The sequence below is a fragment of the Grampus griseus genome (assembly GCF_964374135.1).
Source record: "Grampus griseus genome assembly, chromosome: 3".
Lineage (NCBI taxonomy): Eukaryota > Metazoa > Chordata > Mammalia > Artiodactyla > Delphinidae > Grampus > Grampus griseus.
Genome location: NC_139019.1, coordinates 42892103 through 43036281, shown reverse-complemented (window position 1 = coordinate 43036281; position 144179 = coordinate 42892103). Strand labels below are relative to the sequence as shown.

The 144179-nt window shown below is 40.8% G+C and overlaps 1 protein-coding gene and 2 pseudogenes across 3 annotated transcripts; 2 read left to right on the top strand and 1 right to left on the bottom strand.

Annotated features, from left to right (window-relative positions):
- Positions 1-25260: 25260 nt before the first annotated feature.
- On the top strand, positions 25261-125655 carry ANKRD55 (ankyrin repeat domain 55; the record flags this gene model as incomplete). The annotated part of the gene is made up of 11 exons (XM_082650422.1): positions 25261-25318; positions 55360-55482; positions 62296-62426; positions 66147-66256; positions 75586-75646; positions 93336-93464; positions 105088-105272; positions 111012-111179; positions 114551-115191; positions 123024-123116; positions 125534-125655. 11 exons carry the CDS (start codon positions 25261-25263, stop codon positions 125653-125655), a joined length of 1821 nt encoding a protein of 606 aa, XP_082506548.1.
- LOC309819643 (small ribosomal subunit protein eS4-like) lies at positions 51703-52526 on the top strand (annotated as a pseudogene). Its single transcript has one exon. The product of its transcript is annotated as a small ribosomal subunit protein eS4-like (transcript).
- A 4553-nt stretch (positions 125656-130208) lies between the features above and the next one.
- LOC309819816 (ferritin light chain-like) lies at positions 130209-130696 on the bottom strand (annotated as a pseudogene). Its single transcript has one exon. The product of its transcript is annotated as a ferritin light chain-like (transcript).
- Positions 130697-144179: the final 13483 nt, after the last annotated feature.

The window sequence follows — 144179 nt, the reverse complement described above, 5'->3', positions numbered from 1 at the left end:
TTAAGAATTATCATCATCATCACCAGCATCATTATCCTCAGTGTGCTGCCAATGAGGAAACTGAGACTCAGAAAGCAAATGACTTACTAAGAGCCTCCCAAATAGGAAATGACCAAGTCAAAGCTCAAACCCAGATCATCTTACTTCAAGTAATTCACAAATGTACTCTACAAATACCCAGCACGGTGCCTGGCGTTGGGTGCCCAAAGGTATGTAACTCCTACCCTCTGCTTTAGGAAGCTCATGGTGATTAAGTGAATAAAACGATAGAATTGAGAACAATAGCTGACAATATCTGTCCTAAGCATCTTAACATTTGTAACTGGGATGAATGTGTATGAAATATATGAGAGCACCTTTCAAAAGTAAAAAGGTGAATTCAAACGCAGTTTATTTCATCCCTCACTTCATACATGACAGCAGCTGAAAAGGGTCAGCTGCTCTTCCTACGGAGTGGGACCAAAAAGTGATGAGTCTGATTTCTACAGTTTTCCAGGAAAATCATTCTCACCCCTTTATCGCTTCCTCACAAGTAAAGAAGGCAAGCGCTGAATGATACCAACCTGCCACCTGCTGGAGCAGAGCAGAACTAACCCAACGTTCCAGGGCAGCTTGGTGACGGGTGTGGGCCAACAAACAACAGACAGCTCTTTCCTGCAGATCTTAGAGTGTGAATTGACACCTTGCAATGGCTCCCAGCCACTCCTTTTTTCAATAGACTAAGCTTGGTGAAAGAGAACACCAGGAAGCTTTCAGGAAAGGAAGTCATAAGAGATTTGCAAAGAGTGGAGTCAGACAGACCTAAGCACAAATCTAATTTCTCCACTTACTAGTTGTGTCACTTTGAACATTATTCAACCTCTCTAAACCTCATTTTCATTGTCTGTAAAATGAGATTACTGGCAATCAAATATATGTTGACTGAGAGAATAAATGAAGAACATGCATGACTACATTTTTGTTGGCAGGATTAGAAAAAAATATATGTAAAGCACCTATTGTATAATATAGCACCTGAGATATTATCAATACTGTAGACCTTACACCAAGGAAGAGAGACTGTTCTACCCACTTGACTGTATACACTTTGATAGGACTTTGCCATCCATTAGTGTGTGTCTATGAGATACTCAGAGACTTTAAAAACAAGTCTTGGGGGAATTTTTGGAGAAATAATCTATGGATTATTCTATTTAATCCTTATAACAACCCTATAAACCAGATGCTATTATTCCCACATGTTGCAGATAAAGAAAATGAGGTTCAGCAAATTTAAGTGTAGTGGACACCAGTGGTTGTTTACCCAGTAAGCTCCTTCCTTGTTGGCAGAGTTTAAATTTAATTCAAATGTCCATCCCTCCCCAGATGACTCTGGCTTATACACAGATTTGAGAGGAACCCCATTCTCCTTGCTGGGGTTTGGCTTAGGTGGGAACAAGTGACCTAGTTATTTTCAGTAATTCATGAGATGAGGTCTCCTGGGGGCTTCTGGGAAAGGATTACTAGCTAATAAAAAGAGATAAGCAGGAAGAAAATTTTCTTTTTCTTCCATTGGATGTTGTGTCTGGATGTGACTCAGGGAACCAAGAAAAGTAGCTAAAGATGATACTGATACATAAAGATGACAGAGTAGAAAGATGGAAAGAAGATAACATCTTCATGATGTTATCGAGACAATTAACCCACTCTAAAGATGTTGTAACTTGGACTTCTTATTATTTAAGATAATAAGTTACTCTTCTTGTTTAAGCCTTTGAGACTTGGTTTCCATTTACTTGCAATCAAAAGGTTCTTAACAGATTCATTAAGTAACTTGGTGAAGGTCACAAGCCAGTAAATGGCAAATCTAGCTCTTAAATTCCACACCCTCTGTCCTAGTCCCCTTGCTAACAACAGGCCTGGGATCACAGGACTGGGAACCCTGAGTAGCATCAGGACCCTAGGTGCCTTGGGAGGGTCACTGCGTAGAAGGGGAGGAGACACAGAAAGCTGGATTGTATCATCCCCGGGATGACTCTTACAGCCACTCCTGTTCCCTATATCAATGCTCTTGCACATCTGAGAAACCCACCACCTTAAGAATTTATCTACTCTTTTCCTTTCCACTGCACCCTCCCTACGTTGCCTGTACAAACGTTCTTGCCATACCTCTGAGTTCTTAAGAGTTCATTGTTTTAAGTAACTTTTACCTCAGAGTTTTAGGTCAGTTATGGTTATGTGTGCTTTTCCTTTTAACTCCCATTGAGCCATGTGAATTTGCCCAACTAAAGTCATGACAAGTTATGTTTTAAAATAATTTTCAGCAGAAAGTGCTGGAGCCACATGTGGTTTCATGTTTTTCCCTTTGAAAATGAGTATGAAGAAGCATGAGTTTGATTCATTGTTATCAGGGTTAATCCTTTAAATTTAATTTTCATAATGTTTTCAAAGGTTAGAAAGTCATTTATGTACTGCCTGAGCTTCATCCTGAATGAATAATAATTTATCTTTTCTTCTTTCCCCTTACGTCCCACCCTAACCTCAGATCTTAGATGAGTTGATGCATCTGAAAAAGGGATTTAGGGCAATTTTTGTTATATTTTTCCACAAAAATAGTCCTGCAATACACAGCCATGGTGGAATAGCTGGCATCATACTAACCCTGACTGAAAAAACAACTTTAAGTGTCAGACAAAATACATAAAACAATTGTCTGAGGCATTGGAGACAACAAACACAGACAAGACTTGAAGGAAAGGCCACATTTATCTGAGCTATTTCCCTGAAGACATTTATAAATGGGGGTATAGAAAACAACAGTCTTACTGGGCTGAAGAGGCAGAAGTCAGAGTTTGGAGTAGTTTAGAGTTTGCTACTAGAGAGCAAAGTCCCGGAAAAATGAGAACATCAGAGAAGGAACCTAAAATTCTGCATACACATTTCCCTAAAGTGATGGATTCCTAAGCTGAGCTTGCACAGGGTGAAACTAAAATGCAGGGGTGGGGTGGGGGCGGGGACGGGAAGAGAAGAAAGCACCTGGATAGCTAAAGAGCTGATCCAAGATTTCAGTAGTACCAGGGAAGCAGAAATCATAATTAAAGCCTTGCTAAGGGGGAAGTATTTTGGTAAATATCCCAGGCTTTGAACTGAAATCTCAGAAGGGTCATGCCCTAAGAGTAAGAGCCATTCCTTAGGAATAAAAACCAATCTATAAAAAGAGGGGAAAATTGAAATAAATTAGCCCAAAAAAGCATGAAACCAGGTTTTCACAAGACTTGTCTATTTGCCTACAAGAAGAAAACAACCTTGGAAGAAAACATCATCTCAAGTCTCTATAATTTTTCATTAATGACATCTGGCATTTAACTAAAATTTTCAATGCATGCAAAAATATAATAAAAAATTTAAAAACTGAATTACTGAAATCCAAATGAAAAATATATTTAATGGAGAAAGATTTATAGGCAAGTTAGATATTGACATGAACTGACAGGGAGTTTAAAATAACCATGATTAATATGTTCAAGAAAATGTAGGAAATGTTAGTCAAAATAGAAGAAAAGTTGAAGAATTTCAACAGAGAAGTAACTCTATTTTTGAAAAAGCAGGCCTAACACAACATTGTAAATCAACTATACTCCAATAAAAATTTTTTTAAAAAAAAGAAGCGAGCAACTAGATAGTAAAATTTTGAAAGCACCAAAAGCATCAGTTATGTCGAATAAATCAAATGAAAGATGACCAGAAATTCTACACTGAAATATATGGAAAATTGCTGAGGAAAGTAAAAGAAAACCTAAATAAATGAAGGAATATACCATGAACATGGAATTCAAAGATGTAAGATTTTTAAGATATCAGTTCTCTCCAATTCATCTATAAATTCAAAGCAATCCCAATACAGATCTCAGCAGTTTTTTTTAATTGGTGGAAATTGACAAGCTATTTGTAAAATTTATATGGAAATACAAAGGACCTATTATAACTAAGGTAATCATGAAGAGGAAAAACAAACCAAATATCAAAGCTAGACTAATTTTAAAGTGTGGTCTTGGTACAAGAATAGACAATAGACCATGGAATAGAATAGAGTTTAGGAACAGATCCATACGTATATGATCAATCACTTGATTTACAATGAAGACATTACAGAAAGTCAGCGGAAGGAGGATGGTCTTTTCAGTAAATTGTGCTGGCTCAAATGGATATCCATATGGGAAAAAAAGGAAACTTGACCCTTTTTCACACCATACACAGAAATTAACTCAAGATGGATCATAAAAGTATAAAGTAAAACAATAAAGATTCTAGAAGAAAACACAGGAAATATTTTCAGGACTTTGGGGTAGGCCATAGTTTCTTAAACAGAACACAACAAAATATCGATAAGTTGGATTTAATTGATAAATTAAGAAATTCCATTCAATGAACGACACTATTCAGAGAAAAGAAAAAGAAAACTTGAGACTGGCGCATGCGCGTGTGCACACCCACACACATATACATACACACACCTGGCAAAGCATTTATATCTAGAAAATACTCTTCTTTAGAAATTCTACACAATTTTTTAAATTGGGCAAGAATCCTGACCAGGTACTTCACAAAAGAGGATACCAAAATAGTCAGCATACAACTGAAAAGATTCTTAGCAACATTACTCACCAGGGAAATGCAAAATAAACCACATCTTGATACCATATGTTGCTTGTAGTCCAGAAACATCAGTATTTCTCCTAGAGAAAGCAGTTGCAAAACCACAGCTCTGAATACCAGAAAGTGAGTTAGAGTAGGTGTCAATAATTATAAACAGCCTAGTTTAATTTGAAGAGTGAGGTTTCTATTAAAGATTTTCATCATGCAGTGTAATGAATTTTAATTCCCCATTGTCATTATGTCAGTTACATTTGCCAGCCTAGTACAAAATGTGAAAAGCTATAACAGAAACCTCACTCTTGAAATTAAACATTACTGTTCACAATTACTGAAATATGTCCAAATTCACTTTTTGATATTCAAAGTTGTGGTTTTACCATTGCTTTTTCATGAAGGAATATTAGAGAGACAAGGCCACACGATCTTGCAAAATAACCTCTCCCAGATGCAGGAATTTAGTCCCATTAGATGTGATAACATGGCAAGAATGTGTCTATTTAGTGAGCAATGAGAAAGTCTATTTATTACAGAGCAACACGAAGAACTAGTATGTGGAAATACATAGCACAATGAAAATACATATGGAGGTTCCTTAAAAAACTAAAAATAGAACTACCATATGACCCAGCAATCCCACTACTGGGCATATACCCTGATAAAACCATAATTCAAAAAGACACATGCACCTCAATGTTCATTGCAGCTCTGTTTACAATAGCCAGGACATGGAAGCAACCTAAATGTCCATCAACAGAGGAATGGATAAAGAAGATGTGGTACATATATACAATGGACTATTACTCAGCCATAAAAAGGAACAAAACTGGGTCATTTGTAGAGATGTGGATGGACCTAGAGTCTGTCATACAAAGTGAAGTAAGTCAGAAACAGAAAAACAAATATTGTATATTAATGCATATATGTGGAATCTAGAAAAATGGTACAGATGAACCTATTTGCCGGGCAGGAATAGAGATGCAGACATAGAGAATGGACATATGGAAATGGGGGGGAAGGGGAGGGTGGGATGAATTGGAAGATTAGGATTGACATATATACTACCATGTGTAAAATAGATAGCTAGTGGGAACCTGCTGAATAGCACAGGGAGCTCAGCTTGGTGCTCTGTGGTGACCTAGATGGGTGGGATGGCAGAGGGTGTTGGGAGGGATGTCCAAGAGGGAGGGGTCATATGTATGCATAGAGCTGATTCACTTCATTATACAGCAGAAACTAACACAACACTGTAAAGCAATTACACTCCAATTAAAAGTAAATACGTAACATTTACACTCTCTGGGACTGAGACATTGGGTTTGGAGAGCTCTGGAAATGAGAAGCAGTTTGCACTTACATCCACTTGGTTTCCTACAACTCTGGCCCCTCTGTGCCCACTGCACTTCTCCTCCATTGTCACTGGTTCTCAAAGTGGCGATCTCTATGATGTCTTATGACCTGATAACTTCAAAAAGAGACTTTTTCCATTACCATATAGCTGGAGACTACTTTCCAAGTTCATTAGTACTGTATAAGGGAACATGCATGGGACTGAGAAACTGAAGAGCCAGCAGAAGCATGGGTTAATTCATTGTGCATCATTTAGCAAGCCATTACTCTCTGCCTAACTGTAAAATGGCTTAACGATATCTGCTCCATCCTGTCACGTGCACATGGTGAACTGTGAGGAACTTATGCTAAGTGAAATAAGACAAATATTGCATTATTCCACTTTTACAACATACTTAAAGTGGTTAAATTTATAGGAAAAGAAAGCAGAACGGTGATTGCCAAGGACTGAGAGGAAGAGGAAGTGGGAGTTAATGTTTAATGGATATAGAGTTTAAGTTTTGCAAGATGAAAAAGTCCTGGAGATTTGTTACACAGCAGCGTGAGTATGCTTAACACTACTGAATTTTACGCTTAAAAATGGTTAAGATAGTAAACTTTATATGTTTTTACTGCAATTAAAAATAAAAGAAAAATGGGGCTTCCCTGGTGGCGCAGTGGTTGAGGGTCCACCTGCCGATGCAGGGGACACGGGTTCGTGCCCTGGTCCAGGGGGATCCCACATGCCGCGGAGCAGCTGGGCCCGTGAGCCATGGATGCTGGACCTGCGCATCCGGAGCCTGTGCTCCGCGGCGGGAGGGGCCACAGCAGTGAGAGGCCCGCGTACCGCAAAAAAAAATAATAATAAAAATAAAAGAAAAATGCGATAAAAAATATAATATCTGCTCCCTGGGGTCTCCAGACCACAAGTGATTGTTCCTTCCTTTAAACCACTTGAGTTCTTAACTTGGGGCTCAGGATCCCCTGAGGTGCTTTGAGGAGATGCTTGAAACTTGAACGGAAAACTATTTTCACTAACCTCTAACTGAATGTAGCATTTACTTCAGTCACAAATCACAGTGGCAGTAGATGTAATGTGACTGTCACCAATAGAAATCACAAATATTTTCATATCATATGTTTCTTATAGATATCTCATAATACTGTTCATGCTCAGCCCTACTTCAAAATTACTGTAGTTATCAAAGCTACCGCTAAATCATGCTATGTAATGTGTTAATACAGATGCTTATATACTACCATATTACAACATTTTAAAACTTTTTTTTTTACTATATTGCTGTATAATTGGTTTTCTTTGCAATTGTACACTTGTTCTTTTATGCATTTATCCTAATAAGGAGTCTATAGGTTTTACTAGATTGCCAAAGAGGTCCCTGGCACCAAAAAAAAAAAAAGAAAGAAAGAAAAGACTAAGACTCTCACCATAGCCTATTATTGACTTATTGTTTTGTCATGCTCATCATACAATGTGTCACTGACATGTGTTATGTAAATGTCCAGACACCTCATCTAGACTGGAAGCCCCATCCTTCATAGAGCCTGGCTGAATGTCTTGCATATAGTCAATGCTCAAAGTGTTTTTGTTGATTTATTAATAGTACAATTCAGAGCTTAGGTCTGGAGTTAGGCTACCTCTGTTCAAACTCTGACTCCTGAACTTTGGGCAAGTGACTTAACCCCTCCAAGCCTTACTATCCCCATCTGAAAATGGAGCTATTCATGCTACCTATCTCCTTGGGTTCTTGTGAGAATTAAATGAAACAATACTCATAAAGAGCCTAGCATAGCCTCTGTCCCATCATAAACTCTTAATACAAATTATCTGTTCTTTATAAACATATTATTATCCATGGGAGTTGTGATTGAAATCATGAAAGCAAGATAGCAAGGGGAGATCATGGACATTAAAGGGAGGTGAAAGGTAGGGGAGAGGCAAGGATTTGGGTTGGCGCCTTCAGAGATTATTCAGACTCAGGGGGCCAAGCAGAGCAATCAATGCTTATAGGGGTGACTCGCACCTGGTGGTAAACAGATCTGTGTGTTCAAAAGTGTAATAAGTGATTCGTGTCCCCTCATAGTGCCCGGCTCTTAAAGTCACAGGTCCTCATATAAGGTATCATCCCCAGAAGTCACCTGTGATAATAAACTAATGTTGATTTCCACTCACAGAGCAAGAGACCATAGGGAGCAGTGGAGAAAGCACTGGCTTGGGTCAACACACCTCTGTGGTCTTGGTTTTCTCCCTTCTCAGAATGTGGGACTGTTTGCCCTTAAAGTTCTTTCTACTCTAAACCTCTGTAATCATCTGAAGGAATCTGTGTTTATTTGAGAGGATGATTGTATCCACAGAGCTGGGTCTTAGAATACCTAACCACTGACATCTGACTCACAGGTGCTGGCCTTGAAGGGTAAGTATACCTGTCCAAGGGGCAGAGAGGCTTCTGAGCATATAGAACTTGTTCTGGAAAGTGGTCCAGGGAGGTCAGAATGTGTGAGACTCATGAGCCAGCAGAAGAGGTGAATAAAATTGAAAATAGGACATCAGAAGATGAAAGATGGACAGGGGGTGACCAGAGACAGAATGTATACTTAGTTTATACCTATCCATGCATACAAAACTGGATTTTTAAAAAGAAAAAATATTTCTCATTTCTGATTATTGGGGGGGTTAGAGGTGTAGTAGGTCATAGAATAGCAGCTCATTTACAAAGCACGTTGGGATAGTGAATCAGGCCAAGCACTCAACGAGTGCTCGATACCCATTTATTGATCAGTAGTCAATGAATGATCTTCTCCAAGTCAGCTATTTGGTTTTTCACTAAGAGAAGAACTTAAGAATTCTGATTTGGATCTCTATTTGCACATGACAAGCATAGAATTTAATACACATGAGTCTGTCTCATGCAAACAGAATTATGTAAACAGCACTTATAGAGGCTGATTTCCTCTTGTGGAAATCTTCTATCATTGCCAGAAGGGGATTCAGAAATCACCAAAGCCACCTCTTGTTCCCATCAAATATTATTAGTAGGCTAATAATGAAAATCGCTTCTCTCATAGCCCGTCAAGCAGATAGCTAAAGGCTTCCCCAGTGTGTTTTTTGTATCTTGAATTATAACAGAGAGAATATGACACTGATACTCCTATGCCCGTAGAATTTCAGTTTGTTTATTTAACTGGGTGAAGGAAAGCTTGAGCCTGTTACCTGGAGAGTCAGAGATGAATTCAGATGTAGCCCTTGAAAACAATTGTTTTGTCTCCCTAAACCTAGCCATGCCAAAAACTTCATGTTGTAAATTGAGTTCTCCTTTCCTCCTCATATCTCAGTTTTGGTTTCAATACAGTTTCTTTCCCTGAGGGAAAGAGAGGGAAATGTCAGAATATAAGCTCTGGAAGCTTAAATCCTTGATGATAGGTGAAATATTCCATCAAGCTAAACTTGCCTAAAGACTGATCTATTGCTGCATGTATAACTCCTTCAGCAAATTTCTCACAGACAAATAGGACAAATTAGGCCAAGGAAGGATTCAGGCATTGTTTCACCCAGAAACATATGAGTTGGGTCTGCATGATACCAAAAAGATGGTCATGTTAGGGACCCAAAGCCTGTCATCAAACAAGCTGTTTAACGTAATGTAGATCAAATAAAATACACAATGGCTGACTAAAATTTTAATTTTCTGCTCTGTAAGCTTAATATAAATCTGTTCACCCCAGCACTATTTTCAGGGGGAAGAAAATAAGATTTTTGTAAAGTTGTGTCTTACAAAAAGACTGTGAAATCAAAAAAGGGATTGCTGTTAACACACAGCATTGCAAAACTTATCTGGCAAAACCTCATGTGAAAACATCCTTTTGGACAGGATATAAAGGAAACCGCCAAACCCTTGATGTCATTAAATTGTTGATGCTGTATTCATGCACCACAGTGTCGCCTCAACCAGCCAGGCAATAATCCAAACTTCCTTATTTTTCTTCCTACAAATAAAAGAAAAATGTTTTCTCTGATGATTACTGGTTTAGTTATCAACTCTCTTGTTCTGTTTGTAAAAGAAGGATGGTTAAGATAGCTTTTTGTTCTAATCTGGTTTATGCTTCTCTGGACAGTGAGATTTCTTTTTTGCAAGACATATGACAGGAAGAATTCAAGAGTTAAATTTCTCCCGAGAGGAAAAGGAGATTAGAGGCAGAGCTAAAGAGAGAAGAGATATATAAATGATACCTGAGAAATGCCAGACTGGCTTCAAGCAGGAGAGGATTCCATCTGAACCCCATTTCTCTATTTAAGGGTGGAATCTGGGTCCTGTGGCCAACTTCAGCCCTTCATCTCCCTGCCTTAATCTCCTTCAGAGAGAAAATCCTTTTAAAGCCCCTGGGTTTATTCATTCCAGCACGTAGAGGCCTGAGTTACAGGTCCAGACATCCAACCTCCGTTCAAGCTCTGTCACGAGTCAGACCCAACCTGGACAGCTGGTGTATTAGGATAAAAATAAGAAGACAAGAGTCCTGAGTGATTTGCTGAGCAAATAATTCATTTCAGTTAAGTACTGACAGAGTATCTGCCATGTGTACAGAAGAAGGAGAACTTGAGCCCAGGTCTTGTGACAGCAAAATTCACCATTATTTCCACCATGCAACATTGCCACGGCTAAACTGCCAAGGTCCCACCTCCATCCCTAAAATAATGCTGATGCTTAAGTGGTAAAAGCCCTGAGATTTAAGGAAAATATTATTTGAGCCTGTATGTTTTTCATAGCAGATGTTCTCAATCAACTCCCCCAGCCATTGGAAACCTAAGTGTGGTCACTGGTGAAGTAAATCCTAACAGGTCCATCAGAACAAGTGCTTATCAGTGCTTATCTGCGCAGCAGTGCCTGCTCTCAGCAGCTATAGAGCTGAAATTGGACCAAGGAGAGATAGGGTAGTCAGGAAGGAAAGAGCAAATGTAGGCTTTTTTTTTTTTCCTAAAATTACATCAGGAAAGGAAGAATAGACCTGTTTGAAGAAACATCACAGTTTTGTTTTTATATTGTGTTTGTTTTTAAGAATTGAAAGATATGAGCGTACATATAGGCTAGGAAAAAGAATCGAGAGAAAACTATGAAGTTGCAAAAGAGATGGAATAATTGATGGAAAAAATAATAGGAAATGTACAAGAGAATTACTATGGGTAAAGCATTGCTCTCAGAGCTTGACATATTTAAATCAATTTAATTCACTCCAAAATTTTATGAGAAACTTGCTAGTAGTATTCTGATTTTACAGATAGGAAAATAAGCCATAGCTTGAACAGTGTCAAGTTACAAGACTGGGGTTTAAACCTAGCATTCAGGCTCCAGAGTCCAAACTCTTAATGCTTGTGCAAATCTGCTTCTCTAGGGAAAGTTTTTATGTAGGTTGAGGTGAACTAATGGTAGCCTAGCAGAAGGAAATAAGGAGAGGCTAGGGGAAGGAACAGAGAAATTTAGAAGCATAGGAGAGAAAAGTTGAGGGCATTCACATTAGGTGGCTATGCTGATTCTTAAGGTCCCTTATGTTCAAAATCAGGCTGTCAGCACAAACACACAGAAGAAAATCACCTCCTCACCTACTATGACAGGGTTCATTTTCCAATTAATCTACCAGCTACAATTACTTAGACAAATGTGTGAAAACTTGTGACTGGGCCACAAATCTAGTCTATAGAGCTCATATATATTCTGTTCCTACCTGTTCTGATTCAGGCATACTTATCATTGGACATATTTTGGAAAGACATTAGTATCCTGGGATCTACCCTGAGATTGTTCAGTTTGTTCTCTGATGTTTCCTGTGGAGAGGATCAAAGCTGTTAGAGCTGTGTATTCCAAAAATTCTGAAAGTATGCTCAGTGTTTTCCTTGGAGAGGTGAAAGAGCAAGGCATTGATCAGTCATGAGATGTGGCAGAATATGATCACACCTTTGAGAGACTGTAACTCTTGAGAAGAACTCAATTACAGAATTTTTTAAAGAAGGAGCCTGGCATGGAATATCCAGTGCTAAATGATGTGTTTCAAATGACAAGTGCTGGAGTAATTCAGAAAAGGTAGCTAAGATGGTAGTAACTTACATTTATTGAGCTCTTTTAGGTACTTTACACAGAGGGATATGCTGGTAAATCAGTGCTCAAAAAAAAAAGAGGCCCCGACTTGTAGCATTTGCCAGTTCCCCTGGTGTAAATACTCCTACCACAGCCAATTTCAAGCCATAGAATTCCTGACTGTCTTTCAGTCAGCCGGTAGGAGCCGGTAGGAGCTGACTCCAGCACACCATCATTTTGTTATCCCATTTCATCCTCACAACAACCTGTGAAGGTGGGTACCATTATTATCTCCAGTGTACATATTAGGAAAAATATTCAGAGGTTTCATAATTTGCACGGGTGCGCAGAGCTACAACGAAGCAGAGCTCTGAGGGAAGCTCAGACTGTGTGACTCTAATAACATCTAGCCATAGGCCTACCCCTTCTTTACCCTAAAAATAGCCATGGAGATTCAAGGTGGTAATGGCCACCAGTCATTAACCAATCTCCACCTCTGGCTCACTTCTGTTACAGGTAGATTTTCTGAGACCCCTTGGGGACTGAGTTTATATTTCTAGGTTTTTACTGTTCAGTAGAGAATCTCTGGGTAAAAGTCCATAAGTGTATATTTTACTTAATATTAGAAAAATATTCTAGCCCCTTGCTACACAAAGGATGAACCACCTACCTGCATCATCTGGGTACTTGCTAGAAATCCAGAGTCTCTTGTTCCTACCTAGATCTACTAAATCAGAACTTGCATCTTAAGACAATCCCCAGGTGATATGTGTGCCTGTTAAAATTTAAGAAACTTTAGCCTACAGGATCATACTGGGGCTTTCATGTACCAAGAGTGTCTCACATTGTATGCTGTTCTTCTTGCAGTTGGCAGGGACTGGCACTGATACAACAATACACTCGAACTTGTCCTGTCCCTTTTGTGGCTGTTAAGGGTACAGTCTATGGTCATAAAACAGAGTGACTCTATCGAGTGAGACTTCGGCCTCCTCAGCAGCATTTCTAAGCAAACAGCTAGAGGTTTCTCTTCCATTAACCTGCTTAGTAACCTCAAATTTTGTTTTTCTAACTGTACAAGAAACTTTAGAGAGCCAAGTTCAACTAGATTTCTCACAAGGATTTCCTCTCAGAAAAATTAATGCAATGAAAATTATCTTCTAAACCCTCCAGAGTCTGCCAGGAAGGGGGGGAGGAGAGCAGTGAGATTGCTGGAGCCAGGCCTCTATGACGTGTGCCAATTTAATTCAAACCACAGGGCTTCATTTGAACTTGGCCAATAATTCATGAGTTGAAAATAGAAGGAAAGGGTATGTGGCCAAAGTTAGAACTTTTTAAAAATACTTTTGAGATGTTCAGCAAATTCACCATCCACAGATATTTAAAAGCACTGTGGGTTGGGCTTGTATCAGATTTTCTTTTCTGTATTTTCCCAAATCCATTGCATTACTGAGGGAGTGGCCACAATCCAGATGCAATTGAATGTAAATCCTCCACTCTTTCCAGTTGAGGTGGAAATCTAAAAACAAAACAAATGCAATTCAGAGAACGAAAAAATTTCAAAAATATCAACTCTAGATTTCAAAAGTAAAGACCAAAATTATTCTAATGTGTGGACACCTATGGTAAGAGCATGTCTACCAGCTAATACTAGCTTAAATACATTCAACTGGAATAACAGGGTGAGGAATCCCTTTACATTTTTCATCTGGGCAAGGTAGGCTAGAAAACTTGCCTCTTAGAGAGGCAGGGAAGAGGGATAAAAGGAAGAGCATTCTCCCTGCCCAGACGCTGGTCATTCAGAGATATTTCCTCAGGCTTCTGGTGACCAAGAATAGCATCCAAGGACTCTGAGATGCCAGAAGACCACAGAAGAAGGCCTCCTAAATCATCCCTAAACTGAAAGCTTCTCATGAATGGGGATCACATCTCTATTTTAGTTATCATATGACTGATGAATAAATAAAGCCATTGCTACAGATTAACCTGAGCATGCTAGAAATACCTGATACTCACCAAATTCCCATCATGATATGCATGAAAATAAAATTTAAAGTAGCCTGAAAACTAAAAATAAAAGGAAAACATAGGACAAAGTCAGAAATGGGGGTGTATGCACTAACCAGGAATGGGATTGTGCAGACTGGGAAGGGGAGGAGGAAAGGAATACTTACTGTGGTGTCAGAAGGCTTCCATCACCTGCTTCACCATTTTGCCAAAAGTTGGATTTGTCCATTTGGGCACTTGACATTTAGTGTTTAACAAACCAGTATCTGTTACTGGCTACTGACTATATGAGTAGCACTGTTTTGGCACTGTGAGAGACAGAAGACATATCTTTCAGATCATACCTTCTGGGAACCTAAAACTTGGTGATGGACTCCTGGGTTATATAACAATGATGGTAACAATGAAAATAATGATAATGACTTCTCTGGGTGCTTCAGTATTCCATGCTCTTCAGTGTGGCCATGCTTCCTTTCCTCCTCCCCTACCCTCTTTCAAACTGTGCCCCATCAATCCTGCTGAAAGTAAGGAATATGGCTCAGCCAGTCAGCTAAACAGCCTTTCCTAAAGATCACTCCAAGATCTTATAAAATAGCACAGTCCAATAGAAATAAAATGCAGTCCATGTGTGTAGTATTAATTTTTCTAGTAATCATATTCAAAAATAAGTAGAAAGAAACAGGTAAAATTAATTTTAGTGATATACTGTATTTAACACAGTTTATCTAAAATATTATCATCATCATATAAAATTAACATAAAATTTATTAAGGGGACATTTTGTGTTGTTTTTTCATACTAAGTCTTCAAAATCCAGTATGTATTTTACACTTAAAGCACATCTCAATTTGGAGTAGCCACATTTTAAATGCTCAATAGCCACATATATTAGCTGATAGCTACCTTATTGAACAGTACAGCTCTAGAAGCTCTGAAATGACCACTTAAAAGGATCCAATTAAAATCTCAAAAAAAAAAAACAGTCTTTTTAAGAGCACTAATCCTATTTATGAGGGCTCCACCCTCATGACCTAATTACCTCCCAAAGGCCACACCTCCAAATACCATTATACAGGGGACTAGGTTTCAACACATGAATTTTGGGGGAACGCAAACATTCAGTCTATAGCAAGCACTGTGGAAACATGAAAAAACCTGAATTATTTAAGTTGGTATTGATTAAAATGATAATTGAAATTAACATATCATGAATCTTAATGAAAAGTTTTAAATAGAGAAGATATTGACCAAACTACTTTGAGAATGCAAAGTACTGTTTAGTTATTGGCCTTTATGTCAATTTTAAAATAAGAAGGTTCAAAAAAATTATGTGCCAGTTACCATAAAATTTAAATTTAATCTACACTTACCTGTCACCTTAGCATTATAGAGTCTGCTTAATAATGGGAAAAGCGATAGAATATTGAAAGTTTTATTTGGTAGATCCAAGAACTTCTGACTTTACAACCTTTTATTTGTTATAAGAATTTACAGATTTTAGAAAGTTTGTGGTAGAGAACTATATTTGTTCACTTAAAGTTGTAACCATGTTTGTTTTAAGAGATTGATTTTTCTCGTGAGTCTTATGAATAATTAACCTACTAACTGATTTCTTTGGTCTCCTTTTAATTAACCAGGAAGAAAGACTATGCATATCCTTCTAAAATCAGAAACAAACCTAAAGGCATTTTTCAGTAAAATAGTTAAGTGACTTCAACAGATTGCTTTAAAACCAATGCATAATCTCAGTTTTTCACAATAGCACTTTACATATATTACTGGGTTTTAACTCTTACAACAACCCTACGAGATTAGTATTTTTTATTCTCGTTTATAACTGTGGTTAAGTAATTTGCTCAGTATCACAAAGCTAGAAATGTGCTGAGCTGGAACTTAAACTCAGGGCTGTGTCACGTCCAAGCCCCCATCACTGCCTACATAGCCGCCATCATAGTTCCCACTTCCGTAACTTGAGCACGTTGCGGAGAAGCCTCTGGTTTCACCCGAATAAAATGTAGGACTACATAAAACCTCTCTGTAAATGTACGCTAGGTTTACAACACTATCAGAATATCATTAAAACATAGAAGCACATGTGAAATTCTCAAATATATGGTTTCTTGTTTACATGGGAAAATGTCAAGGTCATCAGAAGTCCTCACCAGAAAGTTCTTAATAAGGAATTACCCCAATAAGTGATGGTTAATTGGGTCCTAATGCAACATTGTCAGTGAACAAATCATCAACTTTGGCAAGGAAAGTCCTCCAGTGAAGTCCTTCTTTCACTAAATATTTATTAGCACTTCCTCTGCTTCATTCTGAATTGGACTGGAGTCACAGAGTGGGCAAAGCAGACAAGGGCCCTGTCCTTACGAAGTTTACCCTCTACTGGAGAAGTGTCTTAATTTGAGTTTTCCCAGAAGCAGATCCTGGAACAATGATTCCAATGCAAGTAGCTTATTGAGAAGTGCAGGAAATACCATGGGGTAGGAAGGGTGGGTGGGGAGATGTCATACAGGTAGGGAATGGCAGCCCATAAAAAGTGTGTTATTAAACCAGTTATCACAGGTGGCAGTGGAGCTTATTTCTTAAAGGGTAACATTGGGAAATGGAGCAAAACAGCACACCTCAGAATCATTACATCTAAAGGCAAGGCAGCTGGTGTCTATAGGCCAGCTCCCAAGGGTCACTGGTTGAGGGTTGCTGTGGGTTGGGGAAGGGGGTGATTAGCTCCCTGGCACTTCTGGCCTAGCCCACAGAGCTGGCAAAGTGACCTTCTGTATTCTGGGAAAATGCCCTCAGACCAAGACACAGACACAGATATTTGAAAGTCAGCTGAAACACATTGAAAAGTCTGGGGAACAACAGCATAGACTACAAGGAGACAGATAATGAAGATATAATGAAGTACAAGTTAATTACAGAGAGTGACAGTTACAAGAAGGGAAAAATGAGGACATTTTATTAACTGTAATTAGGGTTGGGCAGGGAGGCAACTGCTGCTTTACATGGAATATAGAGGTTGGGTAAGGCCTCTCTGAGCCGAGACCTGGATGGTAGGAGGAAGCCCGCCATGGGAAGAGTCAAAGGAAGAGGAACTTAAACCAGCCCTGTGCAAGGTGTGGGCCACAGCTGGTGCCAGTCCAGGAACTGCTTGTCACCAGTTCGAGACAAGGTATGTTCAAAAACTGAGAGTACTTCTAAACGTAACCATTTAGAAATTGTTACAGCAATTAGACATTGCCACACCTCCAAGCCTGTGGTAATGGGCTTGTCTCTGTGAACGTGGTGTAGACCACTTTGGGTGCTGTCAAACTTGTGTGGAAAGTCAGGCACAGTAGGATAGTGTTAAATACATGATATTTTAAGGTTAGTTCATGCACTATAATCTAATTGTGTATACAGATCTCAGAAAAATAAGCACTTATTTATTTTTCTTTCTTCTTTCCTTCCCCAACCCCCTTCCCTCTGGCAACCACCTGTTTGTTCTCTGTATCTGTGAGTCTTTTTCTATTTTGTTATGTTTGTTCATTTGTTTTTTAGGTTCCACATATAAGTGAAATCAATACAGTATTTGTCTTTCTCTGTATGACTTATTTCACTTAACATAATACCCTCCAGGCCCATCCTGTTGTCTCAAATGACAAGAGTTTTTTGGTTTTTTTTAATTTATTTTTGACTGCGTTGGGTCTTCATTGCTGCACTTAGGCTTTCTCTAGTTGTGGTGAATGGGGGCTACTCTTTGTTGCGGTGCACAGGCTCTAGGTGCGTGGGCTCAGTAGTTGTGGCTCATGGGCTCTAGAGCACAGGCTCAGTAGTTGTGGCACACGAGGTTAGTTGCTCCGCAGCATGTGGGATCTTCCTGGACCAGGGCTCGAACCTGTGTCCCCTGCATTGGCAGGAGGATTCTTAACCACCGCACCACCAGGGAAGTCCTCAAATGACAAGAGTTCATTTTTATGGCTGGGTAATACTTCATTCTATATATACCACATCTTCTTTATCCATTCATCTGTTGATGGGCACTTAGGTAGTTTCCATATCTTGGCTATTGTAAATAATGCAGCAATGAACATAGGGGTACATGTATCTTTTCGAATTAGTGGGGGTTTTTTTCCTTCAGATAAATACCCAGGAATGGAATTGCTGGATCATATGGTAGCTCTATTTTTAATTTTTTGAGGAGTCTCCATTACTGTTTTCCACAGTAGCTGTACCAATTAACATTCCCACCAATAGTGTACAAGGGTTTCCTTTTCTCCACATCCTTCCCAACACTTGTTATCTGATGTCTTTTGGATAATAGCCACTCTGACAGGTGTGAGGTGATATCTCATTGTGGTTTTGATTTGCATTTCCCTGATGATTAGTTATGTTGTGCATCTTTTCATGTGGCTGTTGGCTATCTGTAAATCTTCTTTGGGAAAATGCCTATTCAGATCCTCTGCCATTTTTTAAATAGGTTGTGTGATTTTTTTTTATGTTAATTGAGTTGTACGAGTTCTTTGTATATTTTGGATATTAGCCACTTATCAGATATATCATTTGCAAGTATCTTCTCCCATACAGTAGGTGACCTTTTCCTTTTGTAGATAGTTTCTTTCACTGTGCAAAAATTTTTTTAGTTTGATATAGTCACATCTGTTTATTTTTGCTTTGGTTTCCCTTGCCTGAGGAGAGATAGCCAAAAAAACAATACTACAACCTTTGTCAAAGAGAGTACTACCTATGTTTTCTTCACCCTTATTTATTTTTAAAACTTGCTATTTTCAATCATTTTAATTTTTAACAAGTGTGTTTTAAAACATATTTTAGGATAATATTATTAGTTAAATTATAGAAGTAAAATTTATATTGTTTGTTCTTTCAGGTTTATTGAGGTATGATTTAGTAATCTTCTCCTTTTGGAGGGGTTTTAGTTCTCTGAGTTTGTCAAGTGAATAGAGAGTGTATAACCATCACCACAGTCAAGATAGAGAGTATTTCCATCACTCCAGAAGTTCTCTCTGGCCTCTTTGTAGTTTATTCCCTCCCTGCTGGAAAGCACTCCTCTGGTTTCTATCTCTGTATCTTTTGCCAGGATGCCTTCTAAAGAGAATCTTGCGGTATGTAGTCTTTTGTGTCTGGCTTCTTTCACTCAATCAAGTGCATTTAAGATCCACTCATTTCTTGCATGTATCAGTGCTTCATTCCTTTTCATTGCTGAGTAGTATTCCATCATATAGATGTACCACAGCTTGTTCATTCATTTACCGGTTGATGAACATTTGGGTAGTTTCCAATTTGGGGTGATAATAGAATTGCTATAAACATTCACATATAGGTATTTGTGAAAACATATGTTTTCATTTCTCTTAAGTAAATGCCAGGGAGTTGGATTGCTGGGCCATATTTGTGTTTACTTTATAAGAAACAGCCAAACTGTTTTCCAAAATAGCTGGGTTATTTTGCCTTCCCATCAGCAATGTGTCAGAGTTCTATCATCACCAGCACACAGTGTGTTTTTAGCTTTTTTAAAGCCATTCCAATAGGTGTGTAGTGGTATTTCATTGTGATTTTAATTTATACTTTCCAATGAGTAATAATGCTGAGCATCTTTTCATAGACTTATTTGCCATCTATGTTTTCTTTGGTGACATGTCTGTTCAAATCTTTGTGCTTTTTAAAATTAGGGTTTTTTTATTACTAGGTTTTGATAATTCTTTGTGTATTCTGGATGCCAATCCTTTATCAGATATGTTTTACAAATATTTTCTTCCTGTCTGTGGTTTGTCTTTTTGTTTTCTCACCAGCATCTCTTAAAGAACAAGAAGTTTTTAATTATGACAAAGTACAATCACAGTGGCTGCTGTGATTGAGGAAATAAATTTTTTATTTTATTAAATTTTAACTTAAATAACAATATGTAGCTAGTGATGACCATATTGGACAGCACAGCATATTAATGCCTAAATGTACTTTCAATGAACAGCGTGTACATTTTAAAAATTCTTTGATTATTCTATGTTTTGATTACATCTTTTGATGTAACTTTATGCTTGTTTGAATCTAATAATAAAGATTGGGGGTTGCATTCTGTAAATCTTATTTTTTTCTTTTTCAATTATTAATTTTCATTATATTTTATTAATGTATCAGTTCCATGATGCTTTGGAAATTTAAAAACCTGGTCCTTCACCACAGGTAGTCTGAAAAGCCCTGAACTAGACAGATGTTGTACATGGGCAAAGTCTCCTGTCTCCCTGATGGGGATATTCCTCATTATTAACCCACAAAGTGGCATTCTAGAGAAGGAAGTGACAGATGGGGTAAAGGAATGAAAGACTATTTTAGAAAATGTGGTCAGAGAAAGCCTCTGTGAAATGGTGACGTTTGAACTGGGGAAAGAACATTCCAAGTGGTGGGATATAATAGCAAAGTTTTGGGAGTTTGGGAAAGGGCATGGCATGTTCGAGGAACAGAAAGCAGACCAGTGTGGCCGGATGTGAGAACGGAGGGAGGGTGGTGAGAGATGAGCTGGAGAGGCAGCACAGAGCCCGATTTTGCAGTCACACAGACCTTCTCCTCTCTTCCCCTCCTACGTTGTAGATAAGAATTAATGAACCACAGGCACCTGGTATGTGTGAAAAGTGTGTGAATATGTCTGAATAAGGGCCTTATTCAAAACGCACTTGAAAAAAACAACCAAATGTTATCTTACACTTGGCTTTGGTTGTATAGAAAGAATTATCTCTATGTTTGCAGCCTGGGAAGTGGACTGAATAATAATAACTCTCACAAGAATTTAGGGGGTGGGGTCCCCATACCACAGATTAAGACACTGAGGCTCAAAAAGTTATATAATTTGCCCAAATCACACAGTTAACAAGAAATAGACTCAAACTCATGTCCTCTCCACTCTATTTGACTACCTTTTTTCAAAATGAGTCCAAAACAGCCCTTTTACAAGTGTGAAATTGTCTACATTTTAATTTGGTTTTGGTAATGATATAAATGGGCACAGAAATATAACAGTTATAGAGACTGCATCTATTTTGAGAAGTCCTCCTCTGTGTTAGTTTCTTGAAGCTTCTGTAACAAATTAGCACAGACTTGGTGGCTGAGAACCCAGAAATTTATTTTCTCACAATTCTGGAAACCAAAAGTTCAAAATCAAGGTGTCAACAGCACCATACTATCTCTGAAGGCTCAAGGGGCAATCTGTTCCTTGCCTCTTCCAGCTTCTAGTGGCTCCAAGTGTACCTTGGCTTGTGGCTGCATCATTCCTATCTCCGGTCACATGAGCTCCACTTCACTATGTGTGTCTCTTATAAGGACACTTGTCATTGAATTTAGGGCCCACTCAGATAATCTAGGGTGAGTTCAACTTGAGATCCTTAATTTGATTACATAGGCCAAGACCCCTTTTCCAAATAAGGTCACATTCACAGATGCTGAAAATTAAGATGTGGATGCATCTTTGGGGTGGAAGGGCACCACTGAACCCACCACACCCTCCCTGCGCTTCAGCCTGGAAACTCTTCCCAAGCAGTCAGTTGGGGACTCATCAGGCTCAGCTCTCTTGTTTCTTTTCTCCCAGAGATCTCTGGCCTGCACTGCCTGCTGTCTGAAAAATATCATTTCAAATATTTTGCTTAGTTTTCTAGCTGTTTAAGCAGGAGGGTAAATCCAGTCCCTATTACTCCAGCATAGCCAGAAGCAGAAGCTGCACCAAAGTGAAGTTCATTGAGCATAAAGACCTTTCCTGTCTTACTGATGGCTGCATCATCAGTGCCTATCAAAATGACTGGAGCATAGTAATATTTCCATAGCAACTGATGAATTAATGAACAAATGAATTAAAAGGAGGTTAATCTATTCAGTTGGTGGAAAAGTGCCTTTGGTTTTTAAGTAAAAATAAAAGACACATTTTTCATTTTCACCAAGAACTTCATTGAACAACGTATTCACCCTTTTGTTCCACTACCTTCTGCCATTTTCCAGGCAACTTCATAATTCCATCTTCCCAAAACTTTTTATCTTTTTTGAGCAAAGAACTGTTCCAGGTGCCTTTTACAGTCTTCCAGGGAATTGAAAATTTTTCCATTAAGAGAATTTTGTAAAGAGCAAAATAAATGGAAATCCAAAGGTGCAATGTTTGGTGAATACGGCGGATGAATCAGAACTTCCCAGCCAAGCTGTAACAGTTTTTGCCTCATCAAAGAAACATGCGGTCTTGCGTTATCCTGATGGAAGATTATGCGTTTTCTGTTGACTAATTCTGGACGCTTTTCTTCGAGTGCTGCTCTCAGTTGGTCTAATTGGGAGCAGCACTTGTTGGGATTAACCGTTTGGGTTCCCAGAAGGAGCTCATAATAGAGGACGCCCTTCCAACCCCACCATTGACACAACATCACCTTTGGATGAAGACCGGCCTTTGGTGTGGTTGGTGGTGGCTCATTTCGCTTGCCCCATGATCTCTTCTGCTCCACATTATTGTACAGTATCCACTTTTCATCACCCGTGACAATTTGTTTCAAAAACAGAACGTTTTCATTACGTTTCAGTAGAGAATTGCATGCGGAAATACGGTCAAGAAGGTTTTTTTCGCTTGACTTAGGTGGAACCCAAACATCAAAGCGACTTACATAACCAAGCTGGGGCAAATGATTTTCAACGCTTGATTTGGGTATTTTGAGGACGTCGGCTATCTCCCGTGTGGTATAACGCTGATTGTTCTCAATTAATGTCTCAACTTGATTGCTATAAACTTCAGTTGGTCTACCCAACCCTGGAGCATCGTCCAGCGAGAAATCTCCAGCATGAAACTTCGCAAACCACTTTTGACATGTTTGATCAGTCACAGCACCTTCTCCATACACTGCACAAATCTTTTTTTTCCTTTTTTTCCTCTGTTTTTACCTTTCTTGAAATAATAAAGCATAATATATCGAAAATGTTGCTTTTTTTCTTCCATCTTCAATATTAAAATGCCTACACAAAAATTCACCAACTTTGAGAGAGTGGCATGGACATATATACACTACCAAATGTAAAATAGATAGCTAGTGGGAAGCAGCCGCATAGCACAGGGGGATCAGCTCGGTGCTTTGTGACCACCTAGAGGGGTGGGATAGGGAGGGTGGGAGGGAGATGCAAGAGGGAGGGGATATGGGGATATATGTGTACGTATAGCTGATTCACTTTGTTATACAGCAGAAACTAACACCACTGTAAAGCAATTATACTCCAATAAAGATGTTAAAAAAAATTCACCAACTTTGATGTCTTTTTTTAAATGCACGCTGATAATGACAGCTGTTACAATACAGTCTAACAAAATTGTTTCAAATAAAGTTAAAGACAACTAAGTGCTGCTAGAGCCATCTTACGGGAAAAAACGAACGAACATTTTGACCAACCAAATAAATCCTTGATTTTGCTCGTGTTTGGGACCAAGTGACCACAGCTCCCCTTACCTCAGTCAGTTGGGTGAGCTTAAGCCATCTCTTCTTAACTGAATATCTGCTAGTGTAAGCCAAAGTGTCTTCACCAATTCACTCTCGGCCTCCAAAGTCTGGCTTTCATGGTTAATGCAAAAAAAAAAAAAAAAAAAAAAAACCAGCCCTGGGAAATTTAAGAAATTTATCTACGGAGCACATTTTGCGTAATGATTTATAAGAAGTAGGTTCTGCCCATGTTTTAAATAAAATGAACACAGGGTGTTTGTAGGGGAAAGGCTGATGTGAGGAAGGTAAGTGGGTCCTAGTATTGTCACAAGGGAACTGAGCCCAGACAGTCTGTTGATTGGGAAAATATGAGAGGCAAGAGATAAGAAAGAAGGCTGTCTATGGAAAAACACAGTCCATATCAGTAGATCAAAACAAATGTGGCCACATACGAAGAAAAATGGTTTCTGCTTTTATTTCCATAGTCACACACTAATTAAGTTAAAAAAATTTATTATCATTATCAACAGCATTTACAAGATCATCTTCTATATGACTATTTGACTTATCTAAAAACCTGATTGTCTTGATTGTAGAGCTTTGTTTTGAATTTATTATACCAGATTTTTAATAACAAATATAAAACAACAGGCTTGTTTTAATAAGCCTAAAAATACAGAGGTAGATAAAGAACAAGATAGAAATCTCCTACTTTAATTGCAATCCCCTGAGGTAACCAATATTAACAGTATATCTTCATACATCTTCCTCTGTTCCTATGAACATACATGAACATATTTACATATACCGTGGGTGGTTGCTGGTTTTATAAAGATGTGAACAAATGAAATATATAACTTTTTTCATTTAATAATAGATTAGAGTCATCCTACCAGATAAATTCATATAGATTTACTTCAGAGTTTTAAATCTAGAGTATGAATTTACTACCATTTATTCAACTGCTCCTCAAATGATATACATTTGGGTGATTTGAGGTTTTTCCACAACATATAATACTGCACTAAACACCCTTGTGATTGCACACTGTTTTAATTTTATCGCCATGGATATCTGAGCCCTGAAATCCAACCTTTCAAACGCTACTTCCTTCCCCCCATCCTCCCTGTCATTTGGAGAAAAGAGCTGAAGGGAGACTAAAGATGAGCTGTGAAAGCCAGTAATTATTCCATACAGCACATGGCCAGCAGCCTCCTGCTACAATATTTACGTGCTATTCCGTTGAGATGGCACTCTGCTCACATGACCCAAATGCAGTTCTCACTCCACCAAGAACACAGCTGAATCCAAACCGCATTGGCAGCTTTGCACATGCTCCGTCTGGCCCTGTGAATCCTCACTCACCCATTGAGATTTCTTTTGGTTTAAAACAACACACCAGCTGCTGAGGCTCCGTTACCTCTAGTATTTTCCTGGCCCAGATCCAAGGCAGGTGGCCCTCTATGAAAACCATTTTTCAAGGTTTGAGCTTTTTTTTTCTGTATTTGTTGGGGGATAGAGTGTGTATAATATTTACACGTGGGTATAGCTGATGAGTGAGACCATAGGAAGTAACTCTTTTTCCTGTCAGGTATTACAGGAATAACATTTACCTATTTCCATCATTTGCCTTGACAAAGACCGGCAGCTCTAATGCACCCTTAATTCTCAAACAGAGGTCTTGGCAAGGGATGCTGTAACTGACTGTTGTGTTGACTGTAATGTGTAAGATGGTGTTTTCTCCTCTCTAGAGACCTGGATGCTTTTTGCCATTCTGGTGGTAAATGATGAGACAGGCAACCATGGATTTCAGCACTCCATCTGTGTTTGATCAGCAAAAAGGTAAAAACGCTGCTTTAACTCACCCTTGGTTCTTTGCATCTTTAGTCCAACGGTAGGGATTTGCACTTGTACAGGGAGAGAGAGTAATGTGTGTGTGTGTCTGTGTGTGGGTGTGGGTGTGTGGGTGTGATGTGGGAAGAGGATTTCACATAGGAAACAAACCTGTTCTAAATGTTCACTTCTCATTTGATAAGCATTTAGAAGGGAAAAATAAGCTTATGGTCTATTAGTCTTGCTAAAGTGCTCCTACTACAAATTTTAAAAATTGGGTTTCAAGCACACCAGCTATTTCAGATAGTATCATCTTTATTCTCATTAGCTTTTTGTTCAAATCTTTAAAATATATACATTATAATAAGTAACATAAACCCAATATCTCATTGCTATAGTTTCATAAATATCTCTTGATTCCCTTCAGGAATATATGTTGCCCAGATTTATGCTGTAGTTGATATATTATCTCATCCGAGGTTGTGTAATGACTTATCACTATGTTATTATTTGCAGTGAAAGGATATATCTTTCTTACTCATAATTCCCAGTGTGGAAGTAATTTTCCACACAAAACGATTGTTGTGAAATTGATCCATCCTTATAAAAAACATGTATTCAGCCATTCAGTCTGTGCCTGTACATTTTGCATATGAAGTGTGTGTGTGTATGCATATATATGTATATTATATATATACCTATGTGTAATTATGCATCTTTTCTCTGTAAGTACAGAAAATTTCCATTCTTTAAATGTAAGTAATATTTTAGGAGATTTTTAAAAAACATATCTGATATCTAAACCACTTGCAATACCCTCTGAGTATTCCTCAGAATCCTAAGATCCTTTGGTCATTTACCTGTTTTGGCTACACCGTGAAAATGGTGGTCTGCGAAAGCCTCATTAAGAAAAGTCATTGCTTCTTTCCTTTTCCCTTTTCCTGCTCTAGGCCATAGTGTGTTTACTACCTACCCTTCAAGCTACATCTGGTTTCATGGGTGAACTAGTTCAGTGCTTTGTCAGGTTACAGACTTACATTTAGATTTCTGAGTAACTACTGTGTGTGTGTGTGTGTGTGTGTGTGTGTGTGTGTGTGTGTGCGCATCTTCAGGATGTGCCAGTTTACACAGCATTGGGCTAGGAACACCATAGAGAAAGTGATTGTTACAGTTGTGCCCACCACATCCTTTGTACAGTTTGTATCACTGACGGCAATCAGCAAAAGTGAAAATATGCTTAGATCCAAAGACCTCATACTGGCTAAAAAATGACATTTTTGAGCTGTGCAATTCAAAGAGAAACACAATGGGTTTATTTTTTAAGACTAATTTGAGGGAGCTAGAACTGACTGCAGAGAACTAGCCCCTTGTAATGAATCCATCTGTTCCAGTGTTGTGTCTCCTAACAGGACTGAGCCCAAAACATAGTTAAAATATTAATTTATAATATTTATTTTCTTAAAACACCTTTCATGTGAGCAATTCACAGCTATTTCTCCACCCTAGACCTGATTCTTCCCCTTGTAAGTTAACCCTCTCCCTGACACGTCCATCTCTATTTTTCAGTCATTTCTCTCCAGAGGTGCTGTGGTATGGTGGAAATAGCATGGGCGACGTAGGTTAGAATGGCAGAATAACTACTTCTTAGCTGTGTGATCTTAGCAAGTTACCTGACCTCTCTGGGCCTTAATTGCCTCAGCAGTAAAATAAAGGAAACGATGCTCACCTAGCAAGGTTGTTGTGAGAATCTAAAATAATGTACAAAAAGCACCTGTCACATTGCCTGATATGCATTAACTGCTTTCAAACTGTGGCTGCTTTTGTTATTATCATTGCTGTTTTAATTATTACCACCCTCGACTGTGAGTTCCTCAAATGTGAAAGACTATTCACCTCTCTATCTCTAGCTTGAATTTAGCAGTCCTCAGAACAAATGAGGGTTTAGTTAAGGCCAGTTGACTATACTACATTAATTATTTTCTTTAGAACTCCAGAGTACCATTTAGAGCAACCCCTAGAACAACAGTTAACTAAATGATACCCGAATAGTTCTATTATCACATTAACCCTTCCACCTTCTTAAAAGCATGAAAGGCCATAATAGGTTTAGACCATTGCATAGATTCTAAATACCATATTGTTGGGCAAAACCATGGTGAAGTGACTTTCTCCTGAAAAGTTGAGTATGGGTAGGGCTTTAGTAGAGGATTTTCCTTGAATTCCTAATATCCGGGGAATCAAAGCTCTAGTGTCCACTAGCTTTACATGCAGATGTTGACGAAAGACATTACATCTGGAAAGATCTTAGAAGTCTTGTAAGACCGCTGCGACGGCATCGCCTTTATGGAATGTAGATATCGGCATTTAGGTATGACTTTGTGTCCTATTTTATTTTGCCTTCAAAAGAAAAACACTATCAAAAACCAAGGAAGTCCATGGTGTTCTCCACAGCTGGTTGGCATTTGACTTGTTTGAATTATGTATGGAAAGTCATTGACTGTGGATTGTTCCCGAGGTTGGCTTGATTTTTATTTTTGATTCTGAGCCATTGCATCCTCTACCAGCTGTTAATTCATCATGGGGGTGGGGGGGGAGGAAATGTTGCATTGCTGTCCGTAAGCTTTTTAATTATTTTTTTATTAGAATTATTAAAGACTTGGCTTTCTCCTTTCATCACTGTGAGATTACAGATCTACCTGAAATGTAACACTGAAAAGAAAAACTTGGCCACATATAAAAATCACCTAGGCAGTTTTTGAAAATCTTGATGCCTGGATTCCACCACTGGATATTCCAGTTTATTTGGTGAGGGGCATGGCCAGACAAAGCTCCCCAGGAAGTTCTAATGTACAGCAAAGATTGAGAACCGCTCATTCCATCCATCCCCCTAAGATCTCAGATGGGAAAAGTGAAGCACTGAGAGGTTAAAATGGGGGCCAATTTATGATCGTAACACACAGCTAATTAGTAACAGAGGGGACTGAGACCCAGGTGTTCGCTATCCAGACAGCAGACTAAGAAGTTTCTTTCCAAGGGCAATCTCTGGTCTTAACAGCTACTTTGAGGTGGAGGTAGGGCTCAGGCAGCTCTGGCTTATGGTTGCCCAGAGAATGGTCAGGAACGTGCACTTGGAAACTATGATGAATAATGACCTTCAGTTTGGCTCAAACCAAAACCAGGTGGATTTGGTAAGTCTGAGTCCCTCCAATTGCATTTTTCTATTTTTCTCTTTAGCAGAGGTAATAAGACAACCCCATGCCAGGGGCTTGGGGACAGATGGACATTTGCTCTAGTCCAGTCTCAGTCCTCATCCCAGTTGCACGGACTTGGACAGACTGGTTGATCTTCTCATCTGTGAAATGTGGATAATATTATACATTCACAGGGTTGCTAGGAGGCTTAAAGATTGTGTTATCTTCCTGGCCAAGAGGATTCGGCTGTGTCTCTGGCTTGCCCTGTGAAGCTGTGAGGCAGGAAGCCTGGGTCTTCAGAGCTCTCCACTCCGGCTTTGTGCTTCTTACTTTCACCACGGCAACATCTCTCTGGTCCCACGTGTTCTCCCTGGCTGTCTTCCCTCTCAAAGCCCACACGCAGAAAAGGACCTGTAGTAAAATCATTTACTACAGAACACAGAGGTTCCTACTGAAGTTGAGACTTCAGTTATGTAACCAAAGATCCCTGCATGAGGAGGAACCCAGGCCTCAGAGAGAAAATAGAAACGACAAGGGAGGTCCCAAGGGCCTCACCCAGCCCAGCCCTGCCCCAGCTCTGTAAGAAGGGTTTGAGGAAGCTGAGCGGTGTGTCTGCAGGCACCTCTGGGGGGTGTGGCCCACCCTTACAGGTTTTTCTCTGGTAGAGCTGTTGTGAGAATGCGAGGAGGGGCTCGGCCCTCCAGCCCAGATTTATACAGAGCATCGTGTCCTAGGGCTGCTCTAACAAATTACCATAAACTGAGTGGCTTCAGACAAGAGAAATGCAATCTCTCACAGCTCTGGAAGCCAGCAGTATGAAATCAAGATGTCAGCAGGGCGTGTGCTCCTTCCGAAGGCTCTAGGGAAGAGTCCTTCCTTGTCTCCTCCAGCTTCTGACTGCCGTGGCTTCATCACCCCAATCCGCCTCCATCTTCACATGGCCTTTTCCTCTGCATGTGTGTCTGAGAACTCCCTCTGCCTCTCTCTTATAACAGTACATGTGCTTGCATTTAGGGCCCACCCAGATACGCCAGGATAAGCTTCTACTCTCAAAATCCTTAACTCAGTCTTTCAACATGTGAAGTGACATGCACTCTTTTGCCATATGAGGTCATAGTCACAGGTCCCAGGGACTAGGACATGGATATACCTTCAAGGCCACCATTCAGCCTGCTACTTGGCATGAAAAAAGGTCAGATCTCAAGTTCCTTCTCAGAGGTATACAGTCTCATGGCTGGGTTTTTGGTAAAATCTATTCTCATTTAAGTCAGAAGAAAGGTTGGCATTTGGGGGGTGGGATGGAAAGGGCATAAGATAAAATGGCAAAACTGAGGTTCAAGCCTAAACCTGTCTGACTTCAAAACCCATCTTTTTTCTACTGCAATACTCTTCCTTGATCAACTATACATTTTAATGAAGAAATAAGCCATTAACAAAAATTTAAATTAATGAAGCATATATTTTTACAATCAAGCTGTTAGCCCTTGTATTGTGGATTTTTAAAACTCCCACATGCATATGTGCTGGTTTTAATTTCCAACTTTTCATCCAAACTGAGAACACCAAACAAAAAGAATTTAGAGTGCACAGATATGCACTTTGCTGAAAAAGCAAAAGTTAAAATTCTGATGTGACAAAGGAAGAATGCCTCCAAAGGAAGAATAAGCAAATTTTCAAAGGGGGTTGGGAAGAAAGTAGAGAAAAGGCAGGCAAAGGAGACAGGAAAGAGAGGGGATGACTTGGGCTCAGTTGATTTGGGGCACAGACCTTGAATGGGATGAAACCCAGGAACACTGAGAATTCTGTGATTGATTTTCAGATTGGTTGGTCCAGATACAGGAAGATTAGCTGGCAGGTGACCATTCCAGAGGTTCAGAAGCAGATTATCTGCTGCCTGTGGGAAAGTGCTCAGCCTTCTCCCTCTCTTGGCCAAGAAAGAGGAACAGAGGGAAGAAGTAACAGGAGAAGAATTCTTTTTGCAATTTTCTTGCCCACTCAAGACCTAACCCGGGCAAACACGTTGCCTGGAAGCCTGCCCCTCCCCCTCCTCTGCCTCCTTCTTTGTCCTCTTTCCAGCACACAGGACCTTCCCTTCCATCAGCCAGCTCCTGAGAAAGGTTGTGACACATCAATCCACTCCCAGCCCCTCTTCTGGACCTAGCTAGAGGGAAGCCCCTGACTGATCTTATCCAATTACCATTCACTGGCTTAGAGAACCATGAAACCGAAAGTGATTCAGTGGATTGGGGTTGAGGGGGGTGGTGTCGTTGTCAGCATTCTCCACCATAGGACAACTACAGTGTTCTCGGGAATGGGGCCTCTTCCCTGACTATGCTTCGCAAGAAGGAGAATCTGGGAGTGGTACGCAGAGGGAATGAAGGCCCACCTGGTGAGCCAGATCTCCTGAATCAACCCTGATGTTATGTCCCACAACTTGGCTAGATCAACTTCAGAAGGCAAATCCTCAGCTTAGCCCCTTGTCTGGAAGTCAGCTGGGTCACCACACTGAGCTTTTCCTACCATCTCTATTCATTAACTCCATATTTCTTCAGTAATTATTGAACAACTGTGTTGATGAACTGATATCCATAGATTTTCCCTTTGAGGCAACCATTTGGAATCAAGGATATTTTAATGGAGCCTAAAGGAAGAACCACTAAACTTGTAGCTATTTTTATTCCCAAACAAGTAGAAAAACAAACCTCTCACCCATCCGCAAATATAGGACAAGGTGAGGAGGTAAGGGTCTAGATGCACTGAGGCCCAAGGTTGGTGTAAAAGATGGGTATGGGCTAGACACCGTGTTGCAGAAAGACCACATCCACCCAGGAGTCATGTTTAGCACACTTGTAAGCCTAATAAATAGGTCCGTGTGCTTAATAAGGGCCCTAACTTTGTTTTCTCAATGTAAAATTTTAAAATGTCAGTTGCTTATTGATGAGGCCACTCTTGTTTTATTGGGTCCATTGGGGGAAGAAGTGAAGGGACAATGTTCCAATCTACATGGGAACTATTTCCATTCCTAAAAGTATCCTCAGAATTTAAAAAATATACACATATAACATTTAATAGCATTCTAATGCTTTTTTAACTTTTTGTTTGAAAATAATTTCAAACTTAAGGAAACATTGTAAGATCAGTATAAAGAACACTGTCTTTTACCCAGATTCACCTGTTAACATTTTACCCCATTTGCTTTATTGTTAGCTCTTTCTCTGTGTCCATCTCTACATCTCTTTGTATCTCTCTGTTTCTCTATCTGTCTCTCTGCCTCTTTCTCTATATGTATGTATGTATATGCTTATTTGTGTTTGTGTGTGTGTGTATACATGTGTATGTACTTTTATCTCATCTGCCTGCATTCCAATTTTGTCTATTGATCCAATAATGTCTTTTATAGCATTTTACCCCCAGTACAGGATCCAGTCTAGGATTAGGTACTACATTTAGTTATCAGGCCTCTTTAGTCTCCTTTAACCTGGAACATTTCTTTAGACTTTCTCTGTCTTTTATGACATTGACATTTTTGAACTTATAGTCTCTCTCTTTTTTTAATACCAAGTTCCTCTTTATGGGTTTGTCTGACGCTCCCTCACAGCTAGATTTAGATTATGCATTCCCAGCCAGAACACCACATGGGCGATGTGTCCGTCTCAGGTTATCACAATATGGTTTAAATTCTTTTAGATGGTAATTTGATGTTACAGGTGTTGCACTATTAGATATCAACTGGTTCTTACAGAGTTTTTTAAGTACTGGGGTTTCTTTCTAAATGTAAAATTAGCATCACCTTCTTCAAAATATTCAAGCAATACAAAAAAGAATTCAGTATAGGAAGTGTTGTATTCTCTTAACTAGCAAAGGGCTCTGTTCTTCAGAGTCTCTTAGCCCCAGCCTGTTCCCAGCTTCTCGGCTGCCAAGATAAACCCTAGCAACTCAACCTCCATGCGGGGATGGGGAGTAGCTTCCAAATGGAGACAGAGATCAGGCCAAGAATATTAACCAGTAGTAATAATCAGAAGAAGAGCGATAACTCTGGTTTATTAAGCAGCTCCCATTTATTAAACCAGACACTGTGCAAAACTTTCACTCCTATCATCTCACTGGATCCTCAACACAGCCTGTGAGATAGATTCCATTTCTAGTCCATCTGAGGTTACATGACTTATCCAAGGCCACACAGGACAAAGGCAAAGCTCCCATTTTTAACTCTGGTTTCTGACCCCCAAGCCTTCCTCACACTCTTGTTCACCATGAAGTTATACTTTTTGGATTCTTATAACCCACCTCATCAATCCCTTCCTTCATGACTCCTAGCACAAAAGAAAATAAAGGTGATGGCAGCTAGGTTTGCTCAAGTCTCCCCAGGGCTGAGCTTCCATTTGCAATGAGTTCTGCCCAGTAGGCTCAGCTTAGTGACAGGCCGACCTCTTCCATGGTAGGAGTGGATCCAGTCTTATAGCAACCTGCCTTTAGAGCAAAGAAAGACACCAGAATCCTAGGAGGAGGACGAGGTGGCTAAAAGGGTAGAATTCACTGGAATTTGACCTGTGGAACTGATGTGATGGGAATTGGGAATTTGTAAGGTCAGGTCTTGGCTTCCACCCCAGAAGCTTCTGAAGCCAGGTTCTTTATCATTTTCCTACTCAACCTATTTGTTCTGTGCAGCAACGGGTTAACATTTCTCCAAGAGACATTTCAGAGGGCCCCGACCCTGTAATCAAGGTCACAAATAAATAGCAATTGATAAAGAGGAAAGAGAATTATTTTAACCTTGACATCCTAAGCTTTGATCCTGGGTGACCCCAAGATCATTCCTCTGTTCTCTAACTCACAACAGTAAATCAGAACACAGTTTGGTGTTCAAAAAACAACAACAACAACAAAAACACCTTACTTTTAAGAATCATGAGAGGAACACCTGAAATTCATCTGAAATGACATTTTTATCCTTCTTACTTAGTGCTATTCAAGTCAGCTGACTCAGCATGACCACTACGCAGAGGTCTGGGGATGGGCTCGCAGCTGTCTGCTTTCAGGTGGTCACTGCAGAAGCCGGTCCAGATCTTGGAAGTGTTTTGTCTTAGAATAGTAGTAACTTGTAGAATTGAAAGGAACTCAGCGAATGTGTAATCCAGCTCCCTCACTTTTTACATGTGAACGCTGAAACAGAGGGGTTAGCAGTGGTACAGTGTACTGGACTGTAATGGCCACTGGAGTCACACCAAACAATTCAAGTCCCAGTGCTGCCACTCTTTTTACCGACCCTTTCCAGTCAGGCCCCAGCAAGGGTCCTTCTGCTGGTGTCATTGGAGCCAACAGAATGAGCCTGAGTTTGGTTCAGAAGTAAAGGCGAGTTTTTTTCTTTGCTCAAAGAATGGAGAAACACGAGCTCACTCTCTAGAGGACCCGCTGTCCCTACAGGCTGTGGGCGGGGCTGCTTTATAGGATCTCCTCAGCGGAGGGGGCGGAGCTCTCCCAGGGCGGGCACAGCCGAACCGCTCAGGCTCCAGGGCGCAGGCCCGGAGCAGCGTCTCTGCCCGCGGCCGGCGGCCATCTTGAATTGAGGTGGTGTGTGCAGCAGCGCTTCTGCCCACGCCCAGAGCTGAGGCGTCTCGCACGGGCGCTTCACCCGAGGAGGAACTCTGGTCTGAAGAGCCAAGTACCAGTACGAGGCCTCTGCTCGCGGCTCCCTGTGAGCAAGTGAAACCAGACTAATCACAAAGGAACAAGAAAAAAGGTTAGACTGTATTTTAATACCCAGATTCTATTTTTCCATGAATTGTTAGTGGGCTATGCTGGTGACACTTACTGTGTGACCCAGCTGTTTAACATCTCTATACATCACTTTCCTACCTTGTAAATTAACATGGTGCTATTACAAAGGATTGTTTATAAAGATTGAATTAAGGAATACATGCAAAGTACCTGCAACCACTGCTGGCCCATAGTAATCACTCAGTAACTGCGAGAGGGTGTTATGGGTTTGTTATAAAGGTGGTTATAACAGTCTTCAGAGGATTGTTAGAAAGATTCAATGACATAATACATACAAAGCACTTGGAACCATGCCTGGCCCAGAGTAACCACTTAGCAAGTGCTAGTGATTCTTACAGATGACTTACCTAAGGTCATATGGACAACCGGTCTTCCCTGGTCAAGAGAACATCCAACCCTCAAGTTACCCCCCCCCCCCCGGTAATGAATTCATAGCATAGCACTCCTTTTTTAAATTTTATTTTTTAATTTTTTATATAATTTTTAAAGGTTAATTTCCATTTACAGTTATTACAAAATATTGTCTATATTCCCCATGGGTACAGTATATCCTTGAGCCTATCTTATATACAATAGTTTGTACCTCCTACTGCCCCCTTCCTCCCTACCACCACCCACTGTTAATCACTAGTTTGTTCTCTATATCTGTGAGTCTGCTTCTTTTTTGTTGTATTCACTAGTTTGTTGTCTTTTTTAGATTCCACATATAAGTGATATACAGTCTTTCTCTGTCTGACTTATTTCACTTAGCATAAGGCCCTCCAACTCATCCATGTTGCTGCAAATGTCAACATTTCATTCCTTTTTATGGCTGAGTAGTATTCCATTGTATATATACACCACATCTTCTTTATCATTCATCTGTTGACAGACACTTAGGTTGCTTCTGTATCTTGGCAATTGTAAATAATGCTGCTATGAACATTGGGGTACATGTAGCTTTTTGAATTAGTGTTTTTGTTATATTCGGATATAAACCCAGGAGTGGAATTGCTCGGTCGTATGGTAACCCTGTTTTTAGTTTTTTGAGAAACCTCCATACTGTTTTCCACAGTGGCTGCACCAATTTACATTCCCACCAACAGTGTAGATGGGTTTCCTTTTCTCTACATCCTTGACAACATTTGTTACTTGTGTTCTTTTTGACAATGGCCATTCTGGCAGGTGTGAGGTGATGTCTCATTGTGGTTTTGACTTGCATTCCCTGATGATTAGCGATGTTGAGAATCTTTTCTTTTGTGTGTGTGTGTGCAATTGCTTTTATAAACAGATTTTAGGCTGGAATAAGGAGCTCCTAGTTCATCATGTTGGAGATTGTCCTTGTTGCTATAGGCTGTTGAAGTGTGCCTCCCTTATGATCTGGTTGATGTGGGAATAAGGACCTTGGCATACCGCATTCTCCTCATATAAGGACTGAGGGGTACTCTTGTTGAGTTCAGCAATGATCTGGTTTAAGCTGCTTTCTGATACAATTCTGTTTCTGGGGAATTAACACTGCTGCTCCTGTCATTATCATTGCTTGAACATGCACACACTTTGGTTCCTCTTAGTGGTTCCTTCCTTATTGTGTTTCGTTGCGTCCTGAGACTCCTGAAAAACAGGGTTTCTCTTACTCCTTTTGGACTGGGGAGAATGGTGATTGTCCTCTTTATTATCATTCCTTCTTCTTTTCTGCTTATTGTTCAGTGACTGTGTTTCTAATTCCAACAGCATGTCGGTAATTGGGTCTACATTCATATTTAGGACAGAGAATACATTAGTACTGGCCAAAGTGGCCCTGGCAGAATTGGCTGAAGAAGCAAAGCAGGATGATGGTGAGGACCAGAGATGGACCAGTACAGGCCAAAGTTGCCTTGTAAAAACATTCTGGCATGGCATACCTCCCTAGTCCTGGCCCCAAAAGCCTAGAAACCTTGAGTATCTTTTCATGTACCTGTTGGCCATCTGCATTTCCTTTTTGGAAAAATGTCTATTCAGTTCTTCTGCTCTTTTTTTTTTTTTTTTTGGCTGCGCTGGGTCTTTGTTGCTGCGTGTGGCCTTTCTCTAGTTGTAGTGAGCGGGGGCTACTCTTCATTGCGGTACACGTGCGTCTCATTGCAGTGGCTTCTCTCATTGCAGAGCACAGGCTCTAGGCACTTGGGCTTCAGTAGTTGTGGCACATGGGCTTAGTTGCTCCGCAGTATGCGGAATCTTCCCGGACCAGGGCTCGAACCCGTGTCCCCTGCATTGGCAGGCGGATTCTTAACCAGTGCGCCACCAAGGAAGTCCCTTCTGCCCAGTTTTTAATCAGTTTTTTTTTTAATGTTGAGTTATGTGAACTATTTATATATGTTGGATATTAATCCTTTATCAGTCATATCATTTGCAAATATTTTGTCCCATTCAGTAGATTGTCTTTGTCGATGGTTTCCTTTGCTGTGCAAAGCTTTGGAGTTTAATTAGGTCCCATTTGTTTATTTTTGCTTTTATTTCCTTTACTTTAAGAGACAGATCCAAAAAAATATTGCTGTGATTTATGTCAAAGGGTGTTCTGCCTATGTTTTCCTCTAGGAGTTTTATAGTATCCGGTCTCACATTTAGGTCTTTAATCCATTTTGAGTTTAGTTTTGTATATGGTGTTAGAGAATGTTCTGATTTCATTCTTTTACATGTAGCTGTCCAGTTTTCCCAGCACCACTTACTGAAGAGACTGTCTTTTCTCCATTGTATATTCTTGCCTCCTTTGTCATAGATTAATTGACCATAAGTGTCTGGGTTTATTTCTGAGCTCTATATTCTTTTTTTTTTGGCTGCATGCGGGCTTTCTCTGGTTGCAGTGACCGGGGGCTACTCTTGGTTGCTGTGCACAGGCTTCTCATTGCCGTGGCTTCTCTTGTTGCGGAGTATGGGCTCTAGGTGTGCGGGCTTCAGTAGTTGTGGCATGCGGGCTCAGTAGTTGTGGCTCACGGGCTCTAGAACACAGGCTCAGTAGTTGTGGTTCATGGGCTTAGTTGCTTCGCGGCATGTGGGATCTTCCCAGACCAGGGCTCAAACCCGTGTCCCCTGCATTGGCAGGTGGATTCTTAACAACTGCGCCACCAGGGAAGTCCCATCTGGGCTCTATATTCTTTTCCATTGATCTAGGTGTCTGTTTTTGATAGCACTACTTTTTGTTTGGAAATTGGAAGGGGCAGAATTTGCCTAGCAAGAAAACCACATCAGAAAGAAAATAATTCCCAGAAAAGCTCACAGGTCTTGGAGTACTTCTACTTTCCCTTTCCTCTTTTTCTGCAGTTCTATCCTCTCAGTCTAAGACTTGCCTTCTAGATATAACTCATCCCATTGCTTAAAAGCCAGCCTACCTGTTAGCTTCCACTTTCCATGCTGGTGCCAGGCAGGTTTCTAGACTTTCTATGCTGTTCTAGGAATCGATCTAGTCTTGAAACACAATCTTACTTTTAAAATTATTATAGTTTCATAATGTTTTACGATTTGATAGAGAAATCCTCCTTTGACACTTTTTTCAATTTTTTTTGTTTTTTTTTCAATTTTTTTTTTTTGTTTTCCTCTTTTTGTTTGTTTTTGCTTTTGGTGTAGTAATACATTCACACAATTTCAAGGTATAAAACAATGTACAGTGAAAAATCTCCCTTCGCACCAACCCCTCCAGCCATCCAAATCCCCTCCTGGAAGCAAAACAATGTAAGCAGTTTCTTATATGTCCTTACCAAGAGATTCTATGTATAGATAAGCAAATACTTAAGTATATTCTTTTTTTCTTCTTCAAAGCATAAATGTATCCATTTATTTTTACAAATGAAAGTCAGTATCATTTTTCTGAGCCCGCCCCCCAAAAAAACTTTTGGAACTTTCACTGAAATGACATTAAACTTAAAAATGAATCTGTATAATAATTAAAATTAGTTATACTATTTAGTTCTCCTATCTGGAAACATGGCATGTATCTTCATGAATCCAACTCTTTTCTTAGTTCCTTATTTAGATTCTGAATATTTATTACTGGGTATTTTATATTTTCATTTTAGTGAGTTATTTTCAATGTAAGGAGGAGTTAGTTTTCCTCATATTATTTAATATAGAAGAACTATTTAGTTTCATATTTATTTTTAAATCTGGCTAACTTATTAATTCTAATGGTTCTCTGGTTAATTCTCTTGTGCCATCCTGGTGCACAGGATGAAACCAGATGCACTGGTTTAAGATCCTGCTCTGCCATTTAATAGCTGTACAACTTAGGGGAAATTATTAAAGCTCTCTGTGCTTCAATCCCCTCATCTGTAAATAGGGTAAAGATACTACCTACTTCATAAAATTGTTGAAATAAATAAATAGCTTAATTCAAAGGAAACTGTTAGGACAGTGCAAAGAACATGAGTAAAAGTTAGCTTTGATTAAACTTTGATAATTTTGCTCTTTATGATTATTATCTCATTTCTTTTTGCTTCATATATTACTGCATTAGATAAAATTTGTCTTCTTTCTTTCCCTATTTTTTCACTATTAGGTGTGGTGTTTGAAATTGATTAGAAACAAATGTAGTTAATCATATTGATAATGAAATCTTTTATTCCTAGTTGTTAAGCTTTTTTAAGGAACAGAGATCAAATTTTATTAAATGCCTTTCTATTCTTTATTCATATAATCATATATTTCCCCTTTGTTCTACTGATGTGATATATTTTATTAATAGACACCGGAAAATCAAAACATCTGTATTCTAGAATAAACTCTGTTCAGTCATGGTGTATTATTCTTTCAACATCCAACTTAATCTGATCTCGCAGAATTTAATTTAAAACTGAGTTTACAAATTGGGTCCATCTATAGGTGCCTGTATGCACATGTCTTTGGCAGTTTATGCTAGCCTTAGAAAATAAATTAGAAAAATTTCATTCTCTTTCTGTGCTTCAGTATGAGAACTATTTGTTCCTTGGTTATTTGACATTTATCTTAATATTTTAAAAGAATTCGCTCAACCTCATATTAGAATCCTTATGCTATTACCACTAACTTTAATTCTCTCCTTGGTGTACAAACAGCTTCTCATAGATGCATTCCCAATTTTCAGTTAATGTGTAGATTTTATTTTTTCTACAACTGAGTATAAACTCTAGCACAATGATGTCTCTCCAGCAGAATAATGAGCTGCACAGCTTGTGGAATGTAGGATATAGGCTGCTGTGAGTAAGAGAGAATGGAATGTGGAATACTGTCCAGCACCAAGAAAGGTCACAGTTTCACTGGAATATATGAGGGCTTCGCCACCTGAGTGAATGGGCAGCGATAGACAGTAGTGCACATTGGTCAAGAGAGTTGAAGCTGAGGCCTGACAGCCTGCAGGCTTATCTGAGTTTCACCACTTACTAACTGTGTGACTTTGAGTAAGTCACTTTCCTGCCCTATGCCTCAGTTTCCCCATCCATACAGTGGGAATAATTCTCATAAGGTGAGAATTAAATGAGTTGATTTCTAGAAAAGGTTTAGCACAGTACCTGGTGCATAATAAGCGTGGCATATTGTTGACCATAATTATGATTGTTATTCAGACAGTGACAGAGACCCCCTGGAACAGTGGATGCTTTCATAGCTACTGGGAGACATTGTTGTGCCGTCAAAATGGTTGTATTGAACTTTTTGCTAACTTTAGGATTGTTCTGAGATTAATTCCTTCAAATATGCTACCAAAAATTCTAGAATTCAAAACTGTGCAGGAAACACAAAAAAGCTAAGAACCTTGACTATAGACAGACCACAAGACTCTTCGGAATGTGATTGAGATGCACTTTGGCCACATTCCCACATTCATGCGTATACCGCTGCAGAGAAGTTACTTCTGGGATCCATGCTTTCCAAGCCGCAGTTCCAGTGAATGGGCTGTAGGAGGAGCCTCCTCCAAGGTGTTATTGAGTTAGTACCATATGATAAGGTTGCCCTTACAAATTAGTGAAGAAAGGAGAATTATACAATATTGGGGGGAAAAAAAGTAATTGTGGCATGCAAATATAGAGTTTAAAATTTCCATATTAATTACAGCTAAATGTCAACACATAAGTATAAGGTTTCACGGGCAATGAATCATAAGTGCAATATCCATAGATTTTGTTGGTTTATTTTTCAAAAACCAACAAAACAAACTGAGAACTTAAGTGGCAAACAGGGAAAAATAACTGCAGCATAGATAGCAGATGAAGAGTTGGTGTCCTTAATGTATATAGAGCTCTTTCAAATCAATTAGATAACGACAAATGCCTTGAAATAATATGTAAAGGATACCAACAAGTAATTCATGAAATGGCCATAAACATGTGAAAAAACTTCTCTCTTAGGAATAATAAAAGAAATGACCATTGGAAATGATATACTCTTCCTTCTTTCACATCAACATTATTTTTTAAAAAACAATAAATCACAGTGTCATTAAGAATGAGGTAAATGTATGCTCTCAAGCCCTGCTTGGGAAGGGTGTATTGGGTCAACCTTTCTGGAGGGCAATTTGACAAAGCGTCAAATTTATTGATTCCCAAGTTCATTTCTAGGAATGTGTCCAAAGGAAATAAAGATGCACAGAAACGCATATATGCAAGAATGTTATAGCATTATTTGGAATAGCTACAGAATTAATAATTCCTCCCAAAAGAGAAGCAATTTAAATGTTCAATAGTAAGAGAATGATTAAATCGGTTGTGCTAATTCCAGTCAATGGGATTTTATGCCACATTTTGTAAATAACATTTTCAAATCTTACCTATGGCATAGGAAAATATTTGTGATCCAATATTAAGTGTTTGAAAAAGAGCAACAATCAAAATTATATGTACAGCATGATCTTTTTTTTGTAAAATGTAACTCCAGCACCATGCTAAGAACTATTAGTCACTGGTTGTTACAATATTAAAATACCTCTGTATCCTCAGTCAATAGAGATTATTCCAGCCATTCCCCAGGAACATACACAGCCCACAGTCCAGCAGCTAAAAAGTTATCAACCCTGCTCCAGCTGTTAGGCCTGCCTCCAGTCTGATGGGGGACCTGTCAAGCCAGTCATTAGATCCTTTTAATATTACCCTTCATCTGGTCCTTTACTGTGGGAGGGGAATTTGGAGTGGGAGGAGAAACGGAGATTCACTTAATAAATGAGTAGCAAAATGGCCTTAGTGTTAGCCAAACTCACATTAGATCTCAGAAAATTTCAGTCATTTTCTTCAAGTTTTATGATTGTATTCTCATCCACAGAAGATCACAGTGTGGGAGATTTGAGATTTGCGTTGCCACCTTGGTCAATGAATCCTGCCCCACCAGCAGCCACTGCCCCCAAGCTCAGCCACAGGCAGGAGTCCACTGTCCTAGGGCGCTACCCACCCCAAGCTACAGCACATTCCAGAACTCTCTCCCTCCAGTTCTATGCCTCCTGACCTCACAGCTTTTTGCACCTTTTAACCATTATGCTTGCTCCTTAGGAACTGGCCTTCTCTTTTATACAGCCTTTGGGTTGGGTTACCACTTATTTTCAGCCATGTCCATTTTGAGTGCAGGATAGGGGACAGGAGACAGTTTAGATTTTAGAGGGGGAAGATGGAAAGGGCAGAGGCTCACAACTGCACATTCTGAGGCAACTAGATCTTTCGGGTTTCCAAGCTTTCCCTCCTGCTAGCACTTCTCCCCACTCCCATATTTACATTATACAGGCAGGTGGAGGAATGAGGCCTCCAGGATGGGTGGGAAACAAGCCTATAAATCAAGTATATACAACATACCAACATCTTAATAGTGATTATCTTTGAGTATATATTTCCTTCTTATCTGTATCTTCATAATTTTTGTAATCCAAAATGAAATAACATGAAATGACGGATCAATTAAATCAAAATATCTGGGGTTAGCACTTAGGTATCAGGGGTTGGTTTTTTTTGGTTTTTGTTTTTTATCTCCCCAGATGGTTCTAATGTTTAGCCAGTTTTGAGACCCAGGGATGTAGTGAACCTTATTTTACAAAATAGAGAACTGAACCCAGGGTGGTTCATAGTAATACACTTGGCTAATATTTCTGTTGTTCAAAAATAAAGTTCTTTATGAGATTCAGATTTAATTGAGAAGTCATTTCTGTTGTCACCTGTTTTCTTTGCATTTTTTAAATTGAAGTATAGTTGATTTACAATGTTGTGTTCATTTCTGCTGTACAGCAAAGAGACTCAGTTATACATACATATACATTCTTTTTTATATTCTTTTCCATTATGGTTTATCTCAGGATATTGAATATAGTTCCCTGTGCTATACAGTAGGACCTTGTTGTTATCCATTCTATATGTAATAGGTTGCATCACTAACCCCAAACTCCCAGTCCATCCCTGCCCCTCTCCCCCACTCCCCTTGGCAACCACAAGTGTGTTCTCTATGTCTGTGAGTCTGTTTCTGTTTTGTAGGTAAGTTCATTTGTGTCATATTTTAGATTCCACATATAAGTAATATCATATGGTATTTGTCTTTCTCTTTCTGACTTACTTCACTTAGTATGATAATCTCTAGTTGCATCTGTGTTGCTGCAAATGGTATCTTTTTCCATTCATCTGTCCATGAACATTTAGGTTGTTTCCATGTCTTGGCTATTGTGAAAAGTGCTGCTGTGAACATAGGGGTGAATATATCTTTTTGAATTATAGTTTTGTCCAGATATATGCCCAGGAGTGGGATTGTTGGATCCTATGGTAATTCTATGTTTAGTTTTCTGAGGAACCTCCATACTGTTTTCCATAGTGGCTCCACCAATTTACATTCCCACCAACAGTATAGGAGGTTTTCCTTTTCTCCACACCCTCTCCCACAATTGTTATTTTTAGACTTTTTAATGATGGCCATTCTGATCAGTGTGAGGTGATACCTCATTGTAGTTTTGATTTGCATTTCTCTAATAATTAGCGATATTGAGCATCTTTTCATGTGCCTATTGGCCATCTGTATGTCTTCTTCAGAGAAATGTCTATTTAGGTCTTCAGCCCACTTTTTGGTTGGGTTGTTTGTTTTTTTGTTGTTGAGTTGTGTGAGCTGTTTGTGTATTTTGGAAATTAAGCCCTTGTCAGTTGCACTGTTCGCCAATATGTTCTCCCATTCCGTAGGTTGTCTTCTCATTTTGTTTATGGTTTCCTTTGCTGTGTTGTCACTGTTTTAGACCTCACAATATTACATACTCACAGCTCTGATGATACAGTTTAAATCAGCCTTACTTAACCATATATCCATAATCTATGAGAGTCGAGGGAAGCTATTCATTTACTTCAACTCTACTTGAAATGCTAGTGATAATGCCTTATGAAATTATTTAAAGGAACAGAAGACTCCTATCACTTTTCCTAATTCTGTTCCCAAGGATTGGAAAGAATGAGACTTTATTTCGTATATGTACTCTACAATTTGCCAGTTGGAAAAGAATATGCTAATTAAATCAATCAACATATTTATCAAGTATCTACAATGTAGCCAACACTACTCTAACTTCTCCTATCTAATGTTCAAGATTTTTTTTTTCTGCAAAAAAAGCAAAGCCATACTGCCAAAATTCTAGTGGGGTCGTATGAAGGGTGATTATTCACCAGGTTGGGTTTTATTCTGTACCTTTTATAAAGCAACAACTCCAAATAGTAAGAAGGGATCCCATTTCAATTACCTTAAGGAACCCATGAGACAGTCATGAAGAGAGAGAAAACACAGTCAAGACAATGAAGACAGCCATGGAAGCCCAGCTGACAGGATGACTACGAAAGGAGAGATGCAAATCTAAAGGACTACAGAGAGATAGATTGGTTCAATCTCTGACACTTGGGCAAGCCACCCAAATTGCATTTGTTTTCTTAAACTATTTTTAGGTGATCGAGGCACTTGGGGCAGTTTTACAAGTGGCCACAGTGGAGGGCCACTAGGAAGGATACCTTTTAAAGGACTCAAGGAAAACCCACTTCTCCAAATCCTTTTCAGCACAACAGTCATTGTTCATCAACATTAGGTGATTCATTATTTGGTTCTACACAGATATGAGAAAGACACATAGAATATTAATCACAGAAGGAACCTTAGAGGTCAACCTTCTACTCAATACAGATATCTCCTCAAGAGCATCCCAAGATATGCTTGATCAGAACCTGCTTAGAGAGGAGTAGTGATGAGGAGTACACAGCTCACAATATAATCCCTTCTAGTTCTGAACAGCTCTAGTTGTTAAAAATCTTAATTATTCTCATTTCTACCCACCAATACTAGTTCTTCCCTCTGGATCTACAGAAAACAATCCTAAACTCTCTTCCAGCTTTTCCAACAGCTGTCATGTCCAACTAAGTCTACTATTCTGCTAACTAAACAAACCCCGCTTCTTCACCTATTCCTCTCCTTCCAGAGTCCCCAGTTAAAATGGCAAATTCCTGACACGAACACTTCCCATTTCTTAAAAGTGAAAGAGGTGGGTGGTGTCATACATTTGATTAAGAAGAAAGTAAGGAAGATCAAAGGAACAGTGTTCAGAATAACACTTGTCTTACTTTTTAATTTCCAAAGACTGGCTAGGCTAACATAGTCCTTCGTAAAATCATTTAAGATTTATACTTGCCTACTTACCAAAGAACTTCTTGACACAATATTTTTAGCATCAAGGAGATTTCCACAAAACTCCAATGGGTGAGAAAGCTATTGAACATGAATACTACATCAATCAGTCCATTTATTGCACACATACTAAAGGTCCTATGCATTGAAGATTGAGTTCTTTTTAAGAATTAGTAGCATTAAAGTGAAAGTTCATTTTATGAAAATGCACTCTAGGGAGGCATCATCACTGAAGTTTAACACAGACATGTTTCTTAGAAGAGCAAATTCCATTTCCCAGCACTATCCCCCACCCCATGTCCAGCAGAGATGCGAGCCATGGAATGGCATTCACCGGTCAGAAGAGTCACCCCGAGGAACACAGTGATGCTGAGATTCAAAGAAATACAGCATGTGTTGCATCACAAGTTTGGTTATGAAGAAAGGTCTGATTGTGGCCAGATACTTACCCTTGAGATCATATTGTTGCAAGACTTCCTCCCCAGAGAATGAAATCCCTTCTTTTCCACTCCCAGGGCATGAAGGTTGCTTTGAGTATTTGTCCTCAGCTGGCACATGCAGAAAGCTTGGAGCTATTTTTCTCTTTAAAATGTTAGAAAGAAACTCCTTTTCCTCCTCCCATATGACTGGCACTTTATAAAACACTCTTAAAGCCTCAGCCAGTACACCCGGAGGGACTGTAGGAGAAAACGCGAGAAATAGCAAAATGTTTCAGCTCACAAAATCGCTACAGCCTGTTGAGCAAGGCAAAGGGTCTCTTTAAGCGGAAAGAAGACAGAGGTTCCTATCTATGTCAGAGTAGTAATGGTGGTAATATATTATTGTTGACATACCTTGAATACTTTGTGTCAGGCATTGTACTTTATGTGGATGAACTCCTTTAGCTCTCAGAACAACCCTGTGAGGTAAATACTATTCTTACCCATTTGACAAGAGGGGAATGAGAACAGAGAGGTTAAGTAACTTGCCCAAGATCACACAGCTCTCAGGAAATTGGCAGTGCTAGGATTCAAACTCTGGAGGCTGGGCTCTTACTGTTTTTCTATATTGCCTGCATGTGTGCATGCTGTGTATCATATGATGTATATGATGAGTCACATGACACTAATTTGCTTTCAATGGCAGCCAACTGTATCAGTGACCTTAAACTTGTTCCTACATGGCCAGAGTGTTCCAAACTGGCTTTTAATTCTGTCCAGCAGAACTGGCACCATCCTGGCTCAGGGCCCGGGTCAAGGCCCAGAGAGACTTTTATCACCAGTGGGTGGCAATATTGTTACATGGAGCCATCAGGGTGCAGTGAAGGCCTGGCATCTTCCCTAAAAGTGGGAAGACCTCACCACCTTATGGATAGATCATTCCAGGCAGCTCCCAAAACACAATTTCTCTACTGTCCCCAAAGCACCCAAGATAATCCTGAGGGAGGATAGAGTGATCTGGATTAGGAGGATGGCCAGGAAACTATTCGTTTAAATCATTCTTCCTCCTGTCCTGCCATAACATCCCTGGTATATCTCAATCATAAATTACATACTTCTTTTCCCATTAGGGCATGTTTTTCTTAGGAACAGAGAGACTCTACAACGTTTGTACCTGCAATTTCACTAGCCCATGGTAGATGTTAAGTAAATGGATGAATGAATAAATTTCAGTTCTTCAGATGCAATCAATTCCACTCCAAAAAACAATCTAAGAAATATCTGTGGAATCTTCTGTAGTTGTCCAAAAATGAATCCAGACTTCACTAGTGAGTCTAGGCTGCATTCAGCCACCCAAGGATTCTCAGAATAGAATGAACCAAAGAAATCCTCCCAAGACCCTCTGGTCTGGACTCTTGAAACTGCAGTACCCAATCTATCCTTACATTGACCTGGCTGTTCCACAAAACGGTCTCAACTTAAGCAGAACAAATGCCAAGCTGACCTCTGGGTAATTTCAACAAAGTAGGCCCAGTAATTGATGCAGTCAAGGGCTTTCCCAAGGAACTCTGCAGTAACCCAGAGACAGAACCACTATGTGAAGGAACCCAAATTTGTGTAAAATGTGAGAAGCTTTGAAGAAGGTCCTCTAATCTAAAACATTTCTAGCAGCCTGTCATATTTCTGCAATCCTACTATTAAAAAGTTGGGCCCTTGGAATTAAGTTGATAATTTATGACACATCCAGAAAACTGTTTACAAGGTTTTTAACCATGAAAAATGAGGAAAACAGATGATTTCCAAAAAGCCTATCCTTCCAATTTTTAGGTAAAAATTAATAAAAATTTAAAACATGTACCTGTTTTAAAAAAAATCTACTAGAGTATTTATAAAGGTCAGAATTTTTTAAATACATGTATGTTTTAACTTTTTCAGCACTTTGTCAAATATCAAGGACTTGTTTTCTCTATTACAGACACACAAGGCTCTGTCTTCCCTTCTAGTAGTAACACATTAATATAAAGCTAGTAAGACACACTCCTCTCTCACCACTTAAAACTTGATTTATCTTGATGATTATAAAAAGTATATAAATTCATTGTAGAGAATTGGGAAAATATAGAAAGTACTGAATAATATCTAAAAAATTATCTCTATTGATGTTTGTTGCATGTCTTCTTATCTTTTATATTTTTCATGTATACATATACATAGATAACTTTTTATAAAATATAATCTGTATCTGTTCACATGCTTCTTTCTTCCTATTTCCTTTATGTCTGTTTTCTATTCTCTCTACTTTCAGTCTCTCTCCCTTGGTGAATTTTAGAATTTTTCTTTCTGCATCCATATATAAGTCTATCTGTTTAACTTTCACACAGTTAGAGAGGCAAAAGCCATTCAAACGGTGCTCCTCCTCTGAAAGCTGAATGGAAAGAAAGATAAATAGATGATAAATAGATGGTAGATAGATAGATGATACCAGATAGATAGATAGGTAGATAGATAAAAAAAATAGATAATAGATAGTGAGATGGATAAGAAGGAAGGAGAGAAGGAAGAATTTATGTATTGTTTGTTTATGTAGATCTTCTGCATATCTTAAATGATTTTATCACCTTTGATAGAAAAAAATTTTTCTTGCCTCTATTTTGGATTCCACCAGGACCATCAGTTATCCTTCTCCTCATTCTTGTTACTTCTACTTCACCCTTCATCATTTCTACAGAAATTCTTTGTACTATCTTAAGTTTAGGCCTAATTATTTGCATTGACTACAATTTAAATTGACTGTTTCTATACAACTTCTGTGGAAGCTCCTTCATTTCCTATTTCCTAATCACTCTATAGTTTAGTATGGTATCTTAGGGTTAGAAGAAACCCTGAAATACATCCTGTTTTGCCTCACACATCTTCCTTTCCCCATACCTTGTGTTTCACTCTGTGTCTGAATTCCTTCTGCAACACACTCCCTTGGTGACCACCTAGCCAAGACTGACATCTTATTTTTTTTTAAGATTTTTCTTTTCTTTTTGAGGTGGACTATTTTTAAAGTCTTTATTGAATTTGTTAAAATAGTGCTTCTGTTTCATGTTTTGTTTTTTTGGCCGTGAGGCATGTGGGATCTTGGCTCCCTGACTAGGGATCGAACCCACAACCCCTGAATTGGAGGGTGAAGTCTTAACCACTGGACCACCAGGGAAGTCCCAAGATTGACATATTTAATTACAGGAAGTTCACTACCTCTTGAGGAGACCTAGGACATTTTTACAGTTCTCTGACCATTAAAATACTCTTCTGTCATTCTCACCCACTGCTATTTCTAACTGCTGGAATTTCACATAAAAGTTTAACCATAAACTTGGCTAAAAGCTCTTTGAAAAATAATCCTGTTTACAGTAGCATCAAAAAGAATAAAATACTTAGGAATAAAATTAACCAAGAAGGCAAAAAACTTATACACTGAAAACTACAAAACATTTTTGAAAGAAATTAAAGAAGACACCAATAAATGGAAAGATGTCTTGTGTTTCATGGATTGAAAGACAATATTGTTAAGATGTCAGTACTACCCAAAGAGATTTACAGATTTGATGAAACCCCTAACAAAATCCCAGTGATGTTTTTGCAGAAATATAAAAATCCATCCTAAAATTCATATGGAATTTCAAGGGACCCAGATAGCCAAAAAAAAAATCTTACAAAAGAAGAACAAAGTTGGAGGTCTCACACTTCCTGATTTCAAACCATACTACAAAGCTACAGCAATCAAAACAGTGTAGTACTGGCATAAAGACAAACATATAGATCCATGGAATAGAACTGGGAGTCTAGAAATAATCTCATATATCTATGGTCAACTTAGGGGTCAACTGAGGAGTCAACAAGGGTGCCAAGACCATTCAATGGGGGAAGAATTGTCTTTTCAGCAATAGTGCAGAAACAACTGGACAGCCACATGCAAAATGACTCAAAATGGATCAACGATCTAGTCATAAGAACTAAAACTATAAAACTCTTAGAAGAAAACATAGCGGGGGGCTTCCCTGGTGGTGTGGTGGTTGAGAGTCCGCCTGCCGATGCAGGGGACACAGGTTCGTGCCCTGGTCCAGGAAGATCCCACATGCGGCGAAGCGGCTGGGCCCGTGAGCCATGGCCACTGAGCCTGCGCGTCCAGAACCTGTGCTCCGCAACGAGAGAGGCCACAACAGTGAGAGGCCCGCGTACAGCAAAAAAAAAAAAAAAAAAAAACCATAGGAGGAAAGCTTCATGACATTGAATTTGGCAATAGAGTAAGTCCCCTACATACGACCTTCAAGTTGCAAACTTTCAAAAATGCACATGTGAGTTTGCATGTCCAATCACGTAAGTTAGTTCACATGTCTGGCTCACATTGTCACGTGTGTGCATCCTCTACAAGTGGTTGTGCTTTTGTGTACCATACAGTACTGTATAAAGTTCAGTAGTACAGCATCCTTATTGCAAGCCCAGGATGTCTGGAAGCAAGCGTAAAAGCAGTGGTGATGTAGCTGGTACTACTGTACTTTTCAAGGTACTATACTGTAAGATTAAAAATGTCTTCATTATTTTTTGTTTGTTTTTTATGTATTATTTGTGTGAAAAGTACTGTAAACCTATTACAGTACAGTACCATATAGCCAATTGTGTTTGTTGGGTACCTAGGTTAGTTTTGTTGGACTTACAAACAAATTGGACTTACAAACACACTCTCAGAACAGAACTTGTTCATATGTAGTGGGCTTACTGTAATTTCTTAGATGTGATGTCAAAAGCACAGACAGCAAAAGGTAGACAAATTGAACTACATCAAAGTTAAATGCTTTTATACATCGATACTATCAACAGAGCGATAAGGCAACCCACAGAATGGGAGAAAATGTATACAAATTATATATCTAATATAGAGTTAATATCCAGAATATACAAAGAATTTCTACAACTTAACAGAAAAACAAACAATGGGCAAAGGGAGCTTCCCTGGTGGCGCAGTGGTTGAGAATCTGCTGCTAATGCAGGGGACATGGGTTCGAGCTCTGGTCTGGGAGGATCCCACATGCCACGGAGCAACTGGGCCCGTGAGTCACAACTACTGAGCCTGCGCATCTGGAGCCTGTGCTCTGCCACAAGAGAGGCCGCCATAGTGAGAGGCCCGCGCACTGCGATGAAGAGTGACCCCTGCTTGCCACAACTAGAGAAAGCCCTCACACAGAAACGAAGACACAACACAGCAAAAATAAATAAATTAATTAATTAACTCCTACCCCCAACATCTAAAAAAAAAAAAAAATGGGCAAAGGACTTAGACATTTCTCCAAAGAAGATATACAGATGGCCAAAAAGCACACGAAAAGATGCTCAGCATCACTAATCATAGGGAAATGCAAATCAAAACCACAAGATATCACTTCACACCCATTAGGCTAGCTATTATTACAACAAACACACACAAGAAGCAAAAACAGGAAATAAAAGTGTTGGTAAGGACATGGGGAAATTGGAACCCTTGTGCATTGTTGGTAAGAATATAAAATGTTGCAACCACATTGGAAAACAGTACAGTGGTTCCTTAAAAAATTAAAAATAGAATTATCATGTGATCCAGCAATTTCACTTCTAAGTATATACTCGAAAGAGTTTGCAAGAGTTATTTGTATACCGATGTTTGCAGCAGCATTATTCACAATAGCCAAAAGGTGGAAACAACCCAAGTGTCCATCAGTAGATGAATGAATAAACAAAATGTGGTACATACATACAACAGATTATCATTCAACCTTTAAAAAGAAGGAAATTCTGACACATGCTACAATGTGGATGAATCTCGAGGACATTATGCTAAGTGAAATAAGCCAGTAACAAAAGGACAAATACTATTGATTCCACTTAAATGAGATATCTAGAGTGGTCAAATTCATAGAGACAGAAAATGGAATGGTGGTTTCCAGGAGATGGAGGGGAGGGAGGAATGGGGAGTTTTTGTCTAATGGAAACAGAGTTTGAGTTTTAGAAGCTGAAAAGAGTTCTGGAGATGAATAGTGGTGATGGTTGCACAACAGTGTGAATGTACATCAAGCCACTGAACTCTACAGTTAAAAGTGGTTAAAATGGCATATGTTATGTATATTTACCACGGTTTTTTAAATTTAAAAAACAAAACAAAACAAAAAAGCCTCTTCAAATATCTGAAGGCAACCATCATGACCACACAGAGTAATCTTCAGAGTGAACAGATCTGTTTCCTTCCACTGTTCATCAGGTGACATGAAGTCCAGTCATACTCTGGTCACTCTCCTCGGAATGTTCTCCAGCTACCTATAGCCCATTTAATCCATGGGCCATAGACCTCAACATAACACTGACCAGTTAAGAATGGAAAAAAAACTCTTTCCGTGCCTAGCGCAGCCATGGCTCGTGGTCCTAAGAAGCACCTGAAGCGCGTAGCAGCTCCAAAGCATTGGATGTTGGATAAACTGACTGGTGTGTTTGCTCCTCATCCATCTACCGGTCCCCACAAGCTGAGGGAATGTCTCCCCCTAATTATTTTCCTAAGGAACAGACTTAAATATGCCCTAATAGGAGATAAAGTAAAGAAGATCTGCATGCAGCGTTTCATTAAGATTGATGGCAAGGTCCGCACTGATATAACCTACCCTGCTGGTTTTATGGATGTCATCAGCATTGACAAGACTGGAGAGAATTTTCATCTGATCTATGACACCAAGGGTCGCTTTGCTGTTCATCATATTACACCTGAGGAGGCCAAGTATAAGTTATGCAAAGTGAGAAAGATCTTTGTGGGGACAAAAGGAATCCCTCATCTGGTGACCCATGATGCTCGCACCATCCGCTACCCTGATCCCCTCATCAAGGTGAATGATACCATTCAAATTGATTTGGAGACTGGCAAGATTACTGATTTCATCTAATTTGACACTGGTAACCTGTGCGTGGTGACTGGAGGTGCTAACCTGGGAAGAATTGATGTGATCACTAACCGGGAGAGACATCCTGGTTCTTTTGATGTAGTTCATGTGAAAGATGCCAACGGCAATAGCTTTGCCACCCGGCTCTCCAACATTTTCGTTATTGGCAAAGGCAACAAAGCATGGATCTCTCTTCCTCGTGGAAAGGGTGTCCGCCTTACCATTGCTGAGGAGAGAGACGAGAGACTGGCAGCCAAACAGAGCAGTGGATAAAATGATCTCTAGGTGACGTGATTGGGAAAGTCTTTGTACTTAGAGATAATACTACATAATTAAAAGCCTCTTTAGTGTTAAAAAAAAAAAGAATGGAAAAAGCCTATTATCTCCCTCAGTCTCATTACTAGACTATTATTACTGCAGCCAGAGATCTACTAGTTCACTGTCACACTGTTAATTCCTATAGTGTTAATTGCCCAACTAAATCCCTAAATGCTTTTTAATGTGCCACCACTAAAACCTTCTGTTAGTTAGAACTCTTGCAGTGATTAAAAAGAAAAACAAACACATAAAATCTATGCAAACTGACTTAAGCAAAAAAAGAAATTTATTGGGACATGTAAATGTTCCAGAAATGGTGCTGGCTTAAGGTATGGCTTGATTCAGGAATTCAAATGATGTCATCAGGTCTCAATTATTTCTTTCTCTTAGCACAGTTCTGCTCTTCTTGTGTTGTCTTCATTCATAAGCTCTCCACCCATAAGATGTCCCCCCCATAACTCCCAGTTTCATGGGTGGTAGAACAAAACTTGTTCCCAGCACTCCCCAGATATCCAAAATATCATTGCCTTTTATGGGCTCTGATTGAGGCACATCCCTGAACCAATATCTGTGGCCAGGATAATGCTGGTGCTGAATGGCTAGTTCTAGGTCACATGTTCTGGCCCTGAGCAGGAATGTAGTCAACCGCCTGTGCTGAAAGTGGAGAGGAAGTGGTCCCTAGAGAATAATCAGGTTAAGGTCACCAGCAGGATGAGGGGATATTGAGGAACGAAAACTACAGGTTCAACCACCCTTCACTTAGTTCAACTGGATATTTCACAGACTAAATGTTTATCCCTATTAAATACAATGTTATTAGAATCCTTCTGGCAAGTTGTTTGGAATTCTAATTCTGTCAGGCAATACTAGCCATCATCAGAGAGACCTTTTCCTCTACATGTCCCAGATTTCAAATGCTCTCTAAATTTGCACACTATCAGAAAAAAAAAATGGTAACAGCAGTAGTACCAAAGTATATACAGCATTAACTACACACTATGCCCTGTCCTAAGAGCGCATAGGATTAAGTATTAATTCATTTACTCCTCACAGCAACCTTATGAGATGCATGGTGGTCATCATCATCATCTCCATTTTAAAGACAAGGAAACTAAGGCCCAGAGAGGGTAACTGGCCCAAATTTACACAGCTAATTAGTACAAACTAGGAATTGAACCCTAGTGGTGTGGCTCCAGGGTCCTTACACTCACACAGAAGTGGCATTTGCCTTTCACATCCCTCACTGCTCACCTCCAGCCCTCAGACAAATGTAAAGGTGAGAAGGCTTTAAAAGCAACAGCTACAGTAACAAACCTATCATGGATAAATTAGCGAGCAGCTACTCACTTTACAATGGAGTTTGTTGTTGTAAGTGAATCATTTTTAACGACAGGCTTCTCCTGGGACAGGTCAACTGGTTAAAAAGTCATTGGTGACTTCCCAGAAATACTGGGACTGAGAAACAAAGCCCAACCCTTCCCAACCAAAGGGTTAGGACCACTGCCAACTAAAGATCAATTAGAACTGTAAAGTATCTCTAGCATAATGCCTACACTAGTAGAAAAACGCAATTTTAAAAACTTTTCTTGTACACATATATTTTCCCTGAACCATGGCCATGTGTGGGAGAAATTAAGTAGAGGGGCTTGGCCCAGCACCTCACAAGGGGTGTTCCTGTAAACAAAGCTTGTCTCCCAGCCCTTCCATTGCTCCCCTGGGGTCACTTGACCCACAGTTCTCTTGTCACTTTTGGTAATACTATTAGTTGGTTCAATCATGCACAAAGGTATGATACAGGTGGCTACCAAATTCAAAGGACCTGCATACAGCTGTTTCTTCTGGGAACACCGTGTCATGAAACCTCAGATGGTTCAAATGAAGGGCTTCTGTGAAGGGACTACATACAGAGATGAGCAGGGTTGAAAGGACAATGTTTGTTACCACAGGGAGCCCAGTGAGGGCTGGTTCTGGGGAGGAGGACCCGCCTGGTGGGAGAGAAGCAGCTACTGCTAGACCCTGAACTAGGGGAAAGCAGGAGGAAATACCCCATCTCTCTTCTCCTCACCACTCTCCTACCAGTGCCTCCCATGGACACTGAGGGCCAGGGGGCCTGGGTGATGTGGTCATCAAGGTTAGCCTTCAGGGTTCAGAGCAAGAGGGAAAGGGTAGAGAGTCCAACTAGAGAACAGAGAATAAGGAGCACAATATCTCCTTCAAAGGTGAGTAAACTGGGCTTCCCTGGTGGCGCAGTGGTTGAGACTCCGCCTGCTGATGCAGGGGACACGGGTTCGTGCCCCGGTCCGGGAAGATCCCACATGCCGTGGAGCAGCTGGGCCCGCGAGCCATGACCGCTGAGCCTGTGCGTCTGGAGCCTGTGCTCCGCAATGGGAGAGGCCACAACAGTGAGAGGCCCACATACCGCAAAAAAAAAAAAAAAAAAAAGTGGGTAAACTGAGTCATTGAAAGGGAAAGTAACATATTTCAGATCAAAAAAGAAACCCAGAACCAAGATAAGGGCTCCACTTCCCAATCTGGTCTCACTGATTTCAAATACTTGGAGAGAATCATTAAATCTCAGAGGACACCTAATCCCTCAGGCTCCTTCCCAATACATGGTGATGTTACAGCCCACAGTGGCCCACCTTTCTTCAGAAGTGGTAAGGTGCATGTGATCAGGATGACTCAGCCTTCTGCCTGGATTCACCAGAGAGATTTTCATGAATCACTTGTGTGGGTGACGCTTTGGGTGTTGTTATTCTTTCAGTGAATTCTCTCCACACAGTAAGTTTGTCTCTGTTTGATTCATGAAGGTGATTCATCTGAAGAAGTTGACCTGACCATGGTTTATCAGGCAGCATCTAACGGAGATGTCAATGCTTTGACTGCCGTGATTCGGGAAGACCCTTCCATCCTAGAATGCTGTGACAGTGAAGGTGAGCTATTTATGCATTTTGAATCCTGCAGAATGTTCTGATCTATCCTTTTAGAGATGGCCTCCAGAGGTGAACAATGTTAATAAAATTATATTTGACAAGCTACTTTGATAGCTTGTCAAGGAATATCCTACCTGTAGCCGTGTGCAGGTTCCTCAGTATTTTATTTAATGAGAGTCATGGACACAAATCTTCAAATTCTTTTACATCACCTCTTCTCATGAAGTTATTTGGTTTGAGTTTGTCTTCAACTTATTTGTATGAGTGACTAAAGTAGATAGGCCAATTAGTTGAAGTTAGAAAACGGGTATGAAAAGAGGAGGCTATTTTTGGTAGCAGTGGATGTTGGGAAAGTGCAGCTATTAAAGCCAGAGAGCAAGGACTTCTACTTCTGGGAAGATGGAGTAGAAGTAGTACTTTTTGCTTTATTCCTTCTGCGAAATACAACTAAAACTCCTGGACATGGTATATAGCATAAACATAAGAACACTCTGGAAGGTGGAGAGGCAATGACAGACTAGCTAGTACCATGGGACCCAAGGAATGACATAGTGGTGAGTTTCCTGGGCTTCCTTTTTGCCTCATACTTCCCAGACTTGGAGCTGAAGAAGCTGACAACATAGGAATGCCAGTGGACAGAGGTCAAAAAAGCCCCCAACAGAAGCCTGCTCTCTAGCCAAAGAGCAAGAAAGGGACTGCATAGCAAGACAGAAAACTTTTAGACAATAATGAGTCTACTCCATCAAACACTACCACCAAAAAAACCAAAAAACCATGACCCCAACCCCACTCATTCCAGCAAAGACCAAGTGTGGATCCTGGGCCTCCACCTTCACATGGTAATGAAGTCTCCATATCCCCACTGCTGAGGCAGTGTCAGAGGAATCCTTCTTGAGAATTAGGACTCTCACCACCACACAGTAATGAAGAGTCTTCTCCCTTAGATGTCAATGAAGACTAAGTAGGGGACTTAGACTTCTAATCCCACCTGGCAATAATGAAGTGGCACCCGCCCCCCTTCACTTACCCTTTGGAGCAGTATCAGAGAAAACCAGCTAAAATGGAGGATTTAAGTAAGATTTAGACAACTTATAATGCAATACCCCAAATATCCAAGTTTCGGTAGAAAATCACTTGACATACCAAGTATCAGTAAGACCTCAAACTGAATGGAAAAAGACAATAGATGCCAACACTGAGATGACAGATGTTAGAATTATCTGGCAAAGATCTTCAAGTAGCCATGAAAAAATGCTTCAATGAGCAATTACAAATATGCTCAAAACAAATGAAAAAATAGAAAGGCTCAGCAAAGAAATACAGATATAAAGAAGAACCAAATGGAAAATTTTAAAACTGAAAAATACAATAATTACAATTAAAAACTCTATGGCTAAGCTCAGTAGCAGAATGAGGAAGCAGAGGAAAGGATCAATTAACTCGAAAATAGAACAATAGAAATGAAACAAATCTGAACAACTGAAAGAAAACAGACTGAATGAAGATGAAGACAAAGAAGATGAAGACAAAGAAGAACAAGGAGAAGAAAAAGGGGGAGGAGGAGAAGAGGAAGAAGTGGCAGCCTCAAGGACCTATGGAACTATAACAAAGGATTTAGCATCGGTTTCCCTATCCTAGTATTTCTAGGAAGTCATTAATGATTTTTAACCAGTTGACCTGTCCCAAGAGGAGCTTGGGATTCCCTTATCATGACAATAAAATGTTTTGTAAAGTGTGTGGGTGCTCCCTAATTTATCCATGGTAGTTTTTTGTTCGTTCGTTTTTTTAAAGCAGAATTATCTGTACATCTGCCTTGGGGTTAGAAGTTGGGAATGAGAAGAGTCAAAGGTTAAACACCACTTGTGTGATAAATACAAGAGTCAGACTGATTGCATTCAATCCTGGCTTGTACTAACTGATTATGAATGGAAACAAAGATACAACATATCAAAATTTGTGGCACATATCTAAAGCGATGCTAAGAGGGAAATTTATGGCACTAAATACATTCATTAGAAAAGAGGAAAAGTATTGGTCAATAATCTAAGTTCTCACCTCAAGAACCTAGAAAAAGTAGAGTAAAATAAACCCAAAGCAAACAGAAGGAAAGAAGTAATAAAGAGAAGAATAGAAATCAATGAAATTGAAAACAGAAAATAGAGAATACCAATGAAACAAGAAACTAATTCTTTGAAAAGATCAATAAAATTGACAAACCTCTAGCAATAATGACAAAAAGAAAATGTAAGAAGACACAAATTATCACTATCAGGAATGACCCTGCAGATAATAAGAAAATACAACAAGCCACTCTGCACACATAATTTGAGTATTTAGATGAAATGGATCAATTCCTCAAAAAAGATAAACTACCACAGTTCATCCAATAGGAAACATTATTTGAATAGTCCTATAACTATTAAGGAACTTAAATTCATAATTTTAAAATTCCCAGAAACAGACATCATCAGGCCTAGATGATTCCACTGGAAACTTCTACAAACTTTTAAATAAAATTCATATCAACTCTGCATAATCTCTTCCAGAAAAGATACGAGGAGGAAACTTTTCCTGGTTATGATTATGAAGCTAGTATTACTCTGATATCAAAATGTGACAAAGATGATACAAAAACTGAACCTACAGACCAATACTCCACATGAATACGGATACAGACATCCTTAGCAAATATCAGCAAATAGAATTCAGTAATATATAAAACTAATTATATACCATGACCAAGTGTGATTTGTTCTAGGAACGTAAGTCTATTTCAGTACTTGAAACTCAATCTGTGTAATCCATCATATTAACCAGCTACAGAAGAAAAATCACATGATCTTATCAGTGGATGCAGAAAAAGCATTTGACAAAACTTAGCACACATTCATGATTAAAAACTCTCAGAAAATAGGGATAGAGGGGAACTTCCTCAATTTGATAAAGCGTATCTACAAAAAAACTCTAGAGCTAACATTTTACTTACTGGTGAAAGACTGAATGCTTTGCCCCTAAGATGGGCAACAAAGCATAAAGGCCCTCTCTCCCTCGTATTCAGCGTAGTACTTAGCCAGTGCAAAAAGGCAAGAAAAGGAAATAAAAAATGAAAAGCATACATATTGAAAAAGAAAAAGAAAACGGTTCGTTTTTTGCACAGCTTAATTGTCTACATAGAATATCCTAAGGAACCTACCAAAAACTCCTGCAACTAGTGAGTTGAGCAAGGTCACAGGACACAAGATCAATACACAAAAACAAATTTATTTCTATATATTAGAAATGAACACATGGACACCAAAATTAAAACCACAATACCAAGTAAAATCACTCGATAAAGAATATTTAGGTGTGAATAAAACAAAATACATGCAAGACTTCTATACTGTAAACTATAAAATGCTGATGAAAGAAATCAAAGATCTAAATAAATGGAGAGACATACCATGTTCACGGATTAGAATATTCAATATAGTAAACATGCAGTGCTCCCCAAATTCTTATACAGGTTTAATGCAATTTCTATCAGACTCCAGCAAGATTTTTTTTTTTTGTGGATATAGACAAGATTATCTAAAATTTATATAGAAAGCAAAGAAACTAAGATAGTTAAAACAATTTTGAAAAAGAAGAATAAAGTGGGGGCTTCCCTGGTGGCGCAGTGGTTGAGAGTCTGCCTGCTGATGCAGGGGACACAGGTTCATGCCCCAGTCCGGGAAGATCCCACATGCTGCGGAGCAGCTAGGCCCGTGAGCCATGGCCGCTGAGCCTGCGCGTCCGGAGCCTGTGCTCAGCAACGGGAGAGGCCACAACAGTGAGAGGCCCGCATACCAAAAAAAAAAAAAAAAAGAATAAAGTGGGAGAGAATCAGTCTACCCAATTTCAAGGCTTACTATATAGCTATAGAAATCAAGACTATGTAGTATGGGCTGACGGATAGACACATAGATCGGTGGGAAAGAACAGAGAACTCAGACTCACACAAATATGCTCAACTGATATTTGACAAAGGTGCAAATGTAATTTAGTGGAAGAAAGCCTCTTCAACAAATGGTGCTGGAGCAATTCAACACCCGTAAGCAAAATATAAATAAATAAAGAGGAAGGGAGGGAAGGAGGGAGGGAGGGAAGAAGGAAGGAAGGAAGGAAAGGAAGGAAGGAAGGAAAGAAGGGAGGGAGGGAGAGAGGGAGGGAGGAAGGAAGGGGGAGGGAGGGAGGGAAATAAGGGAAAAGAGGGAGAGGGAAAGAGAGAAGAGAAGAAAGAGAAGGGGAGAGAGAGAAAAAAATTTTGCCACTATTTAAGACAGAGCACTTCATTGATGCTTTTACCCAGTACAGACGCCTGGAAGAATATTAGAAGGGAGAAATTTGGAGAGAAACTGGTTTGCTGGCTGCAATCTTTCAATAAGAACAGTAGTCCTGGAATTCATCCATTCTCAGGGATCACTGAGGTCATAGTTTGCAGTTCACCTGGAGAAGAATTATAACCTTTACATGAATCTCCAATCAAAAGACATCTAAACAAGTCTCAGCTGGGAAAGGGATATGTCTTACATTGGTTTCTTCATCTGAAGGAGTGTGAAACACCTACCTGGATTCTGCCTCAGCAGTATGGCTTGTTCCAACAGCCCTGCGAAGTTAATCGGAATGTGTAATTTCATCTGTTTTTACTCAGGAAGAAAACACACAAAAACCAAATGTGGCCTATATTGACTCCAAAAACAGAAAAGTATTTCAGTAAAAGTGGCCACTTTTAGCAAGGATTTGTACAACCCAAGGCTAGGCTACCATCACTGCCCTATATCACTTACCACCTCCAATAAATGTGTGCTGCACCTGTCTGCCTGGCTGGCATTGCTTTCCAAAGGTACTTCCAGATTCTGCATTGTTCAAACCAAGTCAGGATAAACCTGCCTGTTATGTCCCAAATTATGGTGATTCCCAAGGTAGTAATAAGCAAATTTTATGATCTGCACAAAATGTTTTAATCAACCAATTACAGCAAAATTACAGAAGATTTAATAGGGTGTGAAAAATACATAGTTTATATAAATGTAGCAACAATCATCATCTCTCTTCAGCTCAACAGCTGAGTTTGTGTTGAGGGTAGTTCATCTGCAAAGAGCATAATAAATGAACAGGAAAATAAAGTCTACTCATAAATTTTACAAATCAAACATTTTTTTCATAACATGTTATATTTATTTTATTTTTTTAACATCTTTATTGGAGTATAATTGCTTTACAATGGTGTGTTACTTTCTGCTGTATAACAAAGTGAATCAGCTATACATATGCATATATCCCCATATCCTCTCCCTCTTCCGTCTCCCTCCCACCCTCCCTATTCCACCCCTCTAGGTGGTCACAAAGCACCGAGCTGATCTCCCTGTGCTATGCGGCTGCTTCCCACTAGCTATCTGTTTTACATTTGGTAGTGTATATATGTCCATGCCACTGTCTCACTTCGTCCCAGCTTACCCTTCCCCCTCCCCGTGTCCTCAAGTCCATTCTCTATGTCTGTGTCTTTATTCCTGTCCTGCCCCGAGGTTCATCAGACCCTTTTTTTTTTAGTTTCCATATATATGTGTTAGCATATGGTATTTGTTTTTCTCTTTCTGACTTACTTCACTCTGTATGACAGACTCTAGGTCCATCCACCTCACTACAAATAACTCAATTTCATTTCTTTTCATGGCTGAGTAATATTCCATTGTATATATGTGCCACATCTTCTTTATCCATTCAACTGTCGATGGACACTTAGGTTGCTTCCATGACCTGGCTGTTGTAAATAGAGCTGCAATGAACATTGTGGTACATGACTCTTTTTGAATTTTGGTTTTCTCAGGGTATATGCCCAGTAGTGGGATTGCTGGGTCATATGGTAGTTCTATTTGTAGTTTTTTAAGAACCTCCATGCTGTTCTCCATAGTGGCTGTATCAATTTACATTCCCACCAACAGTGCAAAAGGGTTCCCTTTTCTCCACACCCTCTCCAGCAGTTATTGTTTGTAAATTTTTTGATGATGGCCATTCTGACTGGTATGAGGTGATACCTCATTGTAGTTTTGATTTGCATTTCTCTAATGATTAGTGATGTTGAGCATCTTTTCATGTGTTTGTTGGCAGTCTGTATCTCTTCTTTGGAGAAATGTCTATTTAGGTCTTCTGCCCAATTTTGGATTGGGTTGTTTGTTTTTTTGATACTGAGCTGCATGAACTGCTTGTGTATTTTGGAGATAAATCTTTTGTCAGTTGCTTTGTTTGCAAATATTTTCTCCCATTCTGAGGGTTGTCTTTTCATCTTGTTTATGGTTTCCTTTGCTGTGCAAAAGCTTTTAAGTTTCATTAGGTTCCATTTGTTTATTTTTGTTTTTATTTCCATTACTCTAGGAGTTGGGTCAAAAAGGATCTTGCTGTGATTTATGTCAAAGAGTGTTCTTCCTGTGTTTTCCTCTAAGAGTTTGATAGTTTCTGGCCTTACATTTAGGTCTTTAATCCATTTTGAGTTTATTTTTTTGTATGGTGTTAGGAAGTGTTCTAATTTCATTCTTTTACATGTAGCTGTCCAGTTTTCCCAGCACCACTTATTGAAGAGGCTGTCTTTTCTCCATTGTATATTCTTGCCTCTTTTATCAAAGATAAGGTGACCATATGTGCGTGGGTTTATCTCTGGACTTTCTATCCTGTTCCATTGATCTATGTTTCTGTTTTTGTGCCAGTACCATGCTGTCTTGATTACTGTAGCTTTGTAGTATAGTCTGAAGTCACAAGTCAAACATTCTTAAAAGCTGTTGAAATGTCTCGTTCTAGGATGTACACCCTTAATGCACGCGGTTTCTGGACGTCAAGTGGACACAGTGAAGCTGCTGTTGAAGATGGGAGCCAATATTAACATGCAGGACGCTTATGGCCGCACAAGTCTATGCCTGGCAACCTATCTGGTACCAACTGTGTCTGTGGTGGCTGTCAAAGAGTGGGGTGGACTAAATGTGTTGTTATGGGGCCCCACTTGCAGAAGAGTGTTCTTAGATTTGTGCAGCTGGCCAACAGAAATAGAACTTAAAAGTTTTGCTTTAATAATGTCCAACATTTATATAATGACTTAGAGTTGGTTTCATGGATTGAAGTCATTTTGGATCTTCCTAACAATCCTCTAAGTTAGAGGTGATATTGCCATGAGAGAAATATTCTTTTCCATCTTAATTGCATCAGAATTTCCCTTGGGGCATTTCTCAGCACAGTTGGTACTCCTTCTACGAATGCCCTCTGTTAATACCCTCAGTGGGTGGTAACACTTGAAGCTGCAGTTAACCTCTTTGGGGTAGGATTAGTTGAGTGGAAGCTGAAGGATGAGCAAAGTAGAGAACAATGAGAACTGGGAAGAGTGGTGGGTAGGGAGTAGGGGAGAAATACCAGTCTCTTAAGGACAACACCAAGCATAGGATTCAACCCACAATCAGTGCCTAACTTAAAAATTACATAGAGCCAGTCCTCAACACGAGATTTCAGTCTGGCATTTCCCAATATTAGCACAAGCTTGGTAAAGCCTTACTGAAAATCTTCAAACCTCTCTCCTCTCAAATCTTCCCTGTAATCCTTTCGGGAGACTCCAGGGCTATCTTGAGTCCAAGTCAAACAAGTCCTCCTTGTTGCCCCACGAAGGTCATCATTCTCCCTCCTCTCCAACGTGGCTCCTGCAAATCTTCATCATAACCACTGTTGCTGCCGATGCAGCTTCTTGCATTTGCTGTTGCTGCCCATTGACAGTGGTGGATTCACCCACGGTGTCCTGAAGCTGCCCTGGACAAGTAGAACACTTCCCTTCCCCAAACACTACACCTTCCTGCTTGCAATAAAGCATTGCCCAGTCCTCACAGAGATTTTCTTTAGACACTACTCTTTCATTTCTTATTTGCATGCCCTCTTTCTCTAGGACTCACACATGAAACTGGGAAGAATTTTTCGAAGTGTTGGGGTGCTTGTTTCAAATGTGGGTTCCTGGATTACACCCTAGACCTCCTGAGTCAGACACTCTGGGAGCAGGACAGGGGTTATGGGTGGAGAGAGAAGTGCCTGCACGTTAAACAAATCTCCCCAACAATTTTTATGCCCATTCAAGTTTGAAACACACTGATCTGTGAGTACTAGGTGAAGTCCAGTGTCTCAGACAGACTTATGATGGCCTTTCCAGTCCTCCTCCCTTCTGGCACATGCCCTAATAACTGCTCTTGCTGTAGGGATTTTTGGTGTCTGAGATGAGGATCAGGGGATGGAGGAAGGGAATAGAGATGGTTTCTAAATTTAACTGCCAATAGCATACAGAATAGAGTGAAACCAAGCAACACTTCTTTCAAAATTCTAAAATTCAAAATTTCAAATTTCTTGGGCTAGGTAGCACTTAAGGGACTGGGAAGAAGTTCTCCTCTAGATCACAGTGAACAGTGAGCCTAGCGAGGTGCCACCGTTGCATACAACTCTTTCTAGGAGCGCATTCTAAGGAGCTGCATAGGGAAGTACGCCGGCATGACAGCATGGGCATTACCCTCTTACTGTTGACCCCACCTCTGTCTGGCAGCCCAAAGCAGGGCCCCTCACTGGCTCTCCTGAGGATCCCTGGGAAGGTGAGAGTAGGTGGTATCTTAGTGATTACACAGTGAAGCCCACCACTCCCTCTGGCAATGTTTGTATTCAAGTATTAAAGAGGAACTAGGCAAAGGGAGCACTCAGAAACTGTCTCAGTCACAGCTTCAAGCTCAGTATACAAATAAACTTACCATAGATGTGTGATCCTAGGCAAATTTCTTCACCTCCTTATGCCTCTTCCTCATTTGTAAAATGTAGTAAAAATAATACCCTAAGTTTATTACTGTTGAAGGAGAACCACATGCAGAATCACTCAGAACATAGTAGGTCCAAAACATATTTGTTGGTTCTGAATAGTGACCATGGGTTTCAGATGAAGTCAATGGTTTTCTGATTTCTTTTCTGAAGAAAAGAAAGAAAACCACATACACCCATAGTTCCAGGAAATGTTGCAAAATGATAAAAATGTTTCAAACCCTTCCACATCAGAAGATTTGTTTTTCAAAAACTAAAACTTTGGCCACTCAAAAATTTGGCAACTCTGAAATTTGTCCAGCATGCCTTTCTTTTGGGTCTCCTGGCCATATTTTTCCCTTTTAATCAGAAAACTTGATGACGGGCATTAGGAACTAAAACCAGATTTAATACATTAGTAAACTATGAAAATTATTTGCTTCTACTTAAGACAGATATTATTGGTCAGTTCTACAAAGCCACATTCAATTTTAGAACCTATGAATTTTAATGTGCTTTTGTAGAAAGATTTTTTTTGCAGACTTTTCAGAACCAAAAGGCCTTTTCTGATGATTATCTTTTTTTCTCCTCCATGCATTTAGTAACATTTTTATTGCTTCCAGTACTGCATGGGAAAATCTTCAGTAATCTTTCTCTTGTTACTGGGTAATCTTGAGGCTTAACTATACAAGAATGGAAGAAGGCAGGAAAAAATAGAGCTTTATTATGTTATTCTTCATAATAATAACTTCAGTTACTCATAAGTTATTATTATACTCATATACTTCATATAAGTATACTTATATACTTCATTTACTTATAAGTTTACTTTTAATTAGGTGAGTAACCCAAATGATTCTGGATGAATGTAGGAGGTATTCTCCTTGGCATGTGAGCCAAACTCAGTTATCAGCAGGGTTGGGTCAGTTACTTAAAGAATTAACAAACAGAAAGGGAGGACTAGCCTGCAGTTATATTTTCCCTTTGAAACAGGAGAGACAGTGGAGAAATGACCCAGCTGTAAGTGCTAACCAAGGAAGGACAAGCATCAGATGTGGCAATATCAGGTCTCAATCTGGTGAATTAGTAGACAACAGGGAGTTCAAAGGAAGTTTCTTGGGGAATTCATAGGGGGATAAAACACAACAGTGGGGAGCCCTTAGAGGGTGCTGGTGATAGCCCCATATTCAGCAGCAGAAAGATCAGTCAACAGGGTGGCAGGGTCCCAGCCATTGGAGTAGGGCTTAGTTTAGAATTCCAGGCATCAGGAAGGGGACTGACTAGAATAAGCAAGATATTATCTTTGTGGTTACTAGAAAAAGAACTTGGAAAAGAGGACGAAGGACCATTTATCAGATATAGATGAATTGAGGCATCGAGTGGAGGCTGTGACTCAAGAATGACATAGGAGCCCAGTTTTGGACAATGACATCCAGGTCAGACCGTTGACGAGCATGATTTGGAGCTAAGCCCATAGAATTAGGGTCTAGAGCTGATTAATCACCCCCATCACATTGCCACATTTGGCTCTAGGAACTGGGTATAAAAGTGGAATGCCAGCAAGTGGCCCTAGAAATGGGGAGGCAGACGCGGAAGAGTCTAGGAATCAGTCTGCATCTTACAGGGTAAAGGTCTCAGAAGACTCAGGAATCCACACCTCAAGACCTTCAGCCCTCTGTTGTCTAAATGGGAGTTATGGTCCTTAACCAACCACTTCAGGTCCAGTAGAACATGTTTTTAGCCAAACCAAAGAAGAAAGGGAAAGAAAACTGGAGAAAGTTTGTTGGACTCTGTTACTATGTTATGCGAGATTGTGTTATATAACGATGCTTTTGCTTTTCCAGGGTTGGCTGGAAGGCTGTGTGAGTCTACTAAGAAATGGTGCCAAGCACAATATCCCTGATAAAAATGGCCGTCTGCCACTGCACGCTGCCACCGCTGAGCCCGATGTGAGGTACGTAGCCAGGTTCACACGACGCTCAAGTTGGGAGGCACCCAACTTGGATTAGAAGGTCACCTAATCCAATCCATGTGGCAAATAAAAACAAAATCCATCCATTTTTTTGGTATTTGCAGCAGACAGGACCCCATCTCAGTGAATCAAAATATCCTGGAACAATCTCAACTCTAGTCTCAATCCCAATTTTATTTCGATAAAACCCTTTTCTCCTAGTCTCTGATTTAAGAAGAAGTGCTGTTTGTCATCATCTGAATTTCTTATATTCATTCATTCAATTAATCAGTCAATTATTAACTCAATGACTATTTATTGAGTGCTTATTATGGGCCAACCACCGCTCTAGGCCCTAGAGTTCCCCAGTGGGCAAGCCAGTGTCTCTGACCTCACAGAGCTTACTTTCTAGTGCAGGAGTTAAGTGGCACACTAGTAAACAAATAAATAGGATAATTTCAAATAGTGACGAGTGTTGTGATGGAAACCAAACAGGGTAAGGGAAGGTTAATGTATGAACCCAGAGTCATGCCAACATTTATGGGCTGGAAGGAGGCAAAGACCCAGCAAAGGAGACTGAGACAGGGGGACCAGTGGGTGAGAAGGCAAACCAGAAGTGTGAGCTGCTGGAGACCATGCAAAGAAAGCCCTCAAGTAGTTGGATGATTGAGGTCACCTTTTTGTAAGACGATTGAGCAACAAAGGAAAAAGCTTTGCCCAGACCAAGTGTAGCTACCCCAGGCCTCTGTATCCAAGTGGCCTGGGTCCCCAGTCTTTCGAAAGCCCCTCCTGGCAGCTTGATGACAGCACACTTCCCACTGTGGAATCAGCAAGGTTCCGTTCCAGGCACTTCCTGAACCTCTGCTGACGGAGCAGGCCTCTGACAGGAACTTCACACTCCCCAGAGCTAGGCTGCAGGCCAGCAGCACGGTGGGTGCATTCTGCTGCCTCCTTCAGACCCTGTGTTCAGAAGTAAACTGAAGCCATGCGGGGATTGAGGAGACCAAGGCCCCTTCCAGGTTGAGAGGTAATAGGATTTCTTCATTTCAGTCTGTTTACACTAAAGTTAAAGGACTTGGGAAATTCCAGGACTATTCCCAACCAAGCCTTGCCTCTTATTATCATTGGATCATATCCAGGAATAATAGAAAACTAGGATTTACTCAAAGCCCAACAAAACAAGGAAGTTTAGAGAAGAAACAGCAATCCCAGAGCTAACAATCAGTAGACATCATAAAAAGATGACTACCTTTTGATGAAAAAAGAGTGACTTTTCTAGACAACCCACAAAAATATTTAGTCACAAAATCATACTGTCTTCCCAAGAGTAATCTTTAGAAAATACATTTTAAACGTACCTTTTAAGACTCTTCTGCCCCAATTTACTCCACTTAGAGGATTTTTACCTGCCTCACTCAGAGTAGTCATTTCAAAATCTACCTGATTCTGGAAAATGAACACCTGCTTTAGTTATGGTAATCATAGCTGTTGTAACAAATAAAACCCAAAGCTTCAGCGTTTTAACATAACAAAAGTTTAGTCCAATATATGTTACCTGGATGGGGGCAGGGAGCCTCCCCTCCACAGGTAATTCAGGGATGCAAGCTTGTGGCTTCATCATCTCCTAGCATCACAGAATCCTTTTTGTTTGGCCTGCAGATAGGGTAAGAGGAGCTTAGATAAGCCTTACTTATTTCTTTAAAATCTCAGCCTGTGAATGACACAGTTCACTTCTGCTCACATTCCATTAATAAGGATGAGTCATTTGGCCATAAAGAGCGGTGGGGAATATAGTCCCTGACCAAGAATCCACCTTCTGGTGATGATTCCAATCCAAGAAAGGGGGACAAGAATTTTGGTGAAAACCTGGCTCTGCCGTTAAACCATTGCACCTGCGGGGTGAACTAAGCCTTGGCAGTCAGAATCGCACTCAGGATCAATTTGGTCAATAGATTTGGTTCATCATCTGAAATCACTACAATAATATATTAAAAACTAAGTGTACTTCCTCTTTTGTGGACTTATTAGACTATTTCTTATTATGCCCAGCAGTGCCCCTAGACTCTCTAGGATTTACATTACATCACTATAACTGAGATAGCACAGAGCTGTGGCTTCCCCTTCTCATGAAATTGTCCCAAATGACCCAGTCACCACCTTAGGAAGAGCTGAAGCCAGAAAAATAAACATCCTCTGTGTGCTGATGATATAGTTTTATTGTCCTAAATGGACAGTTAGCTGATTCTGGAAGATAAAATCTGCTTTTGTTATGGTAATGCTAGCTGCTGTAACTAGTAAAACCCAAAGGTTAAGATTAAATATTCCAAAACCAAAATTATCATACCTGTTAAATGTTCTCCGAAAATGAATTGGGTTAAACCTTAACAACTGTCGACTGAAAAAAAAAAAAAAAAAGCACGACGTGAGAGTTGTGAGTTAAGTTTTATTTGGGGCAAAATGAGGACTTATAGCCCAGGAGAGAGCATTTCAGATAGCTCTGAGCAACTGCTGCAAAGAGGTAGGGGGGAAGGTCAGTATATATGTGATTTTAGTGAAGGGGGAGCACACAGTTTTGCAGAAGGTTGCTGCTGGTCACAAGGAGCAGACGTCACCATGAAAGATTTTAGTGCTTTTCTAGATATGAGGAGATGCAAGAATTGGGCTCATAAAATCTTCTCCTGAAAATATCTAACTATCTGAAGGCCCAGGTTCTGCCAGTTTTTCCCACAGCACAGAGTGCCTCATTCCTGATCTCCACCCTGAACTCCTTTCAGGAGGTGTTGAAGGTCAGCAGTCTCAGCAGCTTGTGATTTCACCCTTGTAGGGATAGATGGCAAGTGCCAACCTTTAGTTTGACACAAACCCATGTAGCAAATCAACTGGCTTTGTTACCTAGAGAACATTTCAAAACTAGCTTGATTGAAAGGATTCCTTATGGAATTACATTGCTTAAAATTAGATATTTTATCATTGTTTTACTGAGAAATTTTATGGCCATGGCAGAGTTTGATAACATCGGCATTAAATCCTTCAAGCCGAAACTAACCGCACCAGAGAAGTTGGACTTCAGTTGCCCATTTGTTTGTGTGTCTGCATGAACTCAGAATCGTTTTCTGAGAAAAAAAGTTCTTGGTCTGTCTTATGGGCACTTTCTAATCCTAAAATCATAACGCAGAAGGGAGTGACCTTCCATTAGGCCATGCATACCTGTTTGACTATTTAATTTTCCTAAGTGAATACAACTTTAAGCCAGCTTGTCTGACCATTAAAGCATATAGGTCTGTAGTTACAAAAAGGATGACGATGACAAACAGCACTCATTGTTTATCATGTTCTGAGCAAAGTTCTTAGTGCTTTCCACGTACTATCTCATCTAATCTTTACCACACCTCTGTGATAGGTAATATTTCTATCCCCATTTTATAGATGAGAAAACTAAGGCATCAAGAAGAAAACTAATTGCATAGTGCATGTGTGAAGATAAGTAACCTGCCCAGTGGGTCTGCTGTGCTCCTGGAGTCCACGGCTGTGGACTTGTTGAATTTACTTTAATAGCCACATTTTATCCTTAAGCCCTCAGTCTACACTGAGAGGCCTTATAAGAAACAGCCATACAAAACTCCTTATTGTCTGATTGTCAGGAAATTTTTTTTTTGTTACAGTGTCCAAAAAAATCTTTTCTGAAAAACCACAAGAAAAATTTCTACTAAAGGAGGAATTCCTGTGCTTCTCCTGATAAATTATTTTTTATTTTTACTATGTGGACACTGTGACTTATGATCATGTTTCTCTCTTTGCATATTTAGAAAACTCAAAGCCCAATTTGTGTCTCACCTCTGGCATGCACATAGGACCATAATTATGTGTTCTTTATCCTGCCCTCATTTTCTCTTTGCCTAGTGTTTTCGCCTGTGATCTTGTTTTACTATATGTATCTGAAAACCACCTAAATTCCTGTTTTTGGATTGAGGTAAAGGGTGGCCAGGAGTGCCAGCTCAGGAGTCAGACTGACTGAGTATGAATCTGGCTCCGTATCTTACAGACCACATTATCTTGGGCAAGTTAACATGTCAAGGTTCAGCTAGCTTTCTTTTCTAGAAAGTAGGAATAATACAGTACTTACCTCATAGGTAAGTAGGCAAAAGTAAATGAGAAAATATGTGGAAAGCACTGAACACTGTCAATTGTCCATGTTCAGTAAGTGTTAGTGGTGATGATGAGGGTGATGATATCGATGAAGATGATGATGGAAGATAGAAATAAAGTACCGTAGATCAGCACTAAAGAATGAAACCCTGCTACGGCCACCCACCAGCTCTCACCCTGGCCTTCTTCATCTTAGCACACACAGGTCCACAAAAAATATATCTGCACACACAGGTGCATGCCCACACAGTCCTGCACCCACTGACATGAGCATACATTTACTGCGAAGGTCATCAGGGTATGAACAGCGCTCCCATTTGTATTAACCTTGGGACATTGTAGAGCATTGCAAGATTTTAGAACCCAATGAACATTAGACTGAACCATTCAGTGTACATGCATCTATATTTTTCCTCTAATCATAAGCATATGTACCAGCCACTTTGTGGCCTTGTACTCAGGTATTCATACTCCTTTTAAAATCCACTAACTCCTATATTTCCAAACAGCACACTCCTTCCACTCGGTGCTTGCTGGAGACTATTTAGAGTGAAGTCTCAAACTGAAGCTGCTTATAAACAAGCCAAGGGGACACTTCAGTTAGCCCTTTGCCTCCAGAGAAATTTTGGTTCTCTGATGGAAACAACTCACTAGCAAACCAACCAGTGGCAATATACAGCCTTAGCTAAGCTACATCTCTGTGGGAAATCTAAGCTGCTGCCGGGATGAAGGACCTATAATTAAGAACACGAAGGCAAGCTGGATGTACAAAAGCAAAGGAGCACAGGTTTCATCTCACGAGTCCCCTTCCTGCTTTGAATGCTCTGCTTCTCAGCAGGTCCGAGTTTTCTCCCTTTCAGCTCCCCATTGCTTTTCTTGCTTCCTTGGCTGGGACATTCAGAGGGCGTCCATGTGAAAGAGGGGGCATGATCATTAAGACAGAGCTCCAAAGAGCACGCAGTTGTGTTTGTACAACACTGCGCATGCTAGAGTTGCAAGGCGAGCAGCGATTTCCTCTGAAAGCAGCCACAGGGCTCTCTGAAAGTCTTTTTTATGGTCTCCATGGTTACCAGCAGATTTTTTTTTTTTCCTGCCAGAGTGCCAGCAGCTCTGCCTCTTTTCATTGCTCTTGATTACAGCCAGAGGGAGGAAGGAAATCATTTCTTTGGGGTCCTATTCTCTAGTTTCCAGGTGATGCATTCTAACCTGCAGTGGATGTTTCAGGCAGCTTCAGGGACAGGAGAGCAGATGACTGGCTTGGGGACCCTTTTTCCCAGCCATCCCTGGGCTGAGCCCCCTCCAGGACTGTGAGCCCAAGGGGCCAGCAAAACAGAGAAGCTCAAGGAGACAACCCTCCCCCCTTTCCTGGATACATCTAGCTGAGCTCTCTCTGGCCTACCAATCACCTAATGGCAATCACGGGACCCCAGAATATAAAGGGTAGGAGCCTTTTAAGAAATTAATCATTATATAGAATTTATTATAGTATGTAAAGTCCATGTTAAGTGCTTTATATGCTTTGACCCATTTAAAGTTACAACAAATCTTTAAGAAGTAGGGTTGTTATGTTTATTTTAAAGATAAGAAAATGTAGGCACTGAGAGTTTTATACCTTGTCCAAGGTCTGGCTGATTGGTGAGGGAGCAGGGCTTCTAATAGAAGCAGTCTGGCTCCAGCCTCCATGCTCTTATCACTCACCACTCTGCCTGTCTGGGAAAGCTCCTGCTGGGGACCTGTGCCTGCTGTCCTGGCAGCTGGGATGAGGTGAGCCTTATGCTGTGGCCTGGAGATCTGAGAGCAGAGTTTTAGCTGGTGCTAATAGGAAATTGGGCTGGGGGGTCATGGGAGAAATACTCCTGGGTCACCTTAGCACAAAACAGGAGCTCTGAGAAAACAAAACTAAGAGGTCTGCAAGTCCGCTGTTAATTAAGACAGATGTGGGACAAGTATCTTGCAGATGACCTCTGAACCACGGAACGGAATGGGATAGAAGCACAAGGCTGGAAAGCAGACACCTGGTTCCTAGTCCAGGCTGGACAACCAGGGCAACGTGTGATGACCTTGGCAAGTAGTGTAGTGCATCAGGTCATTTGCTCTCATAAAATGAGAGAAAGAGAGAGAGAGAATACTCATGTGTAAATTTGTACCAGCTTTAAAGATCGATGAGTCTCGGCGACCTAGGAGCCAAATGGAGGCAAGCAGTGTAGATTGGCATATGTCACTCAGGGTCGTGACAGGGAAGACATGAAATAGTAAACGAGATGACCAAGAAGGTTTAATGAAAGACTATTTGAAATTAACCGGCAAGAGATGGTGACAGTCTGCCACCCCCACGCCCCTCCAAAAGCAGGAAAATGTTCCTCCCCTAGGCCACAAGAGGTGAGGAAGGAAGCTGTTACTGGAAACCTGCTGAGAGCTGGGCGGTAGTTGTAGTGTAGGAGAGGGGCCACCTGGCAGGAGCCAAGGCCTTTAGTAGAGGAAAAAAATCATTGTCAGAAAGGAGAGTGGCTTCTCTCCTTCCTCCTGCTGGTTCTCCCACTGACCAAACCCAGTGGGAGGTCAGAGGGCAAGGGACCTGGATGATGAATTATTGGAGGTCAGCCTCAGAGTAGGACACTGCAGGGCAGAGACTGGATCTGAGAGACAAACAGAGGACTATCCAGCACAGGGCTCACCCTGTGACCCTTGGAGGCTCACCCAGGATGTGAGAAGAGGTCTTGATCTCCCCACCCCCATTCTCATCTGGTTAGAGCCCACTTCCCCCAATGTGATCACACTGCTCTAGAGGAGCCCCAGAAGATCCTGTCCGACTACAGCTGATCTCAGTCTGCTCAGGGTTAGCCAAGGATAACCAGATTGGACCACCGCTGACCTCTGCTCACTCTCACTCTCCCTCCCCCAGCACTTTGGACCACATGTGCCCGAGAGATTAGACAATGGCCACTAATGAGAGAGAGAGGGGAAAGAGAGAGAGAGAAAGAGAGAGAAAGGAAAGGGAAGGGAAGAGAAGAGTAGAGGGCAGGGTAGGGGAGGAGAGGAGAAAGGAGAGGAGAGAGAGAGAGAGAGAAGGAAAGAAAGAAAGAAGAAAGATAGTCACCCATTACCCTCCCCCCCATAAAGCAGCTATAAGGGAAAATATAAAAAATAGCATTAACCAAAATACAGTTATTTTTGTAGCATGTTCCCACCTGACGGGGAAATTCTAGAATTCAGAAAGGATAAAGAGATGTGCTGTTCACAGTCATAGACACTGTTCCTTTAAAATCTGTATACTAGGAGTTTTACACCTGTTATGTTATTTAACCCTCACCACCACCGCCGCTGTTATTATCCTCGTTAGAGAAGTGAGGATACAGAAGCTCAGCGAGGTCATGCAGTGGTGAGGCCAGAATTAAATCACAGCAGTATCCTGGCTCCCCAAAAAACAGTGATAAGACTAGATTTAAAACCTAGGCTTCTTGGTTATATTCCCCCCACTGAAGAAGTCCACCCCCATTTAAGTTCTCTTTGTAACACTGTATGATCAATCCCTCTGATTAATATTAAGCAATTTACTACTTAGGACTTTAGATGTCTTCTCAGCTGAGAGACAGTGAAAATCTGATTCAGGAGGAGGCTAAGCCATCTTATTTTTCAAATAACTGTTCCAAAGTAATTGCCGAATGTTTTCATTGTCTGCCCATAGACAATCCTTTATCATCTCGGTGAGTATATTAGTTCGCTGGGGTGACTGTAACAAAATACCACAGGCTGGATGGCTTAAACAGCAGAAATTTATTTTTTCACAGTTCTGAAGGCCGCTGCTGGAAGGCCAACATCAAGGTGCCAGCAGGGTTGGTTTCCTCTGAGACTCTCTCCTTGGCTTGCAGATTGCCATCCTCTTGCTGCCTCTTCACGTGATCTTTCCACTGTAAGGGTGTGCCTCTGGCGTCACTCTGTGTGTCCTAATCTCCTCTTTTTATGAGAACACCAGTCAAATGGGATTAAGGCCCGCTGTAATCCTTCATTTTAACTTAATTACCTCTTTAAAGGCTCTATCTCCAAATATAGTCACATTCTAAGGCATTGGGGGGTTAGAGCTTCAACATACAGATTTGGGAGGGACACAATTCCTTCTATAACAATGAGTACCCATTGATTTATTCACTCAGCACCTTTCTCAGTGGTTTCCAAATCTGATTGTTTACCAGAATTTTCTGAACAGCTTATTTAAATGGTAGAAGCTATGCTTCTCTCCAGACCTCCTGCATCAGAAACCTTGAATATACAGCCCAGGTAAAAAAAAAAAATCTCCCCAGGGAATTCTGAGATGGAGCCAGGGTTAAAACTTCTAGGGTTAAGTATTCTAGAAATAACACTTACTGTGTTCTAGGCATGCTTTAAATGCTGTATGCATGTTAACTCATTTAATCCTCACACTGATCTATAAGGTAGGCACTGTTTGTTACCCTCATTTTATAGATGAGGATGCATAGGCACAGGGAAGTGAAGTTACTTGCCTGTGGTCACAGAGCTGGTCAGTGACAGGACTGGGATGTGAACCCAGGTAGTCTGGCTCCAGAGTTTGGGCTCCTAACCACTGTACTCAACTGCTTCTCTCCCACATATGGAGTACTGACCTCAGTCAACCAAGTATTGGGCCCAAGTGGGATAAGAACTTGAACTTGAGAATCATTGGCAGTTGTTTCACACTGTTAACTGCCATTGCATGCTTAGGTATTTGTGCGTTTTAGAAAGAATAAGCGGAAGTTGTAAATGCTGACTGCCTCCAGTACATTTAGAAGGCATGACATGTGTACCTAGTGGTGAAGCAATTTGAAAGCACTCTGTAAGTTTATGGAAAATGAATAAAAAGTAAGCACTGGAGGACTTTGCTTCTTAGAGTGAACGCAAAGGGATACCGTTCTGGTGAGTAATAAGTGTGAGGATTCGCTTCCTCCGTTCTCTTTGGCTGCTCCAGAAGCACTAAGACAGAGAGGAGGTGGGAGAAGAGATAGAAGTCTTCCTCCTACCTGCCTTCTTGTGCCTTCTTACCTATCACACTGGCTTTTTTTCCGTGGATCTTTCCCCTAGTAAATGCAGAGGGCATATGGTCATTTGGAGGCCTTCAGCAGACTGTATTTCTAATGTCATGTTCGCATTCAGACTCTGCTCTTTTAAGCCACTTCTCCTGTTTTTCTTTACAGGCTCCTAACAGTCCTGCTACAACAGTCAAGCCTCAACGAGATTAATCAGCAGGACAGTGAGGTGAGCCTGCCCTCTCAAGGAACAGTTGGCATTGTGCATGTTAGGGTGGGAATAAGGGCCTTTCTGAACCACAGTGCTTCCTCTCTTAAACGTGCAAGGAGGGGGTGGAGCAGTTCTGTGTTCCTACCCTGAGAGGGAAGCCTGTGTCTCCGCTATTAATTCAGGAAGAAATTCATCCCTCTGTGGGTGTGGGTAGCTTTTAATAGGGAAGGATTTATTGCATTAAGTATTTAAGCATTTATCATACCACTGAAATTTTATAATTTCCCTTTGGACATTGAGAAATAAATATTGCTCTTTCCTGTCTTCTCAAGTACCAGAAACTTCGATGGCTGCCGACGCTCTCTCTTTGAGTGAAAGATGACAGATAGATGATAATTCTAGGCTCCCTGCTCCAGAAGGCACATTATTATTATTTTTTTAATTTATTTTTGCTGTGTTGGGTCTTAGTTTCTGTGCAAGGGCTTTCTCTAGTTGTGGCAAGTGGGGGCCACTCTTCATCGCCATGTGCGGGCCTCTCACTATCACGGCCTCTCTTGTTGCGGAGCACAGGCTCCAGACGCGCAGGCTCAGTAGTTGTGGCTCACGGGCCCAGTTGCTCCGCGGCATGTGGGATCCTCCCAGACCAGGGCTTGAACCTGTGTCCCCTGCATTAGCAGGCAGATTCTCAACCACTGCGCCACCAGGGAAGCCCAGAAGCCACATTATTAATGCCAGTGATCACAACTGCTGTTTGCTTTACGTTGCAAGGCAATCCTGTACAAGGCTTCCAACAAGACAGCACAGCACTCCCGACTAAGTTCCTGAGGGAGGGTGGGTCAGACCAGGCAGAGCTGCCCCAAAGCAGTTGAGGGTCTTTTATCTACTTAACTCTTCTAAAAACCAGGTCTGATTTTTATTAGCCAGCCTGATGTCTTTAATAGTTTCTTAAAACTGATTTAAATACCCGATTTTTCAAGGAATTTTTTTTAAAGTAAGCTTGGTTTGACTGCACTAAGAATGTCTGATAACTTGAAGAAAGTTTGATAGCACTGAAAGTGCACATGCCTCAAGATGCCAAGTAACGCTGTTTTCAAGACGACCTGGCCATAGGCAACAGGATGGGAGGAAGCCCTCTAACAGGGGCGGGCCCCCTACCCCATATTTCTCCTGGGCTGGGCTCCCCATCTTTCTTGAGCCTTCTGAACAAAGGCCTCCTTCCAACGGGCTTGGCAGTAATGACCACACCAAAAAGCCCCTACATCACAGCCTGGGTCTGAGGTTGGACACCTCCCTGACTCAGTGGGGACATGCTGCTTTCACCCACCCACGTCTTCAGTGGTTTAAAGCAAAACCTCAGATGAGAGAATATTGCACTGTTTTAAACTTCTGCTTTAAAAACGAGAACCAGAGATGAGCAAGTACGCTCTGATCACTCTGCCCATGGTGTGAAATCAGGGAGCTTGGGGGCTTGCAGTTTATGTCAGCTGATCAAGAACTTCTAGATTTTGGGCAACTTGCCAACCACTTCTTCCACCTCCAACTCCTACCTTCACTCCCTCCACTAACTGGGACTTATTAGAAAGGGGGCAAAGTCAGTCATTCACACCCTAAAGCTAAATTCCTCTTACAGACATCCAACTCTGTCCCCTCAGTGGAGCTGAACATCCCCTAGCAAAGTGACAGTTCCCTATTTTTTCCCACCCTGGGAGGCCCTTGGCTGGTGGAGACAATGAATGTAGACAAAAATCTTTCTAATAGTGGTAATTGTAACACTTCTCAGATAATATGTGGTAAATATTGGAAAAGTCTCTAGTTCCTTCTCATGCAAAGCAACCTCTCAGAGAACATTCCTCCTGCTCTTACACCAGCATTCTGACCTGTTGGCATTTTTGAGCAGGAGCTTCAAAAAGGACACTTCCCCCTAATGTCGCAGCTTCCTCTTCGCACCATGTCACAGCATGTTTGAAATCCATCTGAAGCCAACTACTAAGTCTTCCCTGTGTGTTTCATTAACATATATATTGCTGGTGTGAGTCAATCCACATAAATTTGCAAGGGCTAATTTGCTCTTTGCCATTGGACAAAGGACAGTTCTGAAATGGAAAGAACACGGCCCAGGCTTTGTCATTTGTTACCTTGGAGGAGTTCCTGCATTTGGCTTCTCGGTGTTCTGAATAAGCAGTTGCTTACTGAACCCCGCCCCTCCCACAATCACTTTTCCAGTGACTTCCAAGCACAATGTAGTCTCCATCATATATGAGGGGGTAACAGTTAACAGTTAACAGTTAACACTCTACATCTGCTAAATAACAGGAAGCAAAAAACAGCAAAGGCAAAAGAAATCAGGGAAAAGGTAAGCTATTGCTGGCAGAACATTATGGTTTCCTAACGACAAGAGGAAAGAGCAAGACACAACCCCTATATAGTGTGAATAAAATTATTTTCCAATAACTGAAGGACTCCCAAGCTTATCACAATAATGGTTAAAGGTTAAATGATCAATTAATAGAAATCTAACTTCATTAAGAGACATATTAGATTGTTAACTGAAACTAAAGAATGGAGAGAGGGAGAGAGGAAGGAAAAAATCTGTTTCTGAAGCCGTCCTCTAACTGCTTACATAAAAAAACCATATCTGCCACTTTATATCAGAGAGATGAATCTCTCTCTAGAGGCTGTCCTGATCTGAGCTCAGTGACTTAAAACATTTCTTGTGTTGTTAGTTTTTACTTGTATAAGCAATACATGAACACATTTGCTTCTTTAAAAATTTAAATATTACAAGTAATACTAGAAGTCCATGATTACTTCCACCCCACCACCTTAGCCCCCAATTGCTATTTGATGTGTCTCTTTCCCAGTCTTTTGTCTTTTTACACTATGTGTGTATATATATATATAGACACATAGGCACTATGGAGTATAACATGAAAGATATCTCATGTTATATGTTGTTCTGCAACTTGGATTTTCACTCCAGAGTATGTCTTAGAGTGTCTTGGATATGTTGATGCATATAAATCTGGCTCGTTCCTTTTAATGGCTTCATGATTCACACTATGAAAATACATCCTTATATTTTCTGTTCCCATATGAATATTTAGGTTGTCTCCAATTTCTCACTGTCACAAACACTACTCTGAAGGGTGTTTCTATAAGCCTCCTTGAGTATTTTATATGAGCATTTCTCTAGAAGAAAAATTGTTGGGCAGTAGAGAGTGTACATGTGTGGGTGTGGGAGGGGTTCTATTTTTTTTAATTGAAATATAGTTGATTAACCATATTGTGTTAGTTTCGGGTATATAGCATAGTGATTCAGTACTTTTGCAGATTATATTCCATTATAGGTTACTACAAGAGTATGATCCCCTACACTATGTAGTATATCCTTGTTGTGTATCTATTTTTTTTTACATCTTTATTGGAGTATAATTGCTTTACAATGGTGAGTTAGTTTCTGCTTTATAACAAAGTGAATCACTTATACATATACATATGTTCCCATATCTCTTCCCTCTTGCGTCTCCCTCCCTCCCACCCTGCCTATCCCACCCATATAGGTGGTCACAAAGCACCGAGCTGATCTCCCTGTGCTATGCGGCTGCTTCCCACTAGGTATCTATTTTACGTTTGGTAGTGTATATATGTCCATGCCACTCTCTCACTTTGTCCCAGCTTACCCTTCCCCCTCCCCATATCCTCAAGTCCATTCTCTAGTAGGTCTGTGTCTTTATTCCCATCTTACCCCTAGGTTCTTCATGACATTTTTTTCCCCTTAGATTCCATATATATGTGTTAGCATACGGTATTTGTCTTTCTCTTTCTGACTTACTTCACTCTGTATGACAGACTCTAGGTCCATCCACCTCACTACAAATAACTCAATTTCGTTTCTTTTTATGGCTGAGTAATATTCCATTGTATATATGTGCCACATCTTTATTCATTCATCCGATGATGGACACTTAGGTTGTTTCCATCTCCTGGCTATTGTAAATAGAGCTGAAATGAACATTTTGATACATGACTCTTTTTGAATTATGGTTTTCTCAGGGTATATGCCCAGTAGTGGGATTGCTAGGTCATATGGTAGTTCTATTTGTAGTTCTTTAAGGAACCTCCATACTGTTCTCCATAGTGGCTGTACCAATTCACATTCCCACCAGCAGTGCAAGAGTGTTCCCTTTTCTCCACACCCTCTCCAGCATTTATTGTTTCTAGACTTTTTGATGATGGCCATTCTGACCGGCGTGAGATGATATCTCTTTGTAGTTTTGATTTGCATTTCTCTAATGATTAATGATGTTGAGCATTCTTACATGTGTTTGTTGGCAATCTGTGTATCTTCTTTGGAAAAATGTCTATTTAGGTCTTCTGCCCACTTTTGGATTGGGTTGTTTGTTTTTTTGATATTGAGCTGCATGAGCTGCTTGTAAATTTAGGAGATTAATCCTTTATCAGTTGCTTCATTTACAAATATTTTCTCCCATTCTGAGGGTTGTCTTTTGGTCTTCTTTATGGTTTCCTTTGCTGTGCAAAAGCTTTGAAGTTTCATTAGGTCCCATTTGTTTATTTTGTTTTTATTTCCATTTCTCTAGGAGGTGGGTCAAAAAGGATCTTGCTGTGATTTATGTCTATGTCTTCCTCTAAGAGTTTGATAGTTTCTGGCCTTACATTTAGGTCTTTAATCCATTTTGAGCTTATTTTTGTGCATGGTGTTAGGGAGTGTTCAAATCTCATACTTCTACATGTACCTGTCCAGTTTTCCCAGCACTACTTATTGAAGAGGCTGTCCTTTCTCCACTGTACATTCCTACCACCTTTATCAAAGATAAGGTGACCATATGTGCATGGGTTTATCTCTGGACTTTCTATCCTGTTACATTGATCTACATTTCTGTTTTTGTGCCAGTACCATACTGTCTTGATTACTGTAGCTTTGTAGTATAGTCTGAAGTCAGGGAGCCTGAATCCTCCAGCTCCATTTTTCGTTCTCAAGATTGCTTTGGCTATTCGGGGTCTTTTGTGTTTCCATACCAATTGTGAAATTTTTTGTTCTAGTTCTGTGAAAAATGCCAGTGGTAGTTTGATAGGAATCACATTGAATCTGTAGATTGCTTTGCATAGTATAGTCATTTCCACAATGTTGATTCTTCCAATCCAAGAACGTGGTATATCTCTCCATCTGTTTGTATCATCTTTAATTTCTTTCATCAGTGTCTTATAATTTTCTGCATACAGATCTTTTGTCTCCTTAGGTAGGTTTATTCCTAGGTATTTTATTCTTTTTGTTGCAGTGGTAAATGGAAGTGTTTTCTTGATTTCACTTTCAGATTTTTCATCATTAGTGTATAGGAATGCCACAGACTTCTGTGCATTAATTTTGTATCCTGCTACTTTACCAAATTCATTGATTAGCTCTAGTAGCTTTCTGGTAGCATCTTTAGGATTCTCTATGTATAGTATCATGTCATCTGCAAACAGTGACAGCTTTACTTCTTTTCCGATTTGGATTCCTTTTATTTCCTTTTCTTCTCTGATTGCTCTGGCTAAAACTTCCAAAACTGTGTTGAATAATAGTGGTGAGAGTGGGCAACCTTGTCTTGTTCCTGATCTTAGTGGAAATGCTTTCAGTTTTTAACCATTGGAGACGATGTTTGCTGTGGGCTTGTCATATATGGCCTTTATTATGTTGAGGAAAGTTCCCTCTATGCCTACTTTCTGCAGGCTTTTTATCATAAATGGGTGTTGAATTTTGTCGAAAGCTTTCTCTGCAGCTATTGAGATGATCATATGGTTTTCCTCCTTCAGTTTGTTAATATGGTGTATCACGTTGATTGATTTGCGTATATTGAAGAATCCTTGCATTCCTGGAATAAACCCCACTTGATCATGGTGTGTGATCCTTTAAATGTGCTGCTGGATTCTGTTTGCTAGTATTTTGTTGAGGATTTTTGCATCTATGTTCATCAGTGATATTGGCCTGTAGTTTTCTTTCTTTGTGACATCCTTGTCTGGTTTTGGTTTAAGGGTGGCCTCGTAGAATGAGTTTGGGAATGTTCCTCCCTCTGCTATATTTTGGAAGAGTTTGAGAAGGATAGGTGTTAGCTCTTCTCTAGATGTTTGATAGAATTCGCCTGTGAAGCCATCTGGTCCTGGGCTTTTGTTTGTTGGAAGATTTTTCATCACAGTTTCAATTTCAGTGCTTGTGATTGGTCTGTTCATATTTTCTATTTCTTCCTGATTCAATCATGGCAGGTTGTGCATTTCTAAGAATTTGTCCATTTCTTCCAGGTTGCCCATTTTATTGGCATAGAATTGCTTGTAGTAATCTCTCGTGATCTTTTGTACTTCTGCAGTGTCAGTTGTTACTTCTCCTTTTTCATTTCTAATTCTATTGATTTGAGTCTTCTCCCTTTCTTTCTTGATGAGTATGGCTAATAGTTTATCAATTTTGTTTATCTTCTCAAAGAACCAGCTTTTTGTTTTATTGATCTTTGCTATCATTTCCTTCATTTATTTCTGATCTGATCTTTATGATTTCTTTCCTTCTGCTAACTTTGAGGGTTTTTTTGTTCTTCTTTCTCTAATTGCTTTAGGTGCAAGGTTAGGTTGTTTATTCGAGATGTTTCCTGTTTCTTAATGTAGGATTGTATTGCTATAAAATTCCCTCTTAGAACTGCTTTTGCTGCATCCCATAGGTTTTGGGTCGTCATGTCTCCATTGTCATTTGTTTCTAGGTATTTTTTGATTTCCTCTTTGATTTCTTCAGTGATCACTTCGTTATTAAGTAGTGTATTGTTTAGCCTTCATGTGTTTGTATTTTTTACAGATCTTTTCCTGTAATTGATATCTAGTCTCATAGCGTTGTGGTCGGAAAAGATAGTTGATACAATTTCAATTTTCTTAAATTTACCAAGGCTTGATTTGTAACCCAAGATATGATCTATCCTGGAGAATGTTCCATGAGCACTTGAGAAAAATGTGTATTCTGTTGTTTTTGGATGGAATGTCCTATAAATATCAATTAAGTCCATCTTGTTTAATGTATCATTTAAAGCTTGTGTTTCCTTATTTATTTTCATTTTGGATGATCTGTCCATTGGTGAAAGTGGGGTGTTAAAGTCCCCTACTATGAATGTGGTACTGTTGATTTCCCCTTTTATGGCTGTTAGTATTTGCCTTATGTATTGAGGTGCTCCTATGTTGGGTGCATAAATATTTACAATTGTTATATCTTCTTCTTGGATCAATCCCTTGATCATTATGTAGTGTCCTTCTTTGTCTCTTCTAATAGTCTTTATTTTAAAGTCTATTTTGTCTGATATGAGAATTGCTACTCCAGCTTTCTTTTGGTTTCCATTTTCATGGAATATCTTTTTCCATCCCCTTACTTTCAGTCTGTATGTGTCTCTAGGTCTGAAGTGGGTCTCTTGTAGACAGCATATATATGGATCTTGTTTTTGCATCCATTCAGCCAGTCTGTGTCTTTTGGTGGGAGCATTTAATCCATTTACATTTAAGGTAATTATCGATATGTATGTTCCTATTCCCATTTTCTAAATTGTTTTGGGTTTGTTATTGTAGGTCTTTTCCTTCTCTTGTGTTTCTTGCCTAGAGAAGTTCCTTTAGCATTTGTTGTAAAGCTGGTTTGGTGGTGCTGAACTCTCTCAGCTTTTGCTTGTCTGTAAAGGTTTTAATTTCTCCCTCAAATCTGAATGAGATCCTTGCTGGGTAGAGTAATCTTGGCTGTAGGTTTTTCTCCTTCATCACTTTAAATATGTCCTGCCACTCCCTTCTGGCTTGCAGAGTTTCTGCTGAAAGATCAGCTGTTAACCTTATGGGGATTCCCTTCTGTGTTATTTGTTGTTTTTCCCTTGCTGCTTTTAATATGTTTTCTTTGTATTTCATTTTTGACAGTTTGATTAATATGTGTCTTGGCGTGTTTCTTCGTGGATTTATCCTGTATGGGACTCTCTGTGCTTCCTGGACCTGATTAACTATTTCCTTTCCCATATTAGGGAAGTTTTCAACTATAATCTCTTTAAATATTTTCTCAGTCCATTTCTTTTTCTTTTCTTCTTCTGGAACCCCTATAATTCGAATGTTGGTGTGTTTAATGTTGTCCCAGAGGTCTCTGAGACTGTCCTCAATTCTTTTCATTCTTTTTTCTTTATTCTGCTCTGCAGTAGTTATTTCCACTATTTTATCTTCCAGGTCACTTATCCGTTCTTCTGCCTCAGTTATTCTGCTATTGATCCCATCTAGAGTATTTTTCATTTCATTTATTGTGTTGTTCATCGTTGTTTGTTTCATCTTTAGTTCTTCTAGGTCCTTGTTAAATGTTTCTTGCATTTTGTCTATTCTATTTCCAAGATTTTGGATCATCTTTACTATCATTATTCTGAATTCTTTTTCAGGTAGACTGCCTATTTCCTCTTCATTTGTTAGGTCTGGTGGATTTTTATCCTGCTCCTTCATCTGCTGTGTGTTTTTCTGTCTTCTCATTTTGCTTATCTTACTGTGTTTGGGGTCTCCTTTTTGCAGGCTGCAGGTTTGTAGTTCCCGTTGTTTTTGATGTCTGTCTCAGTGGCTAAGGTTGGTTCAGTGGGTTGTGTAGGCTTCCTGGTGGAGGGGACTAGTGCCTGTGTTCTGGTGGATGAGGCTGGATCTTGTCTCTCTGATGGGCAGGTTCACGTCTGGTGGTGTGTTTTGGGGTGTCTGTGGACTTATTATGATTTTAGGCAGCCTCTCTGCTAATGGGTGGTGTTGTGTTCCTGTCTTGCTAGTTGTTTGGCATAGGGTGTCCAGCACTGTAGCTTGCTGGTCGTTGAGTGAAGCTGGGTGCTGGTGTTGAGATGGAGATCTCTGGGAGATTTTCACCATTTGATATTACGTGGAGCTGGGAGGTCTCTTGTGGACCAGTGTCCTGAAGTTGGCTCTCCCACCTAGAGGCACAGCACTGACTCCTGGCTGCAGCACCAAGAGCCTTTCATCCACACAGCTCAGAATAAAAGGGAGAAAAAGTAGAAAGAAAGAAAGAAATAGGATAAAATAAAATAAAATAGAGTAAGGTAAAATAAACAGTTATTAAAATAAAAAATAATTATTACGAAACAAAAATTTTTAAGTAAAAAAAAAAAAACAAAAAACGGACGGATAGAACCCTAGGACAAATGGTGAAAGCAAAGCTATACAGACAAAATCTCATACAGAAGCATACACATACACAGTCACAAAAAGAGAAAAAGGGGAAAAAATAATATATATTTGCTCCCAAAGTCCACCTCCTCAATTTGGGATGATTCATTGCCTATTCAGTTATTCCACAGATGCAGGGTACATCAAGTTGATTGTGGAGATTTAATTCGCTGCTCCTGAGGCTGCTGGGAGAGATTTCCCTTTCTCTTCTTTGTTCGCACAGCTCCCGGGGCTCAGCTTTGGATTTGGCCCTGCCTCTGCGTGTAGGTCACCGGAGGGCGTCTGTTCTCCGCTCAGACAGGACGGGGTTAAAGGAGCAGCTGACTCGGGGGCTCTGGCTCACTCGGGCCGTGGGAGGGAGGGGTGCAGATGCGAGGCGAGCCTGAGGCCGCAGAGGCTGGTGTGATGTTGCACCAGCCTGAGGGGCGCCGTGCGTTCTCCCGGGGAAGTTGTTCCTGCATCCTGGGACCCTGGCAGTGGTGGGCTGCACAGGCTCCCCGGAAGGGAGGTGTGGATAGTGACTTGTGCTCGCACACAGGCTTCTTGGTGGCGGCAGCAGCAGCCTTAGCGTCTCATGCCCGTCTCTGGGCTCCGCGCTGGTAGCCGCGGCTCGCGCCCGTCTCTGGAGCTCCTTTAAGCAGCGCTCTTAATCCCCTCTCCTCGCGCACCAGGAAACAAAGAGGGAAGAAAAAGTCTTTTGCCAGTTTGGCAGGTCCAGACTTTTCCCCGGACTCCCTCCCAGCCAGCCGTGGTGCACTAAACCCTGCAGGCTGTGTTCACGCCGCCAACCCCAGTCCTCTCCCTGTGCTCCAACCGAAGCCTGAGCCTCAGCTCCCAGCCCTCGCCTGCCCCGGCGAGTGAGCAGACAAGCCTCTCGGCTGTTGAGTGCCGGTCGGCACCGATCCTCTGTGCGGGAATCTCCCTGCTTTGCCCTCCGCACCCCTATTGCTGTGCTCTCTTCCGCGGCTCCGAAGCTTCCCCCCTCCGCCACCCGCATCCTCCGCCCGCGAAGGGGCTTCCTAGTGTGTGGAAACCTTTCCTCCTTCACAGCTCCCTTCCTCTGGTGCAGGTCCCATCCCTATTCTTTTGTCTCTGTTTATTCTTTTTTCTTTTGCCCTACCCAGGTACGTGGAGAGTTTCTTGCCTTTTGGGAGGTCTGAGGTCTTCTGCCAGCGTTCAGTAGGTATTCTGTAGGAGTTGTTCCACGTGTAGATGTATTTCTGGTGTATCTGTGGGAAGGAAGGTGATTTCCGCATCTTACTCTTCCGCCATCTTCCCCCTCTCTCCCACGTATCTATTTTATATATAGTAGTTTGTATCTGTTAATCCTGTACCCCTGATTTGTCCCTCTCCCCCCACCCACTGGTAACCAAAAATTTGTTTTCTATATCTGTGAATCTGTTTCTGTTTTGTATATATATTCTTTTCCATTATTTTTTAGATTCCACATATAAGTGATATCACATAGTATTTGTCTTTCTTTGTCTGACTTATTTCACTAAGCATAATATTCTGTAGGTTCATCCACATTGGTGCAAATGGCAATATTTCATTCTTTTTATGGCTGAGTAATATTCCATTGTGTGTATATATTATATATATATATATATATATTATATACACACACACACACACACACACACACACACACACACACACCACATCATCTTAATCCCGTCATCTATTGATGGGAACTTGGGTAGCTTCCATGTCTTGGCCGTTGTAAATAGTGCTGCTATGAACATTGGGGTGCATGTGTCATTTCAAATAAGTGTTTTCATTTTTTATGGATATATACCCAGGAATGGAACTGCTGGATCATATGGTAGTTCTATTTTTAGTTTTTTAAGGGACCTCCATACTGTTTTCCACAGTAGCTGCACCAGTTTACATTCCCACCAACATTGCATGATGGGTCCCTATTTTTATTTTTAATATGCATGCCTGGTTGTTCTTCAAAACGACTGCATCAATTTATAGCTCCACCCATAGTGTAAAAAGGTGTTTATCACTGTTTTCCTATTGTTGTATTTTCTTGTTATTGTTTTAATTTGCATTTCCCTTATAGCCAGTGAGATTGAGCATAATTTCATAGGTGCAATGGTCATTTTTAGATCTCCTGTGACTTGCCTGTTTAGGTCCTTTGTCCATTCATCTGTTGTGTTACTTGTAATTTTCTTACAGATTCATAGGAGTTTATTTTATATTCTGAGCATTAATCCTTTGCTGTTGGATTGCAAATAGTTTTTCATAGTCTGTTCCTTATTTTAGAACTGTTTATGATGTCTTTTCATGTACAGAGAATTTAAAATATGATAGAATCAAAATGATCATTCTTGTCCATTGTTGCTTTTGCATTTGGTATCTTTTTAAAGAAGGCCTTCCCTACCCCTAGGGACATAACTACACTATGCTAAGTTTTCTTTTACTTTGTTACAAGATTTTTTTTTAATATATGGTTCCATTTCTGAACTCTTTGTTCTCATTCCAGTGATGTTTGTTTTTCCTGTTTCATTAACCACACTGCTTAGTTATAAAGTGACTTATTTAGAAGCTATTCACACTGTAAAGTTTAACACTGTGGGAAAGGCAAGATGGGTCAGATGGGTCAGATTGTCCTTTGTGCCTTTGTTCTTCTGGTCCTCAGGGGAATCGCTGACAGAGAGGCTTGTCTGTTGCAGCTACAGAGCGTTAAGTTGCTAAATTCCTCAACCTAACCTCTCCTGCTTTCATTTTAGCTTTGACAGGAAGAGCACCCCATCAAGAGTGGCTATGAAATGTTGGCATCTGGGTTAGAACTTTGAATGCATTTATCCAGAAAAGCCCTGTTATGCATGGTATTTAGTATAGATTGTTGATCCTATATTAAATGTGCATTCTGATATAAGTAGATTTTTGTGAGTGGCTTGACAATCCAAACTTCCATTACAACAGCACTCTCAGAAAATAAATCCAAGTTGCAAAAACAGATGTGAATCTTTGGATATAGTTCTTAGCACTAAAATCCACTTACAACATTCCTAAGATACAAGCATAAGCAGAGACTGTGCACTATAAAGGCAAAATCAGTAGAAATAGTCCCGGACCCTAGAAATCTTTTTATTTTACAGTTGGCAAAAGGTAAAATAATAAAGCAAAAAAATTTTAATGAACCAGAATTTTTATCCTAAAAATGAACACCTTAACAAATGGAGTAGAGTCACTACTACTTAGGAGCCCTCACTTTCCTCTCTCCCCCAACCCTCCTTTCCCCATAATTTTCTAGGGGCAGTATTTTTTATCTTTGTGTCCCTAGAATCTAGTTCAGTAACTTGCACATAGTAGAGTCCCCCCAAAAATACATGTTTAGATAAATAATTACATTATTAAATTCAAGAAAAAGTCATATAATTTTATTTTGTTGGCCTTTTCTCTCTTTGTTTTGTTGACCCAACTCAGTGACCCATTTTATTAACCAGGCTTGACTCCAGGTGACTTTTAATTATTTCCAAAATCTCCTCTCAAAAAATTAAGATTTTATATTTTTCTAGATCTTCAAAAATGTACTGTAGATTCTAGGGCAGGGGTCCTTGTCCATTTTCATGACATGGACACATCTGGTATGTTGGGGAAGCCTATGGATCCCTTCTCAGAAAAATGTTTGAAATTACATAAAATAAAATATATAGAATTTAAAAAAATTATACTGAATAACAGATATCAAACTATTTTAAAGAACAAATTTGCAATATTAATATGCAAGGCTTTTTTGCTAATGCACTACTAATCTTTGTGATCTGTAATTGTAAGTTTTTTCCCAAATAAATTTGAAGAAAATGGCTTTCATTACAGCACTGCTAACCATCTAGGTTTTTTTAGAATCTTTTAAAGTACATCATTTATTCCAATCTTTTGTACACAGAAGACCCTCTATAACTTTTGTGAGAGGTAATCACAACATTAATAATGTGTGGATATTAAAATGTTAAACAGAGCCAAACTGGACTTCTGTGAAATTCTAGATCTTTCAGATGATCTAGAATTGTTTTGCTGATCTTTCAAACACCTGCTAAAATTCTGCCCCCAGTGCACCAAGGCGAGGGGTGAACCAAGCACCCAGCCACATCACATATTCTCTCTCTGTGTCTTTTGGCGTCTGCAAGAGCTGGTCTAAAAGTGCAGTTCTGAAACATGAAAACTGCTAAGCACTTCATCAGATTTCTGCTTCATAAAACATAAAAGTTACAGTGGTTTTGGAAAAAAAGAAAAAAGGTCTGAGAAGCTAATAGGACTTGAAAGCCCTTAACTGAAATGTTGGTAGCACAGGCTCAAGGCACAGAATTACTCATCTGTACAAGAGTGTGTTCCAAAACAGCCCCGCTATGCACCCAGCAGTCACCACACACAGTCCTGTCAGCTATCTCGAGATGGAGCCTAAGTCAACCAAAACTTAACATTTCCCTCCAGAACATTCTAGAGAGCTGTGTTCTTAAATGAGTGTAAGTTACTCTTCACTGTTTGAGCCAATACTCCTTCTTTTTCAAGAAAGTGGAATTCTACTGTTACAAGAGTCATCTGGGTGTTTGTTGTAATATATCTTCAGGTAGCTCCTAGATTTTCAGCCCTTAGATTCTTTGAAGGCCCAGTTGAGTCCTCAGTGACTCAATGAGGAGCCTCACAGTTTGGACGCAGGTGGCTGGCTTGCGTTCGACAGACTCTAGTATCTTACACTCCCCGTTAATTCAAGGAATCCTGGATAACCTGCAATTCACTAATTAATTCTTCCTATGAACACTTCTTGAACGCCTAATGTGTACTTGGGCATATCACAGTGAATGAGCCACAGCCTCTGCCTTTAAGTGCATCACAGCTAATCTTAGTCCCTATCACAGCTCAGTGCAAATGCCAATTGCCAAGCCTGAAGTCTGACCCTTAAATGGCCACCAGAGTCCTAACATAACACAACTAAGATGTGTTAGCTGTGTTAATAGAAGCTGAAGGAAGGAGGAGGCAGTTGTAGGAAAAAGTTCCTAAACAAAGTGTGTTGTGCAATACAAAGGGCTGTACTTGAGCTGATTCTAAAAGTTTTGGTTTTCATATTACTAAGAGGATGTATTTGTGTTTCTCATTAGCCCAATTGAAAAAAATAGCAACAGGAAGTTTCCCTTGACTTGAGTGAATGTTTGAAACCTGTTTATATTGTAATATAAATATACAAATTTATATTATATAACATTATTATTTAGAGAAGTAATGGAGTGTTTCACGTCTTGATTTGGGGCCACTCAGAGGATCAACAGTTATTATAACACTGATCCCAAATTCTAGGGTAGGGGAGGAGTGGGGGGAGAATATGTATATTTCAATACCTTACAAAAATAAATATTTGCCAGCTGCACTTTTAGAAGAAAACTAGAGGTGATGCCAAACGAAACAAATTAATAGTAAAGGGTGGCAACCCTTATGCTACTGAGAATCACCATTCTAGACAGTGAGAAGACCCTGAATCTAGCTAAAATCACAAAGAAAAAAATTGTCCAGCAGCTGAGCTCATTTCCAAAATTGAAAGTCTACTAGCTTGACGTGTGGAACGAGCATTTTCCTCCAGAGTTGGAGAGACCTGGATTTGAATCCCACCTTTGCCTTGTACCCAGTCAGTGGCCTTAGGGAAATTATTGGGCTGGCCAAAAAGTTCATTTGGGTTTGTCCATAGCCCAAACGAACTTTTTGGCCAACCCACTATTTAACCTGTGTTTCAGTTTCCTCACCTGTAAAATGGGTCTAAAAATACCTATCTCTTAGGATTGTTGTAAAGATTCAGTGAAGTGAATAAAGTTCTTGGCACCAAGTAGGTATATGAAAAATGGTAGTGCCCCTCCCCACCATTTACCATAGCATGCAGGAGGTGGGGAGGGTTGTTTTGTTTTGTTTGTTTTGTTTTTTCTAGCAGTGGGTTGGGGAGGGGTGGTTGTTGTTTTAAGAGAATAACTCTTAAAGCCTAGAAGCTATATTTAGGAGACAAGGATTAACAGTGCATAATGACAGTTTAATTCACAATTTCACACTGAATTCTCATATTGCTAAATCTATATCTCTGCATTTAGTGATTGCCATCTACCTCATTTGGAGCGCTCATCAAGAATTCTAACAGGTTTCAGTTGAACAGTTGGTAACAATGATCGTATCAGACAAGTTCATTTTCTATAAAGAAGTCATGTTCTGTCTTTCTTCTGTGAATGATTTTAGAAAGCAAAGCCAAATTTTACAAAAGCAAAAAATTCAATCAAGAACAGTAAGAAGTCACTCAGTCATTTAATAAGCCTTTGCTTAGCATCCACAATGTGCCTGGCACTGTTCTAGGCTCTAGGGATTCAGACAGGCAGACAAGGGCCCTGCCTTCTTGGAGCTTAACACCCCAGTGACTTCAAAATTGTCTCCAATGTCTTTAACCCTGGATACAGGTGGCACTTCATAAGGAAGCCAATGATTCTGAAGCACATGGGACTCAGCACTGGGAATAATCCTTGCACAGTAAAAAGAATCTGATTCCTTGGAGTCCAGATGTCTAATTCCAGTGGGTCAAATTAAAAAATGAAGAGGACCCATTGAAATGCTTTGAGCTATTCTGAACCCAAAGTAACATTCAACTGTTGGAATAAGAACAAGACATTCCACTGTTTTTAGACCAGCATTCTTTTCCATATGAAACCAATTTCTTGAAATATCCTTAAAAGTATCTGGAGGCTCAGTGTTATGTGACACTTGAAACTTGAAAGCAGACCATAATGTAATGGTTTAGAATATGGAACTGGTCAAGGGGGGTTAACATTCTAATCTCACAGCCCCACAAACATCACACCCTAGATTCAGCTCGATCATAGACTTGTAAACTTCCCTAGGGCTTAGCTTCCTCTTCCACAAAATGGGAAGGACAGTGGCACCTGTCAGAGTTGGCCAACTGCTATAGCAAACAATTCAAAATCTCAGTGGCCTGACATAATAAAAGCTTAATATTCCTGCTTGCTTCATAGCCCAGTGCTGGTTGATGAGGTGACCCTGTCCTACCTCATCAGTCAGGGTCCTGAGTTGATTAATCACATGATTCCAGCACATTCTTGAGCCTTGTCCTCCTCCACATTCCGTTGTCAGGTGAGGAGAAGAAAATATGTCAAAGACAACATAGGTTTTGTTTTCTAGACAGACCTTGGAGGGGTAGGGGCTTCCATCCTTCCATCCTTTCTGTCCACACTGCAATGTTCAGGACTCAGTCTCGTGGCTACATGTATCTGCTGGGAGGCTGGGGAGTGTAGACTGACTATGCGCCCTGGAGGGAGAGGAAGTAGAGTTTGGTGAGCACATAGTGGACTTCACCACAATGCTAAATCCAAAAAGCTGTTTGGAGGATTAAGTGAGATGATATACATAAGAACTCATAAAGATCTCTAGATCAATACATATTAATTCTGGAATAATATTAGTTCTGCACTCCTAGCTAGGCTGAGGCCCATCTTCTCCACTCAGCTCATCTTGGATGAGCAGAGGAGGGCAAGGCGGTGACATTATCTTTATGTTACCTGCAGAGACAGCTCCAAAAAGAGAAAGCTACCTACGTCCTCTGCTCCCTTTACCAGGCATCTTAATCTAGAACCATTTTAGATACATTTCATATTATTGAGAGCCATCGTCAAGGAGAAGAGGCCATCTTTTCATAGTACACTCCCAAATAATACTGGTTCTTTTTGGCAAATGTTTCCCAGAAAAGCTTATCTTATTATTAAATGATGCCTATAGTGTGTGACCTTAAGCTCTGAAAGAAGGTGGGATTCACCAGATTGACTCATCCAGATCTGTTCTCCAAGCTGCCACAGAGTGATTTCTTCTAAACAGTGTAAATCAGATCATGTCAACATCTGCTTAAAATCCCCCACTGTCTTTCTATTGAGTTTAGAATAAAATCCAAAGGCCTTATGCAGGGTATTCCCCATCCCACGCTCCCAGGATCAGCCCTGCCTCTCTCTAACCTCATCTCACATCTTTCTACTCCTCTCCCTATTCATTCATTCTTTCATTCATTCATTCAACAGCTGTTTATTTAGCCTTGGTTCAGTCCCTGGGGATACCGTAGTAAAATAGACAGGCTTACGGGCCCAGCCACTCCGCGGCATGTGGGATCTTCCCGGACTGGGGCACGAACTCTCAACCACTTTATAGCATTCAACAATCTGGAAAATCCTTTTGATTGTTTGCATGCATTTATTTATTATCTATCTTCCTCTACCACAGTGTAATTCCCATGAGGACAGGATCTTATTTCTCTTATTCACTGTAGTGTCCTTAACATCCGTTTGCCTGGCACCAAGTAGAAGCCAAATAAGTATCTGTTGAATGAATGGCTCAAGGAACGAATGAACTGACAGGCGGCAACCAGCACATCTGGTGACGCCCTCAGGCCTGAGGAGAAAGTGTGCTCCGTTTTCCTTCCTGATATCCTGTGCTCATCTGTGTCCCTCTGATTGTGGTTTTGTAGGGGATGACACCACTCCACTGGGCAACTTTCCACAACCGGCCTCAACACACCCAAATGCTGCTGAAGAAGGGGGCAGACCCCACCCTTGTGGATAAAGACTTTAAAACAGCTCTCCACTGGGCTGTGCAGGTGAGGAGTTAGCCAGTGGGCTTGTCTCAAGTATAAATGGTGTAAAGCAATGTTAACAATTCTGAGTATGTCAGACCTGAAAGATGGAATTTTCAAAGGTACAGTCCCAGCATTGATATGGACTTTATATGTACAACAGAGCAAGTAAGATACATGCTGCCCTCTTCCCTTCATTCATATCCAGAGCAGCAACAGCAAACCTGTCACTTTGGAGGATTTGGGTGCATCAGTTGCTGAGAAGAAATCCTGCCAAGGTAAAGAGGGGGAGGAGTTACAGAATATCACCCACCTCGGCTGTCACACACACACACACACACACACACACACACACACACACACACACACACACACACACACACACACACACACACACACACACACACACACACCCTCTCGCTCACTCTCTCTTTCTCCATCTCAATGATTGCTGCTGGCTCACAGTGTACCAGGATAACCCTTCAAAGAATTATTAGGAAAGTCCCTTCAAAGTCTTTGGACCATGACTGTCTTCTTCCTTCCAAATCCTCTGAAGCAGAGTAATTCCAGGTGATCCTGAACAGTGGTACTCTGACCAATGAAAATTGTGGCTCATAATCCTACCTCACTATCCCAAAAGGGAGTCTGTATCAGTACACATGGCCAGAGAAATCAGAAATCTACAGTCCAAGGCGGGGAAAACTGGGACTTCCCGGTGGTCCAGTGGTTAAGACTCCACCTTCCAATGCAGGGGGTACAGGTTTGATCCCTGGTCTGGGGTTCCACATGCTGTGCGGTGCAGTGCAGCCAAAAATTTTAAAAAAACACAAAACCCAAAGAGGGGAAAACTGAGACTAAGGTGAAAGAATGACCATAGCTAACATTTATTGAAGTGTCTTCTAAGGAAATCATTCAAAGGGAATGATTAACTAAGAGTTATCTGTTCTGTCCTTGAGAGGAGAGCGATACTATGCATCCTTTCAACAAACTTGCTAGCCCATTCTGTCTCTTCATGCCTAACCTAGACATCCCCACTGTTTATTTCTATCAGCCCAATAAGGGCACCCTTGCGGAACTGCCGCCAGGATCCCTGTGATTCTGCACGCCCTGATGGTGGTTTCACTCAGGTGTTTTCACATGCCACACACAGCAGAGAAGGGCACCTGGCACTTTCAGGGTTGGCATGTGTGCCTGAGATAAGGGCAAAACAGAAGTGATTTGGAAACTACTCTGTTTTTGTTCCTACAAATTTGGCTTCAGTTACCCTGTAGCAGGGCCAGCCCTGCAAAGCTGTGAAGTGAACAAAGCATGTTTTTGTCATCCTCACCTGCCCTTAGCACCCTCCTCCATACTTTCAGTATCTAATCAGCTGCCCTCGTGCCAGTCCCTGCCCAGAGCCCAGTCCTCTGGCTGGTCAGGGGTCACCATTGGAGCAGTGGCCCCAGGGCAGCCTGGCTGGGCAGCCAAGATGTATCCCACATGTGTTGGCTCTCAGCTAAGGTGAGAGTGGTATCAGAATCAAGCATTTTCTGTATATTCACTCCCATTGCCCCTGTTCTCTGATTTCACAGATCTGGGATGGGGCTCATGCATGTGCATTTTAAAAATCTCCCCAGGTAATTCTGACTGATATGCCTCCTCTGCTCCACCTTCCTCTACCACAGCCCAGTTTAGAGCTGCTGCTTGGGAGATGGCTTTGCAATCGAATCATCAGCAGTGCTTGTAAAACAACAGGTTCCCAGACCCCACTCCAGACCCCTTCTGGGTTGGGCTCTCCATGGGTGGGAACCCTTGTTTTGATCCTCCAAGAGGCAATTTGGCAAAATCCAAAGAAAAATGTGCCCAACTCAGAAGATCTGAGTTTGCATTAACAGACCTGGCTTTGTTCTGCAAAGAGTCACCTAAACCTGCTTGGCTTAACTGTAGGTGTACCTTTGGGGCATGAATGAGACCATGCGCATGACAGTGATGTGTAATATTCTTTGTAACTGGAAGAGATTATCATTTTTATGATGGCTCCCAATTTCCTCCATGAAAGCTTAGTTATCATACCCACATCTACATACTGCGTTCTTTCTCTTTACTAAATGTTATAGCTTTTAACCTGCTACATTGATTTCAGTCCTGTCTGCACATTAGAATCATCTGAAGAGCTTTTAGGCAATACTGATACCCAAGCCCCACACCCTTAGTTTTTCAGTCAGTTTGTCTGGGGTGGAGCCTGGGTGTCAGTAATTTTTAAAGTTTTCCCTTCCTCCAGGAGATTGTAATGTCCACCTGGGGTTGAAAACCACTGTGATAAATGAATTCGTATTAATGGGTTCTAAAACCTTAGCTACTTCTACCTAAGATATTTACATTTTGACCATGATTTTATATAATAAGCTTAATGCCTCACACATTTATGGACTCAATAACTTAATAAATATTTCATGAGAAAAAAAAATTTCATGAGCACCTATTCTGCATCTGGCATTGTGGGGGGCAAGATTTAGAAGACAGGTTCCTTCTAGGACCCCTACAATTTTATGTAATATTGCATGTGCTTATGTGTGAGGATGTTAGCATACAATTTTCTGAGGAAGGTGTTCACAGTTTCTTCAACTCTTCAATGAGGATCTGTAACTACCCCCCACCCTCGCCAGAAGGTTAAGAATCACACTCTGGAGGAACTGTACACCGTCTCCCTCCCTGCGGTTAGCAGTAAAATTCAGAAGTGGTGTGTTCTGCCCTTAACTATGCGAAGAAGACTGAGGGTAATTCCAAATGTCAGCTGCAACCGGGATTATACTTGCCACCATTAGCCTTCTTCTTCATTTATAACTCAGGGCCAGCACTGTGTTCCTCATAAAGTTTTTCCACATAAATGAGTCTATTTCCCATTGTCATTAATTCCTTTCACTGAACTTCCTGCTTTTCTCTTCAACTATATGAGACTATATTTAAAGTTATAGCACTTTGAACTAATAAAGCTTCTGTATTTGACCCAGGCAACCAAAGCAGTAAAGATTTGAAACATTGGGCCCAAAAAGTAAACTAAGTTTCACTTCTGCCCCCATTTCTTGGGTCCCTTGGTAGCTGGTGGTGCCCTCCTGTGGGCCCATTGCCCTTGTTCACTTCCCCCATCTGCCCAGGAGACCAGATTGCATGGCTCTCTCTGGGCTAACGCTGAGCAGAACTCTGTCCCTATCTGCATCCAGTCTCCCTTGATGGAATCTCAGCCTTTCGGGGCATGTTCTTGCCTATCTGTGATGACACTAGCTTATCAGGACTCGACACAGGTATCTCTCGGACTCATCTTCCTCTCACTCCTCAACACTGCAAAAATTTAGTCATTAATCTTTTTCTCATTCTCCTTTCCTCAGAAAGCCCATCGGTTCCTAAGGCTTCGACTATCATTCTACTCAGAATTTCCTCAGATCAAAATCCAGCTCTGACCTCTCTCTTGGACGTTAAACTCACATTTCCAGCTCTACCAGGCATCTTCCCATAATTTCCCATGGACACGTCAAACTCAGCACGTTCAAACTGAATCCACGATCTCTCCTTCCCGTCACATTCCCATCCACCCTGGTAGCCCAAGCCAAAGGCCATCATGTGGCCCATGGACACTGCTTCCTTATCATCCTTCATGTGTAATTGGTTATCAAGACCTCTGGATTCCACCTCCTCAGGCCTCACATCTCTGTGTACTCCTTTCTATCCCCACTGTATAGATCAGGGCCCCAGCAGGAAACAACCCACTCAGATGGGATTATTTGAGCATAGATTCATAAAGAGGCCTATTTACACACAACAGCAGGTTGCCATTAGGGCATCTGGGAGGGCATGGGAGGGAATGGTTACTAAGACACAGCAAAGGCTGTAGCTGTAGGAAAGGGCCTAGGACTGAAACTGTAGACTTTGATGGAACGGTCAAACTGTGGCCTAGCAGGGAGGGAACCGGAGGATAAATGCCCCAATCGCCCTTTCCTCCTACATCCATCTCCCGTCAGTACCACTCACTGGCCAATCCCAACCAGAAGCCAAAGGGCAAAGGGCCCATTTGATGCAGTTCATACATGCTAAAGGATGAAAAGCAGGATGAAAAAAGATGGAGAGTTAACCGGGAAGAACAAATGGAGACAATTTAGTACACCTACCATCAGTGCCTTAGATCAAGCTTCCCCTGTCTCCCACCTGAACAGTTTCAGTATCTGTATTCCTACTTTCAGCCCTTTCCTTCTCCAATCTATTCTCACATTGCACCAAGTGCTCTTTCTACAAATCACAAAGGAATGTACTAACGTAACTGTTACTACAACAAAACAATTATGGTCACTGCTGGTTCTTGGCTCAAAAACCTTCACCAAGTGCCATTTTCTGGTAAAGAACAAACTCCTTGACTTGCACTTACTGCCATGAACAAGCTCTCTGCAACCCACCCCACTCCCTGCCCTTTCCTCTTCAAGCCATATAGGCTCTACTCCAACCATACTAGAATATTAGTAATCTCCTCAGTACATCGTAAAGATTCATCCTGTCTTCCCCTTGGTCATGCGCTTCCCTTTTGGTGAAATACTTCTTTCTTCTTGCACTCCCTGCATCATCCCTTCTAACTGCAGAATTTATACTTGTTCTTCCTTATTTCTCAAGGCCCAACTAAGTTCACCCTCTTTGTTGAGCTCCCTTTCAGAATTTTTCCCTCCGTCTAGCACTTCCTTACTTCTATTACTGGTGTTAACAATCAGTGGGGTGCCTATGTCTCCTCTTCTAGACTATGTGCTTAAGGGCAGTGTGCCTTACTCATCCAGATGTCTTTCAAGATCCAGAACAGATCTTTGTGAACACCAAAAAGGTGTTCACTGAATTCAGTTCAATAAGCTTATCCATCCCAAGCCAGTGGGAATAGTGGCTTATTGGATTCTTTTTGTGAAATACCATTTTCAGCTTAATCAAAACTTCTAGGAATGCAATACCTTAGTTTTTTTTTTTTTTTTTTTTTTTTTTTGGCTGCATTGGGTCTTTGTTGCTGCGTGTGGGCTTTCTCTAGTTGTGGCAAGTGGGGGATACTCTTCGTTGCGGTGCACAGGCTTCTCGTTGTGGTGACTTCTCTTGCTGCAGAGCACGGGATCTAGGCACATGGGCTTCAGTAGTTGTGGTGCACAGTCTCGGGAGTTGTGGCTCGTGGGCTCTAGAGCACAGGCTCAGTAGTTGTGGCGCATGGGCTTAGTTGTTCTGCTGCGTGTGGAATCTTCCCAGACCAGGGATCGAACCTGTGTCCCCTGCGTTGGCAGCTGCCTTAACCAGTGCACCACCAGGGAAGTCCACGTGCCTTAGTCCATGTGGCTTAGTATCAAGGAGTTTTTTCTAATGATAGGAATTCTAGGATAGATATGATGGCAGGTCAGTGAGAAGGGCAAGTGTCTACTGCCCCTCAAATCTCACCTCTAGCTCCTTCCTGCTAAACCTAGAAAATGTGTTTATCTGGAATTTTCCTCAGCAGTACTCTTCTTTCAGTGCATTTTTCAAGGGAGGTTAGAAAGAAAAGAACTGCAGTAATATAAAACTATTTCATGTTTGTTCATTCAGTATGTGGTTATGTGGTTAAGGAAATTATACACATACACATACCCTTGGAGCTCTTGAATATAACCATCAACCCCAGTGCCTGAGACTGATTTGGTCCAGCATGGAATCCTCCTCCTTCCCATGGTGGCCAAGATCTGTGGTCAACTGTTTGAACTGTATCAAAATCCTGTAAGTATACTTTAAATATATTCAGAGTGCCAAAGGATAATTACAAATGTCATAGACCAGTGGATCCGGTTCATAGATGGAAGAGCCTTAGAACTGGAAAGGACCACACAAGTCATTTAGTCCAACCCCTCAGTTCACAGGTGGTGAAACTAGTGCACAGGGAGGTTATCATTACCCAAACACACCCCACGCCCACAGAAAGCCCAGAGTAAACAAAGAGAAAGTCAAATTTATGAAATCAACCCCATTACCCTGGGAGCAAAGACTGAGCTGTCTTGAAGGGTAGCCTAAGTTAAAGTGGCCTGCATGTGTCAGCTCCCCAGTGCTTGGTTGCAGAGAAGAAGGGGATGAGGTAGACAGAGAAGAGACAGGAACTCACCTAGGAGTAGACATAAGTGAGGAAAGAAGCGAAAAGAGAGTGAAAGGCGGGAGATAGTGAGAAAAAGAAAGGGAAGCTAAGAAAAGGATGAGTAAAATTCTATTTCGTTTGGCTTTGCCCATAGTTGGTAAGGCTTGTTTTTATTTATTTATTTATGCATTGTTCAGCAAATATTTATTATGAGTTACTCTTTGCTAGACTCCATTTCAGCAGAAAGATTCCCAGTCATAGGTGTGGCAAGGGCAATGCAGAGATGTCCTAGAGACTGTCACCTTGCCAGACAGCTAGAAGCAGAAGCTAGACGCTGTCTACACACTAACACAGCAGGGAAGGAGGTTTCATGGGGGGCTTTTCCATATTAATCATTAGAGCACCTGTGAAATGAAGTAGTTCAGCAGCTGAGGGTCACCATGCCTCACTGCCCCACCCCCCCCATTTCTAACTTCCACTAGCTCTCCAGGAGAGTCAGCCCCAGGCTTTGGGATACAGCAGCCTCTGGAGTCAGGCCAAGCAGAAAGCCTGGGTCCAAAGGGGCTAACCATGAAGATGGTCCTGACTCCAAGCCAGGATATTGGGCCCCTTCGTCCTCTAGTTAGCCCCAAACCCTCAACTCTCAAGTGTTCACGCTATACAAACTAGTAAAACTTCCCCTCCAGCTCCATTCCAGTCTAACACATCTGGCTCCAGCTGAACTTACGGGCCAGTGTTCTCATAGCACAAAACCACCCAGCCCTTTAAAAGGGCCATGTGACCTAAAACCCTTACGTCTGCTTTGTACAGTCACTGTCATGTGACAAACAGACCCCTACCTCCAAGAGAAGGATGGAGATTGGAGTTCCCTCCCTGAAGAACCCACCATAGAATTAATGCCGCCAACACGTTAACAAATAAACAACTAGTCCTGAATCTTGCGTTAAGACTCCTTGGGAGATCACCTAGAATAAAAAGAGTCTACAATCGGGACTTCCCTGGTGGCGCAGTGGTTAAGAATCCGCCTACCAATGCAGGGGACACAGGTTCGAGCCCTGGTCCGGGAAGATCCCACCTGCCTCAGAGCAACTAAGCCCGTGCGCCACAACTACTGCGCCTGAGCTCTACAGCCTGCAAGCCACAACTACTGAGCCCGCGTGCCACAAGTACTGAAGCCCACACGCCTAGAGCCCGTGCTCCACCGCAGTGAGAAGCCCGCTCACCGCAACAAAGAGTAGACCCCGCTCGCTGCAACTAGAGAAAGCCCGTGCACAGCAACGAAGACCCAACGCAGCCAAAAATAAATAAATAAATGAATAAGAGTCTGTGATCAAGATACTGGAATCTTGTTTTTTCTCAGTCTCCTGTAGCAAAATTCCTGTACGTTAATTCAACTTCCTTCTTGGCAAGGCTTCTTGCGAATTCCCCTCCCTCATGAGGTATAAGAGAAAATGACTAGGACTCGGTAGTTCCCAGCAGTTTTCAGAGTACATGAAGGCACTTTATGGATTACCCATGGACAAAAAGAACAAAAATGCAGCAAAAATAAGTAAATCCACAATCTCATTTGGCCACCCAATGTAGATTTCTAGAGCTCCATAATATCTATACAATATGCTTCCCCTGTTGAATGATATTCCCACCAAACAGAAACCCACTCTCCATTCTTCCTAAGGGCCCTTCTGGGCAGCATCCCATTTCTTCTCTCCTGGTGCTTCCTGGTGTCTGTAACCAAGGCTTCCCAGGCCTGGAGACTCCCTTTGACTGACACTCAGCCCATTTTGCCAAGAAGGGAATGCTGTTACCAGGAGACCACTGAGCCAGGGACTCAGCTCACAAACTAATACTCTCCAGGGCTCTCTCAAATTCTTGTGAGGGCGCACCGTGGCAACCCTCCTAGGAAAGGTTTTGAAAGCACCTAATGTTGGAAGAAGGTCTCAGTTGGCAAGGCGCACTTCATTGCTACTGATGTTGCTGATCCCAACAGCAGTTTTCGCTTAAATTCCTCCCATATGAACATGCAGGATCAAATAAATAGACCGTACTTTTAACTGGAGACAAAATGGTGTAGTGGTGAAATACAAGGGCTCTGCAGACAGTCAGTCCTGGCTTTGCCACCTCTTGGCTGTGACAGTGGGCAACTTAATCCCTCTGTGCCTCCAATTTCTCCTCTACGATATGGGGATGATAAGAGTACCGACCTCATGAAGTTGTTGTCAGGATTAAATGAGTTAGAACGTGGAAATGCAGTGCTGGGCACAGAACGTTCACTCGGTAAACATTGTTATCACCATTACTCCTGGGAGGATATTCTTATAAAGAAAAAAAAAAAAAGGCAATGACAATGTTGTAAGTAAGGGCCAGGTTTAGAGACAAAGGAATTGTCTGGAAGATTCAGGACAAAAGGCATTTTGGAGGAAAAGTGTAAGGGGGTGGAATTTCTCTTATCCAGAAAAGCCATGTAAGACTCCAGCTCGCAAGGGAAATGCTGTCTGGGACTGTCTGGTCAGGAACTCAGAAGAGGCCCACTGAGATGTGCTGGGCCGCAGCCTCTATCTCAGCTGGCTGCTTCCAGAATGGCTCCTCTGTGGGTCAGGCAAGGAGAGGGGAAGACAGTGTGTAAGAAGTAAGTTTTGTTTTTTCCATCTGTGCTTGACACTCCATCCCACACAGAAGGAGAACCGTGACAGAATGTTTTGCTGTTTGAATCACTGTGGCAACCTGAATTCCTTTGCTCTTCCAGGAAACCATAAACAAAATCAATTCATTGAGTGGACACTCTTTTTTGCTTCTGTTTTCCTTCTCCAATGGCTAGTGCTTCTTAAAAGGGGAGAGGGGTCTCTTGATTGTTTTAAATATACCGTATTTCAGACCCCTCAAAATATGTTTACGTAACATCAGGTGAAAGAACCTTAGAAAAGCTGATAAAGCAGGCATGAAAGCTTAGATGTGTTCACTGTAGCCACCTTTTGATGACAGGCATGCCATAGAACTAAAGTCATTGATCTGAATTATTTAAAAGTCATTGTGAGACAAAGGAAGAATGGAGGGAGAAAGAGGATGTAAGGGGGAAGGTGAGAAGGAAAAAAGGAAAAAGGTTGCAGGCAGGGCCCACTTTATGGGTGTGTGACCAGTAAAGCCACAGATGCCCCACACTCAGCAGGGAGCTCTGTGCTCCGGGTATAATGCTCTGTGGCCATCTGAAAATTCTCAGTAATTCTGTCGTTGAATCTGTGTTTTGTATGTTAAGTCTAATAGGACACTGGAGCCTCAGCTCACACAGTCCCACCTCCCTGCTGCCCTGGGACAGATGCTCAGGCCCCAGCTCCTTAGTCCCCTGGCAGGGGTCTGGGCACAGACTCAGGGAGGGTCAGGATTGAGCATGTGCTGAGTTGCAAGATGGGGCCCTAGGCACCTGTGAGGGTTTGCAATCACCGTGAGAATGCCCAGCCCAAGGGAGTGTGACACTAAATAGCAAATAAAAATCGCAATGACAGGTCCAGAGAGACACCATAGAAGAAGGGAATACATTATTCCTCTGCCATGTGAGCAGGGGGCTCCACATTTCCCCTGGGCCCCATAAATTATGTAGCTGGCCCTGGTTGTAACATTTAAAACCCACTCAGCACTCTTGCTGGGGCTCAAAGTTGAGAGCTTTGAGTGCCCTGAGCCTTTGGTCCTGCAAGAGGTTGCAGAACTTGTATCAGCTGCGGTCCCCTGATACAGTGGGAGCACACTCGAGGGTTCACTGTGTAATGGTTCCCTGTGAAGCCACGCTGAGTAACGGGATATCCAGAGAGTCCTCAGTGCAAACAGGGAGAGGGGAGGGAAAGGAAGAGGAAAAGCAAAAATGAAAGGGTGCTGTTCCACAGAATTGTGCAAACTGACTCAGAGGTTCTAAAAGACAACTTTTATTTGGGGTCAAATAAACTGGGATAATAAAGTGGGAGGAATGCCAAAAGAAATGTTACATGGGAAAATTTATTAGGAGGTGGCTGTGGAATAGCACTTGGAATGTATTAGAATCGCAGCTTTAAAAAAGTTCAACACTCTCAGCTGATTCACTTTGTTATAAAGCAGAAAACAACACACCATAGTAAAGCAATTATACTCCAATAAAGATGCTAAAAAAAAAAAAATGTTCAACACTCTTTCTGCCCAGGACCCTGAGCCTGGCACGTGACCTGGCTCCTGGCCCCCAGAACTAGAGCGTGTCTCTGCCGTTTCTGTAACCTGCTCCTCATGCCTCCTAGAGACCTCCATTCTTCCCGTGAGACCTGCTGCGTGGAGATGCAGTGTCTCTATAGAGTCACTGAGAAAATTAAAATGCTGATGAATTATTTGGACTGTTTTATAATCTTTACACAGATATCAGGAGAAATCTGAAAGATAAGACTTTTCCACTGTGTGAGATAAAACTAGAATTTACTGGCCATTGAGGATTTATTGTCATCTAAAATTGCAAATGCTTATGCAGTGTTTTTTGTATTTTTCAGTACAATGAAAGGTAACGTGCACAGCATTTACTTACTCATTTGTTCAAGCTGAAGAGATGTAGGACACTCTCAAGAAAGAGCTGGTGACTTTTAAGGCTGGGACAGGTTACTAAAAAGAGTGTAGAGTAGCCTCCCTTCAAAGATAAGATAAGGACTTCCCTGGTGGTACAGTGGTTGAGAATCCGCCTGCCAATGCAGGGGACATGGGTTCAATCCCTGGCCCTGGGAGGTCCCACATGCCACAGAGCAACTAAGCCCGTGCACCACAACTACTGAAGCCTGTGCGCCCTAGAGACCGTGCTCTGCAACAAGAGAAGCCACCGCAATGAGAAGCCCGCGTACTGCACTGCAAGGAAGAGTAGCCCCCGCTCACGGAAACTAGAGAAAGCCCATGCACGGCAATGAAGACCCACAGAGCCAAAAAAAAAAAAAAAAAAAGATAAGATAAAAACTTATTATACACCTACACAGAAAGAAGAACCCAGTTTAGATGGTTGCCTAAAATTCTTTCCTTTTCATACTTATTTGTTTTTATTTCTTTTTATCGATTAGCTACTAAATTATGACCCACTTCTTTTCACAAAGGATTTTTGACAATTAGATTACATGCAATTTATAGCAATTTGACCATTACCAGATCATTCTGATCATCATTATGTCACTAGTCAGTACTCGTCATAGTCATTTTGTTAACATTAAAATTAACTCTGCCAGCTTCTCAGGGGTTAACCTCTACAGCAAGTGGGGGAAACAAAACGAATATATTTAATGAGGAAGTCATCTAGGTGGCCCACCCATTGTGCTAGCTCTGATGTCAGTCAATTACACCTGTATTTAAGTCCTCCTTAGTTCACTGATTATGGAAGACAATTTAGCTCCTACAGGAGACAAAAATCCCTGCAGTGACTTGAGACAAGTGGAAATTTGTTTGTGGGTTTGATAAAATGAATTTTATTTTTTTGTTGTTTTGAATTTTTTTGCTTTGAATTTTTATCTTAATTTGCATAGACAGGGAGGAGCACTGGATTGTACCTAATGAGCTTTCTTTGACTCTGTTTTCCAGAGTGGAAATAGAATTCTGTGTTCCATCATTCTGAGCCATCACCAGGGTCCGTCCATAATCAACTACGACGATGAGAGTGGGAAGACGTGTGTGCACATCGCCGCAGCAGCAGGTTTCAGTGACATCATCAACGAGCTGGCAAGATTCCCTGAGTGCAACCTGCAGGCTCTGGATGTGGACGACAGGTATCCATGGCAACTTAGAAATGTGGGGAACTACCAGTCATCTTTTCCAAATTTTAATCTCAAAGAAGATGTTTAAGGAGTTATCCTGTATGACTATAGCCTTACTGCCAGTAATATTTATACATGTGCTTGTGACAATAAAAGCTGCTCTATTTTAGTCAGGGCAGGAAAAATCATTGTTATGAAGAGAAACACCATGACTGTACAGTACTGTCAGACTTTCCACTTTTTGCTAACCGTTCTCAGTGTTCTCAGAAGGCCTTCTGTATATCAGCTTCCTGCTATAGGCGCTTTTTGTTTTTAACAGTAAGTCTTAATTCTTTTCCTTTGTTCCTAGATTATGTCATAAAGTCAACAAGCTCTTGTTATCCAGAGAAGAGCATAATAGAGGCTTTGTGTTCAGAACTAGATGTGACCTTATCAGGGTTCTGCTTTGGGTTTCTTCAGTAATTAAAGATGTATTTGCATAGAAAAGGAAGCTGAGTCCAGAAAGGTAAAGAGACTTGCCTCAGAGGTATTTAGCATCTAACTGAAAACTTGTACCCTTGACTTCTAAACAGAGCTTTTTACCTACATGCCCTTCATCCATAATCAACTATTAGAACTTTTCAATTACTATGTGTATCTAACCTTTCTTTCAGTTAGGCATAGACTCAATGGAAATATAAGAATAATATAACAACAAATAAGACTATTGAAAATGAGTATAAGGCTTGTACACTACGTATAGTTTTGTTTACCTTTTTCTATTGAAGTGCAAATCTAGCCATCTACTTATCATGATTTTAGATGCCCCAAGAAGCACTTCCTACTTCCTGATATCTGAAATCCTTATAACACAGGGGGAAAAAATTCTTGGGTTCCAGTAAGTCTCAGAAGCTGAAGATGGTTAACATGATGACTTTAATTAAAATTAAGGTATAAATCATTGAAAGTAGACCTTTTCCTAAGAGCAGATGTTGAACTTGAGCAGGTAAGAAAGTAATAGGACTTAGTTACATGAGGAGAAAAGGTGAATGATCCAAAAAGAGAAGAAAAGAACACACCTAGGAAAAGAGGGCTAGAAAACAGTTGGCCTACTTCAAAATACTTGTATAACCAGCTCTGAATAGAGTATTTCCCACTTTGCATTATCACATGCTTAGCAGAGAAAATTTAGTTCCCCCAGCCTCAGGGAAGAAAGAAAAACCAAGGGCAGAAAGAAAAGGCAAAAGATTGGGTCCTACAAGGGTTCAAAGTGAAGTAAAATCTCAAGAAAGGTCTAGTTCCTGCTCCAAAGTTCAGCTCATGTGTTGCATGCACTAATCAAATCCTGCTCTTCATTTTGTTTCAGTTTCTGCATCCTGCATTGTGTAGCTGTGCCTTCACATTGAAACTGTAAGCTTGTATTAGTATAGAATTTTTCAAAATTTTCATAGGTTTAAGTACTTAATGCATTTGCAACAATTGTGACTTTGCTTTCCTTCTTTTTTTTTCCCCCCAGTGGAGAGACAGTTTTTGAGGAAAGAGAAGAAAAATAAGGCAATGATTTAAAAAAAAACAAAAACGAGGATGAGGGAAAATATGGGGAAACTAGTCCTCCTCGATATTAAAACACATCATAAATCTATGACATTTAAAACACGGTGGTACTAGCCTAAGATTGATGGCACAGAACACATAACTCATAAATAGCCTGTGTAGCTTAAATGTCCCAAATTTCGTCAGTCTATGAGGTCATACTTTCCTTTAGTACCCAAGTCATTTATTTTCAGGAGGGAGAGTCTTTTATCAAACTCTCCTACTTACACATATCTGGGAATTATCTAGAGAATGTTTGCATGTTCCATAAATCGTTCCTTGGCTTCTGACACTCCAGCCAACACTGCATTCTTGTACCCATCATCTCCTGCCCTTCAGAGACCACCTCATCGCCCACTGCTTGTCTCTGATGAATTTCTTCTGAATCATGGGCCCTGATTCTCCAGCTCCTCACTGTGATAGCTGAGTCCAGTCTGCTATGTTTGTAGGGCTATCCTGAAGCTTAGAGATAAGAAAGGAACTACAGCTTAGATAACCTGAAATTGGATGCTACATATTGCCCACGAAGGCTCTATGTGTATTAGTTAGAAGTTATCTATGCTTCTCCTGTTTCTCTGCAAAATAATATTTTTCCCTGTGTCCTTCTGGACTTCTTCTTCCATGTTGATGGCCAGAAGAATTAAAACAGTCACTCTTAGCAATTGTTGTGAAGGAGTATTTCACAGTGCTCCAGAGAGAATTGTCACGTGTTGGTAAACCTGACTCCATTGATATCCAGCCCTCCATCTACTGAATTTATGGGCAATATATTCTCTAAGCAGGAAGGCATAATATGGCTGGTGCCTCATCTTGTTTCATAATAAATATTGTTTGGAGTCCTCACTCACACAGAATGGAATGAATCATATCTGCTACATGTTCAGATAGGCAGTGTGATTGATGACTGTGTTGAAAAAATATACGCTCCTATTAAGGGTTCTCAAATTTCTGCCCATATCATAACATGAGGAAAAGGATGCTTGATTGACAGAGGACACGATTTACCATGGGGACTGTGGTCGCACTGTGGACATGGCTACTCTCCGAATACTAAGACCCAAGCCCCTTCACAGATGCCCGGCCCGCAGGCTGCCTCCATGTCTGAGGGACCTCTTGGCTCTCCCAGGGGTGGCCTTCTGCCAGCGGTCAAGCCCCAGAGTAAAGCCAAGAAGAGGCCTTCCATGCCCTCCTTTCCTGCCTCAGGACTGATCCTTTCCCAGAGTGACTGACAGGAAGAGTAGCCACTCTCTTCACGGGAAACCCCATTCACAGGCATGTCCTCTTTCACTGTGCCCCTTCTTAGCCTCCCAGGGTCCCACTGCCCAGGCACACCACACAGACATCCCCCACCACCCATTTCCCAGCATCTCTGCCAAGGAAGCAAGGTTCGGGTCCCCTTTGCTCTTGGGTCCGGTGGTCCTTTATGTTCTTATCACCTTCTTGTCCCATCTGCCTTGATAGTTCTTTCTACAGCTGGGGAGCTAATTTACTCCAAATCTGCTCTCAGTTCTGGGCTTAGCTTTTGGAAACAGAAAGACACTGACTATTTCTCTTATCCACCCTGCTATATCCCTCCCCTGAGGTTGAGCATAAAATCAACCATATCCTTAAATGAGGAAAGAGGAAGGGTAGAAAAGTACATATATAGGTCAGGGTCTCAAAATATGATCCCACTGCACTAATAAATGGTATTGAGAAAAGTTGGCTATGTAACTGGAAAAACGGTCAGACTGGCTTCAGGCCTCACCACACCTATCAAAATACACATACAGACACACGTGCAGTTTTTTTTTTTTAATCCAAATAAATCTAGAAGAAAATATTGGTTTCCTTTTTATTTACATTCAGTAAAATTTACTTTTTTTTTGATGTATAGTTCTATGAATTTTAACACATGCATAGATTCATGTAACCACCACAAGCAAGATTCAAGACAATTCTGTCACCTCCAGCATCAACTCAGGTTGTCCTTTTGTAGTCAAGGCCTCCCCCATCTCTAAGCTCTGGCAACCACTGATTAGTTCTGTCTCTTGGGTTTTGCCTTTTCCAGAATGTTATATAAATGGAAATATACAGTATGTAATCTTTTGAGATTGGTTTATCTCACTTGGTAGAATGACTTGACATTCATCTATGTTCTATATATCAGTAGGCTGTTCTTTTTATTGCTGAGTAGGATTCAATTTTGTGGATGAACTATAGTTTGTCTATTCACCCATTGAAGGACATTGGGTTGTTTACAGTTTTAGGCAATTATGGATAACGCTGCTATAAACATTTGTGTATAAGTTTTTGTGTGAACATAAATTTTCATTTCTTTAGCTGTATATCTAGAAGTGAGATTTCTTGGTCATATGGTAAGTATGTTTAACTTTAGAAGGAACTGACAAACTATTTTCTGGTGTGACTGTTTCCATTTTGTATTCCCACCAAAAATGTATAAAAGTTCAGGTTACCCTGAATCTTCATCAGCCTTTGGTATTGCCAGGTTTGGGGGGTTTTTTTTCCAATTTTTTTTTTTAATTGAAGTATAGTTGATTTACAATGTTGTACCAATCTCTGCTGTACAGCGGTGACTCAGTTATACACACACAGACACACACACAGACACACACACAGACACATACTATATATACATTCTTTTTATTTTTTCTTAATTTTAGCCATTTAAATAAATATGTAGTTGTATCCCATTGTGTTTTAATTTGCATTTCTCTAATGACAAATGTTATTGAGCACGTTTTCATGTGCTTATTTACCATTTATGCATCTTCTTTGATAAAGTGTTCAGATCTTTTGCTAATTTATTTTATTTATTTATTTATTTTTTAAATTTATTTATTTATTTATTTATTTTTGTGGTACGCGGGCCTCTCACTGTTGTGGCCTCTCCTGTTGTGGAGCACAGGCTCCGGGCGCGCAGGCTCAGCGGCCATGGCTCACGGGCACTGCCGCTCCACGGCATGTGGGATCTTCCCGGACCGGGGCACGAACCCGTGTCCCCTGCATTGGCAGGCGGACTCTCAACCACTGCGCCACCAGGGAAGCCCCGCTAATTTATTTTAATTGGCGTGTGTATTTTTTTATTCAGTTTTGGAATACTTTACATATTCTGAATACAAATTCTTTGTTGAATGTGCAGTTTGCAAATATTTTCTTCCAGTCTCAGGCTTTTTTTTTTCTTCCTTAAGAAAATAATAGTTTTGCCATTTAACAAGGTTTAAATACTGATGAATATTCATCCACCTTCTGGCTGATGAAGGACTTTCTAAAACATAAAATCATGAAACAAACCAAAAATGAAGAGGTAAATAAATGTGATTATTCCTTAAAATTTTTTATGGAAAATCACTAAAAAATTAAAAGCTAAGGGCTTCCCTGGTGGGAGCCGCGGAGCGGCTGGGCCCATGAGCCATGGCTGCTGAGCCTGCACGTCCAGAGCCTGTGCTCCGCCACGGGAGAGGCCACAACAGTGAGAGGCCCGCGTACCGCAAAAAAAAAAAAAAAAAATTAAAAGCTAAGTAACAAATTAGAGAAAATGTTTTCATAAACATAACCTAGAAAAAAATTGATACCTTAAATATTTTAAAAACCCGTATAAATTAGTAAGAAAAACTAATAATCTAATAGAAAAATGGGCATAGGGCATTAAGAATCATTTCAGTGAAGAAACTCAAATGGCAAATAAACATATATTTCAAAAGTTCTTCCCCACTATTAATTAAAGAAATGCAGAAGAAAACAACACTGAAGTACCATGTTGCCTACCAAGTTGGCAAAAGTCTTTAAAGATGGTGATAATACAATATTGGGAAGGAGTAGGGACACAGCTAGTAGGAGGAGAGATTGAGCCAGTTTTTTTGGAACTGCGCAGTTTGGCACTATGTATAAAGAGCCTTATGATTGTTCATACCCTTTGACCCACTACTTCCTCTTCTAGGAAATTCTCAGAAAGACCAAAGCAGGTGGAAGGCCACAGAATATCAGAATTAGAGGAGAGGCCCTTACACACATACACCATCATCCTGAAGCCCCATTTAATACATACCATTTCCACACTGTAAATAGCAACAAGTCTTTCCTGTCATGACCCAACTTCAAGCAGGAGCTGTTGCCAGCTAAGTAACCTGTACCATTCATGTGCTCAGACACTTATGCTGTTCTCCTGTGGTCCCCCAGGACACCTCTGCACTGGGCTGCAGCTGCAGGAAAGGCAGACTGTGTGCAGTCACTGCTGGAGCTGGGCATAGACAGCAACCTGCGAGACATCAGTGAGAGCACACCCCTGGCCTATGCCCTGTACTGCGGTCACACGGCCTGTGTCAAGCTCCTCTCCCAAGAGAGCAGGTGAGCGCACCAGGAGGCACTCATTTTTTCTTCCTTTCAAAGATTTATAAAATTGGATGAAATTGTTTAAACTGCCAAAACTAGCAGAAAATCAGCAATAACTTAATAATCGTGTTTGCCATTATCTAACATGTAATGACATGTCCTTGACGCTGTGGAGCAAAATGATAGTAGTAAGCCTGAATCCATCAGCCTAATATTCACTGAACTCTAATCTCTTCTTTCCTTCTTCTCCCTTTCCTCGTCCCTTTATGCCATATACTATTTATTTATTTATTTATTTATTTATTTCTGGCTGCATTGAGTCTTCGTTGCTGCGCGTAGGCTTTCTGTAGTTGCAGCGAGTGGGCACTACTCTTCGTCGCGGTGCACGGGCTTCTCACTGCGGTGGCTTCTCTTGTTGCGGAGCATGGGTTCTAGGCGCGTGGGCTTCAGTAGTTGCAGCACGCGGGCTCAGTAGTTCTGGCACGCAGGCCCTAGAGTATGCCATATACCCTTAATTGTTCTTTTGCCTAAATCAGCGTTTCTCCAACTTTTTGTTCTCAGGACCCTTTTACACTTTCAAAAATTATGGAGGACCCTAAAGAGCTTTTGTTTATGTGAGTTACACCTATCAATATTTATGGCATTAGAAATTAAAACTGAGAAACTTTTGAAAAAATATTTTGTTATTAATTTAAAGTAATAACCCATTACATTTACAAGTTAATATTAATACCATATTTTTAGTTAAAAAATAACCCATTCTTCAAAACAAACCAAAAAAAATGTAATGAGAAGAGCAGTTTTGTTCTACTTTGCTCTTTGAATCTCTTTGATATCTTTATAGAAGCTTAATAGAATACAGCTGCATTCCCACATCTGCTTCTGCATTCAATCCATTGCAATATGGTTGTTTTGACTGAAGTGTATGAAAACAATCTGGCCTCACATAGATATGTAGGTGAAAAAGGGAGGAGTATTTCAAGAGCCTTTTCAGATAACTGTGGATACTTTTCCTTTGATACTACGCCAAAACTTGACAAGTAGTAGTTTCCTAAAGCTTAGTGGCAATGTGGACTCTGTCACCATATCAGTGAAGTTTTTGAATTCTGTTACATTAAAATCCATTCATCTCTCTAGCACTTTAAATGTGTCTTACATCTATGCATGATTTTATAATATCTTGCATTGGTCATTTGGAAAATATTGGTTTACTTAGTTATGAAGATCTTCCAAATAGTACATTTCATTATACAATACCAGAAAAAAAATTACATTTGTTAATATCACCACTGATCTCATCAGAAAAGCCTCTATGTATCAGGAAGCTGTCAAGCTCACAGTGTGCATACAAATTTTCCAAAATTCTAATTTTTGCTTGAAAGCTAGATTTTTGTCATTGGCAACAATTAATGTCAATTGTTTACCTTGAAATGACAGGCTCACTTTGTTCATTTTTGAGAAATCAAATGCCCAACTCCAAATAACCACAGCTTGCCTATAAGCCATAAAAATCATGTTTCATGAAAAAAGTGTCTAGTTCAGCTAGCAACTCAAACAACGGCACAAATGTTTTACCTCAGAACAACCATTGTACTTCAGTATATAGAATTGTTTATGAGTACTTCCTATTTTATCGAAAAAATGTACCTCAAGGATCAATATTTAGTAAAATTAATAACATTTACTGGACATTATTAAGTTTAATGACAATTTTCTTAATGAAAGTCTATTGTTGTTACCACCTTGATTTGTGCCAAGGAGCCCACAGTTTCACCCACTTGCTCTCTTGCACCCTTGGTGTAAAAAGCAGACCAGTGGAAAAAACACTGGTGAGGGGCTTCCCTGGTGGCGCAGTGGTTGAGAGTCCGCCTGCCGATGCAGAGGACACGGGTTCGTGCCCCGGTCCGGGAGGATCCCACGTGCCGCGAAGCGGCTGGGCCCGTGAGCCATGGCCTCTGAGCCTGCGCATCCGGAGCCTGTGCTCCGCCGCAAAAAAAAAAAAAAAAAAAAAAACCCAAACACTGGTGAGAAGTGATATTATTATGAATATAGGTTAAACCTCATGAAACTTCTGAAGACTATCAGGGCCCTCACCTCCAGGTTCAGCGGACCATACTTTGAGACCCACTGACCAAAATCACAACCTTAAGAGGAGGAGGAGATTGTTTATAGAAGATGCTGAAGTAGCATCAGTTAGCACAGGGGCATATTCTGTATGGGGAAACTTGAAAGAATGCTAGAGATCTCCTGGGGTTCTCTCTGGTAGTATCAGGAGTCCAGAAGTTGTGTTTAATATTTCAAAAAGCCTATTGGAAGGTGAAAGGAGGATAAAAATATATCACAGGAATAAAGATTCATTTATACACTGTGTGACCTGCAGAAAAAAAACAAAAACAAAAACCATTCATTATATGCAGCCAAAATGAGGGGTGATTTTTTCAAATTACATATTACAATATCTCACTCCAAAGAATAATGTTGCAATCTGGCTTTTAGGGCATGAACACAGTTTTCATCATTAACTCATACCACAGAAAGCATTAAATCAATTGTGGCCTCAGAAGAGAACAACACAGAATTTTCCAAGGAACAAAAACAGAATAGTGCCTCAGGGAAACTCTCCACACAGGAAGAGCCAGCCGGACAGCTGCTGACCGTTTTTTCCTTTAGAAATTGCCTGCTCATTGGGCATTGCTCATTTTCTTCTCCTGCCACGCCCAACCTCTGGAATACACACTTCCTCTTCTGCAGCTGAAGCCCAGACAAAAGCTTCTCTCCTCGGCTTCCTTTAGTACACTTTTTCAATAGGAAATTTAGTAAAAGCTCAACAAGAAACAACACACAAACAGCGTAAAATGGGCAGACTTCCTATCAGAGCTCTGCCCAGATCACCTGGGATCCCTTTCAAAGAAAGCCTAAAATCACACTCCCCCGACATCTGCAACCTCCGCCCTGCTGCTGCTAGTTGAAGCCTGAAGGCCAAATGTACTCCACATCTGGCCTTCATCTCTTTGACTTAAAGCTTGCACTCCTACTGACTGTCCTTAAGAAGTGAGAACAGTAATACTTTGAGGTATTTTCAGCTTACTTAATCCCTGGGAGAAGACAAATTTTGAAAGGATAGTTCCTGAGGGAGCAGGTGAAATCTAACTAAGAAATGTTCTAACTGGACAGAGAACTGACCATGGCAAGGAAGAGGATGGCCAAGGAGGTTGTGAGTAGCTCTTGCACATCACCTTTGACTTGAGAGGGCTTCGAGTGTCTGTGGATGATCTCAGACAACCTGCTCAGGTGGATGGAATAGAGGGAGGTCTGTTGTGTGGTTACTGCTGGTGTCTCCACTTCCTGCCCTCACATAGCATCCTTGTTATTTTATATTCCCATAGAACAGAGCCTACTCGACCCCTTCCTTCCCAGAAGAGTAGACCCCAGAAGAAGGAGGGACGATTCAGCATGCTCAATCAAATCTTCTGCAGGAACAAAAAAGAAGAGCAGAGGGCCTATCAGAAAGATCACTGCAGGGACTGGCACAGGGCGGAGCCCACCTCGGAAGTTGATGACATCATCACCACCTTTGACAGCAACATGGATACCAACTGCCAAGAACAGCCTGGTGATCAGGTGGCTATGGTTGACTTTAAGAAGAGGACCTCAGAGAATTCAAAATATCACTTGCCAGAAAAGAAGCCTCTGGCCCATAAAGGACTTCCGCCAATCAGAACGCAGAGTCTCCCACCCATCACCCTAGGCCATAACTTCCTGACAGCCTCCCAGGGGGCCACTTCCCATGCTGGCCTGAGCTCTGGTACTCATCATGCTGCCCAGCAATCTCAGAAAAGCCGAAGTGAGCAGGATTTATTGAACAACAGAACTGGCTGCCAGGTATTGCTGGATAACCAGGTGTTCTATAAAGCTTGGACTGTGTCTTCTTCTGATAAGCTGCTAGACAGGTTGCTTACCGGCAGATCCAGTCACCAGGAGGTGTCAGGGCCGCCACATCTTCCTCATCTACATAATCCTTCATCAGGTAATGTCCCTGCTTCCTTCTTTCTCATTTCTGACAGATTCTATACAAGAAATGTGTTGTGTAGTCCTGGGTTAGGAACTGGAGTGACAGTAGGTGGCCTAGAGGACAGGGGCAGAATGGAAATGGGTGATTAGGCTACCTTTTTCCCTTGAGTGTACTGGCTTCAGGATTTCCAGGCTATGGAAACAGTCTGCTTTTCCACCTTGAGAGCAATCATCAAGTAAAAGTATGTGCCTTCTCATCTTATCTCATCGTAGCAGATATGTGTGGTGACTGGCAGATTAGAGCAGGAATATTACTATTTCCACTAGCAAGTATTCTTAAGCGGGGATACTTGGCAATATCACCTACGAGGGGTTGATTTGTTTGTGTGATTGTTTGTTTTTAAATCATGTGTTCGATGACCACTCCAGGACTACTGAACCAAGATCTTGGTGAGGCAAAAGGGAAAATGGCAATGCCTTCTATGTATACGTGTAGAAAGAGAACACATTCACACATGTGTGGCTCAGGTCTCCATACACACCAAAGGGTCACGTGGCAATTCTCCCTCCTGCCTCTTGCCCCAGCTACCGAGTACCCCTCATCCAAAGCTATGTTATTAATTTTTTGTTTACCTTCCAGAGATATTTTATACATATTTAAATATATATGTATATATACATTTTAAATAAGTGTATCACACTAAAGAATCTATATTTTTATACACATGCAAGCAATATATACGTACCTATTTTCCCATTTAACATTTGTGTTAAACAAATGTATCACACTAAAATTTTTATTTCTTTGTTAACGGCCCCCAGGTGATTCTGATGTATACCAGAGACTAAGAACTATCGTTCTAAAGCAGAGGCTGCAAAACAACTTCCAAAATCAGTTCATTACTAATGCAGTAATCAAGTGAATTAATTACTAGTTTTTAAAAATCATGAAGTTTGACATAAAAATTTAAAACTCCAGCTTCTCTTGAGAAGTTGAAAAGTCTGGCAACACTGAACCCAAATTTCACTTGGCAGTAACTGCCTGGATCTGAGTAACCACTATCCCCATCGACATCACTTGGACATCACTGTCCCCAGTTCAACCCAGTCTGCACCACTCTCCTGTATCTGTCCGTGGAGTGTCAGTTGTTCTTTATCAACAAGTTTCTGTTGTTGTTTTGCTTATAGTAGGGTTAAGAGGAAAAATGATATATTGCTTGAACCATGTTTATTTCAGAAGTAGAAAAATGAAAGCCCAAGGGGGCTATGTATATTTTAAGAAGTAGAGGAGCACAGTATATCTTTGGAAATAAGGAATATTCCTTCCCGTTTAATATGCAGTATGAGTCTGGCTCTCCTCACTCATCTTCATGTGCCTGATGCCTGAAACCTGTGAGGTAGAGTATGGCTTCCCTCATACATATTTATATGTTTTTAAGCACAGGATAGATAGGAATAAACACATAAAGGCTATTTCCTGAGAAAAACTTCCCTCAAGATTTTACTTCCTCCACTAAGCACTGAAGCGTGGGTGGTTTTTCCTTGTGTTCTGCAGAAGGGTGAGGAAGAAAAGATATTGATCTGCTGTCTTTGACACTTTGGTGGCCTCCAGGGCCTTGACTCAGCCTACTTTCTGGAGTTAGTCCTGTCTTGGCTAATATCTTCTTTTTGAAAATTTTTTGAAATTTGTGAAAGTCTTGTTCTTTTTCTGTTCCCAGGACAGCCTTGGGCTGTCTTTTCTATATCAGTTAGGATTGGGTTCATCTGCATGTAACAGAAATCCAAAGTAACAGTGGCTTAAACAGCATAGAAGTTTATTGCTCTCATATGAAAGTAGTCGAAGGTGATGGTTCCCAGGTGCTTGGGGAATCCATGATCACCAGAGACCCAGGCTCCTTCCATCTGTATGCTCTACAACTTAACCTATGCCTTTCATCCTTTGCATCATTGCACATTTCATAATGTCTGACAGAGCAGGAGGAAGGAAGGGGGTGGGGCGGAAATGGATGTCCGCCAGCTGAATTAGCTCCCATTAATAAGTTATCTCCCATAAATTCCACAGTCTGCTTCCGTTTCGTTGGCCAGAACTTTAGTCACATGATCATGCCTATCTGCCCGGGAGACTGGGAATCGGATCCTTTTAACTGGGCACATGACCGTCCCTCCAAAATTGGATTTTTGTTTCTAGGAGGAAAAAGAGAATAGATATTGGATAGAGAGCTAGTAGATTCTGTCACATGTGCCATCTAAAACCTTCTATATTATTTAAAATAAAAAGAAATTCAATAAATTGGTTTGAGGATTTGTTTCACTTTTCCAATGAAGTAACTTGAAAAGTCCTATGGGGCAGAAAAGGAGAAGCAGAATTCTCCAAGGGAATGTCAAATAATTAGCCATGCCTGTACCAAAGCATTTATTTTTTCAACCAATTTTTTTTTTTGTAGATGTTGGGGGTAGGAGTTTATTAATTAATTTATTTATTTTTGCTGTGTTGCGTCTTTGTTTCTGTGCGAGGGCTTTCTCTAGTTGTGGCAAGCGGGGGCCACTCTTCATTGCGGTGCGCGGGCCTCTCACTATTGCGGCCTCTCTTATTGCGGAGCACTGGCTTCAGACGCGCAGGCTCAGTAGTTGTGGCTCACGGGCCTAGTTGCTCCGCGGCATGTGGGATCCTCCCAGACCAGGGCTCGAACCCATGTCCCCTGCATTAGCAGGCAGACTCTCAACCACTGCGCCACCAGGGAAGCCCCAACAACCAATGTTTTTGAATGCTGAAAATAACTAGGAGCCATCCTAGGTAACTGAGTCATGACGAGATAAACTCCCAAGAATCTTCAGCCTATAAATGAACTTTAAGGTACATGGATTTGCTAAACTGATTATACAACTCACTTTAAATTGATTTTATTCTCATGTTTAGATACAAAATCATAAGTTTTAAACGGAAAGGACCTTAGTTCTTTCACTCATTCTTTAAAGGATAATGTCTATTATCCTGATTTATGAAGAGGCAGCACATCCAGTGGTTAAGAAAGGGATTCTTTTTTTTTTTCTTTTTTTTTTTTGGCTGCACCACACAGCTTATGGGATTTAGTTCCCTGACCAGGAATCAAACGTGGGACCATGGCAGTGAAAGAGCCAGCTTCTAACCACTGGACTGCCAGGGAATTGCCCCAAGAGAGGGATTCTAAAGTCACACTATCTGGGTTCAAATTCTGACTCTCATTTACTTGCTGTTACTGAATCTCTCTGAGCCGTTGTTTCTTCATGTCAAAAATGGGAGGAAATACCTAACATGTAGGGCTGTGAGTTGCTGTTAAGATTAAACAAATTGATGCATATAAAATACTTAGAACAGTGATTGAGCATAGTACTATACACACATACACATTTGTGGGGTTTTTTTTTTTAGCTATGTGCCAGGCCCTATGCTAAGCGCTATGCCTTAGAGACAAGCTACAGATGGCCTTTGTTTAAAAGATGATGACATTTAAGTAAATGTGCTAGTCAGCTGCCTTTTTGCTCTCAGATCTAGTCTCTTCCCTCCAGCTCTACTTTGTATCTCAGGAAACTACACTTTCCAGGCTCCCTTGCAACTGCTTCCAGGTACTTTTGGCCAAGTACCAAGAGGCACTGGCAATAGAGTAAGAGCAGGAGAAAGAGGAAAACAAGTGTAGTTCTACACAGTGTCCCTCTGCTTCCTATGGATTCTCCAACAGGGCTTCCAATTCCTCCCACTTCCTCCACAAAGCCCCTCACTCTGTGGTTCTGGCTCCCACTAGCTTCTGAGCCTTGGTGATACCAACTCTTCCCCTTATCACTCCAGCCTAGACGTGGTTGCATCTTCCTGCTGTGGTTAATCTCTGGATTGTCCTTCTACCCTGTCCTCTGGCTTCTCACCTTTTCCACCAACCAGTATAACCACCTTTCTGTATGAAATTCCCTCTGTTTCAAGGCCCAAAGAAGTCTCTATTTTCCTGAATGAGCCCTGATTGATAAGGCAAGACATGTCATCTCTCTGGGCTACAGTTTTCCTACCCTCTGGATACAGAGTCTGGGACCATTTTGTTTCATGAGGCCCTTTCCAGTCATAATTTACATGGCCTAGAATCTGCTCAGTCTTACAACTAATTGTTCTGAATATGTCACTAAGGACATATTCAGAACTTGAACCCAGACCTCCTAAATAGGAAGTTATCCCATGGCAATGTACATATTTCTCTCTTTAAGTCTCAAAGTCCAGTTTGTTAGTATGCTTACCAAATTACCTACAATGTGATCTTCTTAGAAATTACACTGTACTCCCCAAAATAAAAAGATTTCTCTCTGCCTTATAGATTTTATTTTTGTGAATATTTTTTAACCCAATTTGAGGTGTTGTTTTTAGAACTGCTGAAGCTTCCAGAGTACAGTTGGGAGGGTTCACTTAAGGGGTTCAAGTTGTTAGTCTAGGCAGGTTGAAACTCGGTAGATTTCTACACTGAGCTCCCATACTTGATTTGAAACCTAAAGTAGCAAAGCATTTGGATACTGTAAATCATACCACAGCACCACTGGCTTGAACTTGGATGGCCCCTTTACTTTGGATTTTCTCTTTTCCCACCCTGGGTTTAGTAGAAATAATATGGGCTAGCAGTGATTGCTACCGTTTGAATTCCAGGCAGCTAATGTCCTGTGCTTACATCAGCAGCCCTGAACATTTAGCTCTAATGATTATTGCTTAACATTTATTGAGACCTGTCACTGGGCTAGATGGAGAGAGATGCGGGATGAGGCACTTAACTTAATGAGGGAATTTGGAGCACATCAGCTTAATTCATTGAGAGCAGCTTTCAGAGAAAATTGAACAGAAAGCTCTGTGGTGTTTGCTACCAGCCTGGTTATTTGCAGGCTATCACAAGGAAGCTAACAAAGTGTTTGCTTCCTTTCTCCCTCAAGAGAGAACTTTCTTCTCCAGAATTTTCTAGAGTATCCCCCCAACAACGCACTCTCCTCCTCAGGTCTGATAGTAGGTAGGTCTGATGCTGTGACCACCTCTGTTTAAACCCATCAGAAGCTTTGCATCTTGACAGGACGAAGGCCAGATTCTTTAGCTGGCAAACAAAGTCCTCCCAACATGGCCTGGCCTCACGTCCCATTCTCAACTTCTGCACCTCCCGTCTCAAATCCTTTCCTCCCACCCCCCATCCCCTTGAACAGTTCCATGAATATCTCTCAGTTCCTATACAACTACATACCTTTTTACTCTATGACATCTTTGCCCATGTTATTTTTATCCACTGTGTGCTTGACAGATTCCTACAATCTTTAAAGAACCAGCCTAAAACTTGCCTCCTATGTAGAAGTTACCCTGACTGCTGTAGGAGGTGTGACCCATTTTTACTATCCATCATAAAGGAATATCTCTGCCTTATTAAGCCTCCTCTGGGGCAGTGAACCACATACTTCCCCTTCAACAGCACTGCTGGAGAGGAATTTTTATCCCCATTTTAGAGATGAAGAAATCGAGGAGTAGAGTGGTTAGCCCACCGGCCTAAGGTCACAGAGCTTGCTAGGAAGTAGCAGAGCAGATGGTCAAGCGAGGTCTATGGAATTCAAGACACACTGACCTCTGATACCCTCACAGCACTACTCATGGCCTTCGAAAGTACAACTTTACCTGTCTCTCTTCCCATCAGCCCCTCCTGAGCACCTTGCCTTCTGTTTGTACTCTAGGCTCTGGAATACAGTGAGTTTGCCATAGATGAGTGCTGAATTATTATTAATCTTCATTCACTTCTGTTTCCTCATTTAATGATGAAAACGTTTCCTGCCTTTTTATTCTAAGACAGTGGTCCTCAACCCTGTCCCCACAGGCTGGACACTCCCTGAAGGTGCCTACAGCACAGATTAGAGAACTTTGGACTATGCACATTCTGCCTTGTCCTTCAAAACTGAGCAAAATGCCAGTGTGGAAAAAAGTTTAACTCTCCTCCCACCTCCTCCCAAATCACTGCTGAAGTCCTTCTCTGCCACTTCTCCCATCCTATCAATATTGCTTTGGCCCCTAAGGAGGCAGGATAGTGTGGATTTTAGGTCCAGAGCCTGGCTGACACTTCCCATCATGTGATCTTGCAGACAATTTAGAACTTCTCCAAGCCACAGTGTCCTCATTTGTATAATGGGGATGATAATAGTCTCTATCTCACAAGGGAAGGTGATTGTTAGGATTAAATGAGACTATGCCTACAGCAGTTAGTCTAGCCCTTGACAATAGTAAGTGCTCAATATGCATTATCCATAATTATCATTATCTCATTTCTGGTTTTGCAAATTTCTGCTCAAGTGTTCATGGATGAATAATCAGGTATGAGCTGATATGGGTTTTATTGTAATTCTACTTAGGAATGTTTTCTTTTAAATAATGGCTTGTGAGGTTATTTAACCTTCAGAGTTCAAAGGAATAAAAATATAATGGCAAAATGTCCACCAAGGAGACTAGAAATTTTGCTTACTATTCATCAAATGACATCAAATGACACTGCTCAGATGACTGCCCCTGCAAATCTACCACTGGACTCACCGAAGCAGATGGGAGGTGGATCATGGCTAATGCTTTTTTTCCCCTGTTCTAAGGACTGCTTTACCCAAACGGAAGACTTAAACCCTATGAGTGTTGCTGTAGTGATTCTGGTTCCTACTAGACTACTAAACAAAAAGATCAAATGAATACGTGCCCCACTGTCCAGGAGATCATGTTAAACATGCCACAGAATAACACTGTAATAATTGCTAATGTTTATTGTTTACTCTATAAGCTAAATGCTTTACCTTTGTTCTCCTAATCTTTATGACAACTGAAAAAGACAGATAAAATTATTTTCAGCATTTTACATGTGAGGAAATTAAGATTTAGAGACAGAACATCACTTGCCCAAGTTGGGAATTAAGCCTAATCCTGTCTGACCCCAGAGCCCAAACTCGTATTTATTATACCATTTGGTCAACTTGTTAAATGGACTTAACTTTTGTGTAGTCCCTTCTATTTTCAGGTGTTTGGAACATCCATCTCTTGTAATCAGTCATGTGCTAATAAATGTTTAATAGGTGGCTCTTCAGAGAAAAATCAGTACTTGCTAATTTCCCTGATGTAAATATTCCCACCATGGCTGATGTCAAGCCACCAAGTATGATGTAAACCAGCTCACAAAATTCCTGAAAATTTAAGAGCTGTTATGCATAGCTCCAGCATAACTCTACTGGTCATCTAAATTAGATCATCCAGATCTCCCAAGTGCTTTCACTCAGCTCCCATCTTCTAGATCAGTGTGTTTCAATCCTGGATTCACAACAGAATCACCTGGGAGCTGACAAAACTCTGGCATCCTATCCCAGCCCCAGAGATACTCATTTATTTGGTGTGGTGTTTAGCCAGAGTAGCATCTTTTTTTAACTCCTCAGATAATTTCTCTGTGCAGCCAGGAGTAAGAAACACAGCTCTAGAAGAATATATCCTACTCATCACCCACTCATTCAACCCAGATTGACCAATATGTGATACACTAATACCCTATGTTATTTTTCAAACTTTTAAGTTTTGTAGAGTGCATGGCCAACTGTGCTTGTTTATAAAATTGTATTTAAATAGTTTACTCAAGAAATGATTTCTGATACCTTTTCCTTTCATTTAAACAGTGACTGGCATGTGATAGAAACTGAATATGGTAGAGCTATTAGTATTTTGTTGTTGTTGTTGTTAACATCATAAATTTCATGATCTATAACAACCTTTATGATTCTTTTATCCATTGGATTTTATAATTTGCCCTTGGTTGAGTCTCATATGATTGATGCAAATATGTTTGTCCCCAGGACAAAATTTTCAGCATCTCTCCCCAAACAGACCTAAAATCTGGGATCTTCCTTTCACCCGGAACAACCTGGCTCCCCTACCAGACCAAAAATGTAAGTATTTTGAATTTTCCTCGGCTTCCTTTGCAAAGGTTAACACTGTTAACACGTCTAGACAGGGCTAAATGTTATTTTGGTTTACTTTCATTTTTTTCAAGAGAACATCAGGCGCCCAACCCTGTACATTACAGGAAAATAAAATAGAGACAGTCTTCAAAGCTTCATCCAACATGGTAATGCTTGTTTAAAAATAAACTCCCTCCCTTGAGGAATTTTTATGTTTGGACTATAAAAACAATAACAGACGTTTATTTTGCTATGTACTATTTAATGTCTTTAATGCTTTAAAAATTCTTCTCTTAAGACTGGCTTCCTGACATTTACCTGTCTGGAAAAATTTAAAAATTAAATTTAAAAATTTTAAAAATTCTTCTCTTAAGACTGGCTTCCTGACATTGTTTTCCTTACTATGTTGGACAGATAGAAATGTGTCTTACCTCTGCACTCACAGGCTAATGCATTCCTAAGCAGAAAGGAATAATCAAGTAGATGCTGTTCATCAGTTTTACTGTTAGCGTTATTTTATGCAAAACTTCTCACAATATAAACTGTTAATATATTCTATTCACCAAGTGATCAAGTTTGCCTGTGCCTAAGTATTATCTGGGGTCCTTGTTATAAAGGGGATTCCTGAGCCCCATGCCTAGAAATTTGGAGATCGTAAATCCTTATATCTGTACTCTGAGGCAGTAGAGATGAGAAAACTGAGTCCAGAGAGGTCACATAACTTGCCCGTTATTTAGGTAGTAAGTAGCAGAGCCAGAAGCAGAATTACAGGATGCCGAGTCAGCTGTCACATGAAACAGGTGATACTTATTGGATTTTTTTTTTTTTTTTTTTTTTTGGGCTGCGTTGGGTCTTCGTTGCTGCGCTCGGGCTTTTTCTCTGGTTGCAGCGAGCGGGGGCTACTCTTCATTGTGGTGCACAGGCTTCTCATTGCAGTGGCTTCTCTTGTTGCGGAGCATGGGCTATAGACACGTGGGCTTCACTAGTTGTGGCACGTGAGTTCAGTAGTTGTGGCTCGCGGGCTCTAGAGCGCAGGCTCAGCAGCTGTGGCGCACGGGCCCAGTTGCTCCGCAGCATGTGGGATCCTCCCAGACCAAGGCTCGAACCCATGTCCCCTGCATTGGCAGACGGACTCTCAACCACTGCACCACCAGGAAAGCCCCTACTCACTGGATTTTAATTTCCTTCCTTCCTGTTCTTCCTATCCCAACCCACTCTTTTATAACATGTACTCAAGCACTTGTGTGCACATACACACACACACTCTCTCTCTCTCTCTCTCTCTCTCTCTCCCCCCACATCTTCTTAATTGCAGAGGTTAGATGATTTAGAAGCTGCCCTATTTAAGACAAGTTCCTTAACCTTTCTGTACTTCAGTTTCTTCACTTAGCTTATAAGAGAAGTTCAACCTGATAAGACTGTTGAGAGGATTAAATGAGATAATGTACATAAAACCCTTTGCAGCTGTTTGCACAGAGTAAACATCCAATATATTTTTTATGCCCCAGGCTACAGTTCAGATGGGACAAAGCAAGAGTTCTAGAACCCTTTAGGTACAACCCTGTCTTCTTTCAGATAAGGGAAGGGAGAGGTAGAGATTTGTCCAAGGTCACACACAGAGTTAGTAGCACAAACCAAGATCTCTGCCTGGACAGATTATTTCCTTTGCCCTTACTAATTTGTCTAAAGGGAGAGTTTTGGATGGTGTGAATTCAATCATTGAATGAAATTCAAGTCTGACCTTGTCTTTAAGCAGAAATGTAGTCACAAAGACATCTGATTGTCTTTGTAGTCACAAAAACATCTAACACTCATCTAAATGTAGTCACAAAGACATCTAACACTCAGCCTTGAATCCTGGTGTGGCTTGGGGAAGCCAAAGTAATGGGATTTTCTTTGGCAGAACCCAGGGGCTTTGCTTTTCACAATTAAATTTAAGGAGACGGGAAGATAAAGATCTTTGATCAACTGTAGCTCTATGAAAACGAAGTGGAAAGGTGCAGTGCTTTTCCTAAAAGAAACCTGAGAACCTTTTGACTTTTGCATAAAAGCACAGTACAGACGTCTTGGGGCTTATTTAGAGCCTTGTGCTGACCTGGCCATCAAGGGCTACACCACCCTAGGAAAAGAAGGCTCTGCTAGGCACGAACAGCCTGATCATGTTTTGATCAAACTTGGCCCCACCTTGTATTTGTGCATATTTGGCATCCCTGACTACATGTGGTAAGCCTGAATAGATAGATAGATAGATATGGCTTTCTCCTGCAGTTTAGCTCTCCCCAAGAAAAGCTTCTTAGAAGGGCCTCCATTCCTTCAGAAATAACACAGTTCTACTGCCATCATTCCTTGTGAGACTCTGAGAGATGCAAACCTTGAAAGTTTTTCATTCTATTCTTTCCTCCCAGTTCTATCTGGAGAACCTCTATGGACAAACCGAGTGCTTCCTGCTATTCCGAGCCAGCGGGGACACAGCCCACCAGCTGAAGAGAGTGAAAACTCTGCCAGTTCCACCAATGATGAAAATTAATCAGTGACTGTGGGTCACTGATTGTAAAAATATAGATTATATATATTTTCAACTGTCAAAGGATAAGATCACTTTGTAAGAACAAAGACTAATTTAGTAAATTGCATTCTGTAAGCCATTCATGGTTTTACAACTCAAAATTCTTTGTTCCAAATAAGCACTTAGAATCTTTGTGCATATATTGTGAGTTTCCATGACCTCTACATGCCAAAATAAAAAGTCACAACATGTTATCATCAGGGAAACTTAGCTGTGTTTGGTGGCATGTTTGCTGGTTTTATTGAATGATTTTATGTTTTTAAAAAATGTATGCTCTGCTGAATAAAAAAGAAAGCACATTCCATACATGTTTTTTACATTTATTGCAATTCTACTTTGGACTAACAAAACTTAATTAAAATTAAATTAGTAAATTTCTTTAATCAGTCAGTGTTTATGGCTTTTAAGTGTATAATCATCTGCAAAGTATTTTCTAACATTGTTAACTCCTGGCTAGAGCCCAAATCACTTAACAATGTTTATGTATCTTCTTTGTTATTTGATTATTTCCACCTATTGTCACTTTCAGATATGATTGATTGTTCTGATACTGAGAAGATCATGTGAGTTGGAAAGGTCTACATCCTGCCCTAACAGAATGAAATAGACATTCCTCATACATTCCTCAAATACTCTACATATTTAATCATTCTTTTTTCTGTTTCAAAATAAAGGTCTCTGCCTACTCAAGACATTCCCATACTTATGACGTAGCAAACTTTGAAAGACTACTACTAACTGCAGATTTCCCTACTAAGATGTTTGTGTATTGTTTGGATTGAAAGTTCAAGGTTTAGCCATATAAGATCATAGTCACTCCATGTTATTTCCAAGCCTGCATGTTATTCAGCAAATATCTCAAGTATAACATTACCATTTTATGTTAGTATTATTTATTTAGGGAGGTCAGACTGTGCCATTAACTAAATAGAGCTCCTCTGAGGTCAAATCACAGTTATTTGGCTTTGCACTTTTAGAAATGTGTACAATACCTAGAACATGCTTAGCCACTCATTCAACTAATTTTTTTTTTTAGGAAAGAAGGAAGGGAAGGAAGTAGGGAGATAGGGAGTTGGCAAGGTAGAGAGATGTAAGAAGTGATAATAGAAGAAGTTAGTAGTCCACAGTCTCATTTTGCTAATGATAGTTATCTGAATCGGGGATTATAAAAGGGAAAGCCTATGGATCAACCTCCCAAGCTAGACAGTAGCTAGAGGCAGAGCAAATCCTGGTGCAAATGGAAGAGCTCTCAGGACATAGATTCTGAAGGGTTTCTTTTTTTTTCTTTCTTTCTTTCTTCCTTTTTTTTGGGGGGGGGGCTATTTTTATCTTTGAAGAATCATTCTTTGTAAGTATCAGTTAGGCTGTTCAGCTGTGTCACCTAGCTACTTCTGAATCCATGTCCATCCACAAGTAGATACCTGGCCCTACACTACCTAGACTAGCTGGTATAGCTTAGCCTCTGCTTTAGTAATAAACCCCAAAATCTCATTGGCTAACACAATTTTTTTTCTCATTCACGATACATGTCCCATTTCCAACTGGCAGAGTTGGCTGATGTAGATTCCATTTCAACTTGTACTTCCTTCATCACCAAAATAGAGAAAATCAGAGGTGAGTCTCATTACTTCCTCTCACATTTTATTTGCCAAATTAAGTCATATGGGCATGCCTAACTTCAAAGGGGATAGAGAAATGCAATCCTTCCATTTGTGTCAGGAAAGGGGAGAATTAGAATATTTATGAATTATTCAAAAGATTACCACACTAACAAAAGCTCAGGCCCTAAGAGATCACCAAGTGTATAGCTAAGAGGTCAAAGCAATAAATCAAAACAAAACAAAACACCCCTGTATAAAACCCACTATTCCCCCAACACTTGCAGTTATATATACGCACACAGAATCTTCTAATGTTGGGCCTTTCCATCCAAGTTGATACAACAATCTTTGCTTAGCTACGAAAAAGTAATGTACTGCCCACTACCACCTCTTTAAATAGAGCAGCTATCCTTTTGTCTCTAGGTGAAGTTGCTTGTTTAGGGTAGAGTCTTCCTTGGCCAATATTTTACTAACCAAATCAGAGGTATTCACCAAGTTGTGCCCAACTTTAAAAAATTATCAAGCAACTTTTTCTTCTAAAATGATTTTTTTTGTTGTTCTTTTACCACTTATATTTCCCTTCATTGCTAAGGATCATAACTTTGCATACATTATTTCATTTGGATCTTTACATCAACCTATATCCCCCAAGTACAGACAAGGAACCAACGCAGAGAGTAATAAGTAATTTGCCCAATGCAACACAGCTAATGCAGGCATACCTTGGTGATATTGCAGATCCAGCTCCAGACCACCATAATAAAGTGAATATTGCTCTCATTTTTCTTAGTCTGTGGACCACTAGCAGTTGCAAGGTGATTTACCATTCACTGTTAATAAAATTTTTGCTAGGGTTTTATTAACAAGACATTTCCTGTTTTTTACATATTAATGTGATAGCTACCTTTGTCCTTCTGGTGACAGCTATGCCAGACGAACATGCTGACTGGAAACTCTTCGGCTTTTGATACAATTTATTCATCGACTTCCCAGATTTGGCCTCTGGAGATGTCCTGGAACTCATTCAGCTGCCCAAAAGACCAAGGTTGGACTAAAACAGAGGTCAGAATGGGAAGGTGTTCACTTTGAAGAACAGTAGTTTTGATAGCGACCTACAGTTTGTTGACAGTCTTCATCTACCGGTATTAGTATTTCTATCTCAATGTCTGGGAAATATGTGGTTCTGATAGAATTTCCTGATTTTAAAATATCATTTTCCCCTGAAAGCAATAAGAATGTCTAGCTACTGCATGTGAGAGCTGCTATCATGTTCCTTTAATTTAGTTTTTGACTTGAGTGTTGTATTTCATGCTAAGGTTAAATATGTTCCTTCTTAATTACCCCATTTAAGCCCATGGTGGATTCCAAAGGGTTGTTTTCAAAAGACCACTTTTAAAATGCCAGGATACACTTGCTTAGAGACATGCCTCAGTACACTCAAAGAGTAGGGGCAAAATCAAAATCAATGGTTATGTTTGTCTTTCTGGGAGGCACTATATTTCTAATCAGTCACTTGGCATGGGTTTCTAAAATCATATTGTATGTCAAGCTGTGACCTAGTAGAGTTGGAAGGGATAATAAGCTGGACTCACAGGAGTCTATTTATATCGGCTTAATTCTAGGAAGATGAGAGCCTTAGAGTTAAGTGTTTACCGGAAGAAATTACTGAAGGGAACTAAGGAAAATGAGGGGAAAAAACTGTACCTTCCAAAAACTCTGGTTTAGCACAGATTACTGGCTTGGTGGGCTCTTCCTACAAATATTAACTGTAGCTCCACTTTGCCTGGATGGCAGATAGTCTGAATAAATAAATCCAGAAAGGAGGCTATGCCAAAGGTATACCACACCTATGAAATTTCTGGAGCAGGAATACAGTTGTTGGGGAATTATGTATGTGGACCACGGGACTAGAGAGACTTCATTACTAAGCCCTGCTCTGCCATTGGTATTGTATTGAACCAAACACTAACTGTATTTGAAAGTATAACTTATTCAAGCTGCTGAGCTAGATGACAAGAGCAGTTTCTGAAAGTATGTAAGAAAAGAACAATAAACAGAAGGTGAAGCCAATCAACATTATAGTTTACAGCTAGAAGGAAGCTATGAGAGGAGTTTTTGCAGATCTATATGATGAAACCAAGCAAGCCTTTGAATTCAAGAAAAGCTGAAAATCAAGGCACTGTTCTCGCATGTCTAAGTAGTTTACTCTAAGATATCTATCCCATGTTCTCCGAACAAATGACTTGGGGCAAGGGGGAAGTGGGGGGCAAGGGGCATGTAATACAAAGAAAAAATGAATTGAAAACATTTAGGGTCTTTTCCCTCCCTTGAATCTCTAGCCCCTGAGAGCTAGCCCATTAAATCTCCATCATAGGGAGTTTAGCAATCACCGTCTTCCCTTTGCCACATCCTGTCTTCACCTATGGATGAAGATGCAAGCTTCCATAAAGCCCTTTGTATGATTCTAATAAAGGCTTATAAAATGAATAAGATTTTGCTTTCATGGATGTGCTGGAGCTAGGTCTTACCTGCTTGCAAGATTTGATTATTGAATCTAATATTCAGGAGTTTTGTGAACATTGGTGGCTTGGCACTGGCCATGGTGGGAACATTTACACCATGAAAATTGGCAAACACTACAAATCAGTGCTTTCTTTTATTTGAGATCTAGTTTACCAGCACACCAATAGGTGTAACATTTGGGAGGAAAGCTTTCAGGATTAAGAGCACTTAAAAAAATTGTTTTCTGCAAAATGCTTTCTTGTTTCTGTTTGGTTCACGACTTGGGAGAGAGCTTCAGCATGGTTTAAAAGCTGCCTACTGACTGCAGGAAAAGGCTCAGGCAGAAGCTTTGACACCAGAGGAATGACCAAGGGGCCCCTCCAGAAGAAGGCCACTGGGCTCCAGAGGCTCCTAGTTGTATTTGAGGGTGAGCCTTTCCAAGAGACACTCATCCAGCCTAACCTGGGGGCTGGCCAGCCTGTGAGGTTAGTCAGGTGGTTGCCCACCTTCTTGATGAGTTTTCCCTCCTCATCTAGGAATCGGCTCTCCAGGGAGTCAGAGAGATGGGAGCAGATCCAAAAGGGCCTGGTTCATGTTCTTCTCCAGGACCATGGCAGCTTCCATGGCATCTAGGGTTTTACTCATCTGGGGATGGCTTCTGCACCTCCTGGAAGAGGGTGCGGCTGTGGTGTTGGTTTTGCATCCTCAGGAGACACTTGGAGGCCTCAGCTTTTCCTCAGCCAACTCACAGAAGCAGTGGTCTCCAGAGCCACATAATTGCGGTCAAAATAGATGCCCAGAGAGAGGTAAGTGTAGGAGACCTGCAGATGCAGGTTGACCAGGCCATTGACGGCAGCCTCCAGCTCGGTGGAATAATTCTCACACATCTGAGAACTCATGGTTGATTCACATGCAATAAGAAACTAAGCTCAAAAAACAGCATTGGTTGACCTTGGAGGCAGAGGATGGCTGGCCGGGAAGATGGTTCAGAAGGTTGTGACTGGAAAAGAGGTTGGAGGGTGGTCAGAGGCTGGAACAAGGCACATCCCAAACACTGCTGAAGCAGGAGGCAGGCTGCAGGACTGCACGGTGCACTGCAGTAATATTTTTAAAAGATACCCCTTTGCTAACACTGATTCTGAGGAACAGAACTCATGCCTGTCTCAAGAGTAACCATGACTTGCCTAGGTTTTACTATACTAAATTGTAACCTTTCATGAGATATAAATTAATCCAAGGGTTAATGAAACCAGGTCATATATGCATGCATGACTCAACACTGCAATCAGAATGGGACTCCCCTCAGAGTTCACCTTGAGCCAAATCACACCTGAATGTGTACTCTTGGATGAATGCTGTTTCTCCCTGTGGCCTTGTGAGCCTAGTTAACAGTTCACAGCTCAATTCAGTCAGTTTTTCTGTTCAGATGGCCCAGTCTTTTTTTTTTTTTTTTTTTGCGGTATGCGGGCCTCTCACTGCTGTGGCCTATCCCGTTGCAGAGCACAGCCTCCGGACGCGCAGGCTCAGCAGCCATGGCTCACGGGCCCAGCCGCTCCTCGCCATGTGGGATCCTCCCGGACCGGGGCACAAACCCGCGTCCCCTGCATCGGCAGGCGGACTCTCAACCACTGTGCCACCAGGGAAGCCCAGGCCCAGTCTTAATGTAGGCAGCACTCTCTGTGACTTCACGTCTGATCTTGTTACCACCCCACACCCTGTAACACTCAGGAAATGCATGTGTCCTCCTTAACTGCCCTCCTAGCTAAGCAATAAACATGAACCCATGGTAAGGGATGAAAGGCAGAAAATGGGTGTGACAGTGCCATTCCTTAGGCCAACTCTCCCAGAGTCAAGGGGATAAACAAGCCTTTATTTATTCACGAGCCAGGCAAAGTATGTATCTTTTGTGCAGGAATGGATAGATATGGGTTTGAATTACTTGGCTAGTTGCATAACCAATCCCTATTGGTTGGTAAGGAGAAAGGTTGCTTTAAACCACATGACCCAAGAACTCAGACATCACTCAGATAGGCAGGAAGGCCCCTTAAGTATCCAGTTCTAATGTTGAGATCTGGAAACTATCTCCTTTTCTGGCATCTTCTCTCCATCCTTGCCTTAGCTTGTTGTGGATCAGCAGTCATTCATTCTTCCAACAAACATTCATTGATGCTTATAGTGAGGTAGATGTTGCAGGAAGAAAGAACATATAAAGGATATAACAGGTTTATATGAGGTTAAGTGATAAGGATTTTCCTATATTTCTTAGAGAAAAAAAGTCATTATTTAAGCTATATACTGTCTCTTTTGGCTCTTTATCTTTTTGTGATTTAAAGCCAGTAAATTATCTTTTAATAAAACAAAATATTAAGTCTCAAAATTATTTCTCTACTTTTATTCCTCCACTCTAAGTTGTAGTCCCAGAGTCACTCTCTCAGAGCCTAAAAGTAGATAAATAAAAAGACTCTAGACATGAACAAATTGGAAAAAAAAATTGAAATGATAATCCAGAGTGTCAACATTGTACCTCTTCAAGATCCTGACACTCAAAACCAGAGTCTTTTTGTAGGTGGTACAGGTCAGAGTAGGAGGAAATCTGGACTGGTTCTTATAAAATGGTAACCTTACTGGTTAGGCAAAAAGGAAATCTTAACATATTTGACAAACCTGCCCCAGTATCAAAAGTGTTAGCATCGCTAACTTTTTCTTTCTCAAAATGATACTTCATGCTAATTTGACCTCATTTCTTCATCAGTAGACCTATTCAGGAAAGGAGAGCCAACTTCTGAGACTCTGTAGGAAGTGGAGAAGAGGATGGGGGTGGGGCGTGATGAAGCTGATCCGTTCACCAGCCAGTCCCACAGCCAGTCAGGAGTGAAGATTACAGTTTCTCAGGGTGGAGGGGCAGGAGGAACATGATCCAGCAATTTTCCTTTATGGGAATGACACTAGCAAAAGTGAGAGGCATTGATGGTACTCCTAAGGCACAGCATTTTAATGAATTATCCATTACTTTCTCTCTCCTCACTCATACCTTTTAACACAACTGCTCACAAGAAGCAAAACAAACTGATTTCTGTGTTCTCATTTCTCTTAACCATTTTCCCATCCTGTGGCCGTGCTCTTGAACTCTGGAAGGGGGAGAAGGAAGGAAAGAGACCTGGATCTTTCAACTTTCAAAGCAGTTCCCAGTAATAGAGAATTGGCTACGTGTAGCCCAGACCGAAATATGTGCACACACAGACATGGAGCATCAGGTAAAAATAATCCACCTCTTGCTATGTTTTCAGTGAAATGCTGGTTCTTATAAGAAACTTAAAACATAAAGAAGCTTCTCAAGTGTGTTTTATCTTTAACATTTGAAAGTTAACTTTACAAACCATAATAATTTAGTGGAATGTAATGTTTGGCTCTGATTTTTTGTTGTTGTTGCTTTAAAATTTCACCAACGTGTGGGGAGATAGGGATTGACATATACACACTAGTATATATATAAAATAGATAACTAATAAGAACCTACTGTATAGCACAGGGAACTCTACTCAATACTCTGTAATGACCTATATGCGAATAGAATCTAAAGAAGAATAGATATATGTATATGTATAACTGATTCACTTTGCTGTACAGCAGAAACTAACACAACATTGTAAATCAACTGTAGTCCGATAAAAATTAATTTAAAAAAAAGCAGGAAGATGGCAAGCATCAAGATATTTCAAAGAAAAACAAAATGAAACTAATAGGATTGATGTGTTTGATTTATATCAAGAGGACATTTATAATTGTAGAGGAGATTTGGGGGACTTAATCTGTGATAGGTACATGGAAGACAAAGCAACTAAGAAAATGGGACAGGAATTAACTCCAAGAAGGGGTGGGGTGTTGTTAGAAGAAGTAGAATGTGATCATGGTCTATGCCTGACTTTGTGAATAATATTTATATTATTATAATGTAACAGTAAATATTGTTTTAACCAACTATTGTTTAATTACCATAAGGTGAGGATAGGAAACTATTGTGCAGAAAAGAGATAAATCCTCATCTTTCAGACTCGGAAGTCAATAGATAAGGTCTAAAATTGAAAATATCAAGAAATAGCAATGTGAGGTTTACATTTAGAAATATCATTAAATATTCATTAAATAGTAATGAAACCGTACAACTCAGGTTGGGACTTGAACGCATGGTCTTTTCATTAAGATCACACACCTGGTCTCAGGACTTAATGAAGCTCAGATTCTTAATGTCTCGTTACAGAAAGAATTCAGTGAGAGACAAAGTGATAGGTAAGAAATGGATTTATTTAGAGAGGAACACACTCCACAGACACAATGTGGGCCATCTCAGAAGGTGAGAGGCCCTGAAATATGGGGTGGTTAGTTTTTATGAGCTGGGTAATTTCATAGGCTAACCAGTGGGGGCATTATTCCAACTATTTTGGGGAAGGGGTGGGGATTTCCAGGAATTCGGCCACTGCCCATTTTTTGACCTTTTATGGTTGGCCTCAGAACTGTCATGGCGCTGGTGGGGGTGTCATTTATCATGCTAATGTGTTACAATGAGCATAAAACGAGGCTCAAGGTCCACTGGAAGTGGAACCTTCCGCCATCTTGGACCTAGTTGGTTCTAATAAGTTTTTGTCATGTCCTATGGCTATGTCATTCTTTTAAAGGTTGTGCCCTGCCCCCTTCCCTCCTGTTTCAGTAACAGCAAAACCTAAAATAATTGAAAGTGGCTGCCTGTGGGGTGTGAGAATTCAGTGTGTGTGTGTAAGAGTGTGACGTTGGGCTTCATTTGAAGCTTTGAGGTATTATATGACATTTTACATGATTACATTTACATGATTAAAACTTTTTCGTATGTTAAGTTCTTCTAAAAGATCTTTTACAAGCTCTGAGGATGGGGAACCCTAGATTTGAATACAGTCCCACACTTAACCAGCTGTGTGAGTGGGGATGGTTGTTACTTAATCTCACTGCTCTGCTTTCTTCTTGGGCGGAGATAAAAATAGTAGCTACCTCAGGGCATTGTTATGTATGAGATAAAATTAGTTAATGCATGTAAAGCACTTAACAGTGCATGGAACAAAGAAAACAACTAATAAATGCTGGATACTACTATCTTATTCCAGCTGTAGTGCCTTGGGTTCCACTTAGTAAACCTTTATATTGTATTTCATACAGGTTGGGCAAATTAGCCGTCATTATCTTTCTATTTTTTTGTGTGTGCTAAATTTCATGAGTTTTTTCCTTCTAAATAATTTAAGAATCATTTTATCTTCCCCACAAGAAAAAAAAATTTTCACCAATGTGCACATATGAGTAATTGCCTTTTTTAAATTAAACTGAATCTGAAGAATGTGTCTTCTTGACAATTTTTAAAAGAAAATGAATAATATGATGAAGAAGACTGGCCATTTGGACCTAAGACATATGCTTTTATAAAATATGCTAGTCCTTCCAACATTGCTAGTGTCCTTTTTGGTGCAAAGAAAAATACTTATTAATATTGACTTTACTCTTTTAATTAAAAATCCATAAAAAGTAGTGGTAGAAAAAAAAAGTAGTCTTTAATAAATAAATGTTCCCTTGTTCTCATTTACCATTTACCCATTCCTTTCTGCTGCTAACAGTTAAGCAAAAAAGTTGTGAACACCCATTATGTGCACTGTTCCAGGTGAGGGAGCTACAGCTACAAATAAAACAAAACGCCTTCTCTCATAAAGCTCGTTGTCTATGAGGATACCAACCAAAATTCTCCAGATTGCTTTCATGCAGGTAAAGCAATTACAAAATCTGTTAATTACCTCAGGTTCTATTTTCTGACTTTGTCCTATCAGTATCCCAGCAACTCCATAAAATCTGATTCCCAGTTACTGGCATGGCTGCTGCTAATAGCCCAGATTCTGCTGGGTTTCATTTCCTATGAGAATTGATACAATAAAAGCAGGGGGAATAGAAAACCAGAGGGGACCACTCCACTTAATTTAGAGCCATTCTTTAAATGGGCAATAAAGACAAGGTTTCATTAGGAGGAACTTTTCAGGAGGTGTTTGATGGCAGGCAGGGAACTGGAGGCCAGAGTGGGGCATAAATAAAGAAGACTTTTACAGCTTGAGGGTACATGATGGAGGAGAAAGAAATAAAAATCAGGAACAGAAATAGCCACCCAAACTTGCAGCAAAGAAGAGAACAAATACAAAAAGGAGAAGCAGTTGGAGGTCAGTAGAGGACCTTGAACGTGTTAGAAAATGACATTTGTAGTTGAAGTCACAGTAAGAGAAAGGAGAAACACTACAGCTGATGTCCTCTTGCATCCTCTTATCAGGCCTGGTCTAAGTGCTTCCTGTTCATGATGAACATTGAATATTCCTCAGGCATTTACCATGTGCAGCCACTGTTCTAAGTTCGGTACGTACTTACAGGAATCATCTCGTTTAACCCTCACCACAGCCCTAAAAGGTGAATACCATTATGATGCCCATTTGACAAAGAAGGTCACACAGCTACAAGTGGCAGGGCCAGAATTCCGGTGCAGACAGTCTGGCTAGGCTCTAGAACCTGGGGTCACAGTCCCCACACGCACTGCTTTCTGCAGGAGGATCGGTGGGCTGCTGCTGAGACTGCCGTGCGCACCTAGACCACAGCCTCCTCTTCTTCCTGGGCACGTGCTGGACGACCTCTCCCAGCCCCTTGCAGTGGAGCGAGGCCGGGGCTGATCCTGAGCATGAGTGGCTGTGATGTGCCGACTTCCCTAAAACCTCTCATAGGGTCACTCACGCTGGCTCTATTCCCTCGCCAGGAGAAAGATGCAGAAGACCCAGTGGAGAGCTCTGAGGCCCAGAAGGTGGTGGAACCACTTGCTGGAAGTGATCTGACTCCAATTGCCAAAGACCCAATTGCACTTTAATGTTTTCAAGAAATAACCTTTCTAGTCTCAAATTACTGAGATTTAGGAGTTGTTTTAACAGTAGTTATTACCTACCCTGATTAATACAATACAATGGCCCAGGTCAGTAGTGATTCTATTAAAAGGTGATTTTATTAGTTTCCTTGAAAGCAAACAGGTAGTCATAAGAGAAAAAAATAGGAGATAATTAAAATACCAATGAGAATAAACTGATGGGCAGTCATTCAATTAATTCAGTCATTTTATTGTATCACGTTCTAAGGGCAGGAAGCTTTTTGCTGTTAAGATCTCCTCTTTTTTCTGGAAAAGTTCCTCATCCTCTATAACTATAAAGGAAAACGTCAGCAAAACCACAGAGTGGTTCTTGGCTTTGCTTATAGAGCTAAAGCTTCTTCAGAATTCTTGGTGACCAGCAACCTAAGCAGTGGGAACCTGTGTGCTCTTGCAGGCCAGGGAGGCTTACTAGCCCAGAGCTGGGACAAGCTGAGTCTCCTACTAGAGTCAACCTGAAACTGTGCTGGGGGATCCCCGAAGCTGAAACAGAGATCTTTGTGTTCAAGCCTGCTTCTCCTTCAATCCCCAGGCCATTGAGATGCTGAACTCCTGGGTTCTATCAATGCATATCGCCCAAGAGATTTCTCCAAGAAGGTTCCATACACTTGTCACTGCTCTCAGTGTCTGTCTGAATATGCAAGGCCCTGACACACACACACAGCTCCAGGCAATGGCCTCTCTGCTCTGAGACTTTAACCACTCAGTCACTGCTGCTACTTCAAAACCACTGGGGGCCTAAGAAGAGAAGGGGAGTGGTATTAGCATCTTTAGGGCTCTATCAACCATGGAATGCTTGCCAAGCTGCAGTAGACGTGCCCACCTCCTGCCAATCATATTCTACACAGGATAAGTGGTTCCTGAGTGGTAAGGGAGAGGCAATTTGGTGATGTTAAATGGAGAACACAGAAGAAAATGAGATTAATGGACTGTGGCCATTGCCTACTCCTCTATTTTCCTGCCTAAATCTCCTTGAAAGATCCCTCTGGATTTGTCTCTGCCATTGGGGTAGGGAGAAAAACCCAGGGATACAGAGCCAAGGCTCTATGGAAAGATTGACATCTTGGAAGCCTACAAGCCTAAATCCCTGGACCAAGCATTCTGTGAAGGTGAATTGGAATGATCTTGTCTAAAACAAGGGCAATCTTTGGACTCTGTGTCTTTGGCCTCCCAGGCTTGGCTCTCGGTCAAGTACTGCAGTTATTTAAGCTGGCAGATCCCCAGTCAAATTTTTTTTAAAAAGCGGTCAGCCTTATGTTCTCTTCAGAAGCAATGGGCCAACTGGTATCCTGAGTTCCTCCCCAATACCAGAGGTTACTTCATCCTGCTTTACAATAGTCTAATGCATATCCCTAAGAGAAAAGTGTGATTTACTGCAATATCTTCCTTGAGTGGCTGTCAATACCATAAAGTCATAGAGAACTTTAAAACTGAAAGAGATCCTAATGGCACAATTTTCCTCATTATGAACTGAGTGTTTTGGACTAGAACATCTCTAAATATCCTTCCAACGGTACAAGTCTATGATTATGAGTCTATGATATGTGTGTATGGATGTACACACATACACGTAAAAAGAGGTCATAAAGTATCAAGCTGAATTTTTTTTTTAGCAAACATTCCAAAATGTATATGTGACCCATTTTTTGAAGAAAACAGTTTCAACAGAGTGTGAACATGAAAGCAGTTTTAATCTTGTCCACCACTCCATAGTAAACATGGACCATTTTTTCAGGCCCCAGATAAAATCTCAAGCAGGTCCCATAGGTGTTCAAGTCCCAAGAACAGTCTGTCGTTTTAAAAGTTCAGAACAGTTGTTATTGAAACTCCAACCTAATTCTTAATCTAAATTTCTAGATCAAGTTGTCTTCAGGCTTGAAAGCCTGCAGCAGAGAACTGGCTGTCATTGACTACTTCTCTCCTCCTTTATCCAACTCCCTAGCAAATGTTTTAGACACCCCCAGGGTCAGACCCAGGGAGAGAGAGTGGATGAGGGAACAAAGATGCAGTCTTTCAATGCTGATAGGTTGCGCTCTGGCCTCTGCCCTCTGGGTGCTAGCTATGGAATAGCTGCCTCTTCCCCCAGTGGGATTTCTTAACGTTTATCTCACTCAGTCTCCCTCGCTGTGTCTCCCCATCTGCCCCAAGATTCTGACTGCCTGCCTTTCTATTGGGGTATTATCTCTACGCTAGGAAGTTTTCTTGGGCAAGATCCATTTGTCCTGGTCCTTGTCGGCTGCTATAACAAAATGCCACAGACTAGGTGGCTTAGAAAACACAAAAATTTATTTCTCACAGTTTTGGAGGCTGGAAATCTGAGATCAAGGTGCCAGCATGGTTGGGTGAGGGCCCTCTTCTGGATTGCAGCCTACTGACCTCTGACTGTGTCCTCACATGATGGAAGGAGGCAGGGAGCTCTGTGGGATTTCTTTTACAAGAGCTCAAATCCCATGCATGAGGCTTCACTCTCCTGACCTAATTACTAATCACCTCCCAAAGGCCCCACTTACTAATACCTTCACCCTTGACTAGGTCATGGGAGTGGAGCCCTCATGAATGGGATCAGTGCCCTTATAAAAGCGACTCCAGAGAGCTCCCTTGCCCCATCCACCATGTGAGGACACAGGGAGAAGACAGCTGTCTATGATCCGGGAAGCTGGCCCTTGCCAAAACTGTTGGCACCTTGATCTTGAATTTCCCAGCCTCATACCCGTGAGAAATAAATTTCTACTGTTATAAGCCACCCAGTCTATGGTACTTTTTATAGCAGCTCAAGTTGACTAAGACAACACTTTTTCTCCCCAGTGTGAATGGTGGCTTGAGGGAGCATTAAATAATGCAACTTCTTCTCCATGAAGATGAAATGGAATAACTTAATCCAGGAATGCCTGGCTACTCCCATTAGGACTTTGCAAACTGTTCTATAACCAATGTGGGTAAAGACTCCTGGGATGGCAACTGCAAGCTGATATGTAAGATACATTATATTTTTCAGCCCCTGCCAGATATGCTCAAAAGCTCAGATATGTAAATATCTGTTTGCTCCAGGAAACCAACAGAAATTCCACTGACTCATCAATAATGACTTCATCGTGCCCCACAATGACCTCCGTTTTCCCAGTACATATTAACAATTGCATTCCTACAAGCAAACCAAAAGATAGCTTATTAGTTCACTATTCATTTAATTATTGGAGATGGGAAACATGTGGTCCAGCTCAACAAGCTTAAAAACAATCTCTAAACAAGCACATTTTTAAGTGGTGATGGTTTGGCATTAATATTTCCAGGCATCTAATGAATGACTATATGCATATGGTCAAAATATATCATGGATAATCTATCACCCTGAGGTCATTGTTACTTAAAGTCAGCGATTAGTCCTTGGGGGTTTTATATGCTAGTCCCTATAAGAATGATCTCAGTTTTAATCACCAATGGAATAAAAGAAAAGAAAAAAAGAAAGTGAGCTTATTTAAATGTCATTTCAGTGGAAGAATAAGGAAGTGGCTTGGCTTCTTTCCCTAACCCTGAAAAATTGCATGACACACGGTAAATGCTCAACGAATGTTATTCTTGTTGACAAAAGAAGCGTGAGGACAATCATCTTAGTGTTCTCAGGACAGACCATGTCATTGAAACACTCTTGCCCACAAGCATTGGCTGGAATCACAGTCATTTATTCAGCAGCTATTTGTGCCAGCATTGTGCAAGGTGTTGGACATGGTACAGTTAACCAGACACGGTGCTGCCCTCAAGGTGCTTATAACAATTAGCGAAACAAGCAAGGAGACAGGCACTGACAATAGAGTGTGGTAAGATTTTTGGTGGAGGTATTCTATTGGCTCTGGGAGCACCTGAGAATGAGAAAAGGCTTTAATTAAGGATTAAAGAGGCAAGAGGCCAGAGAGGATTACAAAGAACACAAGATGAAGGTCCTTGAAGGTCATGTGGAGAAATCTAGACTCTGTCCTGAGGATAATGAGGCACCATCAAAGTGGTGTAAAGTAAGGAAAGGAGGTTGCATGCGCCCTGATATGAATGTGTAGAAAGAGCTCTGGCTGCAATATGAAGAATGGAAGAAAGAGGGCAAAAGTGGAGTCAGGGAGACTAGTTAGGAGGCTGCTGCATTAACCAGGTGAGAGATACAATAACTCAAATTAACATAGAGACATTGGGAATAGAAAGAAATAAATGGATTTTAAATATTCAAGATGTAAAATTGATGGGCCTTGGTGATTGATGGATGTGGGGAATGTGGCAGAAGGAGCCAAGGGTGACGGACGTCAGGATTCTGACCGGGCCAACTCCAGGATGACATTGCTGTTCACTGAGAAAGGGAGCACAGAGGGGGAACGGGCTAAGGGATGGAGATGATGAGTTCAGTTTAGGAAGTTCCCAGTTTAAAATGCTGGTAGGATATCCATGTGGAGATGACAAGTACAACATTGAATTTTCTATGGATTCTACAATGAACAGATAAACAGAAATGGAACGCACAAAGGATTCTAAGAAACTGGTGGAAAAGATGAATATCACTAAAACCAAGGGAAGACAGTTTCAAGGAGATAGTGGTCACTAGTATCAGATGCTGCTTAAAACTCAAATCAGATAATGCTGGGAAAGCAGTCTTAAAATTTAGCAACAGGTTTATTAGTGATCTTGGCAGGAACAGTAGCAGAGGAATGTCTGTCGGGACAGAGGCCAGATTTCAAGGAGAATTTCAGAGTGGAGGGTAAGGAAGTGGTGATGGTGAGTATAGGCACCTGTTTCAATACACTTGACTGAAGACAAAAGGAACCGACAAGGAAGTAGGTGGATGTTTTACAATGTAGATTTCATTATTATTCCAGTAATATGAGACCAACAGATCAGAGGATGACTGCCATTGAAAGGATAGTTTGTTACTCACTGTCTTCAAGAGGAGGGGGGCCAGGCCACGCAGGGTCCCACAGGGAAGCACCAGGAGGAAGAAAGAGACTGGGAAACACGGGCAGGAGATTTGATTATGGTTTTCACAGGAAGGCAAGGCAGGGTAAGTAGGCTTAGGATTGGCTATAGTTGGAATAATTTTAGCAGACTCTGCAGCATAGGAACTACTTCTAGTCCTCTGGTATCCGGCCCTGGGGTGATTAGGGCAGGAGGATAGTGGGCCAAGTGTAAGAACCCTGTGAGAACCCATAAGGGAGGTAGTTGGGGTGTGGGCTCCCGAATTGGTTAGTTTGCATAGGAAAAATACACTCTCCGGTGAGTTGTGTTATATCTCTGGGAATTAGCTAACCCTGTGGGAGTGCAGGGGGGACAGGGAAGACCTTCCCTGGCCAGCAAGGCTTCAAGTGCCAGAGCGTCGAGAATACAGAAGTATGAAAATATTGTTAATACACTGGAAAGGAATGTAGAAGCTGGGGAGAATATTATTTTTAGGATAGGAGATATTTGGACTTGTTTAAATGCTGATGAAATGAATTGGTAGCAAGTGAGGCAGCAGGAGAGAGAAGGGACGTGCCATGGAGCAGAGTCTATCAGACTGTGAGAGAAATACAGAGCCTTACAACTGACCTTGGCAATGAGCAATCACTTCAACTATGATGGAAGGAAAGGAGGAAAAGATAGGCATCCCTGCAGGTAGGTGTGTGGCAAGAATTTGACGGAGTTTCTCCCTGGTGGCTTTTATTTTCTCTTATAAAGTAGAAGAAAGATTCCCCAACAGAAGACTTATTTAAAATATATATACGTGGAGAGAGAGCGAGATGCCAACCTTACAGTCAAAAATTTTCTCTGATAGTGGTTTCACTTGTAAGTAAAAATGAACACAAAACAAAACTTTTCATTAAATGGTTCTCTTTTCTTCCTTTAACAGTTGGGTCTTAACTCCCAGCCTCCAACTGTAGGCTCAGGAGATGCCTTAGCCAAGCTCCAGTGAACAGAGTGGGGACCAGCCCAGCTATTGACAACTCCTGGGCACCGCCTCCTTCATAGGTATGATTGCTGTGTGCCCGGTGAGCCTTCAATCACTGGACCATTGGGGAAGGACAGAGAAGGGAGGGTTTTCTGAAGCCCAAGAAGAACTGGTGCCCCAGGAAATGATTACTGAAGAAGTGGGGGCTGACCTCAGAGAAGCAAAGGCTAAAGAGAAGGAAAACAAATCCTAAAGGTAGAGGTCCAGAAAGGGCCAGTGCAATTCACTTAGACACCAGATCAACTTCCTGACACTCACACAGCAGGTTATCGGGAACTTGAAGATGCTAACTCCCATCTCTCTCCCTCTCCCCGCAGCCCCCTGTTTGTTTAACAAATCTTTAGACCATTTTCTGTATTCATTGGCTTCATATAAAGCATTAATCTGCTGTAAAGCCCAAGTGATGACTTCCTGTTACTTAGTTGGCTTCATAATATACTCCCAGAAAGCTGAAGCTCTTTCAGACTCCCAGACATCACTTCCCACTGCGGCTTCACGCGGCAAGGGGAATTTCCACCCCACACAGCTGACACCAGAAGGCTGTAGGGCCCTCTGCACACACAGGTGATCCAGATCCAGCCCCGATTGTGCATTACGAGGGCCCTCACAGGAAAGCAGTTTTCAAGGTTCCAGCTTTCCTTGCTGTTCTTCGGAATCTGCTTTCCAAATCAACCACGTAACCAAGTGGAGGGCAAGTTATTTGCCAAAAAAGCCAGGCCTCCCACTGGATCTTGAGGAGGGAACACACAAGTTTCTGCCACGCCTGCTCTCTGTGCACCACAAAGAGGGGAGTCCTTGAGAGGTGACCTGATCTCTCACCAACACCCTCCCCCCGAACCCACTCTCTCCCTAAGCTGTTGCAAAAAAGAGAGGCTCAGACCTGCTTTAGTAAAACCACTAGAGAAGAAGATTCCATAAACTTCTGCAACGACTATTTCAAAACTTAATGTTCTGATTTTGCCAGAGAGTGGAGTGTGTGTGTGTGTGTGTGTGTGTGTGTTGGGGGGCGTGGGACAGGGAAGGGAGCATCACAGCAGAAAGGGAAACCAGGAAACAGAATTATGAAGAGGAAGAGCCAGAAAACAAAAAGGTTTAACTGACCTCCAAATTGAGAATTTTGTGTAAAATTATAAAGTTCTCTCTTTCCTCCCCTTTGTTACCTATCAAGGATTTTACCACGTTCAGGAAGAAAAAAACGGGACCTACTCCACCACTAGAAATGTAGTTGTTGGAGAGTTTTTTCCTCATTAAAAAAACCAAACACAACTATAGAAATCCCATGAGCCAAAGTAAACAGCTAGATATTCATATCAGGCTGGCAGGAATTGTCCCTGTGGGGTTTCCAGCCCACACCCCGTGCTGCCATGACTCTCCTCCTCCATTTCTCTCTTCACCTAAAGAGGGATCCACACTTTCAGGAATCCTCTGTGTGCCTGAATTTTCATGTTCTCTGAGTGCCCGT